The 144,179-nt window shown below is 37.9% G+C and overlaps 1 protein-coding gene across 1 annotated transcript; it reads right to left on the bottom strand.

Moving 5' to 3' along the window:
• Positions 1-46,116: 46,116 nt before the first annotated feature.
• On the bottom strand, positions 46,117-128,578 carry LOC121026784 (adseverin). The gene is made up of 16 exons (XM_040469562.1): positions 128,300-128,578; positions 120,931-121,085; positions 116,332-116,493; positions 99,557-99,706; positions 77,810-77,902; positions 74,906-75,038; positions 73,653-73,741; positions 72,599-72,814; positions 69,404-69,525; positions 63,614-63,704; positions 60,770-60,940; positions 54,253-54,430; positions 53,874-53,995; positions 49,608-49,685; positions 47,575-47,635; positions 46,117-46,940 (listed from the first exon to the last, which is right to left on the bottom strand). Exons 1-16 carry the CDS (start codon positions 128,496-128,498, stop codon positions 46,813-46,815), a joined length of 2,148 nt encoding a protein of 715 aa, XP_040325496.1. The 5' UTR covers positions 128,499-128,578; the 3' UTR covers positions 46,117-46,812.
• Positions 128,579-144,179: the final 15,601 nt, after the last annotated feature.

Genomic DNA, 144,179 nt, shown 5'->3' with positions numbered 1-144,179 from the left:
AAAAATAAAAACAATTTCACTTTGAAAATACAGATTGAAGTTTCCTCAAGAAATTTATGTTTCTCAACACCATCATTGCTAGTGATATTTATTACCTTTATTACTAGATTTTTTTAAAGTAACAGACATAAGGGGCAGCTGGGTGGCTCAGTCTGTTAAGCTTCCAACTTCAGTTCCAGTTGTGATCTCACAGTTCATGAGTTGTAGCCCCAGGTGGGGCTCTGTGCTGACAGTTCAGAGCCTGAAGCCTACTTTGAATTCTGTGTCTCCTCCTCTCCCTGCCCTGCCCTTCTTACACTCTGCTTCTCTCTCTCTCTCTCTCTCTCTCTCTCAAAAATAAACATTAAAAAATTATTTTAAAGAATAGACATAAAACCTTAGGTCTAAGTACAGTGTATATTTTCAAGACCACACTACTCATTTTGGAAATAAAGCTAGAAATCTCAAATAGCATATTACATCAAGTTGCTGAATCTAGTGTAAGCTAAAGCTTGCCTTGTTAGTTATCATTAGCCATTTACAGCCATTAGTTAACATTAGCCATTTACAATAATCAGCAAGTAAGTGATAAAGGGCTTAGTGTAATAACTAGTCTTTTCTTAGAAATTTAACAGATATTCTTTATTAAACTGGAAAAACTTGAAAATTGTCATGAAATCAAGAATTAAGAACAAGAGTCCCTAACAGCCTTGTGTTTACAATAGCTTTACAATTAAGTAGGCCTTTCCCTGTTAGTTGCAAGGGTGCGTATCTGTACACTGTTCCCTGGAGAAACAGAAGGAGATGGGAAAATACTAAGAGTTTCTACCCTGGCAGAATCACCTTCATGGAATTACACTTAATGCTAATAACATAGGCTTATAACTAGAACAGGGTTGGCAAACTACAGCCTGTGTGAATTTGCCTATATCAGGAGATAAGAATGGTTTTTACATGTTTAAAGGGCTGCAACAGAAAAGATAAGAATATACAATAGAGGCCACTTGTGGCCCACAAAACCTAAAATATTTTCTCTCCAGCTCGTTAGAGAAAAAGGATACTCCTCCTCTGTAAGTAATAACAACCATACGAAAACTGCATTAAATGATATAAAAAGCAATGGAATTAATGGAATACACCATTTACTTTGTTGCACAACCTTCCTGTAGAAGGCAAGTTCAGATACTTTATTTAGATGCTATTCCAGGAAAGTGTTCCTTTTAAGCTATAGTTCATAGGCTGCGTGTTGAGGTGCTCTGGGGTGCCTCAGGAATTCATGAGGATTCTATGGGAGATTTTAACTTTTTGAGGGAAACACAGTGCCATCTGTTGGACTCTGTTAACAACTGTAACTATTAAGCTGACTGGATCTATCTACTTAAATGGAAATTTGGGATATTTCTTTGGGCCTGAGGCACCATGAAAAAGTTATTTAGACAAGAGGTTCTGTGAACCCCTGCCTTTAGTTATGGTTTTCCAAACTTTACTAATAAGGAGAAGCATCTGGTAGTGGTTATAAAAATATACATTATTGGTCTCCATCACAGACCTGCCAAATGAGAATCATTAGGGAAGGAGCTAGTGATCTGTATCCAACAAGAATCTCAGGTTAAATGGTGAGACATTTTGAAGAAATACTGATCTTAAGAAATCCGTAAGCTTTCTCCTTTGAAATACAATTGAGTAATTTACCTTTTTTCTCCTTTTTGAATACCAGGACCCAGATCAAATCTGATGCCTGTAGCATTTTTCCTCTTCCATAATCTGATTTTCTATGATGTGCTTAAATTAAGCAAACACACACCGTAGCTAATGTCCTTCATGACCTTTGCACACTGTTTTCTAGGATACCTCACTTAGGCTTATAACTAGAACAGGGTTGGGTTTTCTAGGATACCTCACATAGGCTTATAACTAGTACATATTTACTGGAATCTCCCAAGTTTGAAGGTTTGGGTAAACAGAAGGCATGGGCTATGGTGGAAGGAATTGGTTCAGTGGAGGCAATAGACACACAGCACATAATTGCTATGATATACAATAGGACTTCTGAGTGGTAAAATAGAACTTATTATCAAGTCATATACTTGTACAAAGTTTATCTGACAGAGTCAAGGTCAGGAAAAAATGTAATTTTAAAGCTGAGTATTAAAGGAACTCAACACCAGACAAAGTGTAGGGGAAAAGAATTGCAGCGAGAAGCAACAGTACACAGAGCACGGAAGCATAACTTCTATGATATACTCAAACACATCCAAAAAGAGGAGATTATAATTTCCCATAGGAAAAAAAAAAAGAAAGATGTGCTAGGGGGACTTTAATCCTCCACTCTCAACAATAGATAAATCATCCAGGCAGAAAATCAATGAGGAAACAGCAGTTGAACAACACCATAGACCAAATAGACCTAACAGACATATACAGAACAGTTCATCCAACAGCAGTAGAATACACATTCTTCTCAAACCCATATGGAACATGAGGCAAGACAGATCATATGTTAGATCACAAAACAAGTCTCAATAAATTCAGGAAGATTCAAAATACATCAAGTATCTTTTCTGACCACAATGGGATAAAATCAGAAATCACTAACAGGAGAAATATTGGAAAATTCACAAATACATGGAAATTAAATAGCATACTCTGGAACAAATAACAGATCAAAGAAGAATAAAAAAATCCAAAAAATTATGAGACAAATGAAAATGGAAACAACAGAACAAAACTTCTTAGATGCAGCAAAAGCAATTTTAAGAGGAAAGTTTATAGCTATAAATACCTACTTTAAGATAAAATAAAAATGTCAAGTAACATTTTAACACCTCAAGTTTGGTTCAAAATATGCAAATCAATAAATGCGATACACCACATTAATAGAATTAAGAATGCAAAAAAAAAAAAAAAAGGGTGGGGCACCTGGGTGGCTCAGTCAGTTAAGTGTCTGACTTGGGCTCAGGTCATGATCTCAAGGCTTGTGGGTTTGAGTCCCGCATCAGGCTTTGTGCTGACAGTTCAGAGCCTGGAGCCTGCTTTGGATTCTCTGTCTCCCTCTCTCTCTGTCCCTACCCTGCTCGTGCTCTCTTTCTCTCAAAAATAAAATAAACATTAAAAAAAAAAAAAAAGAATGCAAGTCATATGATCACCTCAAAGATTCAGAAAAAGCATTTGAAAAATTTAACATCCTTTTTGATAAAAACTCTCAATAAACTGAGTATGAAGAAATGTATGTCAGCATAATAAAGGTCATATAAGACAAGCCCACAGATATATCATACCCAATGGTGAAAGGTTCAAAGCTTTTCCTCTTAAACCAGCAACAAGACAAAAGTGCCCACTCCCATTCACCATTCCTATTCAACATAGTACTGGAAGTTCTAGACATAGCAATTAAGCAAGAAAAAGAAATAAAAGTCATCTAAATCAGAAAAGAAGAAATAAAATTGTCATGGTTTGCAGATATAATCTTATATATAGAAAACACTAAAGACTCCAGAAAAAAACCTTGCATCTAATAAGCAAATTCAGTAAAGTTGTAGGATACAAAATCAACATAAAAAATCAGCTGTGTTTTTATACACTAACAAACTATATAAACAAAATAAATAATCCCACTTACAATAACACCAGAAAAATAGAATATGTAGGAATAAATTCAACTAAGAAAGCAAAAGATCTGTACACTGGGCACCTGGATGGCTCAGTCAGTTGAGCATCCAACTCTTGATTTACACTCAGGTCATGATCCCAGGGTCTCAGGCATGAGCCCGGCGTTCTGCTAGTGGGCTAGTGTCGGGCTCCACACTGAACATGGAGCCTGCTTAGGATTTTATGTCTCTTCCCCTTTGCCTCTCTCCCCTGCTTGTGTGCTCTGTCTATAAAATAAAATAAAATAAAATAAAATAAAATAAAATAAAATAAATAGTAAAATAATAAAAAAGATCTATACACTGAAAAGTATAAAGCACTGATGAAAGAAATTAAAGAGGACACAAATAAATGAAAAGATATTCTGTGCTCGTGGATCTCAAGAATTTATATTGTTAAAATGTTCATATTAACCCAAGCAATCAATAGACTGACTTCAATCTCTCCCCAAATTCCAATGATCTTTTTCACAAAAATAGTAAAAATAATCCTAAAATCCATATGAAGCCACAAAAGACCCCAAATAACCAAGGCAACCTTGAGAAAGAACAAAGCTTGAGGCATCACACTTTCTGTCTTCGAAGTATATTATAAAACTATAGTAATAAAACGAGTATGGCAATGCTATGAATACAGACATACAGAACACCTCTATAGAATAGAACTGAGATCCCAGAAATTGTCATTCATATGTGCTCAACTAATCTATGACAAATGTGCCAAGAATACTCAATAGGAAAAGGACAGTCTCTTCAACAGAAGGGGATAGGAAAATTGGACATTCATTGGCTAAGAATGAAATTGGACTCTTATCCTTAAAGACTTAAATGTAAGACCTGAAACCATGAAACTTCTAGAAGAAAATAGAAGAGTCTCCTTGACATTGGTCTTGGCAATAATGTTTTAAATCTGACACCAAAAGCACAAGCAACAAAAGCAAATATCAATGAGTGGGACTACATCAAACTAAAAAGCCTCAGCACAGAAAAAATCAACAAAATGAGAAGAAAACCTATGGAATAAGAGAAAATATTTGAAAAGTATCTATCTGATAATAGATAGACATGTGGTTAATACCCAAAATATATAAAGAACTCATACAACTCAATAGCAAAAACAAAACAAAACAAAACAAACAAAACAAACAAAAAACCAAAAACAAACAAACAAAAAAAAACACCATAAAACAATATAAACATTCAATTAAAATTCAATTCAGTTAAAAGTGGGTAAAGGACCTGACTGGACATTTTTCCAGAGAAGACACACTAATAGCTAACTGATACACCACAAGGTGCTCAACATCACTAGTCACCAGGGAAATGTAAATCAAACTGCAATGAGATATCACCTCACACTTGTTAGGATGGCTATTATGAAGACAAGAGAAAACCTGTTGGTTTGGATGGATAGAAAAGGGAACACTTATGCACTGTTGTGGGAATGTGAATTGGTGCAGCCACTATGGAAAAGAGTATGGAGGTTCCTCAAAAAATTAAAAATAGAACTATTACATGATCCAGCAACACATTGAAATCACTGTCTTGAAGAGATATCCCCACCCCTATGTTTATTGCAGTATTATTCACAATATTAAGACATGGAAACAACCTAAGTATCGGATGATGAATGGATAAAGAAAATGTGGTATATGTATACAATTGAATATTATTCACCATAAAAAAAAAAGAAGCAAATTCTGCCATTTGCAACATGAACAAACTTGGTGGGCAATATGCTAAGTGAAATAAACCAGACAGAAAGAAGAATAGTGTATGATACCATTTATCTGTGAATCTTAAAAAGTTGAACCCTACAGGGACTCCTGGGTGGCTCAGTCAGTAGGGTGTCCGACTTCAGCTCAGTCATATCTCGCAGTTCATGAGTTTGGGCTGTGCTGACAGCTCAGAGCCTGAAACCTGCTTCAGATTCTGTATCTCACTCTCTCTCTGCCCCTCCCCCGCTTGTGCTGTCTCTCTCTCAAAAATAAAAACATTAAAAAAAATTTTTTTAATAAAAAATGTTGAACCATAGAAAAAGAGAGTACAATGGTGGTTGCTAAGCATTGGTAGGAAGAAAAAAAAGGGGAGATATTGGTCAAGGGTACAAACTTCTAGTTATAAGTTCTAAGGATCTAATGTACAGCATGGGGACTATAATTAACAATAATGTATTGTTGCTTGAAACATGCTAAGAAAGTAGATCAGAAATGTTATCACCACACACACACACACATGCACACACACACAGGAATGGGAACCTTGTGAGATGATGGATATTTTTACTAACTTTATTGTAGTAATCGTTTCACAATATATCAAAACCATCACATTGTACACATTAAACTTACATGATGTTACCTGTCAATTATATCTCAATAAAGCTGAGGGAAAACAGATGTGCCAGCAAAAGGATATTTTCCTGAACATCAACTGATAGAATAAAAATGGATACATTTTATGTTTCTAAAGTGTGTCAATATCATTCATATTCATGATAAACTATTCATGTTTCATAACCTTATATCAGAAAGTTTTTTTCAGCTAAACTCCATTTTGAATTGTCTCTTGAACTTCTCTACCAAAGACCCAGAATGTTCAAAACTTAATTATCACCTTATTATTACTGTTGCTGAAATATGACCCTTCTCTTTTCGTCCTTGTTTTGGCTTACAGGAGTTCATTTAAGAGCCGCAAGTAAAATCTCAGAGCCATTTAAAAAATTCTCCTTTGTCCCACGTACAATTAGCCACCTGTCTCTTTAATCCATTTCTTTCTTTACATTCCATTTCCAGTACTTACATCTGGTTCTTATAATGTCTCTCCTAAACTAGTTAATTTACCTCCTAACTGATTTTTCGGTTAACAGGCAGTGGCACTGGCATTTGTCCCCTATGTCTGGCACCAGTGTCTTTTCTTCTTCATTATGCTCTAGGGAGTCCTAATTTAGGCTAATTCACTTTGATCCACTACAGCACAAAGCCACGGTACAATTTTGACAAGACTTTAAAAAGAAAATGTCAGAAGTACAACCTCAGAGTTACATAGAATGACTCCTAGATAAGAATTCACCAGGCCCATGGGTCCAAAACTCTCCTCATGAACTTCTTTTATGGGCAGCTTCAAGGACTAGTTTCGCCGGGTTTTAAGTCATGAGACAGGTTGCCATGTCTTCTGAGAGGGCCATCACATGCCTCTGGACACCTAGTCAAGACCCAGCTGCCCAAAGGCACAGTGGTGGAAAGTTATCACGGCATAACACAAACAAGGTCTTCTCTCTGTGTCCCTCTGGCCTTGGACCTGTCCCTTTGGGTATGACTGACAGTGAGAATGTCCAGTGTAACAGCACCCCGGTAAGGCCATCACATTAGAACAGATGTGTCCTGATTCGGCTCTTTTTAACAAGCCCTGTGTGTTATATCTGATTTCAACAGTCCAGTCCTGTTCAGTCATTTTTACATTTCTACCCTCTGTCATGAGCATTGTGATCCTCTCCATCACATTCACATTCTCTTGTTGGAACGCTCCAAAGCTCAGTCTTTAGGTAATCTCATCTAGCACCAGGACTTTAAACACCCTTTATTCTGCCAGATTTGTTTCCAACCCGGACCTATTCCCTGATATCCACAACTGAGATGAATATAAACATCTCAAACAATTCCTAAACCTACTCCTCAGACTGAGCATATCCCATCCTATACATTAGCACCCAATTTACCTACTTCCTCAGAGCAAGGACTTAGGAGTCATCCTCATATACCATATCTAACCCATCCAGGGATATATACATCCAAACCAAAGTACCACTTACCACCCCACTGCTGCCTTACCACCCCACACTCCAATCCATGTCCGGTGTGTTTCTGGTCCTCTCGTGTGGTCTCTCTGCTTCTGGGGGAAGGTTCTCCCCTCAGGCTCAAATGTCACCTCCTGAGAAAGGGCCAGGCTCAAATGTCACCTCCTGAGAAAGGCCATCCCGAATATCTTAAGTATCTGCCCAGAACCCCCTTCCATCTCTGCCACCATTTTCTATTCTTTACTCTGCTTTATTTCTTCTTCCTAGAATTTGTATTTGTTTACTGTGTGCCCTCACTATCTGTCCCCTTTTCCATTATAACTTCCCACAGGCAAGGAGAACGTCAATGTCATGTGCCACTCCACCCCTAGTGTCTACTGCAGTGTCTGGCACTTAGTAGGAGGTCAGAATTTATTGAATGAATGTTTCACATCCTAAGAATAATTGCTCAAACAGGAGCCAGCTGATCTCCATAAAAACAAGTGATAATCTTAAAGGCACCACTCTACACAGAGAAAAAAACAAAACGAATAACTTGCACATACTGATTCTTAAACAGGCAACAGACCCTAGAGAAAGAGCTTCGAATGCACCATTATGACAAAACGGAATGCTTAGCTTCCTCATTTAAAATATCTCCATTAAGTATAGTAGTTACTTCAGTACTCCCGAAACTAGTCACCAGGTACTTGCTGTAACCAATGCAACTCATGGAGCCCTTCCAGTGGTTTTCTCAATCCCAAGAGCAGGGGGACCCAAAGTAGTATTCAGATCCTTACAACTTTTGAGGCAGTAACTAATTATGATTTTGAGAATAATAATTTCCTCTACCTTCAAACCATCCACATTTCAAATATCTTAGCTCAATTTTCAGCCAGATTTTACCTGTTTTCAGCTTTTCCATTTCTTTCTTTTCACCCAGTATTTGCTTCTTTGTTTTGCTAGTGGTAGTTATCCTGTGGTGGGGGTAGGGGGACAGTATCAGAGTGCAGGTGGTCACACTGTGCAGGAAATGTCACACTATTCCTCTTAGATAAGGAGTAAAAAAAAAACATTATTACCACGAGTCAAGAATGGGCAGATATTCCCCTTTTCAATTCTTCAGAATGTATCCTTACACTTTTAATTTCAAGGACTCATATGTGCCTGGTACAAAATATATGACACCTTTTTTTTAATTTTTTTTTTTTTACGTTTATTTTTGAGAGACAAAGACAGAGCATGGGCAGGTGGAGGGGCAGAGAGAGAAGGAGACACAGAAGCCGAAGCAGGCTCCAGGCTCTGAGCTGTCAGCACAGAGCCCAACGCAGGGCTCAAACCCACGAGCCAGGAGATCATGACCTGAGCCAAAGTCGGACGCTTAACTGACTGAGCCACCCAGGTGCCCCTGTGGCAATCACTCTTAAAATGACTCTTTATTTTATTTAAAATATTTTCTTTTTTAAAATTTATGTATTTTTGAGGGATGGGGAGGGGCAGAGAGACGGAGACAGAAGATCTAAATAAAGCAGGATCCGTGCTCTCAGCACAGAGCCCGACATGGGGCCAAACTCATGAGCTGTGAGTACATGATCTGATCCAAAGTCAGACACTTAGCTGACTGAGACACCCAGGCGCCCCTTGAAATGACTGTTTAGAACAACCATGTATAATTTTTTTTTAAATTTTTTTTTCAACGTTTATTTATTTTTGGGACAGAGAGAGACAGAGCATGAACAGGGGAGGGGCAGAGAGAGAGAGGGAGACACAGAATCAGAAACAGGCTCCAGGCTCCGAGCAATCAGCCCAGAGCCCGACGTGGGGCTCGAACTCACGGACCGTGAGATCGTGACCTGGCTGAAGTCGGACGCCCAACCGACTGCGCCACCCAGGCGCCCCCAACCATGTATAATTAAAGTGCTTCTCCTTTTGCCAAACACAGAATAAGGGATTTAGATAACTAATTTCAAATTCTCTAATCTAAACTGGACCTCTGTGTAGTTAGGAAAATTAGTTATTACCCAGAATAGAATTGATATCATAGCACTTTGGGGTATTTTAATTAAGACAAAACAACACTTTAATATCTAATGAAAGGATACATAGCAGAAATATTGCCTCATATCCTCCCCCATTATTGAAGAATTCCTAACAGTTTAAGGTATCTTTAAATGAGTTTTATGAATATACATAAAACAAACAATAGATTAGTTCTCTTTGCAAGAAACCATCTAGTAAGTAATTTTATTAGAACAATTTAGAAAAACTATGGCCTAATATCCTAGAGAAAATGAGAAGAGAAAGTTCTGTTACATTACTCTTGAGCCCATTTTTATTTGTTTATTAATTCCCTTACTAAAACACCAATTTCATAAACAGTTTTTAAATTTTTTTTTCAACGTTTATTTATTTTTGGGACAGAGAGAGACAGAGCATGAACGGGGGAGGGGCAGAGAGAGAGGGAGACACAGAATCGGAAACAGGCTCCAGGCTCTGAGCCATCAGCCCAGAGCCCGACGCAGGGCTCGAACTCACCGACCGCGAGATCGTGACCTGGCTGAAGTCGGACGCTTAACCGACTGCGCCACCCAGGCGTCCCTATAAACAGTTTTTAGAGCAGTAGTCTAGTACTAGAATAGATATTTAGAAAACCACAGTTGATCTTTGCCCTAATGTGTATGTGTGAGTGTGTGTGTGTGTGCGTGTGTGTGTGTGTGTGCATGTTAGTATATCCGTGTGAGTGTGTGTGAGTGGGTATATGTGAGTTTGTATAACAGCATTAGAGTAGTTGACCGGGTGAGGCAAGATATAATGTGGAAGGGAGGCAACGAAGAAGTCAAGTAATCAAATATGATTTATAATCCTGAGGAAGGAATGACTTATTTACGATGCAGCTTTTTCATTGTCTTACATTTAGCATTTAAGGGAAGATTGAAGTGTGGTTTATTTTAAAATTATAAGTCAAGTAGAATCTTTGCTTCCCTTCTTTGCATTCTCATGTACTAATGAAAAACAAAATGCTTTACTGGGAACTTTGTTGTTGACGGATGAAAAGAAAATATTCTTTAATCAGGAAAAAGATAATGAATGGGGCACCTGGGTGGCTCAGTCAGTTGAGCGGCTGACTTCAGCTCAGGTCATGATCTCATGGGTCATGAGCTGAAGCCATGAGTTGGGCTCTGTGCTGACAACTTGGAGCCTGGAACCTGCTTCAGATTCTGTGTCTCCCTCTGTCTGTGCACCTCTCCCACCTCTGTCTGTCTCTTGAGAATAAAAATAAACATTAAAAACAGTTAAATTTCTACTCCCTATTTTATTTTACATTCCAAGTTTACATTGAGGAAATCTTTGATCACATCTGAGATCTATATTGAATGCTTCCGTGCTACCCTATGTACATCAGTTATTTTACTTTGATGTTCACGTTGCTGAGCATAGAAAACTTTTTTATGGTTTAAAATATAAGTGATGTGGGGCGCCTGGGTGGCGCAGTCGGTTAAGCGTCCGACTTCAGCCAGGTCACGATCTCGCGGTCGGTGAGTTCGAGCCCCGCGTCAGGCTCTGGGCTGATGGCTCAGAGCCTGGACCCTGTTTCAGATTCTGTGTCTCCCTCTCTCTCTGCCCCTCCCCCGTTCATGCTCTGTCTCTCTCTGTCCCAAAAATAAATAAATAAACGTTGAAAAAAAAATTAAAAAAAAAATACAAGTGATGAAAGGGTGCCTGGGTGGCTCAGTCGGTGAAGCGTCTGACTTCGGCTCAGGTCATGATCTCACAGTTCATGGGTTCGAGCCCCGCGTTGGGCTCTGTGCCAATGGCTCAGAGCCTGGAGCCTGCTTCGTATGCTGTGTACCCCTCTCTCTCTGCCCCTCCACCACTCATGCTTTGTCTCTGGCTCTGTCTCTCTTTCAAAAATAAACAAACATTAACAAAAATGTAAACAATATAAGTGATGGCTGATAAAACGACATGTGTACAAAGTACCATGGTTAATCTTTTGAGATGGTATTTTAAGAATAAGTCAATGCAAAATGATAAAATGATACACAATGGATATAAAATGAAGATAATAATCCAATGTAGAAAAAGATAAGGGCTATAGCAGGATACACACAATGTTGTGAAAACGTCTGAAGATGCGGACTTACCTGCAGTCGGGAAGAGCTGTCACCCACCGCTGAAAAGGTGTTGTTGAAGTGGGGTCCCACAAGAAGGCTTTGAGCCTGCGTGTGCTGGGGGAGGGCAGGACAGAGAAACAGACCAGGAGAAGGAGCTGTGCTCCCGGAAGAAGGAACAGCACGAGCAAAGGCACCAGAGAGAACTAGGGTGTGTTCCAAGGAAACAGCAAGTAATTTATCAGCTAAAAACAACATAGGGCTCTGTGGCATGAGGCAAATTCAGAAAGTAAAAAAAAAAAAAAAAAAAGGACCCTGATGGTGGATAGTCTTTACATCTTGGTAAAGGAAGTTGGATTTCAGCCATTGAGGACTCCTTAATATTATCATGCCACACCCAGTCAGTTCCCAAATCTATATACAACACTTAGTAGAGTGAGTGCCTGGCCAGGGCAGTCACTCCTTAAAAGTAGACAATACTGTTCTATTTCTTCATAGTAGTTACATAGATGTGTTCACTTTCTTATAGGTTGCCAAGCTGCACATTTATGATTTTTGTTTTTTCTTGTATGCATTTTATGCTTTTTTAAAAAGTAAGAATGAAAAAGAAAAATGAATATAAGGTGTTACAAAAGAATGATATTGGATTGGGGCAGAACTAAATTGGGGCAGGTACAAAAGTGCCTTTGTACTTTTTATACAATGCCCACAATGTCCCATATCCATCCCCTGCCCAGCCGTGCACTACCCCTTGTCGCCTTGGAGATCTATTTATTGTTCAATACAAGGTTCCAGAGCCTGCACTTTGGTGCGGCTTTCCTCAGTTTCCCAACCAGAGTAACTTGCTGTTCTCTTTGCACCACTTCCATTTCACGTATCTACCCCTACTTAAGCGCCAATCCCTTTGAAATTCTGTTTTCGTGTCTAATTCTCCTGCTAGACTCTTTGATCTCCAATGTCTTGAGCAATGCCGGTACAGAATTTATCACAGCCAGGTGAGCTATTAGACTGATTATTTTTTAAATCCAGACACATCTGCCATATAAAAGTTGCCAGCTGCCTCTCTGACTGGGAGTGAGTGTAAGTCTCATTGAGGCATATCTTTGGTTGTAAAGAAGCAGCTTAAATGTCCTTTTTAGTTAAATAAATGCAAGGCAATTAGGTAAAGATTGCCTGGGGAAGAAGACAGAATGGGCCCTTTTTTTTGTAAACAGTACTGCCACCCCGAATGGAATTGCTAGCTAGGAAAAGGTACAAAACCTTGTCTAAAGCCAAGGAACATCTTGGTTGCAGAAGGAATAAAAGACATGTATCTGATTGAATCTTTTTTTTTTTTTTTTTTTCTTTAAGATTGACATGGTCTCAGCTAAGGTCTATAGCAGGAAGAGGCTTCCAGTGGGAACTTGTGTAAGAGAAGTTAGGGGAAGGTCCGCCCTGGAGACCTGGTCTCAACAACAGGGTTTGAACAGTCGTGGGAGAAAGGCCTGGTTCCGGTGTGTACCACGGATGAGTGCAACAGCCTGCCCTCATCCTGTCTTCCTAGCATGGTGGACTTCTGCCACAGGTAAGCTCACTCTTCCTTTATGTCAGAACTACTGCAGTCTTTGAAGAAATCTCAACCAATCATCGCATGATGATAGTAAGTCTTGTTCAGAACAACAACACTACAGGATAGACGGAGATAAAGTGGCTGAAAACCAGGCCACTAGGAGACTGGTCATATGGTCATATTATCCTCAACTCTATCGTCAAAAAGTATTTAAAAAGAAGGCTGCTTCTTTAAATTCAGTTCCTACGGTTATGAGATTCTTCACGGAAAGGTGAGAGGCCCCAAGAGGAAGACACTGGTCTTCCTGCTAACCTAATATTTGATTCTGAGGTGGTTTTATTTTGTGTATTTATTTTGAGAAAGAGAGAGAGAGAGACAAGGAGAGCGAAAGAATTCCAAGCAGGTTCCATGCTGCCAGCGCAGAGCCTGACGTGGACCTCTAATCCATGAACCATGAGATCATGACCTGACACGAAGTTGGACGCTTAAGTGACTGAGCCACCCAGGTGACTCTGAGGTGGTTTTATTTTGAAAAATAGTTTTTGTGAGCTCACTTGTATCCTCAGCTCTTGAGGTGGGTCCTGCCAATTACAGAATAAATGGTCAAAGTTGTTTTTTGTTTGTTTGTTTGTTTTCATTTGAAGATTGCCAATTTCAGATCTGTGGTTTAGAAAGATTACTCTGACAAAAACTGGTTAAGAACAGAGTGAGGAGGAGGGCTAGTCAGGCAGCTCGGTAAGACTCCTGCTTAGAGGCAATCGAAGTCCGAAGAAAGGTTAGTAACAGAGAGAATGGATTGATGGGAAAACGGAAGTTAAATAATTTGGAGAGAAGATTGACAGGTCCTAGAAACTGATCCCCGAGGTGGGAATAGTGTCATATGGCTCCTGTGTATTAAGCAGAGTAACCAGAAAAATGTTGGAACCATTGACAAAAAATAGGAAGCACAAAGGTGAAATCAGCATGGGAGAATTTAACCGGTCTGAAATAAGAAAGCATGTGTCACTTGGTGGTGATGTGGGTATACACTTACAGAGCAGTCTAGCCCAGCGGTTTTCAAAACTGTTACCAGAATCAGATGGTGAGGGGTGTTTGCTTCTTTACTGCAGAAAGTTCTGTCACAGTTGGAATTTTTAGATTGCAGTTCAATATGTCATGATTGATTAAGCAGGTAACACATTTTGGTTTCCTCACACTGCTACAAACTGCCATTGATTATAATATGACCATGAGCAGAAAGTAGCAGATAAATAATGATTGGAAAACAGAAGCAGACACTAAAATAAAAGATGTGCTCGTGGGCAACAGCCACTTCGTGTGGCTTTGTGCCTCCCATGTCAGTAACTTAAGTGGTAAGTTGTATCTAAGAATTCCTGTGCTAATAACAGCTCTGGAAGGGCAGTAATAGGAAACTCTATATAAAATCCTATCCAGATTTGCTTGATTTTGTATCTATTATATAGCCATATTTATTATCATTTAAAAAAACATAGAAGAAAATGTTTTTCTATGTGCCTAAAAATTTTTAGATTCTAATTCTCTTTTTTATTATTCATTGAGGTATTTGCTTTAATACCACACTTTGTGATAATGCATGGTCTCTTAGGAATGTAACTCTAACGTATGGTCAAAAGATTTTACAATTTTCCCACCCAAATCCACCAAATCAGACTACCTAAGGCTAAGTTCTTAAACAACTTCTAGAATAAGAAGCAGCTGGCAACTACTGACTGAAGTTGAGGACAGAAGTCAGTATGGAATAAATTTCTAGAGTTACTGGCATAGAGGCATGGTAGGTGTGATTACTAGAGACAAAGGGAGGACAGAAACTTGGAGGAAAGCCTGTGTTTTCACGTTCGTAGAAATTTCTAAAAGTTGCACTACTTTGTGCAATTGTTCAAACTGTCAGGAGGAGGTCAGACGAGACGGTGCCAGAGGGATGGGAGTCAGAACGGGTGTATTTGCTCTGGCAGGGGAGCTTTTCCATCAAGCGTAGGATCCAGGCCAGAAGGTATGAATATTGTGATGTTTTGTGTGCGAACTGAAAGGGGGCGTGGGCAGAGGCCCAGGGGGGAGTTGCTACTGATCGGCTACATTTAATCAACAGTGTTAAGTACTGATGTTGGGTCTTCCTTTCAGAAGGGAATGTAGGTCATCCCCCACCCACAGGCCGTGCTGCCAAAGTAGAATCAAGTAACCGCAGAGCCCTGAGACAGGAGTGAAAGGGCGCCCTCTGTAGGTGATACCAGATCAGGGGAAGACTCCAACAACCTTCGTTCTTACGGATTCTACTAGTCCCATACCTGCCAACTGATAGGCATTTAGAAAATATTCAGAGTGAATAAATAAACAAATTAAGTGTGCCTCAGGATCGATGTGCCTCGTTTCCTCCTCAGCTTGTTTTTGGGCACTGAATAAAGTTACTCTGCATAACGCCAACAATTGTTAGATAAAATAGTACTTTATGTGATTTCATAGCATAAAAATAGTATTTTATTTATGATTACTTTTATTTTTTTAGCTTTCGGAAGAGCACAGAACTTATTAACTAAACAGCATTTTAGTTACAAGTAATTAAGATTTAAAGATTACTCTAGGGGCGCCTGAGTGGCTCAGTCAGTTAAGCGACCGACTTCGGCTCAGGTCATGATGTCACAGTTTTTGAGTTGGAGCCCTGTATTGGGCTCTGTGCTGACAGATCAGAGCATGGAGCCTGCTTCAGATTCTGTGTCTCCCTCTCTTTTTACCCCACCCCACTCCCTCCCCTGCTCATATTCCCTCTCTCTCAAAAATAAATATTTAAAAAAATTAAAGATTACTCTAAACTACTGACATTTTTGGCACAAAACAGGCAAACTCAGCAAAGATGCAGCATCGTGTCTGATGTATTGAAAAGAAAAATAAAATTGTTGGCTATTTGCAAGTAATTTAATGAAGAAACTGGGTCCTAGATTTGATATCTGATAAATCATTAACATTTTACAAAAATCAATTTGTTAATGAATACATGAAGAGCAATTATAATTTACAGACTTATTTTGTTTTCTTAAAGTGTATTTATTTATTTTGAGAAAGAAAGAGGCAGTGCCAGTAGGGGAGGGGCAGAGAGAGGGGAGAAGACAGAATCCCAAGCAGACTACTCTCTGTCACCTGCACAGAGCCTGATGTGGGGCTCGAACTCATGAACCCGTGAGATCATGACCTCAGCCAAGATCAAGAGTCAGACACTTAACTGACTAAGCCACCCAGGTACCCTTACAAGCTTATTTTTAAAATAAGGAGGTTTTTTTTTTTTAATTTGAAAAGGAGTTTTCCACATTTATCAATTATCCTCCGAACTGCCTTACAAGCAAGAGCTATGTGATTTATCCCAATTTTATAAGTGAAGAAACTGAGGCTCTGTGAGGTTAAGTCATTTATTGGCCAAGGATCACTAAGCCAGTGTTTTAGAGTTGTAATTTGGCTTAGTCCAGGTAAGAGCTCTATGACCATGTGCTGACTTACTTTGGGACGTGGAGAGCAAGGGAGGGAAGAAAGTTATTTCACAAAGTTTCCAGTATAACAGACTAGAGCAGCAGAAAAACAAGGTAGGTCAATAGGTTCTTGTATTGAAAGTACACTTTCTGGTTTTAGCTCATTAATTCGTCAGTATGCTGCGTTTATCATGAAGACATAGTATTTGAGGATTAGTAACTATCCGTCTGGAATCTATTGAGAGTTGGTAGCAAATTTGTGATATTCTCAATCCAAAAGGACTGGCTGGTCTTAAGGCATATCCAGATGTAGTTTCAAAACAGGGGAATGAAATCAAGGTTGAAGCTTACCATTCAGAAACCACGAGCGCTGAGGGACTATCCTGCTTTTTTCTATTTAAAGATAACACTGCCTTTTAGTAGAAAATTGGGGTTTTTCTTGATGCCCCATGTGATCATCAGTTGGTCTTCATGTGTTCTTTAGAATAATAACTCTCTGTGATATAAATTGAAAGTATGCTGAATGACTTATTAAACAGAGCATCAATATGCTTCTTCAGAATCTAAAAATCATCCTAATTGACTGAGAAATCACTTCTGTTATAACTTACAGCTTAAGACATTGCATAGACATATGGTACCAAGCCAGGTTCTCATTATAATTTCTATGATGCTGAAATTAAACTTATCTCTGTGATATCTTCATACTAAGTAAGTATAATAAAGCAATGTTATGTTTCACAAAAATCTGAAATATTAGGAAGCTGTGTGTGTGTGAATAATTACAAAGATAAAGAGTATTCAGTTTGAAATTCTGCTTGTAATATAGAACAAAATAGAATCCAATCCTACCTTTTTTGTCTCATACCGGAAAAAACAAAAACAACAAAAAAAGATTCCCTTCTAAAATAGAGGTAAGGGGAAAGTATAAATGATTCACCAAAATCTGTTAATGTCGGACTATATTTGCTAAGCTATTAGCATCAAAAAATCAGTTTAAAATGTAATGTTTTATATCTAGGAGTAGAATTATACTTAGTTCTGTTTATTCATATATATATATATATATATATATAAATGGTAAATATATCTGGAAAATAACTTTGTATATTCTATTTTAAAAAGGAAGTTATGGGGGCCTGGGTGGCGCAGTCGGTTAAGCGTCCGACTTCAGCCAGGTCACGATCTCGCGGTCCGTGAGTTCGAGCCCCGTGTCGGGCTCTGGGCTGATGGCTCAGAGCCTGGAGCCTGTTTCCGATTCTGTGTCTCCCTCTCTCTCTGCCCCTCCCCCGTTCATGCTCTGTCTCTCTCTGTCCCAAAAATAAATAAAAACGTTGAGAAAAAAAAAATTAAAAAAAAAAAGGAAGTTATATGTGATGAGTGTGGTTAATATTTTCTACTTTTTGTCAGTAAATGGGATTTCCATTTATTTAGTCAGAGGTTAGTGTAGGGCATTCGATCAGCTTGTAATTCAGGAACGAAAAAGCAGAGTCTCATTTGATCTTCTAAGGTTCCTATACAACTTGTAAAGTTATAAAGTATAATTATATGTAAAACAGCCAAAAAAATTGTTACTTTCTTTGAAGAAATGTATATTAAAATGAGGCTTCTAAAATTCAATTGCCGTTTAATATTTTATATTCAAAACTCTAATTTCCAAAGAATTAAAAAATTCCATTTGTTTAGACTTTCCTCAAACATTACAGATTATTATATTATTAGGTGCAGAGATTCAAACGTAATGAATTCCAAGAATATGTAAATATTTGGATATTCAAAATCATATGCAACTGCTGATGGGAATACACAATGGGGCAGCTGCTGTGGAAAGTCTGGCATCTCCTCCAAAGGTTGAACAGACGCAAGCAGTTCCACTCCGGGGCATATTCTCAAGAGAAATGAAAACATGTTCAAGCAAAAATTTGTGTATGGATGTTCAGAGCAGTATTATTCATAATAGCCAAAAAGTGGAAACAACCCAAATGCCCATCAAATGATGAAATGGATAAACAAAATGTGGTGTATCCACACAAAGGAATACTATTTGGCAATAAGAATAAATGAAATATTGTCGCATGCGATGCATCAATGAACCCTGCAGACATGCCAGGGGAAAGAAGTGAGTCACAAAAACCACATATTATATGATTCCACTGACATGAAATATCCATTATGGGCAAATCTATAGAGACAGAAAGTGTATTTATGGTTGCCTCAGGCTGGAAAGAGAGAGGGATAGGGAAAAAATGGTAAGTGGGTTTCTTTTTCATAGTGGTAAAAATGTCCTAAAATTGATCTTGATGATGATTGTACCACTGTGAATATGCCAAAAACCATTTAATTGTTTTTTTTTTAAAGGAAGGCAATAGTAATCTCTCAAAAACGAACCAGTTTTTCCAAGTAAATCATGTTTCTTTTAAAAAGACTTCCATGGGGGTGCCTGGGTGGCTCAGTCTGTTAAGCGGCCGACTTCGGCTCAGGTCATGATTTCGCGGTCTGTGAGTTCGAGCGTCGCATCGGGCTCTGTGCTGACAGCTCAGAGCCTGGAGCCTGTTTCAGATTCTGTGTCTCCCTCTCTCTCTCTCTCTCTGACCCTCCCCCGTTCATGTTCTGTCTCCCTCTGTCTCAAAAATAAATAAACGTTTAAAAAAAATAAAAAAAAAAGACTTCCATGCTTGTTCAGATACAACGATATTTAAATCTAGCACAAAGCAGTAAAAAAAAAAATTAAAAAATGCAATGCTCCAATTTTTCGGGATGGATGTATAGGCTATCCTTCGTGGTGTGTTCAGAACAGACATATGATTGAATTCATTGCAGTTCTTTTACTTCAAAGGGCAAATAGTATCAGGCTTTCATAGATCTTGAGTCTTTGTATCAAAATGTCTGGTCATCTGAGGAGTGATTGGCTGACAAGGAAATAATTAACATGTACCAGTTTCAGTTACATATGCAAGCCTCCAAGAAACAACAGGATGCCTTGGAGGGGTTGAGTTTAGGATTGTGTCTGCTATGTGTTTTCATCTCACAGATAATTCATTCCAAATAAGTATAAAAACCGCACTGCTACAAGATCAAAGAGGACTAAACAAAGATTAAGCAAAGGTATTTGGCAATCCATTGTGCCAGGAGACGGAGACACAAATCTCAGTTTTGGCAGCTGTGTTTGTATACATTCTAATCCAGGCAGAACACTCGGACCCTTTACCAAGCTGAACACGCATGTGACTGGTAAAACTCTGGCATAAACACAGACAGTGTTATGTATATGAATTCCTTTTGCAGCCTGATATTTATGTCTTGGAAATTAAACATGCATGTGTGCAAAGGCAGAGTATAACCATACATATGTACAATATTTATAGTCTCTTCTTGCCAGCACGGTGCTAGGCTCTAGGGAAATAAGATGCATATTGATACCTATTTATGAAAAACATGCACAAAATACAAGATGTTCTTTAGCCACTGTTATAATAGGTCTCACCACATATTATCTTCCTTCATGATGTTAGTGCTAAACATATTACAAATTATTTGATCAAATACATAGAACACTAAAATTTAAATTTGCTTTGTTTCTCCCGTGCCTCTTCTATGTACATAACTTGTGACTAAGTGACTAAAAGGGACCAGGACAACAGATTTCCCTGTTTCCATCCTGAGGAGCTCTGACAACAAATCATTTCACCCATGTAAGAAAGAAACTTTTGGTTCTTTCTTAGATTTTAGAGATATCTGCAATTATCTACCAAAGCAACTCTGGGGATTCTCCTGAGATGATGGAGTTTTCTGCATTATCCGCTGATGTTCTGGAATCACAGCCCTCACTGAGGTAAGAATTAAAGGTGACTGCGTCAGAAAAAAAAAAAATTTTTTTTTTTCAGGAAACCCTTAACTCCAATACTTTGGTCTCTGTGTAGCAGTTGAGGTTCCAAGCTGCCAACAAATGAAATCAGTTCCAGTTAGTTAAGCAGAAAGGGAACATGTAAAAATGTCAGATAGTTCTTTGAATCTGTGGGAGAGCCAGAGACCCTGGCTTAGGGGCTACACAGCCAAAACCCATGCCAAACTTCTCTTAAGAATTTTTTGTACAAGCTCTTTCAAGGATGTCACCTCACGCTCCCTCCTCAGCCCTTGAGCTCCCATGGTAACTGTTCTCACAGAAGTCAGGAAAGGCGATTAGAGCTGCAGCTGACAGACAACGCTTGCATTGTATCCTCCTTGATCGCTCAGCCCCTTTGACACCGTAGACGCTTCTTTCCCCCAGATTTCTCGGCTATCACGGTCTTGTTTCCCTCTTCCTCTTTCTTTGGCCTCTTCTCTTGGTGTCCTTAGAAGTCTTCGTTTCCCTACTGTCTATTTTTAAATGGTATCATTTCCCAGCCTTTGACCTTGACCTCAACTTTTCCTTCTCCATGTGCCTCCTTGGGCTTCTGCATTTCCTCTCATGGTTCTGAATATCATCTAAATGATGACAACTCCCAAATCTATATCCTCTACCTAGAGATGTATCCCAAGTTCCTAATCTGTGTTTCCAACACTTTACCTCGCATGGTCTCATGGACATCACAGACTCTGAATGCTCCAATCCAAGCTCATCTTCCTCAAAGCTTGCCTGTTTCCACACTCGGTCTCTCTTTCATGAAATGATAACACCACCCTCCCAGCTGACTGAGTCAGAAAACTGCCATCACCTTTGCTCATCTATGCGTCTCACCCTTTATACCCAGCTGTAGCTGGAACTGCAAAGTTCTTCCTACTGATTTACTACTTCAGTATCTCTCAGAACTATTCACTTCTCTCCATCCCTGCAGCCACTACTCTAGTTCATACTATTACTATCTCAGGTCTGGATGGCTGCCCAGCTTCAGTGGTTTTCTGCCTCCTGTCTTGCCCCTTCCAGTACATTTGCCACACTGCAGCCAAGGGAACTTTCTATTGTGCAAGTTTTGTTACTGGCTTCTTTATCTAAAATCTTTTAGTGGTATCCCAAAGGCTCCAAGGATAAAGTCCAAACTCTTTAACATGTTTTAAGGTCTTTCATTGATCTTGTTCCTGCTCGCTTGTCAGCCTTAATCTTTTTCTTTTTTTCTTAAAGATTTTATTTTTCAGTAATCTCTACACCCAACGTGAGGCTTGAACTCACAACTCTGAGATCAAGAGTCGCATGCTCTTCTGATGAGCCAGCCAGGCACCCATTATCAGCCTTAATCTTCACACACAATGCAGCAGCTGTATGGACTACATGAGATCACATCCAGCTGTATGTAAATAGTGACCCAAGTCACCGAAATTGGGGGTGGGTTCATTATTACCATTTTTTAAATATCAAGAAGTTCAAGGGTGGACAGTTCAGGGCTAGGACACTGGCTCCATGATATCATCAACTGCCCAGTCTCCTTCTTACACCTTTCTACACCACAGCTCACAGCTCAGGCTTTTCTCCTTATGGTTCCTTCTTGGTTTCAAGATGGCTGTTCCACCTCCAGAGATACGTCCATACTCCAGACAGGATATGAGGGAGGAAAAATAAGGAGGAAGAGACAGCATGCAGATCAGGAGAGAAATACCTACTCACAAATCCACTAAACATCTGTTTATGTCTCATTGGCCGGAACTCTGCCAAATGGCCCTTAACTATGAGTCAGAAATATGTTGTTTTTTGGGTTTGTTTTTATATCTTTTTAACCTACACGTTTTTCTCCATTGAACAAAATCTGAGTTCTGTTCATAAGAAAGAAGTAAAAGTTACATATGGGCTAAATAATAGCATTTACCACAGGAGCTTACTCTGAATTCCTGAAATACGAAACATTCTCTGGAAGATCCTTTTGTCATTGTCCCCATCTCTTTCCCCTGGAATAGTTTTTCGGAAAACTTATTTGCCCGGCTAACGTCTATTCTTCAGGTCTAGCTTAAATGTCACTCCTGGTAGAGGGTCTTCTTTGAGGTCCTCCTATCCTACCTTCCCTCAAATTCCAGACTACCATGATTGGGGTTTTTATGTACTCTCAGCATGATTGGGATTTTAAAATGTGATATAATTTTCTCTTTAATGGTCCAACTTTTCCACTAGACTGTGCCTATTTTGATTCTTGCTGCATGCTTGTAGCACACAGTATATGTACTCAATATAAATTGTTGAGTAGATATGAAATATACGTGAATAGGATAATGATGGTAAGGATATATAGACAGTATACATTATAATATATATTTAACACAGTAGAAAGAGAGCCACAAAATTAGAACATATTTGAAAATAAATATGGGGTGAATCGTATGAGGTGGATTAATTTTTTTTATAATTAGGAATATGCCCCTCTGCCCCCCATTATGGTACTGGAATTATCCTTCTCTGGGCTACTTGCTTATTTTTGTCAGAGTTTTCAGACTCCAGTGTTAGTATATTTAAAACAGCTCACTGAGATTTAAAGGAGGTAGTTACTTTGAAGAAATAAACAACTAGTATAAAGATCAAAATTAAAAAATATAGCAGGTAATGGATCAAAGGAGAGATTCTAAAACTTTTCTCACCTGGGCAGTGAAAGCTTTCTAACTATACAACATAGTTTTATTTCCACTTTATGAATTCACTCTTTCTTTCTTTTCTTTCTTCCTTCCTTCCTTCCTTCCTTCCTTCCTTCCTTCCTTCCTTCCTCTGTCTTTCTATTTTTATTTGAGAGAGAGCACAAGTGGGGGCAAGGGGCAGAGGAGGAGAGAGAATCCCAAGCAGGCTCCATGCTCAGCACAGAGCCCAATGTGGGGCTTGATCCCATGACCCTGGGATCACGACCTCAACTGAAATCAAGAGTCATTCAACCGACTGAGCCACCCAGGCACCCCTCCACTTTATGAATTCTTATGCATGTTTTAAACTATTAACATCAACTTTCAAATGTCATTATGCATTTTTTCACACTTCACAAAATCTTAGCAGATACTAAATAAATATTTCTTGGGTGAAATATGTACCAGGAACATGGCATTTTCCTCTTGTTAGGAGAAAAATAATGAAGATTTGGTAAGACTTAGGTTAGAAATTCTTGTCTAGGGATTTTCATGTTGTATTGTGCAGAAGGCTGAGACTCCATGCAGGTTCCTTAGGCCTAATTTTTTCCTAGGGCATAATTCTGTCCTTCTTTGCTCATCATTCTCTTATGACCTGTACTGATGATTTAATACAGGAATCCTCACGTTTGGCTAAACATGGGCTCAAAATCTAGATAAATTACTTATGAAATACTGCTTTCTGAAAATTAAAGAAAAATTAAAATATAAACTGAAAATTAAGACTCAGGATGTGTTTATATTAGCTAATGTCATTCTAAATGGAACAGCCACCAGAGAATATGTTTTGGGAAAACAAGCCTTAGCTCTGAATCCAATATAAAATTTAACTGTAAAGTTTTCACTAATATGAATAAGTGATGACATCTGAGGCAAAGCATTTGTATTTTCAGGGAGTTATCATAAGGTTGTGAACACAGGATGAAAACAATTAAATAACAGGGAACTTGAAGGCATAAGTGAAGTCAAAAGTCAACTTGTAAATAAACCATTGCTTATGCATTCTATTTATCTTTATCTAAATTTCTCACAGGCTGTAATATGAGGGGACTTGTGTATTTTTCTGAGCAAATGTTTGCTCCAAAACCTAGAACCAGTGTTTCTCCATTTCTTCTTATTTTCCCCGTAAATTTATTGAGGTATAATTGGCACATAATATCATGTAAGTTTAAGAGGTACATGTTAACATATCGCAAAATGATTACCACCTTTTTTGTGGTGAGAAAATTTAAGATCTGCTCTCCTAGCAATGTTCAAGTATATACTACAGTATTATTAGTTATAATAATGCTAAATAGTAGGTCCTCCGAATTTTCCTTGCTGTTGAGTCCTTTCAGTAGGTTACTGCCAAATCAGCTCAGAGCCCTTACTGGCTCCACTGGCTATTAGGAAGCATACCTCCATACCTGTCATTGCTTCCCCATAGAACTTGCCAGACTCTGCCAGGGGAATTATTTTTTTGTGCTTTTATTGTTTTTTAATCAACTCTTTGCTGTGGATTCTGCTCTTTGCTCTTAGCTTGTTTTCTATAGCTTCAATTTTAATTTATCCTCTAACGATGCTTATGACACTTCCAACTCAGCTTCCATGTTAGGCTGTGCTTCTCAGTTGCTACCAGTTTTCCACTAAGGCATGAAGAACTTCAACTTTAGTTTCCTGTCCTTACCCTATTATATTGCCTGGTATCTTAAAAAGGGTGCAAAGGCTAGCAGAACCTTGCTCTCTATTTGTTAATAGGAGACCAAACTATTGGTACTTTTTCTCTCTCACTATCCAAAATGTTTTACTTCTTCCAGTCCAGATAACCCCCTTCCCTTATAACTGAATCTCCCTCCAAAAAAAAAAAAAAAAAAAAAAAAAAAATCGTCCCACTGATAACTGCCCTTCTTCCCCCTTTAGATGTCCTTGCATGATAAATACATCACTCAGGCTTGTCTCTGGAGGAGTTGGCATGGTTTATGGTAGCCCTGCTTCCCCCAAGCTGATTGCTGGCCTCTCAGACTCGCTGAGGCCACATTTGGGGAGACACAGACACCAAAGCACTATATGATGCGGAGCCATACTCACTCCTCACCTTGTCCAGTATCTTTCCTAAGAAGGTTTCAAGCAACTTTTTTCATGTTCAGCTGTTACAAGGTCATAGTCTTCTTCACTTATGAGAGATAAACATATAGATGGTCCATTGATGTCAGCAGGATTTCTCCATGTGTTTAAGCAAGTTCCCTCCTCTCCTGACAGACAGGGATAGGGTAGTGATTCAAACTTTGCCCTGGCAGATAAAAACTATCTTATTATAGAAAGACCCTCCCATCTTTCAGTTTCTGCTCTGAAATATATTATCTGTTTCAACTCTAGAGAAGCTGCTCCAGGGGCACCTGGGTGGCTCCGTCGCTTAAGGGTCCAACTCTTGATTTTGGCTCAGGTCACAATCTCACAATTTGTGTGATCGAGCCCCATGTTGGGCTTTATGATGACAGTGTGGAGCCTGCTTGGGATTCTCTCTTTCCCTCTCTCTCGGTCCCTCCCCTGATCGTAAGGCCTACTCTCTTGCTCCCTCTCAAAATAAATAAATAAACTTAAACAATTTTTCTTAAAAAAAAAAGAAGAAAGAAAGAAAAGCTACTCTACGTTCTAGGGTAGGTCTTGGTAGTGGGGAGTTTTCATTGCCAGGTAGATGCACTTAGACGTTGGCAAGTGTTGGCTAATGATGGGTCATAGAGGCCAAAAGTATATGCTCTGTGTTCAAATCACAGCTCGGCCAATTTTACCAGCTATCCTCTGGACAATATCAGGGAAGACAACAGGGAAAGACAGATGTCCTTCTAGGCTTTTACTCTGTGCATAGTTAAACAAGGAAATGAGAGTTGTGTTCATTTGTACCTGTGACTGTGACCTCATTTCGAAAATGGGTTCTTGCTATAATTAAGGCTCTTGAAATTAGATCATCCTGTATTAACTGACTGGACCCTAAATCCAATGACAAGTGTCCTTATAGAAGGAGAAGACACAGTGAAGGAGGCCATCTGAAGGAGTCAGAGCTTGGAGCTGTGTGCGATGAGCCAAGAAATGTCTGGAACTTCCTGAATCTAAAAAAGAAGATTCTTGATGATGAAGAGTCTTCATAGTGAACATGACCCAGAGGAAACCTTGATTTTGGATTTCTGGCTTCCAGAACTGTGAGAGAATAAATTTCTGTAGTTTTAAGCCACCAAGTTTGTGGTAATTTGTGATGGCTGCCTTAGGAAACAAACAGTTTGTGACAATAATAAAATAAATACCATTAAATAAGATTTTTAATCCTCCTGACTTCCCCTCCCTTCTAAGGAAATAAGCATTCTTGTGTCGGCTCAGCCCTCTAGTGTTTGTTTTTGTTGTTTTTGTGCTTGATCATGGTGAAGGGTGCAAAGGAGAATCACATTAAGAGCAGGAATCGGGCTGGAAGCTGAGGACAGGGAGGGTGGCAAGAGAATGAGAAAAGTGGGAAACACGAGCAGCTTCTATGAACAGATTCGGAGGGAGGCCTGCTCTATGTTCTAATATATTAATTCCCTTTTGTAGCCTTCTCAAGAGAACTTCGACAAACACTGGAACTATTTCAGAGGCTTCCTGGAGCTGGGTCTTTGTTTCTTTAGGATGCATTGCTATGCTGAGATTAGCGTAGTGGTGAGGGGCACTTAAATCAGGTTACACTTTTATAATCAGAAATTTCTCTTTGACAAAACAAAAGTGTGTGTGTGTGTGTGTGTGTGTGTGTGTGTGTACACACCAGGGTACTCTTGATACCTTGTATTCAGAGATGGCTACAGGTGTTCAGGAGAAGAAAAGATTCCTCTACTTCCGCCCGGACCAGGGGTGCCCTGACCCATCCAGATGGACACTCCCAGGACCTCTGCCTCCAATTGGACAACAGATGTTTTCTGCTAGTCTTAGGAGCTTCCATCCCTGCATGATTTTCCTGGGAAACTGACCCCCAAAGTCCTATTCTCTTATCTAAAAATGGAAATTACTTGTCAAATCTGCCTTCTAGGCGCTGTAGCACTAATCTGATAATAATCCGCTGTAGCCTGGAGCAGTTGCACAGCCCCCAGACTCTCCCTCCTTAGGCCCCATAGCCTGCATATACTAGCACTGCAAACGTGCCATAATCTCCATGCGGGGCATCCCCCCAAAACAACAAGAGCAGCACCAGTAGCAATATTATGGAACCCCTTGAACCCCAGCAGTCAATTTATAGACAAGGCCCAAACATGAGAATACTCCTGCTCTGAAAACTTTGCTTTTGTTAATTCCCATTTGATACTGAAAGAGTGAAGCCACTGTGTGTATCGAATACATACAGCAGGCTATGTATATAAAAATTCCAAGGCTAAGTGTGATGTGATCTGTATAAAGTGGGGGACTGTATATTTGGCACAGGGCAGCCTATGGGCAGGATTTGCCACTGTGCCCTCTTAGCTGAGCACTGTATTAAACATTTTAAATATGTTTAGAATAGGGACAGCGTTTTGTATTATGTCTACTTGTGACATCTGTCTCCAGGTTAAGTAGTAGTAAAATGGATTGTTTAAACCATTTTCTTCTCCTGGATGACCATAGAGACACTTATTCTGGATTTTATCTCCTTCATTAATACAAAGCTATCATGGTGGTATTACGTACCCACACCAAAATGGCACATGGTCTCTAGTACACCTCTTATCTCCACTCCAAACATCACCAGTTCATCTCCTGACTCCATAGACAAGTCTACCTACCGGATGTATGGCTTCTAATTTTTAAAGATGGTGTTGAGCTATAGTCAAATCAGTATTTACCTCTCCATCGTTTACCATCCATAAAGAAGTGGATTCAACCCACAGACAAACAGGTCAATAAATGTGCTTTCCAAAAAGCATATGCAGTGGTAGTGTTGTTGACATTCACCCCACTGAATTAAAAAATCTAACAGCTCCACCAGAATGGGTTATTCTCTGTAGCAATTACATTTTCTATTTCTCATATTCCACGAATTCCCCAACTTCATTGTTACCCTGGAGGTAATCTGTATCTAAAAGAAATGATAAGATTGATATAAATACCTCCAGAGTTCCTTCCCATACGCAAAGGGCAGGGAGAAGAGATTGTACCAGCTAGAGAGAGATCTTATGAATGAGCCTTGGTATTACCTTGCATCACAAACACCCTTTCCAAGCATCTGGTTCCTTATAAAATGAGGGAGACAGTCAGCCTCACTTCAATTGCCTGCCTGCCTTTTTTCATCTTATTCCATGAACTCTGTCTGACATGAGCTTCATTATGCATAGCAAACACCTAAAATGTTAGCGAGACTCTATTCCAAAAGACATTGTTACTGAAGACTCCATATTCAGCTGTTATTTCCAGTTCATTGGAAAAGGAAGAGGTCAGGAGGGTTTCCACCTGTATGGCATCTTTGGTGGGTCAATGTTCCAGTGAAAACTTGTCCCCATTCGTCGCTTTGTTTGATCATTCTAAGGAGTTAAGGTCATCCCCTGTTGCTCCCTTCCAGCCAGAGATAATCAGTCCCCTGAGAGGAAAGACTTTATATACCCCGATACAGATCTAGCACAAGCTAATGCCAATGTCAGATAATTAGGAAAATTGAAATTATCTCATTTTTGTTTATTTGTTTACTTAGGAGATGACATTAGCCAGAATCATTTGGATAACACCAACATTAATCTTAATTCATGAATTATTAAAACCTAGACTGTGTCATAGTAAATTTGCAGGAATAATATTTTAATTCAGTAGTGTTTGCAATCAGCATGGAAATGTATTTTATGATCAAGCATTTTTAATAAAGGTATCATTTTTCTCATAATAACATTAAATATAATCCCTGTAAAGAAAATGGACTTTGTCCTATTAGCTAACCCAAAAGGTTACAAAAAACATTATGACTACTGAATTCTAATTCTGGCATCAGGAGAAAAAATGTATTAGAGATCTCTCTGAAGAGATGGAGACCTGATGAAATAAATGCAAATGTTGTACTCAATTAAATACTGAAAATGACAGGACTGATGTTGTCAAATAATAGTCAGCTGCTTTTCACATCGGCATGAAAGAGAAAAAAACAAAACAAGTTGCAAGCACAAGGGAAATAATACCTCTGATTTGCCTTCCACTGATTGCATTATACAAGGAAATTGCTATTCAGTATCTTCATTCCTTTGCCAATGCAAGAAATAAATAAACAAATAAATTTATCACTTATAAATTGGGCTATATCCTTTGGTGCACTTTCGTATGCATCTCGGCTGGGTATGTACCACGGAGTGAAATTTCTGGGTCATAGGGTATATGGATGTTCATTTTAATAGAAAGTGAAAGTTTTTCAAAACCAACGTGTCCATTCAAATTTGAACCAGCAGTGGATGAGAGTTCCAGATGCACCATATCCTCACTAGTGTTTTTACCGGTATTGTCAAGTAAAATACTTGATTTTGGCTATTCCCTAATGAGTAATCAAGTTGAACCACTTTTTATAGGTGTAATGGCTTTCTTTATATCGTTTTTCTTTTTCTTTCTTTTTTTTTTTTTTTTTTTTTTTTGATGAAGTGCATTTATAAGCCTTTCTCCCCGCCTCTCAGGCTGTTTTTCTTCCCCAGGGACAACAGCCAACTGGAATGAATGGTCATTCTACATATGTTGGGCATATGCAGACCTTTAAATTCAAACCCTGTTCAAATGCATCAGGCTTAAAATAAACGTTAGGGCTTTTTTTCTATTAATTCAAGGTAAGTTTCTAGTTACTATTTTTAGAAGACGGGCCGGTTTCTCTGTTGCTTTGGGAAATTACTGGCATGAGAATTGTTGTGTGCCTGATTGATGAGCCTGGTGGATAGATGCTTAATGTTCAAATCTATAGTGGGTTTCTAACCATTAGTGGAAGCCAAATGTTGCTAAAAATACAATGTGGAGGCAATGCTCTTTAGCAAGATTGTTAGAAGTGGGTGGTGTGAAGAATAATTTGATAAACTACTGAGATAGGAGATGGGAATAGTAAGCATTATGCTTGAGTAAATACAGATGATCTCTAAATGGCTCTCCAACACAGAGGGTAATGCAGGACTTCTGATTGGCTGTATTTCTTGTAGGAAAAGTTTGTTCTTTTATGCCTTCTGAGAGCATATGTTTTTGCTGTGATGCATTCAGAAATTATATAACTGTGTTTTCTTCTCTTCTTCTTCTTTTGGGTAGGTTATAACTCGGCAACAGAACTGAATGATCATTTTAGGCTTTCCAACCATATCATCTTGCTGCCTATCTCACTCACGACTGTCATTCAATACGTAGTAACTCAGACCCAACTATAGGCCTAGAAATCAGAGATAAGAAAGAGCCACTAGAGAAACTACAGAACCATAGTCAAATACAATGTACACTGAATCACTAACCTTTCTCTTTATTAATTTTGCAGAAAAGTACTATTTAAATATTTCCTTCTCACCAGTCTTAAATAAGTATAATATTAAACTTGCCTCATAAGATGCTCATAAATATGTTTTCATTGCTTCTCATTCCATTATTATTCCTAGGAATAGTTAAGTGCCTTCCTATCTCATTCTTGTTGAAAGCTCAAGTGCTATCTTTATTAGTATATGGGTCAATGTCTATTAGGTAAATGTCAGTACTGACTCATGTGGCCACAATGAGCTCCAAGGGAGGCTGAGAAATTTCAGTTCTACCTGGTCAGCCAAATATTTGCTAAAATTTTGGATGGTTATATGATAAGAAGGAATTAAGGGATATTGAATACTAGGGGACCTAGTACTATGGCCTATTTGCAAGGTAGCTCAATTATCTCCTGTCTCTTTCATCCCACACTCTTCTTTTCTGAGGGTAAACAGTGTAGAGTTCAATCCAGTTTAGCTCAAAATCTAATCTCTACATGATGCAAAATTATTTCCATGAACTCTGATGAGGCTTCGTCTAGTCCCGTGATCTACACCAGTAGATATTTTGACTGCCACACTCACAAGTCCCCCAAGTCCGCACACACAAGTACAAATACCCTGACATACAGGGATGAAATACAACCAGGAAAACTGCAAGAAAAATTCCTACTTGGACATACAAAGAATGGGAAACTTACAGAATCACTTATCTAGAGCAGTGCTGAGATCTTGCTGGGTGGAAATGGTGAAGAGCACCCTCACCAGTGGTGGAGAAAATTCCTCAATTAAATTCTGCTCTGCTGTCTGGAAAACTCCTTTGCCCGTTGTCCTTTTGGTCTCCGGGCTTTGTCCTTTGGGAAACTCTCCTCTGTCCATAATCCCCAGCACAGCTACTGTGCATGTTGGAGACCATACCTTCTTGTCTACTTTAGGTGAGATGATAGACAAGGGGTTCTAGGTTTTGAGTAGAATGAGGCACAGGTTTCTGAACTCTTGGCTGAGGGGATCTCAGGAAGTGCTTTCTGATTAAATAATCACAAATATTTGTAGATTAGACTGTAAATTCTTCAGCGATACAATTTGCTCAAAACCAGAATTGACTCCCTGTCTACTTGGTTCCAGGAACTTGTATCTGAAAGAAACCACAATCTGAAGATTTATCTGGATATAACACTAACAACGATACCATCCCTCTCTCCCTTGAATTAAGAGCAGCTACACTGGGTAGCTTAATCTGATTTTGGATTGGCTCACATTCCTGGCTGAGAACACTTAGAGGAAGGCTCTTGAACAAACTCCTGAGTGACAACTTTATCTACTGTTATTTTGTTTATAGAAACAGTTGGCTTTTCCAAGTTACTAATCCCTTAGTCAATTTAGATTAAAGGCCACCTGCTGAGAATAGAGCAGATTTAGATCCCCTTTCATCCCTGCTTTAAACTGATTAATTCTTGCCTGACTTCATCTCTCTTACAGCACATTGCTAAAAGCTGCATGGAACAGCCAACACACATTAACATTCTGCATTTTCCCAACCTTAAGAGGCATCTGATCTGCCTTCTTAGTTACCACTGGTAACATTGTATTTAAGGTTTTACCATACGAAGGATTGACAGCATCTCCACCTACAATATGTATTTACTCACTCTTAGCAAGTCTATCATTAAGGCAGGACGCCATACATTAGAACATATTTTATGAAAAACTCCACTTCTGATATCAGTTTTTATATTAATTAGGGTACAGCCTGACCTGCTCTAAAGAGATTCCACAATACAGTGGCTCAAATATGATAGAATGTTCTTTTTATTTATCCATCTTAAAATAAGCAGATCCAAGTCAAAGTAGACATGATCTGTCATTTACTACTGTGGCATCAGTCTCTTGGCCCAGAGTAGGTATTCAAGCTCTCATCACTTTCCGGCTAGTGGTAAAGAGAATAGAAAAATGGAAGACAAAGAACTTCCTTTTTAAGGAATTGACTAGAAACCTGCCCTTAAAACTCAAGGAACTTCTGCTCATTGGCCAGAATTTAGTCAGATGACCACACCTTGCTACTGGGAATGAGAAGACTGTGAACTATGAAGGCAAGTAGGTGAATTTCTATTACTAAACGGAAAAAGGGAAGAATGGATAAGAGAAATCAAGTAGCAAATACAGATACCACATTAATATGTTTTGTTCCTCCCTTGTTTGTTTGTTTGTTTGTTTGTATGACATCACTTTGAGGGAAAAACACACACATATTGAGAAACAATATTTTTTAGCTCCCAAGTTACATACAAAATTATTTCAATGTAGATTTCATATCTTTTGAATATTCAGACTATTTATCAGCACCAAGTCACTATCAATAAAAATATTTTTTATTTTCAATGCATTCTGCTTTTTTTTTATTGTTCTTTGTCCTTCCGGATATTCTCATTTTTTTTCCAGAGCTAGAGAGAATGCCTCTCTAAACTTCTACCTTCTACCTTCTGAATGTTCAATATAATTGATGTGCTTGTCGGTAGAAGACTATACCTGGTAAACGCAAAAAGTGAGTGAATACGTCACATGTAGAACTTGAGAAACTTAACACATGATCATAAGGGAAGGGTAGGAAAATAAGATAAAAACAGAGAGGGAGGCAAACCATAAGAGACTCTTAAATTTTTTCTTTTAGTGTTTATGTATTTTTGAGACAGAGAGAGACAGAGCATGAGTGGGGGAGGGGCAGAGAGAGAGGGAGACACAAAATAGGAAACAGGCTCTGAGCTGTCAGCACAGAGCCCGACGTGGGGCTCGAACTCACACACCACGAGATCATGAGTTGAGCTTAAGTTGGACATTTAACTGACTGAGCCACCCAGGTGCCCCACAAGTGACTCTTCAATATGGAGAACAAACTGAGGGTTGCTGAAGTCAGTAGGGGAATGGGCTAAATGGGTGATGGGCATTAAGGAGGGCACCTGTTGAGATGAGCATTGGGTGGTATAAGTAGGTGATGAATCACTGGATTCTACTCCCAAAGCCAAGACTACACTGTATGTTAACTAATTTGAGAATAATAACAAAAAAAATTAAGTGAGTGAATACATAAAATGTTTAATAGCATCCCTATAAGAGGTGGATTTTTTCTTCCAAAAAAAGAAGGACTTTTCCCTGCCTTCTGCATAAGTTTTGTTTATTTTATTTTTTTACACCTCAACTCTGCATATATAACAAATCTTGTCAAGCACAAAGTACTAGTAAATTTTCTGGCATTGAGTTTTATTCACTGTCACCCCACCCGCACCACCATTATTATTTTATTTATTCTACTCAATCTTTGAGCTTCTTCCAACATCCCCTCCTTATCCCCAAGGTTTCCATGGATAGTGAACAATTAATCATGCTTATAAATCCCTTCCGTAGCATATCCACTTTTTGACACATTTGTTTATTTTGGTTTGTTCAGACAGGTTTTCTTATCTTTTCATATTCTGTACATCCAAAGACTGGCCATGCTCTTGTTCATGGTCTCCTTCTCTTGTCATTTGGCCTAGCCTGGTGTGGCAGCTCAATGACCTGATTTCTGGCAGTCATGTTGTATTTTTTCCAAAATCCATGCTCATCAGTGAAGACCATCTTATATATGTGGATTGTAAGGTGAGTAGGCAAGCAAATGCATGCTCAACTGTTGGGCAAACTGAGGTTAAAAAGCAGTTAACTGATTCTGGGGCAGCTGGGTGGCTCAGTCAGTTATGCATCCCACTTAAGCTCAGGTCACGATCTTGTGGTATGTGAGTTGGAGCCCTGTATTGCGTTCTGTGCTGACAGCTCAGAGCCTGGAGCCTGCTTCTGATTCTGTGTCTCCCTCTCTCTTCCCCTCCCCTGATCACACTCTGTGTCTCTCTTTCTCTCTCAAAAATAAATAAACATTAAAATTTTTTTTTAAAAAGCAATTAAGTGATTTAGCTAATACGTCAATCCCAACTAGTAATGATGGAGCCAGGATCCTTCCCAAGGTCGTTTAGCTAAAGGCCCTATCAAGACACCACGTAGTGTTCTTTAGTGTTGTGTTCATATCCTAACCAACTACACTGCTTTCTGACAAAGCAAAACAAGTCCAACACATCAGTAATCTCTCCATTATATTTATATTAGGTGTTATCACAGGGACGTCCAGGAGGGAATCTGGTTCTGCTAAGATTGAGTAGTTTCCTTTCTGTGGCGAAAACCATGCCTGGAATGAAACCTTTTGGGTTTCACTTAATGATTATCCTAAAAATCAGCAAGTACTAAATACACTTAAAAAATAAAAACTCATAGAGCTAGACATTTTAGGAGCATAGAATATTTTAGCTGACTATAGGATACCTGTAATCCTTATGAGAAACTAGAACATAATAACTCTGTTTATTCATGTCTTTTCATTAAAAGCTGTGGAATCATTATTCTGTGGCTATTTTGGCCTATACAACATTCTGTTGAGCTTGTGACAGTTTGGTACTGGAATGAAGTGATTTGCACCTATGTGTCATTTGTACAATTCCCTGAGAAATATATTGTGTTGGGCAACAGCCTCTTTTCCTAAGGAATATCCTAAAGAAGAGGGTTGTGTGGATTCTATAGGGACAGGTAGACATTATATATATACATTTTCCACTTTGGGTAACTGATGACCTCTTGGTGCCTAAAACATGACAAAGGCAAGAATCAAATGCAGCCGTAAATGAGCAGCCGATTCAAGGATTGTAAAACCAGATGTTCTCTGCAGTGCCTTCATAAAGGTTCATGTAAAATAATACTTGACCTGAAAAAAACATGACCTTTTTTGAAGTACTTTTATATTCAGAAGTCAAAGTTTCCAATAACGATTCTTCTCATTCAAGCCTGGGTTGAATATTATGCACCATTAGAAGCCTGTTGGCTAACCTCACTGACGACCTGCTGAGAATATTATCATTCTAGCAATGTCTCTATCTTCAAATACAGGAAGTTCACAGACGTCTGTGCCTGAGAATAGAAAAGTGCCACGCTCAAAAACCAAAGCTCAAAATTATCGTATTAAATTAGATCCTTGGCTGTTCAAAATATTTTGGTTCTGGCTAAACCCAAATAAAATATTGCCCCACTCCCTTGTCTCCGTAATTGTCCCATATTTACTTTTGTCTTTCAAGTAGTGTTACTATAATTGTGCACATAAGAGCAACTGCCTTATCTAAGACCAGTATGAGTGATTTCTTTCTGCCTCCATTTATAAGATTCTCAGGTTGGAGCAAGAATAGCAACTTTGCAAGAATCAGGAAAGAGATGAAATGCCGAGTAGGTTTCCCCCCAGCTACAATTATATTTATTTTCTATTTCAGAAATGAGGGTCTAAGCTGAAGGCAGAGGTAGAAGAGAGTAGGAAAAATCTATCAGTTTCTCAGCTTTCACTCAATATGCCAACTGACTATTATACTGGTTTCTTTGTATACCTTTCTACACAGTATGATAGATGGAATAACAAACCCTCAAAGATGACCACATCTTGTCTGGATGTGGCAAAGGGATACAGATGTGATTAAATTAAGGATTTTGAGATGGGGAGATTATCCAGTAGGATCCAATATAATGGCAAAGTCCTTATAACTGAAGGAAGGAGAAGAGGTAGAAAAGTCAGAGTCAGAGTAGAAGACACTACTCGCGGTCCGGGAGTTCGAGCCCCGCGTCAGGCTCTGGGCTGATGGCTCAGAGCCTGGAGCCTGTTTCCGATTCTGTGTCTCCCTCTCTCTCTGCCCCTCCCCCGTTCATGCTCTGTCTCTCTTTGTCCCAAAAATAGATAAACGTTGAAAAAAAAAAAAAAAAGAAGACACTACTAATGGTCACATAGCAAAGGCCAGCTAAGGAGAGAGAGAGATTTTTGAAGATGCTGCACCATGAGTTTTGAAGATGGAAGAATGCAGGAGGGTACTAGGAGTTGGAAAAGACAAGGAGAGGGATTCTTCCCCCACAGCCTCCAGAAGAAATGTAACAGTGATGACCGATTTTATGATTCCAAGCTCCAGAACTAGAAGACAATGTATTTGTGTTGTTTTAAGCCACTAAATTTGGGATAACCTGTTACATCAGCAATAGGAAATGAATATACCATGATTCAACAACATCTATTTTAAATATGGAGTATCAAAATTGTAGTGTTGAAAATTTTAAAAACTATACACGTACTTGTATATATTTTAATATCTGCTAAACAATTAAGTCTTAGGGTCTCTAGTACATGCTGAGAAGGATGTGGCAAATTTAGTTAATTAATTTGAGGATCTTTGTCCTTTATGTGAAACATCATGTTTTTGTTTGTTTGTTTTTTAAAGCAGCTGTCCTATTGTGTTATAATATCTCATTTTAGCTTATTTCCTTAAAATTTCCCTGTGGTAACACACTATTTTTTTTTTTTTTCCAATTGAAATGTAGTTGCTCTAGGTTAGGGATTCTCGCCCTTTTGGTCTAGATAATCCTTTGTTGCGAGGGGCTCTCCTGTGCTGTAGGATGGATAGTGACACCCCTGGGTTCAACCCACTAGATGTCAGTAGCACTTGATGTTCCCCAGCTGTGACAACAAAAATGTCAGCAGACATTGCCATGTGTGCCCTGGGGAGCAAATGAGCTCTGTTTGAAAGTCACTGCTTTAGATAATGTACAATTTGGCGATAAGTACCCATTAAGCATCCACTACAACATTCACAAGAATATGGTGATATTATTGGAATATTATCAGAAAGGCACAGGTTGTTGTATGACTAAAGGAGGCTGACATCCTCACTAAAACACTGGCATCATGGACTGCCTTGGATTTCTTCTTGCTTCACTGAGATCTTTCTCTCATCCTCTTTGCTGCTCCTCCCCACCTCTCCCGTCTCTCCGTGATGGAACATCCCGAGACTCAGTTATCATCTCAGATGCCTTCTTTATCTACACTCACACCCTTTGTCATCATGCCCACTCTCAGGTCTTTAAATCTATCTATGCACTGACCCATAGCAAATACACGTCCCTGGCCATGAATTCTCTATTGAACTTGAAGAGCCTACCTGACAACTTTCACTGTCCAGTAGGCTAAGCATCTCAAAAATGAACATGTTCAACTCCCGTTTCCCAAACTTCTCCCCCACAGAGTTTCCCAGCTCAGTAAATGGCAACTCCTGTGAGAGTCAATTTCTCTCATTTTTCTCACACTCACTATCAAATCCATTATCTTCCTATTGGCTTCATATTCTGAACATGTCTGAATCTAGTCCCTCCTCACCACCACCATAGATCATAACCAGATGCTCTTCACGGGTCTCTTAAGATCTGAGACAAATCGTGTCATCCCACCAAATCGCATCCAGAGGGAAAAGGAAAATACCACAAGTTCTGTATGATTTTGCTTCTACTCCCTTTCTGCCTCATCTCTCAGACTTCTCCACCCCCCTCAATCCTCTCTGGCCACACTAGCTTCCTCACAATGCCTTGAACAAGCCAGTTTCTTTTCCCTCTGCATGAAAAACTCTGCCGGATCCACCCAGAGATATGCCCAAGGTGTAAGTCATCAGTCATGGTTCTCCAGGGAAACAAAACCAACAGGAGATGTGTGTGTGTGTGTTTATGTGTGTGTGAGTCTGTCTGTGTGTGAAATGGGAATTACTTTTTTTTTAATACTTTTTTTTTAACGTTTATTCATTTTTGAGAGACAGAGACAGAGTGCAAGTCGGGGAGGGGCAGAGAGAGAGGGAGACACAGAATTTGAAGCAGGCTCCACGCTCTGAGCTGTCAGCACAGAGCCCGACGCAGGGCTCAAACCCACAGCTGAACCCGAGCTGAAGTCGGCCGCTCAACCGACTGAGCCACCCAGGCGCCTCAAATGAGAATTACTTTTAAGAAATTTGCTTACATGATTATGAAGACTGAGAAGTTCCACAATATGCTGTCTACAACCTGGGGACACAGGAAAGCAGGTGGTATAAATTCTAATCTGAATACAAAGTCCTGAGAATTGAGAGAGTTGATGGTATAAATCACAGTCCTGGGATGAAAAACTGCTATCTGAGTTCAAAAAGTTAAAAAGAGCCGATTCAACCTTCCACCACCAACTTGTTCTATTCAGGCCCTCCACAGATTGAATGATGCCCACCCATATTGGAGAAGGCCACTTGCTTTACTCAGTCTCCCAGTTCAAATGCTAATCTCTTTGAGAAACTCCACTACAGACACACCTAGAAACAATCTTTAACCAGATATCTGGGCAACCCATGGCCAGGTCAAGGTGACACATAAAATTAACCATCAGAGGATTATATCTTCACTTCCTTCTGTTCTCTGATGAAATGTCACCTTAGAGAGGGCTTTCCTATCCACTCTATCTAAAATAGAATTCCTCATCTCACAGATGCTTTCCCTCTTTCTAGTCTTCTTCTTCTTTATAACACTTGTTGCTATACAACAGAATACATATTGAGTTTTGCTTCTTTTCTCTTTCTGCCTACTAAAATGTAGCTCCATTGAGGGCAGGGCATCCTTAAATATCTGCTCTCTGCTGTATCACCAGTTTATATACACACACACACACACACATACACACACACACACACACACACACACACACACACACACCAGGATATACACACCAGTATAGGCTGGCATATAGCAAATATATCATAAAATCAATATATGATTGCACTCTGTTGAAGCTCAAATTTAGAAGATAGTATAAAATATTTTTAGACCAAGAACAGAGCCACATTTGACCTGCCTAGAAGCACTATTCTTTTTCAATCTAAAATAAAAGTAAATACGAATGTTTCTCAGTGTTTTCACAAACTAGCCAAGACTATTAACATGGAGAAAGAGTGCCCTCTACTGTGCTGTTTAGATGTACACAGTTCTGAAGGTTTTTTTAAAGATGACTTAATTTTGGTTTTAATCAGACAGAACATTGTTTTAATGAATTTGAAGAGATTTCCAAATAGAAAATTTCCATTCTTATAGCTTTAAAGTGAAAATCTCTTTCTGGAATAAACGTAGTAAGTAAATCTTACACGTTGGAATGTAGATTTATTATAATGGAATTTTCACTGCCTCAAATTCGATTTGAGGCTAGAGTAGGACATGGACAGAATTTTTAAGTCAAAAGGATGTTTGCCAGTAAAAAATACTGTGACTGAAAGATAAATAATTATAGTTTTTGAGAGCTGCATTCCATTCGCAGAAGGCGCTAGTAGGTCTCTAATTGTGCTGCATATTATAGTTACCTGGGAGCATTTAAAAATTATTAATGTCCAGATCACTTTCACCAGGAGCACTTCTTCTTTTTCAACCTTTGAGCCTTCTAGTTCTTTCTCATATCTTACTGAAGTGGTTCTCCGAGGAGGAACAATTTTGCTTCTCGGTGTCCCCAGGGACATTTGGAACTATCTGGAGGCATTTTCAGTAGAGGTAGAGGAGAGCACTACTGGTATCTGGTAAGCAGAGATGCTACTAAACATCCTGTAAAGCACAGGACAGCGCCCCTCCCACCCCCCTGCCTCCCCGTCCCCAAGCAAAGAATTATCAAAATGTCAATAGTGCCAAGGTTTAGAAACCCTGCCTTATGAGGCTGCTTATAACCTCCAGTAAAATAAGGGATAGAAATGATGAGAACAAACAACTGTATCTTGTTCTAGATCTTAGTGGGAAATATTTGGTTTTCCTTTCTTAAATAGGATCTAAATTTTTTTGCAGATACCCTTTTCAAAATTGAGGAACTTCCATTCTATTCCTAGTTTGTATTATGAATGGTTATTGAATTTTATTAAATGCTTTTCTGCATCTATTGAGATTTTCTTATGGTTTTTCCTTTCAATTCTGATACTACGGAGAATTCTTAACTAATTTTTAAGCATTAAAATGGATTCCATGGATAAACTCCTTTGAGTTTTACATATTGTTGGATTCAATTTGATCTATCTTAAAGGTTTTTATATCTGTGTTTTGAGAAATACTGGTATGTAGTTTTTCTTTCTTTATGATCTGTTTCTTTTTGATATCGGGGTAATACTGGCCTTATAAATGAATCAGGAAATGTCTTATTATTTTAATCATCATCTTCTATTATCTGGAAGAGTTCACATAGAACTGATTTTATTACTTTCTTAAATGATAGAAATCACCAGTGAAGTTCAGTTAGGCCTACGCTTTTCTCTGCTAGAAGGTGCAACTAAGAATTCAATTGCTCTAGTATACGTACACATTGCTATTTATGTGGCTCCACTCCTTGAGTTAGCTTTACTAGTTTCTGTCTCCTAAGGAATGTGCCTGGTCATCAATGTCAAATTTACAAGCATAAAATTATGTTTCTTATTTTCTTTTTAGTGTCCAAAGGTCCTGTGGCAATACCCCTCGTTTTCCCCTGATATTAGTGATTTATATATTTTTCCCTTTTTCTGTGTTAGTCTGTATTCATCATTCCCTTCTTCCTGCTTTCTTTGGATTTAGTCTGCTCTTCTTCTGGTTTCTTAAGGCAGAAGCTTACATCACTGACTCAAGGCCTTTCTATTTCTCTAATGTTAACATTTAATGCTATGTTTCTTTTTAAATACTGAGTCAGCCATATCCTACACCTTTTGATAGGTAGCATTTCAATTTTCACTGAGATAAAAATATTTCCTCATTTCTCTTGTGATTTCCTTTATCCAAGTATTTGGAGACTAGGCAGATATTTCCCTGTCGTTAATATCTAGTTTAATTCCACTGTGGTTAGAGAACATAGTTTATATGATTTTTCAATACCTTAAATTTGTGGAAATTTGTCTTCTGGCCCAGAAGGTATTATTTTCTCTCTTGGTGAATATTTTAAATGCCCTTAAAAAGCATAGAGTTATGTTGCTATTACTGGTGGAGTATTCAGTATATATCAGTGAGATTAAATTAGTTGAGAATGTTGTTTGAGACCCCTGTATCCTTACTGATTTTCTTCTCTTCTACCAGCTACTGAGAGATGATTTCCCTATTACGATGGAACTCTGTGTTTGCTTCACTATTTTCATAGTTTCATTTACACTTTAACTTCTGAACCACACGAAGTTGATCTAGGCACATACAGTAAAATGTGAATACAACCTTCCCTTTTTCTTCTCCCAGCACCAAAGTAGTTCATCATTAATATTTTTGGTAGTAGGGTAAGGATGGTATTTAAGAGAGAAAATTATTTTAGAGAATTTGTAAAATATATAGCATACTTTAAAAAATCTAATGTAGGGGCGCCTGGGTGGCGCAGTTGGTTAAGCGTCCGACTTCAGCCAGGTCACGATCTCGCGGTCCGTGAGTTCGAGCCCCGCGTCAGGCTCTGGGCTGATGGCTCAGAGCCTGGATCCTGTTTCCGATTCTGTGTCTCCCTCTCTCTCTGCCCCTCCCCCGTTCATGCTCTGTCTCTCTCTGTCCCAAAAATAAATAAACGTTGAAAAAAAAAATTAAAAAAAAAAATCTAATGTAAGCCTTTAAAACTAAAGAGAAGAAATCATAGTGGAAAAAAAAGTAAGATAGAGCAAGAAAAAGTTTCAAACATACACTTTTTGAAGTACGACATATGTATCCTCTCTCTCCCTCTCTCTCTCTCTCTCTATATATATACATATATAATAAATACTATTATTCTTTCCTTTATTTTGAACTAGAATTCCATCTCTGTGAATAACCTGTACAATACAGAAGTTATTTTGCTGAGGGTTGATGGGGGAGGGGAGAGGGGAAAGTGGGTGATGGGCATGGAGGAGGGCACTTGTTGGGATGAGCACTAGATGTTGTATGGAAACCAATTTGACAATAAATTATATTTAAAAAAAAGAAATGGACAAAAAAAAGTTTTTTTAAGCCGATTCTCTAATGGTCTTGCAAAATAAAACAAATACTAACAAAAAACAATAGTTGATTTTCTATAGGTTCCTTGTTTCCTTTGTCTTTTGCTCAGTTAATACCACAATCTGAATTCTTATTTAGAACTGCTGAGAGGGGCACTTGGGTGGCTCACTCGGTTGAGTGTCCAACTCTTGATTTTAGCTCAGGTCATGATCTCGTGGTTGGTGAGTTTGAGCCCTGCATTAGGTTCTACACTGACAGTGTGGAGCCTCCTTGAAATTCTTTCTGTCTCTCTCTCTCCCTGTCTCTGTCTCTCTCTCTCCCTGTCTCTCTGCCCCTCCCCCAGCTCACATGCACGTGTGTGTGCTCTCTCAAAATAAATAAACTTTAAACAAAAATAAAAAGTAAATAAATAAAATTCCCAAGATATGCTACTTCTGGCTAGAATACTTATTTCTGGTTAGCACTTTGTTTTACTGCATTCACTAAATTTTGTTTTCTAGTCACATATTTCATACAAAAATGTGTGTGCTATAATATTTGATGCAAAGAAAGGTCTATAAAAGCACTAGTGTTCTGAGGGGTGCCTGGGTGGCTCAGTTAGTTAAGCATCTGACCTCAGCTCAGGTCATGATCTCAGGGTTTGTCAGTTCAAGCCCCACTTCAGGCTCTGTGCTGACAGCTTGGAGCCTGCAGCCTGTTTCTGATTCTGTGTTTCCCTCTCTCTCTGCCCCTCCCCCACTTGTGTTCTGTCCCTCTGTCTCTCAAAAATGAATAAATGTAAAAAAAAGTTTTTTTTTTAAAGCACTAGTAGCTGAGGAGTAACTTATATTTGTTTTGGTTTTTCATCCCAAAAATCTTTGAGGAAATTCAAAGAGAAGAAAGAAATCTAAGATTCATATTAAAAATTAATAATAAGTGGGGTGCCTGGGTGGCTCAATCAGTTAAGCGTCTGACTTCGGCTCAGGTCATGATCTCACAGTTCGTGGGTTGGAGCCCTGCATGGGGCTCTGTGCTGACAGCTCAGAGCCTGGAACCTGCTTCGGATTCTGTGTCTCCCTCTCTCTGTCCTTCCCCTGCTTGTACTGTGTCTCTCAAAAAATGAATGTTAAAAAAATTTTTTTAAACAAAAAAATAAAAATAAAAAAATTAATAATAAGTTCAGGAGATGCAGAAAATTATGAAACTTTTATAGCTATCAATTTAGGCTATATACAACTGTATTTTAAAGCCAGAAGACTAATTTCTATAGGGCTTTACACATAATTGGAGTTTTAAGACTACACAGCACCATAGATTGAGGACCCTTTTACAATCCACCAATCATCTTTTTTACAGGTGGACAGGTTCCCCTCCCCTCATAATGACTTTACATGATTTGCAGGTGTTTGTTCAAGCCATATCAGCTTTGGGTATGAAGCTTAAAAAAAAACAACTCCCTAGCTCAGTCTTTCCAGGTAATTTTTACAAATCCTCTTTTTCCTATCTCGCCACCAGGTGCCCTTCCCTTTACTAAATGTAGAGCTTATAAATCCTGATGTAGCAGCTGTAGTTGCTGGTAATTTCTGTGGCCGCCTCCAGTGTTTTAGCTGGGCACGCTGCTCAATGGATCTAACCTCCCCATAGGGCTTGTGCTGATGACGTGTGGCTGTCTCCTTAGGCGTCACCCTCTCTGCCTCGGGTACGTGGGTTTAGGATTTAGGAAAGCAATGTTTTCACAGCTCAGGCTTAAAACAGCAGTTCTGCTTAAGATATATTTGTTCGAGTCCAGTGTTGAAAGGAGAGAACCCTGAGGGCTCTCCCTGCTTCTTTAGAACCCAGGCATGAGACAATGCTCCCAGCTCTGCACCTGTGCACTTGGAATTCCTTGTCCCTGGGTGTGACCACAAGATTCATCCCTCCCCCTGTCTATTCCATGTTTGAATATCATCTACTTCACAGGGACTTCCGGAACCACCCTATTAAAATTGCACTCTTCCCCCCTCTCACCTAAGATCTCCTGTCCTCCTTCCCTATACATCTTCCCTCCACAGAATTTATATTCTAATATATTTTATAATATACAGTGGCCTCAATCTAGCCACAGGGAATATTCCAAGATCCCCGGTGGATGCCTGAAACTATGGTTAGTACAGAACCCTATATATACTGTTTTTTTCCTATATGTACATAGCTCTGATAAATTTTAATTTATAAATTAGTTCTTGCAAGAGCATACCAACAATAACAGTATAATAGAATAATTATAACAAGATACTGTAATAAAAGTTATGTGATTATGGGCTTTCTTTCCCTCTCTCAAAATACTTTAATGCACTGTACTCACCCTTCATCCTGTGGTGATGTGAGATGATGAAATGCCTACGTGATGCAGTGAAGTGAAGTAAAAGGTGTAGCCGCTGCGTAGTAGTGTTAGGCTACTATTGACCTCCCGCGTATGCACCAGAAGGAGAATCAGCTGCTTCCTGACCACAGCTGACCTCAGTTAACTGAAACCATGGAAAGCAAGACTGAGCCTAAGTGGGGACTCTGTATCTACTTGTTTTTGTTAGCTTCTTCCCTGGAATATAAACTCTGTGACAGTTTGGACTTTGTTTCATTCATGTGGATCCAAAGTGCCTAGAATAGTGCCTGACACCAAATAGATGCCTAATAAAATTACATGCTGAATGAAGGAACAGTGCCTGGAAGCGTGGCTTCCCACTGCTTCCTTAGCACTCGCACAAGCTGCAGGTCCCCACAAGACTATTTACTTTTCAGCCATAATGGTACTGGGCTCACTTCTCCACGCCAACCCACACCAGGACTCAGTCTGAAATGCGCACGCCATTCATTCCGCACAGAGAGAGTGTGAGAATTTCTTAGATAACTCCTTGCCTCTGATTCCCCTTTCCATGGAAATGTAGCTTCTGCTCCTCAATGAGCCACCTTCTGGCCTACTTCCAAAGTTGGCTTCTACTTTATTGGATCTCCACCTTCTACCCCAACTCCTTTTTTGGGGGTCTGTTAAATGATTTAAACAAGGAGGCCATTAGACTGATGTGGCTCTAATGCTGTGGAGACCTATGTAAGCAAACCCAAATTCAAGCCTGTAAATGCCTCAAGGTTACAAAATCAAAACCTGAGGACAACCAATCACAAACAGCCAACTGGACTTTAAGCCTAACCAGTCAGTAATATCCTTACTTTGCTTTACTCTTTCTCTATAAAAGTCTCTCCCTGAGTTCCTTCTGGTAGAGTGCTCCTAACTGCTTCTAGTCTGGCACTGCCCAATCTGGATGGATTTTTTGCTCAAATAAACTCTTGAAATGTTTAATATGCCTCAATTTATCTTTTAACAGGGCCCAGGTTTCAGATGCACAATATATTTAAAATCTTTTTTAATTATGTAACTTTAGAAAGGTGGTTTAATTTTGACCACTTAATGAGGATGAATAAGAAATATTAAATTTGAGGAGTGCCTGGGTGGCTGAGTCAGTTAAGTGTCTGACTTCGGTTTAGGTCATGATCTCATGATTTGTGAATTTGAGCCCCGTGTTGGGCTCTGTGCAGACAGCTCAGAGCGTGGAGCCTGCTTTGGATTCTGTGTCCCGCTCTCTCTCTGCCCCTCCCTGCTTTGTCTCTCTCTCTCTCTCTCAAAAATAAATAAACATTAAAAAAAATTTTTAAGAGAAAGATTAATTTGTATTTATTTGTGAATAAAAGTATTTAACCTTAAAACTAATTGTGTAATTAATTTACATGTCATATTTGCATAAAATGTCACAACAAAAAACCCTTTCAAAAAGAGGTTATTTTAATGATGAAAGACAGCATGAATGAATTTTTTTGTACATAGCCTTTGTGGTATTAAACAAGCACTGTCAAATACGTATATCTAGGTAGACTATTTAGTCATGCAAAAGCTGTGATTTCAAAGGTTTTTAAAAAGGCAAACATGGTAAAGTTACTCTTAGGAAATGACACTTGGGAGTTAATGGTGTCAGAGTCATATTGGCTGAAGAAGCAAAATAACAACAAACTTTTAATCCCCCCCTTAGCATCAACCTCACCACAAATATACTATCCTTTTGAACACAACACATAGGAGAACAGCCTCAAAGGCATTACGGCTTACTTCTCTGGCATATTAAAGAAAAAGTTTGGCTAATGGCTCCTGATTTATAAAATTCCCTGATAAACTCCCCTAGATTATGCACAGATTTCATATAAAAAGATATAAATCCCAGTTTCCAGCAGAGCTACTCTTGGTCCATAACAAAAATTTACTTTAGGTTATTTTAAAAGACTAACATAAGAAAATTCTAGTTAACAAGAATTTCAAACCAATATGAGGCACAAAAACAATAGCCATACGGCTGAAGTTAACTTTCTAAAGTCCAACAAACAACAAAAACCTTCCTTCCCCCAAAACAGCAATGGGACAGTTGCGCCATAATATTTGTTTGGTTTCTCCTACAAAAACCAGTTTACCACCGGTGGGAATCCCAGCCCAGGAACCAGCCCGTGAATGTGGGTGGTTCATGGCCCTGTTTTACGATGACAATTGGTGTCCTCTTGTCTCTTCCAGAAGGGTCTGTCTCAAGGTACATTTTGGCTATAAAGAAATGCAGAGACATACACGTTCGGTTAGTTTTGATTAACCTAAAATAACGACGGAATGAAAAGTCTTCCAATTAAAGTAATGGATCAAATGTTCATTGCCCCAAAGTAGCCAGATACTGTTCCACATGAACAATTCCTTATTGATTTCTCTCAATTGCTATGGATTGCACATGAGCGTCTCATGACTGTCTAAAAATAAACCAAACTTTAAAGAGTAATCCTTACGGCATAATTATTCTTATACTTTTCAATAATAAACAGCAGCTGTGCCTGAAAGAACAGCATTACTCAAAAGGAATTTTAAAAGATCTAGGTTATCACAGTTATAGAGGTTTCAATAGTAGTTCGGTGAATTTAAATAATAATAATAAAATATTATTTCAGTGAATTTAAATTTTTCAGCACAAATTGATGTAACCATATTCTACATTAGGTAACAAAACCTATTTTTCTCATTCTGAAATTCTTCAGTTTAAAAAATTTCCATTACTCTTTAGTTGTGAAAGTGAAAGCTTATTAGAGTCTCCTCCGTTTGAATGTGTAGTTTTGAAAACTGTGCTGAGAAGAGCAGTCAGGGACTTAGTCATAATCATTCGGGGTAACAGCCTCCATGGGATCTCACTTACCAGACTTCAGAGATTCTGTTCTCTCGACTTCATTGGCATCTTTGCCAACCCAAATAAAAATCTGAAAGACGGAACAATAATCATATGTAGTGTTTGGGGAGTACTCATTCGGCGCAAGCCCTCAGGAAAGTGCTTCTCACACACCATTCATTTATACTCTTCACCACAAGCCCTGGAGTTAAGGATGTGGACAAGGAGGTGAAGAGAAGTTACACCACTTTCCCAGTGTTTTCCGTATTAGGAGACACCTAAATGGAGAGCCAGCCAGTTTGACTCCAGATTTCACATCCTGATATTCCGTGTTTACATAGTATTTTCTAGTTTATAGACCTTCTCAAAACAACATATTGGCCATCTCTGTACCCACTCCTGGAGAATGTAAGGCAGCCATTATCTCCATTTTAGTATTATCCGGGGAGGACCAGGCTTAGTTTGTTTGTGGGGACCTCAGACTCCCTTTAGGAATAGTTGACTTAAGCCTATAGTTTTCACCTATAAAACCGTATCCTGTAACACTTTGGTAAAAGTGCTATAATGTTTAGTATTTAAATACTGAGGGTTTTTTTTTTTTAACTGATGTAATTATATATTCCGTACATATTCTTCTTGTCAAATGTGTAGGTTGGGAACTTCAGTGCTAAAGCATTCTCTTGAATTACCTTATACTTAAATCACTTTAGAATAACTTGTTGGCAGAGAAATGTTGGTCAAATTAGTTTTGGTTGTATTCTAATTCATACTGAAAGTACTGAAACATTTGCTTGCAGGGCACAGAACAAACCATGACATCATGGTAATATAAATAAAAAAGGTGATTAAAAAAATAAAATGTAGTAAGGGAAATATTCTAAAGTATCCATGACTATAGAATTGACTACAAATGGAGAGAATTAAATTCTTCTGAATAAGGAAATGTCATTCTCATTTTAATTCTTAATACACAAAGGTGTTTTGACATGCGGTTTTAAATGTCATATCTAGAGCAACCCGGGTGGTTCAGTCGGTTAAACGTCCAAATTTGGCTCAGGTCACAATCTCGCAGTTTGTGAGTGCAAGCCCCGTGTCGGGCTCTGTGCTGACAGCTCAAAGCCTGGAGCCTACTTCAGATTCTGTGTCTCCCTCTCCCTCTCTGTCCCTCCCCCTCTCATGCTCTGTCTCTGTCTCTCAAAACTAAATACACATTAACAAAAAAATTAAAAAAAATAAATTTCATATCTATAAATAAGTGATCCATTCACCTGGGGAGAATCTGTAGTTAGGTGCCAAATTCAAATATGATTATTTCTAGACCAAGAAGCTAAGGTGTAAAATAAACAAATGGCTTTGGCAATTAAGAACAGATCTGAACGTAACAATTAGCAGGGGTTCATTCTAAGACTAGGCCTAATTCAGATGCGGGTTTCATAATTGCTGTATACACTTTAATTCCTAATATATTTATTTTTCCCTTTCACTATTTAAACAGTTTACATAAAGGTTTAAAAAAAATCCCACAAAACCCAACTCTCAGATATGGCATGCCAAATCCCCATTCGTTGTCTCCCAAATAAAGATATATATAACAATAATGTATTTTACTGTGTAGATTCACAACTATCCTGCATCTGTTTCCTCCCCAGAGGAAAGGTCCCCTATGACTTCATGTCAGATTTCAAGAAAACTTCTGAATCTCTCAGTCTTCCTCTTGGCATTGCACCTCCAAGGCATTGTACCCACTAATGCATTTATTAGTTAAATGAAGAGATGAATGCATGAATAAGTTAGGAGTGAAATGAAAAATAGTAGTGGGTTTTTTTTTTTTCTTTTCCTAAAACTATACAGCCACAGATGGTAGCCATCGAATTATTTCCACATTAGGAAATAAATTTGCTACAAGTACCAGTTTTACCTTTTGCCAGACTGTGTTGGGTCTTTTTCAAACACAGCCTAAATCCATAGGTCCATTTATTATTAGACTTGCCATTTTTCAAAGCTGGTTTTGTGAGTTCCCAGCTATAAGCACACTCTCTTCTTACCATCAAATATAGTTTTACCTGTTCCCAAGCATCCAGTAACATGACATCATCTTCTGCCAAATCATCCTGGGTAAACTCTCCTGGAACTTCTTCAATCTGAAATGTATGAAGAAGCTTTATGATCCAGCAGTAGAGCAGTAATTTTTCTAATATATAGGATATGAATGTATTGTATTCTTTTAGAGCACCACAAAAATAAAGTTTGCTAGTTATTTTTTGTTTGTTTTTTGGGGTAATAAAGATTATTTTTTTAATTTTTATTTTTTAATATGAAATTTATTGTCAAATTGGTTTCTATACAACACCCAGTGCTCATCCCAACAGGTGCCCTCCTCAATGCCCATCACCCACCTTCCCCTCCCTCCACCCCCCATCAACCTCAGTTTATTTTCAGTTTTTAAGAGTCTCTTACGGTTTGCCTCCCTCCCTCTTTAACTTTTTTCCCCCTTCTCCTCCCCCATGGTCTTCGGTTAAGTTTCTCAGGATCCACATAAGAGTGAAAACATATGGTATCTGTTTTTTCTGCATGACTTATTTCACTTACCATAACACTCTCCAGTTCCATCCACACTGCCACAAAAGGCCATATTTCATTCTTTCTCATGGCCACATACTATTCCATTGTGTATATAAACCAAAATTCTTTATCCATTCATCAGTTGATGGGCATTTAGGCTCTTTCCATAATTTGGCTATTGTTGAGAGTGCTGCTATAAACATTGGGGTGCAAGTGCCCCTATGCATCAGCACTCCTGTATCCCTTGGGTAAATTCCTAGCAGTGCTATTGGTGGGTCATAGGGTAGATCTATTTTTAATTTTTTGAGGAACCTCCACACTGTTTTCCAGAGTGGCTGCACCAGTTTGCATTCCCACCAACAGTGCAAGAGGGTTCCCCGTTTCTCCACATCCTCTCCAGCATCTATAGTCTCCTGATTTGTTCATTTTAGCCACTCTGACTGGCATGATGTGATGTGGGTAATAAAGATTTAAAAAATTGTTTATCTGTTTACTCATATATCACAAACTGATGGAATCTTGTCTGGGAAGCACAGTACTTAATATCAACACTGCACCTGAATGTCCTAGGTAGGCTACAAACAGTCTGACCACAGCTCTATGACAAGCTCTATGACAGTCCTTGTGACAAGCTGCTTCACGGATTTCTGTCACCTTTGTAGTCCCTAAAGGTATTTGAGTTTATGGTCTAAGTATTAAGCTGTCTTTTATATTGTAGGCCAAGATTATTTTAATAAGATCAGTAGGTCTGGTCATTTTTCAAGTTGACAATTTTTGACAAGATGATACAACATAATATTCTGTAAGCAAAGTTTTATTATTATTATTTTAAATGTGTTAAATTCTGTTCTCTATAGTTAACATCAAAGGATACTCGGGAGGGTTAGTTTAACGCACCCACTACCAGTGGGCAGGTATTAATCTGAAGTTGACAAAGTTTAAAGGATTCTGGATAAAGAACTCTCCTGATATTTAGGAAGGTGTGGTAGATTGGACTCTAGTCCCTCTGCTGTGTGACTTTGTGGTACAGTCCAGTAAGTGGAGGTAACCTTGTCTTTGGCCAAGTCAATTAGTAAATTTGACTCATCAAGGGCCCTCTTGTACTCCTGGGCTGAGTCATGGGAAAAACAGGCATCAATGGAACCACAGCCCAAAGGAGAATCTCCCAGCTGGGTCCAGCCTAAGTAAAGCTGGCCCCAGGCAACCTGGAGCCCTCTGAGCAGAATACACATTTGTCGTAATCTGATGAGATTCTGAGACTGTCATATAAAAAACAAACAAACAAAAGCTATTTACCAAAAGCAAAAAGTTAGTTTATATTGTTCTTACAGAATTTTTACCAATCACATAATGATTTATAAAAGCAAAAACCTAAAATATCATTTACTCCATGTCAGGCACTATTCTCATCCTTTATATGCAAGAACTGATTTAATATTCACAACAACACTATGTAGTAGATACTAGGATTATCCCCATTTTATAGATGAGAAAACTACAGCACAGAGAAGGTAAATAACCAGCCTAAGGTCACACAGCCAGTAAGTAAGTGATACTGTACCTGCAGACTGGTTCTAAAACTTGTGCTTTTAAGCAACATGCTCTGCTATTTTATGCAAATCTAGTCTAAAGCCAGCTTTCAGCTTGTGATGATAAGATCAAAAACTTGCTAGTGACACTACTTTTCCTTAAATTGTGAAGAGAACAGCCAGAGTTCCAAAAATCAAACAAGAAAATGAGTAGGTGTAGAGAAAAAGTATATTTCCTTTAAATATGTTCATGACAAAAAAAAAAACCCACAAAAACTAACAGATTTTTTCAAGTCTGACTGAGAACAAAGCCTCCATATTATTTTTGTAAAATATATCTTCATTTAATTTTAGCAATGTGAGCAAACCATACTAAGAAATTATAGAAGCATTAGTTGAATAAGAAGTTAGTTGAATGCCACATAAAATTAACAGTCAAAAGAGTAAAATAGATTTTTTTCTAACAAGTTTCTAAAATACAGGGATTTCCTAGAAAGTAGGTGAGCAACTATGGTGCCCAACAGCCAAATATTTATCAAAACTCTAATTTTTAATTTAAACCTTTATTTTTTTTTTTAATTTTTTTTTCAACGTTTATTTATTTTTGGGACAGAGAGAGACAGAGCATGAACGGGGGAGGGGCAGAGAGAGAGGGAGACACAGAATCGGAAACAGGCTCCAGGCTCTGAGCCATCAGCGCAGAGCCCGGCGCGGGGCTCGAACTCACGGACCGCGAGATCGTGACCTGGCTGAAGTCGGACGCTTAACCGACTGCGCCACCCAGGTGCCCTAAACCTTTAATATTTAGGTCAAATCACTTCACTGTTTCAAGTGAACATGAGCAGTTTCTTCTTCAAAGCACTGTTTCAATAATTTTTTTAATGTCTATTTATTTTTGAGAAAGAGACAGACAGAGAGAGAGAGAGAGAGAGAGAGAGAGAGAGAGAACAAGAGGGGGAGGGGCAGAGAGTGGGAAACAGAATCCGAAGCAGGCTCTAGGTTCTGACTTGTCAGCACAGAGCCTGATGTGGGGCTCGAATTCATGAACTGTGAGATATGACTGGAGGATAAGTCAGACACTTAACCAATTGAGCCACCCAGGCGCCCCAAAACATTTTATTTCTAGCAAGCAATGTACCTGGGAAAAGACTTAGGCAATTTTCATGTGTGTGTGTGTGTGTGTGTGTGTGTGTGTGTGTGTGTGTGTGTATTGAAAAACAAAGCTTGTATTCACCAGGACATGGTGACCAAACCTTGAGATCAAATTTTATATAGGAAAGAAGTTTGTCCTTTAAATAAAAAATTTACACGAAGCCCTCACATGTCAAACAGAGAAAACCAAATTTTTATGGTTAAAATGAGATGAGGGGCTGCACTCTAAGATATTTTGGAGCCCAGTATAAAATCAGTCTTGTACACAAATACTTTTACTTTGAAACATCTGGAACTTAAAGCCTGTGAATGAAATAAAACGTTTTTGCTGATTTCAGTTAATTTGCAGGTGCATGTATAGCTTTCTCTGATTCTGCTCAATGATCATAATATTTCCATAATATTTTTATTCAGTCAATGTGGTGAAACTTTTAATCCCTGGGAAATTGAAGTGCAAAACTGACATAGTCTGATCACAAACCACTATGGTTTCCCACAGAAAGTGTCAAATTATTAAATTAGTAAATCCAACCATATGCATATTCGTATCACAACAACCTCATGTTGACACAGGTGCAAAGCAGCTGATATTTTTATGAGCAGTTTGATTTATATAGTACTTTACAGTATTCCTATGCTTTCACATCCATTACATCATTGACTCTTTTTTTTAAGAATGTTTATTTAATAATTTTGAGAGAGAGTGTGTGTGCATGCATGCACATGGGGTAGGGACAGAGAGAGAGACAGACAGAGACAGAGAGGGAGAGTGAGAATTCCATGCAGGGTCTGCACTATCAGCGCAGAGCCCGACATGGGGCTCTTTCTCACAAACCATGAGATCGTGACCTGAGCCGAAATCAAGAGTCCGAGGCTTAGCCAACTAAGCCACCCCAATGCCCCACATCACTGACTCATTGACTCTTAAAGCGACCCCACATAGAGCTAAGATTATCACCTGTTTGCAGACAAGCAAGCTAAAACTGAGAATCAGAGCACTAACATGGCTAAAAAGTGTCAGAGCCACACCAGAATGCCTCTCCCAAGGTCGTTCAGTTCTACTCCCATGTTCTGCAAGACACTCACAATGAATCTTCCAGTTTTGTTAGAGCAGCCATAAAGCCGAGGCGGATGGTCTTCTGCCTGGGTTTCTAGCAGTGGAGAAGTCTGGTAGCCTTTTTTCCCTCCAAGGGAATTCCAAAACTCCTCTGTGAAAAATACAACGAGTTATTGAATGCTTTTCCAGGAGCATGGAGTTGGTATTGCTTTACATTAACCTTGACTTTAATGTTAAGAAATTACTTAAATATGACAGGTACCATCACCCACTTTTGCAACTAATGAAAGGATTTTTAATGCCCTGTAACTATTACAAAGGCCCTATTTATCAAAATAAATAAATACATAATTAGCAATGATACCAAATAGAAATGTTGGCTGCTGTCCTTCTCCCCACAGTACACACCTGGTTCCCTGCCTTCCCGAATCCTTGTGGTTCTGCATTTGAGGACACTCACTACATACTCTGCTCCTTTCTCCTCCTCCTGGCTAGCACCTCTTCCTATCCAGATGTAGCCATTGTTTTGCCGCAGTTTCAAGACAAAAACATCATTGGAATTCAAGGAATGTGCATCAACATCCACCTAGAGTATAAAGAAAAATAACACAGTGATTCAAATTCATTGCTGTTCCCTCAATAAACATGCCTGAGAAGCTGTGACAGGGACAAACCATCCTTTGCCTTTTGTCATGATCCCAGGGTGGCACTAGGACACCACTACGGTATTAGAAACATTGGGGGCAGCTGGGTGGCTTAGTCGCTTAAGTGTCCCATTTTTGGTTTCCACTCAGGTCATGATCTCACGGTTTGTGAGATCAAGCCCCATGTTGGGCTCTGTGCTGACAGTGAAGAGCCTGCCTGGGATTCTCTCTCTCTCTCTCTCTCTCTCTCTCTCTCTCTCTGTCTCTCTGTCTCTCTCCCTTTCTCTTTCCCCCTCTCCCGCTAGAGCTCTCTGTCTGCTTCAAAATAAATAAACACTTTCTTAAAAAAAGAAACATTAGTAGCACTTTTCTCTGTGTCACTTTAGAATGCTTATCTGCCCCCAGACAAGCACAGGGCTCTACAAATAAAATTACCCAAATGTAAGTGATAAGTAACAAAAATGATATTCAAAGAAATCATAAGAACAAGTATAGGCTATAAATGATGGTTGGAAAGTGGGTGTAATGTACACAAATGACACACATAAAGCAAAAGATGTTCAGTTTTTCTTTCCCCAACTTAAAGGGGTTTTTCAAATAATCAAAAGGAAACCTTTCCAAAGCAGTCTACAGACTTAATGCAATCCCTATGAAAATACCAACAGCATTTTTCACAGAACTAAAACAGACAATCCTAAAGTTTGTATGGAACCACAAAAGACCCTGAAGAGCCAAAGCAATCTTGGAAAAGAAAAACAAAACTAGAGATATCACAATTCCAGACTTCAAGTTATATTACAAAGCTGTAGCAATCAAAACAGTATGGTACTGGCACATAAATAGACACCTAGATCAACTAACATGGAAAACCCAGAAATGAGCCCACAATTATATGGTCACTTAATCTTTGAGAAAGGAGGCAAGAATATGCAACGGGAAAAAAGACAGTCTCTTCAACAAATCGTGTTGGGGAAACTGGACAGCAACATGCAAATGATACAAAATAGAAGATGCAGAAATGCATCTAGAATGCAAAAGAATGCAAAATAATGAAACTGGACCACCTTCTTACACCATACACAAAAATTAACTCAAAATGGTTTAAGGATCCAAATGTAAGACCTGAAACTATACAAATCCCAGAAGAGAGCATAGGCAGTCATTTCTCTGACATTGGCAATAGCAACATCTTTCTACATATGTCTCTGAGGCAAGGGAAACAAAAGCAAAACTTTTGGCACTACATCAAAATAACAACTTCCGCACAGCAGAGGACACGACCAACAAAATTAAGACAGCCGAGTGAATGGGAGAAGATATTTGCAAGTGACATATCCAATAAAGAGTTAGTATCAAAAATACATAAAGAACTTATATAACCCAACACCAAAAAATACAAATAATCCAATTAAAAATGAGCAGAAGACATGAACAGACATTTTTCCAAAGAAGACATTTAGGTGGCCAACAGACACATGAAGGAATGCTCCACATCACTCATTATCAGGGAAATGCAAATCAAAACCACGATGAGGTATCACCTCACACCTATCAGAATGGCTAATATCAACAGCACAAGAAAGAACAAATAGTGGCAAGGATGTGGAGAAAGGGGAACCCTCCTGCACTGTTGGTGGGAATGCAAACTGGTGCAGCCACTGTGTAGACAGTATGGAGGTTCTTCAAAAACCTAAAAATAGAACTACACTATGATCCAGTAATTGTACTATTGGGTATTCACCCAAAGAGCATGAGAAACACAAATTCAAAAGGATATATACATGCCTATATTTACTGAGGCAGCATTTACAATGGCCAAATTATGGAAGCAGCCCAAGTGTCCATCAATAGATGAATGGATAATAAAGAAGTGACTGTGTGTGTGTGTGTGTGTGTGTGTGTGTGTGTGTGTGTATAAAACTTCCAGCTATATATATTACTGAGTCTAAAAAGCAACGAAATCTTGTCATTTGCAACAACATAGATGGAGCTACAGAGTATAATACTAAGTGAAATAAGCCAGTGAGAGAAAGACAAACACCATATAATTCCATTCATAAGTGGATTAAAACAAATGAACAAAGGGAAAAAAGAGACAAACCAAAAAAAAACAGACCTTTAACTACAGAGGACAAACTGATTATCACCAGAGGGAAGAGGGGAAGGATGGATAAAATATATAAAGGATATGAAGAGTACACTTATCTTGATGAGCCCTGAGTAATGTATGGAACTGGTGAATCACTATATTGTATACCTGGAATTAATATAACACTGTATGTTAATCATACTGAAATTAAAAAAAAAAAAAACACCAAAAAATTACAAAGGACACCTAGGAATCATAAAATCGGAACTGGAGTCCAATGTTGGCAAAGAGATAACAATGCAAATTCACTAAAAGGTTCTCCAGGCTCAGATAAATCATAAGTCAAATTATAAAAGACTATAGCAGATTAAAAACACAGCACTGACATGCCCCTTCCTTTCAACCACAAAGCCATGGCCACTCTCAGGGACTGGCCAGGTGAGCACAGTTGTGCTCCCTATGGCCACAGAGGAGTGAGAAGGACCCAGACAGGCCCAGACTCTCACCTGAGGGTGAGGCTGGACGTGGAACCTCGGGGCAGGGCAAGCATGTGCAGTGTCGGGCCTGCTAGTGAGCCCAAGGTCCCAGGATGGGTGTTTTCCTGCCTATGACCTTGTGATTCTGTGACTCTGTGTCAGACTCTGTGAGAACCTGTCTGACCATGTGACTGTGTCACTGACAGTATGACTTTCTGCACAACTGTGGGGTTCAATGTGATGAAGAAGAACCAGTGAGAAAGACTGAGATGGAACAACCATGAGAGAGGAAGAAAACCCAAGTGTGGTGTTCTCAAGGCCAAGTGCAGACAGCGTTTCAAGAAGGAGGTGATGCTCAGCTGCCAAATGCTGGCACTTGGCCAACTGGGTTGAAGTGCCATCAACTAACATGGAGAGCTGGATTTCACCAGGTTTGCCAGGGCCCTATCCCCAGAGAGCGCCCCAGAGGAGGAAGGAATCATTGGAAGTTCTGTTTTTTATTTGTTTTTTAATTAAAATATAGTTGACACACAATCTGTTGGAAATGTTAAAGATGTGTTCCAGGGGTTGGTAACATTCAGGGAAGTGGTTATCATCCTTTTTCAGTAGGAACAAGGTCTCTTGGACCAACAGTCAAAGGAATCTATCAGATGTGATGATGGAGATTGATAGGAACCAGGACTTCCAATTTCTCATCCAAATGTCTCTTTATTGGTACAGAAGAAAGAGGTTGGATGATAGACAGGGGGCAAGAGGCCCACACAGGGGCTAGTGTGACATCAGGAAGGTAGTTCCAAAATAGAACATTATAAAGCATTAGCGTCCCAGGAGATGAAAACAGAAAGCCTCACAAACATGGTTTTGACTAGCACATTTCAGAGAGGCTAGGAATGTGAAGGCCAGTTTCAGAGGCTGAAAGGACACAAAGGAACCACATCACAGGGAGCTTGCATGTCTCATAAAGATGTGCAAGGAAGAGACCAGGAATGCAAGGATTCTTGTCAACTCTTCTGACATCAGCTGAGTGTACCTATAGATGAGAGCTTAATGGTTAATTTGATAGATTAAAAAAAATAATAATTAGTCATCATTGAACACATCAGAACCCGTGTACAGAATGTTCTGGATGAGATCAGTGTACATGATAGCATTTAAATGATATGACTGAATGCGATCATCATGGAGAGGGCCAAGACTGAGCCTTAGGGGGCTCGGAGGACACACAGCAGAGGAGAAGCAGAAACTGGTTTAGTATGAGAAGTGGAACAAAAACACTCTTTAGAAGTTTGGAAGAAATCTTGTAAGTGGCTTCAGAGGCCTGGTGAAAAAAATAAAATAAAAATAATAGTGTTTCAAGAAGCCAGGGAAGGGCAACTGTCGCAAAGGCTAATGGAAGGTTAAGTAAAGGGGTCCGAAAAGATGGTGAATGGGGGGCACTGGCAACTAGATAACAGCATAGGCGTGGTGGGAATGGATGCCTGAGGAGAACGGCTTTACAGAGAAGAGGCTTACACGTGTACGGATAGGGAGTGAGCGAGGGCAATGCTTTTGAGGATCTGTGCTCTTAAGGAGGACAGAGAAAGGATACGGTAGCTGGCAGGATCAGGGTCAAAAGATAGTTTTTAAAGGAAGATGGGAGTGTTTTGAAGGTATGCTTGTATTGTGAAGTAAATAATCCAGAAGAGAAGAATACACTGAGGACAGAGAAAGGAGATTACTGCCAGCCATAATGATGAATAGGAAGTGAGATAAGAACATGGGACAGTGGAATCCAAGAAAGCCCGTAGGAAGGCAAGAGGGTGGGAGGTTCTGGACAGGAGTTGGTGGTGACAGGTGGTAAGAATTCAGCCTTAGGACAGAAGTCACATTTTGTTTGTTTATGTAATAAACATGTATTAATTTATTTACCAAGATATTACTTTTTTTTTTTTAATTTTTTTTTTTCAATGTTTATTTATTTTTGGGACAGAGAGAGAGACAGAGCATGAACGGGGCAGGGGCAGAGAGAGAGGGAGACACAGAATCGGAAACAGCCTCCAGGCTCTGAGCTGTCAGCCCAGAACCTGACGCGGGGCTCGAACTCACGGACCGCGAGATCGTGACCAGGCTGAAGTCGGACGCTCAACCGACTGCACCACCCAGGCGCCCCTCAAGATATTACTTTTTACAAACATTAATTTGCATTGTTAATTTGTGGATATGGGTATATCAATATCAATTTATAAAATAATTTGGTATTTATATATAAGTAACTGTTATAAAATACCTATGAATTGTTAAATATAAATAAATGTATTCCACAAAACAGACAAGAAGGAGAATATATAAGAACAGATGCAGACACAATGGTGAACTTGGGGAGTAGATAAGTGACTCTTGTGTGATTACGTTTATGTTCTCTGAAACTCTGACTCAGTTCTCAAAGGAGAGATCTGGAGAGTGGAGGATATGAAGGGTGTGATGGATGGAGGGGGTGCATGGATTCAGGTTTGAGATTGCTGGGATATGCATCCTAGAGTAAAGGGGCCAAATGACAGCAGATGGTTGTCAGAGATTAGATGTCTGAAACAGATTTCTGAGGTGCTAAAGTGATTGTCAATGGCACGGTTTAGTACAGGACCACGTGAGTGTGAGATAAAAGGGGTCAACAATAAGACTGTTGGATGAGAGAAGCCAGAGTGATGGACAGAGTCCAACAATGGCTGAAACCACCAAAGAATAAGAGGGGAAGGACTGGCAGCTCCATGGACAACAGCACAAGGAAGCTGAGGGAGGGAGAGTCTGATAAGAAGGACAAAAGTCAAACAGCCAAGGGTGAGCAGAGGATACTCCAGCCGCCCCCATGTCTGGTAAGAGGGCACTGGGGAAAAACACCTGCCACTTGAGAGAGCTGTATGGGCAATGTCCTCAGAGGACAGCCATAGTGCAAAAAGGGGGAGGGTGATATAGGGAACAGATTGTAGTAGGGGGGGTGCTATGACCCACCTAGCTTCAACGGCTCAGCTGAATGGTTTGTGTGAAGGGGAAGGGTTCGCAGGTGGGTCCAGGTGTGGGGAGTACAGAATGTGCAGGGCAGTTTAGGGCTGACTGGGGAGACTTGGATTTCAATGGTGACTGAAGGGTCTGGATGATGAAAAGTGATGAAAACACCAGCCTAGAGGTGAAAACACCAGCCATGTAAACACCCATGCCTGCCAGCCTTGTCCATACCTGGAGGTCTTCTTGTCTTATGACCTGTGATACGGGGTTTGATTTCTTTCACAGTTGCTGTCAGAGATAGCTTATGTGGCTCGTTGAGTTATGGCTCTGGCCCCCTGTGCGATGAAGCTTACCTTCCACAGCTGTTACACCTATACAAACACGGGCTTTCCCTCTTGGATTTCCCCACTATGACCACCTGGCCATTACATGCCATCCATCTTCCTCCAGGCCTTTCAAGACAAAGTTTCAGCTTCCTCGGGCCTTTGACCGTTTGATTTGTTACATTACTCTTAAAATGTATTTGTTTTGGTACAATGCAGACGAAAAGTGTGACAGGCCTGATATCTGGAGCTAACTTGGTTCTCCTGCTTTTAGCAATTTGTTATTGTGAACAATGGATTAACTATCGAAATAAAAGGAATTTGCCAATTTTTTGAAGACTACTATTTGTTGATAGCTCAGGTCCACCGGGAAGTCTGTAAACAGGGCATGTTTCATTGAATGCGTGACATTACCTCCATGATTCTGGTGATAGATGCCAGGTTTCTCCGGACTTGAAAGAGGCGTATAGGGGGAGCAGGTGCCTGACCTCCTTTCTTTGATGTTCCGTTCTTGTAAATAATGAGCGGTTTGTCTTTGAACAAACTCAGCAGGTGAGCAGGCTCTTTGCCTTGAGAGACTCGGATCTGGGGGGCAGGGGGGATAAAAGAAACGTAATAAAGGGTGCAGTGAAAGAAGGCTGTATTTCCACATGTGTTATTTTCCTTTTTGAAAACAAAACAAAAAACAAATTAAAAATGAAGCGCAGAAGGCATGATGATTAACAGAAAATATAGGTTAATGCAAATCAAGCACAGTTTTCCTGCTGACTTAAGAATCTTTTACTCCAGACACAGCACCCTGAGCAGTTTCTTCTCAGGGGAAACATCACCATACTGTACCACTCTCTGCTTCCAGAAAGTATAAACAGATAAGGCTGTTCATCTACATCTCCAAAAGAGAAAAACACAACACAGTCCTTGTGTATGCCATCATTTATAAAAATTACTTTTTTCAAGAGCACCAACACTACAGATGTTTAGTGATATACTTGTTTCTGAAACGTTTTGGATCTTGTTCAGAAGGTGAAGAGATGTACATTTAAATGCTTCCCAAAATAAGGCAACGCCAAAGCATATTTATTATTTCTACATCTCTACAACTATGAGATGAAAACATTGTGATAATCTGGAGATGAATAGATTTCAATCCAAACATCAAAAGCTGGCAAAAACAAAAATTGAATATATTTTCTACTTCTTATCTATAGAAATGGTAATAGATTTGCTAAATATAACCACTTACAATACGTAATATAAGGACTCTTCAGGATAAGGAAATTGAAGAAAGTAAATAGTAAATCATTTAACTTCACCTAGTAGCTGAACACCAGATATTGGATTAGAAACAAATCTCCTGTTTCTTATATAAATTACTGATGCAATTCCTTACACAAACAGCTCAAATTTTGTGTCAGTTCTCTATTTTCTTCAATTATTTTGCTCTATGCTAAAACTGAACTGTCTCAGTCACCCTGGTGTGTCTTTTGTTAGAAGCCAAGTAAATGGGAATGCTGATGTACAAACCATAGCCCGGAGGCCTAGGGAGCACTAAAATAACTAACTTCACAGATATTTTTCTTTTTTCTTTTCTTTTTTATTTACTTATTTATTTTTTAAAGTTAGTTCTACACCCACCATGGAGCTTGAACTCACAACCCTGAGATCAAGAGTTGCATGCTCTACTGACCAAGCCGGCCAGGCACACCCCACAGATATCTTTCAATTAGCAAACATGCAGATAAGCAAGTAGCAACTTATGCAAATGTCTTTTAAGTCACAACTCCAAACTTGGGGTGACATTGAGAAAACCTCAACTGCCAACACACAAAAAAGTGGGCCACTGAATAAGACTCATTTTCTACTGCTAAATTAAGATAAAAGAGATAAAAGGTAAATTGAAAAATCTTCACTACAGTTAATACACTCTGCAAAGGAATGTTTCAAACAGCAGTGCAGGACTGGAGTTGTTTATATATTATTATAAACTACTGCCATCTAGTGGTTAAACTACACATTACCATTTCATAGTGAATTTAGGATTCACATTGGCTAACAATGAATGCAAATTCGTTCATTGGGTATATCAAGTATTTTATTATGAAATATAGAATTTATAAAGCACAATGCATATCTTCAAAGTTTTTGCATAACTTGGTAAGGAACACTTTAAAGATCAATTAAATGACTGCTGTCAGTTCTTAGCTGGAAATATTTCTTTCTTTTTTAAAAATGTTTATTTATTTTTGAGAGAGAGAGAGAGAGACAGGGCAGGGGAGGGGCAGAGAGAGAGAGAATCTCAAGCAGGCTCCTTGCTGTCAGTGCAGAGCCCGACTTGGTGCTTCACCTCATGAACCATGATCTCATGACCTGAGCTGAAATCAAGAGTCGGATGCTTAACCGACTGGGCCATCCAGGTGCCCCTAGAAGTATTTCATTCAAGAAGTGAATACAATAGTTCATGGGAAAGTAGAGTTAAGTGAATTTAAAGAATTCAGTCATCTTGCTAATTTGTAAAAAATTTAAAAATTGGGTCACCTGGGTGGATCAGTCAGTTAAGTGTCTAACTCTTGATTTCAGCTCAGGTCATGATCTCACAGTTTGTGGGATGGAGCCCCGCATCGGGCTCTGTGCCGACAGCGGCGTCTTCTTGGGATTCTCTTTCTCCGTCTCTCTCTCACTCTTGCTCACTATCAAAAATGAATAAATAAACTTAAAAAACTAAAAATAAAAACAAGTAAAAAGTTAACATGCACCTTTACATTTAGATTTAACTTGCTTTAAATTTAGGTCTAACTTCCAGGCAAAGATGGAAAAAAAAAACCAGCTGGAAAAACAAATTTGGCCTACACAGCTTAGATTGTCTGTACTAAAGTATCTGACTTACCTCTCTATTTAATTATTATTTTTTAAGAAGTAATGACACATTTACAAAGACTTGAAAGCTGGAAAGTGAGCTGCTATAAGTAATAACTTGGGTAGAACAGTTTCATGTCAAGTACCTGTCAGTTCATTTGGTTCCTTAGGTCTGTTAATACGTTTTTTTGGTTGTTTTTTTTCATTTTGTTTGCTCCTTATTTTCCAGAATCTGAGAGAACTACCATGGCATGAGAATAGGAACATTTAAATTCCAAAATGAAAAAAATGTAGTATTTAGAAAATGTTCAAATTCCCATCCCAACTTGAGACGAAAGCTTTAACTAGTTACTGAGCTAGCCAAACTTCAACTTGTATGAGTTCCGGGAGTAAAAATAGCCCAACCTGCACAGCCTGTCCTCCGAGCGACCTATCCAACTGAACAGTCAGGAATGCAGATGTAGTCAGCTCGTCTCTTGTGGCATTTGCTCCTTGCCTGGAGGAACCAAAGTAAAGTCATTTAGTTTGTATTTGAGTTCTAAGACTTTCTAATGTAGGCATTTCAGAGACTTAAGTCATCATGAAAGATCAAGATGAGACCAACTGTTTTGACACGATATGGCCATAGAAGCTATCGTTTTTTGAAAGTACGAACATTAGGCAATGTATTGCCCTGTGTATTGCCTAGAACTATACATGATAATTATTTTTTATCCCCATTTTATAGGAAAATAAATCAAGGCCTGGCTCCTTACATATAACTTAGCTAAGTAAAATATAACTTAGCGAAGTAATCAGGTCTGTCTGACTTCAGGTTGAAGCTACCTATTTTGGGAATCCATCTCTGCAGTAAAAATAACCCATTTGAGTAGAACATCAGCCTAACCTATTAGGCTGTCTATTAAAAGTATCCTATCTTTACATGAACACTTGGTGACCATAGTAACAAATGTCTGGACCCAGGAAAATTAAGGAAATAATCATAAGAAGTAGGCAATGGAGAGGCCCCATCTTGTCTAGGACGACAAGGAATTACTAATAAAACCATAAGCGAGGCTGAACTACCAGCGGCCCAGAAAGGGGTCAATAAATCAGTTAATCCAGTTCATTTGCAGTTTCTCTTCCTAAGGAGCTTGTGCCTAGAACTCCAATCACTAGCTTAACCTGTAAGGCAACCTTTGGGAGATCTGCTTATTTGAGGAGTTTGTGAGGGGGAAAAACCAAAGCACTGAGCAATGGTTGTTTCTAGCCAATTCTCCCATCTCTGTCTGACTAGGGGTTAACAGGAGGTATACTAATTAGAAATACTAATTCTGGAACTGGATTTCAGAAGTTAACCATACACTTCTGAAACTTTAAGAGTAACCTACCTGTCTCATACCCAGAACAGATTACCAATAACTTCCTATACCGGGCAACACACACATATGTACACATATACACACAGATATCCCAAAACACTGGGTACAGGAAACAAGTTTTGTTTATTTTAGAATGTTTCATGGCACCAGCAGAATCAAATGATATAAAAATATTCTACAAAGGGCAGCAAGAAAGAAAAACAAGGACATGCTCATGTGAGGCACACATTTAAAAGAAAATAAAAAGGTATCCTTAATAAAGACATCATAAAAATGTAGTCCATAGTCTTTTAATGCTAATAGCCTAAATTTTCCAGGAGCCAATAATGTTAACAAAAGCTTCTGTGAGCTACTGACAGCAGAGCAGGGAGTAGCACAGAGCTGAGGATAATAGCTGGCTCTCCTAACATCCGTCATTTCTCTGTCACATCTGCAGTTTCCTAATTATTTCTCCATTTCCTTTTTTTTCCCCCTGCAGGAAAAAACTTCAACTGACTATAGACAATATCACCAAACTTTTGTCTCGATTTCCTTTTTTTTCCCTGCAGTATTTCAACCAGCAAACCTGGAAAGCCTCGCCAAACTTTCACCTTCTGACACTCCTAATAAGTTTTTCACTACTTATCTCCAGCCCTTCTTCCACTTGCTGTCAAAGTGACCCATGCTCCCATCCACAGAGATTAACACTAATTTGTTTTATGGATCTATGACCTAAGGGGTCAAATACTCCACTTGTACAACGAAGACATAATAAAGTTGCTCTTTTCCCTAGTTTTGAAATCCTTTTCTTGGGGGGTGGAAGGGGAGAGCAATCTCCCTGACATGATTTCTTCTTTATAAACCTTTGGCACTTGTTAGTTGTTGAAAATGAATGCTGCATGGAAATAGAATTTATTGCATCGAGAGATTCATCACTGCCATTGTTCAGTGTTTGTTCAATTTCAATTACCTGACATTCCAGAGAAAAGACCATTGGCAAAGTTATTTTTCTCCTATCATGTTAGAATATAAGTAGTTTTAGAAATTAAAAAGAAACAACAACTTTGTGTATTCAGTAGGTGACAATTCTAGTCCTTCACCTTTTACTGTGCCTCCTGGACTTAAACTACTTATACTCCTGTTTCAAAATGATCCCATAAACTGGGAAGTTGTTAGTTTGAAACCTAATCTTCAGGAGATCTGCTTGTTTTCTAAATGTCTCTTCACTACCACTATAGAAGCGCTTGAAGTCGTGCAAACCATACATTAACACACTTATATGTAACATCTGTGGTATTAAATGGCAAAGACTCTCAAAATAAGGACTCTCAATACCTAATTTATAGTCTTGATATCTCAAAAATCATAATTATCATCACAGATACCTTGAACACATCAAATTGGAAAGAAGAAACTTAAATGACCACCCCTTCCATCCCAGTCCCATCCCAAAGAGAGGAACTATGAAGAGTGTGGCATCTTCTCACATTTTTCCCTTAGAATTTTTGAGAGAGAGCCAAACCTGTCTTCTTCTCAAGTTTCTTATCTCAGTGAATGAAACACTATGCCTTTGTGCATGGACCAGAAATCTGGGTGAGGGGCACCTTTATTTGCTCATCTTCCCTACTTCCCAAAACTAGTCTTTCAGATGTCAACTCCTTAACACTGTACAAACTTACCTTATGCATTCCCTGTTGCCCGTACGCTGAGTTCTGGCCACATTATCATTCAACTGGGATTATTGCAACACATTCCCAGTGGCCTCCCTGCCACCAATCTCCTCCCATCAGTCCATTCTTTTAGATGTCAACCCAGAATATTTTCTTTAATATGAAAGCCAATCATGCTACTCCCCTAAGAAAACTCCTTGACTGACATCTCCAAGGACCTGACACTAAAGTGTATCCTCCCCAGGACGGTTACAAGGCCATTCACAATTTGACTCCTTATAATTTCTCTGATTTTATCTTTTGCTTCCTAACTTTGCTGCAGCCATATGTCATTACTAGTAGGTTAGAGCACCCTTACCTGCATTGCTTAGAGCAACTTCTCTATTTGCTTGTCTGCCTAGCTGCTACTTCTGCTCCCACTAAGATGTCACTTCTTCTAGGAGCTCTTCCCCAATAGCCTAGAAGGGGGTTTGGGTGTCGGTCTAGAACTCTCCAAAGATCACTTAGCTCGCTTTTCTCTTAAAATCCTCCATACTTCATTGAAATGCTTGTTAATAATCTGCTTCTTTTTTTTTAAAGTTTATTTATTTTGAAAAAGAGAGAGGGCGCGTGCATGTGCGCATTTTCAGGGGAAGGGCAGAATGCCAGGGGTAGAGAATTCTGGCAGCGCAGAGCCCAATGTGGGGCTCGATCCCACGAATCACGGGCTCAAACCTGAGCCGAAACCAAGAGCCAGATGCTTCACCAACTGAGGCACCCAGGTGCCCCTGATCTGCTTCTTTTTATTTTTTTATTTTTTTAATTTTTTTTTTTAATTTTTTTTTTCAACGTTTATTTATTTTTGGGACAGAGAGAGACAGAGCATGAACGGGCGAGGGGCAGAGAGAGAGGGAGACACAGAATCGGAAACAGGCTCCAGCCTCTGAGCCATCAGCCCAGAGCCCGACGCGGGGCTCGAACTCACGGACCGCGAGATCGTGACCTGGCTGAAGTCGGACGCTTAACCGACTGCGCCACCCAGGCACCCCGATCTGCTTCTTTTTAAAATAAAAATTCTTGGGACACGTTATATAATTTTCTCACCACTGTGTCTTTAGTATCCACCTAGCACAGTGCTTGGCATATAGAAAGTGCTCCGTGAATACTTGGAAATGATTTGAGAAATAATAACCGCAATGAATGTTTATAATCTGATTTAGTCTGTTTTAGTTATATTCACATTGTTATTTATGTAGATTACAAATTTTTAACTTTTCAAAATATTCTCTTGAATTGTTTGTTTATTAGTCTTTCTTGATCTAAGCACCACAATCACATTTTTACATACAAAAGAGCATTAAGAGGCAGACCAAAAAACAATATAGAAGAAAAGCTGACTGGGAATGACTGGTTTATCCCTATAAATGCCATGCTTTACACAAACACCGTTCTGAATTGCAATTGTAGAAGAGGAAACTGCAAAAGAAGAACATAGCTTATGCCAGGGGGTAGCCACACTCAGCTGGAGAATTAAAGAGAGCGGTAGATCAAGGTGTGAAATGTTGCTTCACTAGTTACAACAGTTGTGAATTTGGGTTAAGTTACTTAATCTGTTTGATTCCCTCCTCCCTTTTTGTCTTTTGAAAATAACCTGGTTGTGAGGAAGAATCATAATATACAGAAACATCCAGCACTTTGCTGACACAAACATGCTGCTCAAAAAAAAACAAAAACAAAAAAAAAGTTGCTATGAAGATGACATCATAAACACTCAGTTAAACAGCTAATGTTAATCTTTAATGGGATATGATGTGACCCATTGCCGAAGGCAGTGACTGTTAATCGCAAAAGGGCATATGAATCATCTGGGGTTCTCATTAAAATGCAGGTTCTGCTTTAGTGGGCCAAAAGCAGGTGGTGGAATTCTCCATTTCCAACTAGCTCCCAGGTGATGCTGATGCTTCTGGTCCCTGGACCACCCTTTAGTACCAAAAGCCTATAGGATAAAGATAGTCATCCCAGTCTCCTGAACTTAGTTGGGCTCAATGCACTGGTCAGTGTACGTGATAAGTGGTCACACTGTAGGGATGGAGGTGACTCTCTCATCTGGTGGGACCCTCACCATAGAGAAATGTCACCATATCAGCAGAAACTTGTGTCCACGTATATTCAATACACCCACTGAAGTTTGCCATCACCATGTAGGAACATGCTTCACCCTTGCACCATCCAGTTTTAAGATCTTTTTTTTGAGAATTTTTTTCCCAGTCTTCTCAGAAATATTTTACCAGATTTCACTATATTAATAAAAAGTTTGAGAATCCCACATGATTATGATTTGTTATAGAATCCCCATCCCTTTGAAACAACTCAGCCATGGTATGTGCATCTAACTTATCTGATTGGACACTCTCCATTGAACAGGGCCTTGGCATGGACTCTAAGTAAACTTAATCTTCAAATAACTCAAATCATTATGCAAAACTGTATAAAGTATGGACACAATGGCATTTTTTTCTCCTTTACTGCCATGAATTTCATGGGGACCAAGAGTAAAACTGTATCAGTTTTTACTGGAGTATGAATCAGAATCATAAATTTTATATATATATTATATAAAATTATTATAAAATTTATAATATTATAAAATAATATTATTTATTTTATATAAATTATTTTAAATAAATATTTATTTTAATATTAAAATAATAATATAAAAATTATAATATTATAAAATTATATTATATATTATAATAATACAAATATATTACTATATTATATAATATTATATATATAATATATATAAACCCTTCCTTAGAGGGTTTGCCTCACTGCAACTCTGCAGTCTCAATCAGGATGGGCCTCTGTGAATTTTAACAATAAGAACACCTGGTAGCCAGTGCTGGCCAGCTAGAGTGTTAGCCTGCACAGAAGATGAGACATTCAACTACATATCTACTAAAAGAACACTACCTCTGGATACCAAAACCTTTTTTCCTAGACTCGAAAGGATGATTTTTATCTAACCCCTACAAAATACAGTTAAAACCATATTGAAAGAGAATATCACATGCATGCTATACAAATCTCACTGGGGTAACTATAGGATAATTCTACCCCTCTTCCAAGAAATTTAATGAAATGCAACTTTGGAGCAAAATCTGTCCTCCTTGGAACTTGAGATCTTATGAAAGAGGGACACCTACCACGTGTAGATAATTTGTCCTCTGGGATAAGTGTAGAGTATAATGTAGCAGTCTCCACCATAGAATTCACCATACGAGTTCCGGTCGATTTCAATCCTACCATTATTTTCTACACGCCAAATCTGAAAGGAATCGAATGTGCATACCAAAATTAACATTTTCTTGATATAATAGTAGTTATAAGTTAAAAAATTTTTTTTGGTTTAGATCTATTATTAAATAAGTTTATATATATATATATATACATATATATATATATATATATATAAATGTTTATTCATTTTTGAGAGAGAATGTGAACAGGGAAGGGCAGAGAGAGGGGGGGACAGAAGATCCAAACTGGGCACTGTGCTTACAGCAGTGAGCCAGATGTAGGGCTCAAACTCAGGAACTGTGAGATCATGACCTGAGCCAAAATTGGACTCTCAACTGACTTAGCCACCCAGATGCCCCAATAACTTTTTAAAAATTTATTTCTTATTTGAGAGAGACAGAAAGAGAGAGAAAACGTGTGCATTCAAGTAGGGAAAAATGGCAGAGGGAGACAAACAGAGAATCCTAAGCAGGCCTAAGGAGCCCTATGTAGGGTTTGATCTCATGACCACAATGTGAGCCAAAATCAAAAAGAGTCAGACTCTTAACTGAGCCACCCAGGCGCCCCTTTTTATTTTTTTTTTCTTTAGAGCCTAATAAAAAATTCATAAATTACTTCTCTAATTAGCTTACAAATTAAGCAATGAGACCAAATTTTATCTATTTGACAATTTGTTTACTGCATTTCTAAGCAATTATATAAATTTTTTGCATCCTCCATAGTACTTAGCTCAGTTCTGAGCCTATTGATTAATACATAACTATTGCTTGATTGACTAGTGAAAATAGCACTAGACTCCAGTGGAATAATGAACTAAAATATTCAGCTCAGAAATATATCTCTTAGTTTGCATCACATTTCTCATCCATTGGGAGATACCTTGTTTGTTTATTTAAAAATATTTTTTCCCTGAATTTTAATCCATGAAACTATTATCTTCTCAGGCAAGAGTGGCAGATGGAGACCACATAATCAAGACACCGATTGCATGATTGTTTTTAAAAGGTGCCATGTAGGCAGAAGACCGAATGCACAAAAGTAGGAGAACCATTTTTTTTTTTTTTCTAGTTTCTCATCCTCATCACAGATTAAAGACACTCCAAGTTGGAGAAAGCAGAGCTGTAGATGAACCAGGAAAGTAACAGGAGAGAGCACGCCAGGCACTGTGCGCATGCCCGCCCTCCTGGGCAGGGGCAGGGTACACCCCTCGCTTCAAAATTTAGAGAGATGAGTAGGTGGCAGAGCTCGCAGACAGAAGCCTTCCAGTGCCATCCTGGTGAGCAGAGGAGAAACCCCAGAGCTGCCAGGCTAAGCCCAAAAGCCTAGAGAGAGCCCCAGATTTCAGCAGTCCTGGGGTGACTCAGGAGGACATCTCTGAGACGCAGTGACCTGTGACAAACGGAGAATGCAGTGGGAACATAGTTGGTGCTGGGGAGCCAAGTCTGCCATGAGACCTGCTGGGCAGGAGAAAGACCCAGACCAGAAGCTGAGACCCCTCTGCCATTTCTCCCTTCACCGTTCCCACAACCCTGGACACCTTAGATTCTCACTTCATGCCTTTCAAAAAGAGGAAAAACTGTGTCTTAAATCTCTTTACCCTACTTTGCTCCAAATATTGGTGGTAAGCCTTGAGAATACGAAGATAAAATATTCAATTCCTGCCCTCAAGGAACTAACAAGAGGTCTAGGAGGAGAACTTTCTAAGTAACTGAACAATTCTGCTTTGTAAGTTTGTAAGTTAATGAACAGTACGATGGGTTCTGTGAAAAATACTGCTTGGTTTGAGCACAGAGAAAGGCTGTTCCAGTATGGGAGGAAAGGCTTCTCCAAGAGATGCAGCTTGTGACTTAACTGAATTACAAAGGAGGAGTGGGGATGTTAGCCCGAGGGAGGAGGGGAAATGCCCTCAGGCAGTGGAAGGGTGAGGCAGAGAGGACAGCCAGGATCTAGGCACTGAAGGCCTTGTAGGCCCAGCTTAAGATGAATATTCTCAGGAATACGATGCAGAGCCATTAAAGTATTTTTTTTTATTAAGAAAAATTTTTTTAATGTTTATTTTGGAGACAGAGACAGAGCATGAGTGGGGGAGGGGTAGAGAGAAACAGAGAGAGAGAGACAAAGAATCCGAATGAGCCTCCAGGCTCTGAGCTGTCAGCACAGAGCCCGATGCAGGGCTTGAACTCACAGACCGTGAGATGATGACCTGAGCTGAAGTCGGATGCTTAACCGACTGAGCCAGCAAGGTGCCCCCTTTTTTTTAATTATTTTTAAATTTTTTTAAACATTTATTTATTTTTGAGAGATAGAACACAAGTTGGGGGATGGGGGTGGGGCGAGAGAGAGAGAGAGAGAGAGAGAGAGAGAGAGAGAGAGAGAGAATCTGAAGCAGGTCCCAGGCTCCAAGCTGTCAGCACAGAGCCTGATGCGGGGCTCCATCTCACAAACCGTGAGATCATGATCTGAGCCAAAGTCGGACTCATAACAGACTGAGCCACCCAGGCGCCCCACCATTAAAATATTTTATAATAAGATGTGACATTACCCAGTTCTCATTAAGTGAAGTGACTCAAGAGTAGAGTGTGGTGAGAGTTGAGTTAGGGAGAATTATTAGAGGGTTATTAGCATTTTTGTCAAAAAAAAAAAGGAGTAACATCAAACAATTTGAATGCTCTAAAAATATCTGTGATTTTAGCACATGTCCAATTTGCTTTGGGAATGCCTGTAAGCTACAAGAAAGGACTAACTAATGATATTTGGTACAGTATCACCGGACAATCCCAGTTCCAAGAGCTGGAGCGATTCTGGACCAGGGAAAGAGACGGCTGGGTTCCACGTCTCTAAGATGATAATTAGGTGATCTTGCACAGATCACCTAACTTCTTGGAATCTCAACATACACATTGTAAAATAGGATTGAAAGTCAGAGATCATCTCTTCCAGCTTTAAATTCCCTGACTTAATATATAGTCATGGGTCACCTTTATTCATAAATAAAATTCACATTTTACAAAGTTTGTAGTTTCCTGAAGTTACATCTCCAAGTGCACTGGCATAAATGGGCTTGGTGAAAACAAAAAACACAAGCAGAAATAGCCAAATACCTCCACTTTGCCAGAACCATCATCCACCATATTGTGCTGGGCTGCCATCTGCGGAGAACTATGTAGTTTTGAGGCATCGAAAGGAATTTGTTTTATTCGAGCCACTTTCTCGGTGACGTACACTTTCCCGAAGCCATCACTCTGATCTTTATCTCTCCAGTCCTTAAAGAACTGTTTGAAGATTGGTGTTTCCCCTCCTTCTGGAAGAACTTGAATCTAAAGTTAAAAAAAAAAAAAAGTAATTATGCAGCGGAAAATAAGAGACTGAGGAAAAACATTCAACCAGGAATGGAGAAAAAAACTAAGGAAACGAAAAAGATTGTCTTGGCACCTGTGATGACAGATGTAAACTTAGAAGCTGGGATTCTTACCGGAATGTAAGATGGAAGGTGACCAAATATGAAGGTAAAACAATCCAATGCTTTTTGTCACAACTACAGTGACTGCCACTGAATTTGGATGTGTGAAATAAGAACAAAGTTCTTTCCTATGTTACCATTATAGTCAAACACACTGGACTGTTTTTCTGCATTAGGTTTATAAGAGGTCTGTGACCTGGAAGAAACAATCTCATTGTGTTACTTGTGCTAGGATGCAAAAATGAAGAGAAAGGATGAGTCTGAAAGATTCAGAAAAGGAGGAGTAACTAGCAGGTAGCTAAGCTCATTTCAGTGAGGCCAAATATTGTCTGGCTATCAGCCCACGTCTGTACAACTTGCTCTAAGGACTAACTGAAAAGTGCTCTCAGTTAACTCAACTGTGGCTGATTATCTTGACTGAAATGCTGTGGAGGAAGCAGATAGGGTCTTATTTTCATCATACAGCCCCACAGAAGGGATGATCTTCAGTTTCTGCAAAATTCCATCTTCTACAAAGTTATGGGCCTAGCTTTGTAGGCCCAACAGGATACCATGTTGCACACATGTAAGTGAAGAGTGACTCCCATGCATATATTACTTTGAACCAAATTCTCTCATGAGTTTTGTGGCAATATGAGGAGCTCCCATGTTCTTTTTTTTTTTTTTTTTTCTAGCCAGTTCATGTCCACACATACTTGGGTATTGGTGGAATAATTCATTTGCTTTAGAAATTCTTCAGCTGTCTTCATTGCAGCCTTTCTCTCCTGGGGATTAGCATCTTTACCTAAAATGGAAGATAAATTAAAAAGACAGAATCTCGGGGCACCAGGGTGGCTCAGTTGGTTAAGCATCCAACTTTTGATTTTGGCTCAGGTCATGATCTTGCAGTTCATGGGTTTGAGCCCTGAATTGGCTCTGCTCTGACAGTGCAGAGTCTGCTTGGGATTCTCTCTCTCTCCCTCTCTCTCTGCCCCTTCCCTACTCTCATTCCCTCACTCTCTCAAAATAAAAAAAAAAAAAATTAATTAAAAAAATAAAATATAGCATTAAAAAAGGAATCTCAGAGAGGGAAGATATTATATGATTAATAAATACTTGCATACCAAGCAGTGAACATAATTATAATTTAAATAGAACACTGAGAATGGTGGGGCGCCTGGGTGGCGCAGTCGGTTAAGCGTCTGACTTCAGCCAGGTCACAATCTCGCGGTCCGTGAGTTCGAGCCCCGTGTCAGGCTCTGGGCTGATGGCTCAGAGCCTGGAGCCTGTTCCCGATTCTGTGTCTCCCTCCCTCTCTGCCCCTCCCCCGTTCATGCTCTGTCTCTCTCTGTCCCAAAAATAAAAAATAAACGTTGAAAAAAAAAAATTAAAAAAAAAAAAAAGAACACTGAGAATGGTAAAAATTTCCTAGTATGTTAAACATATTTAGAAATATCATAATGATCACTATTTTATATATACATACGTATATATATAAAGATATATATATATATATATCTTTTCATGTTTCTCTAATGCTTTCTTTAACCCCATCATTTCTGGCAAATGATACCAGTAGGAAGAAAACATGGTGTCAATGTCTGCATTTTATATGAGCTGTTTACAGGTCAAGTCTCAAAAAGATAGACTTTTTTTAAAATCAGAAAAAGGGGCACCTGGGTGGCTCAGTCAGTTGAGTGTCTGACTTCAGCTCAGGTCATGATCTCGCACTTAGAGGGTTTGAGTTCCATGTCAGGCTCTGTGCTGACAGCTCAGAGCCTGGAACCTGCTTCAGATTTTGTGTCTCCCCCTTTCTCTGCTCCTTCCCTGCTTGTGCTCTGTCTCTCTCTCTCTCTCAAAAATAAATAAATGTTAAAAAAAATAAAATCAGAAAAGATGTTTTCTTTACGCTTCTACAGAAATAGCTGTATATCTGAAGCACAGCCACAATGTCAATGGCATTTTTTACCTTTCCATACGAAAATTTGTTTTGCAGCACCGTGGTCCAAAATAAAACATTCTTCAGAAAGTAGCATTGCCATGGAGAAGGGGTTTTCTTCTGCCACCACAGTCACTCTCATGGATCCACTGGCATCTGAAACCTAATATAAAAACCATGAGCTTGTTTGTAGATAATAAAAAATGTTCTAAAATTACATTATGGTGATGGTTGTACAACTCTATAAATGTAATTAAAAACCATTGAACTGAATACCTTAAATGGGCAGGGAATGTAAATTATATCTCAACAAAGCTGTTTAAAAAAACAAAAAAAAAAAAAATCCATGAGCTCAATTATACCCTAAAAGTTTTTTTAAAAGACTTTAACAAGACTAAAAGATAACCTACTGAATGGGAGAAGATATTTTTGAATGACATATCTGATAAAGGCTTAGTATTCAAAATATATAAAGAACTTCTATAACTCAACACCAAAAAACTCCAAATAATTCAATTAAAAATGGGCAGAAGACATGAACAGACATTTCTCCAATGAAGACATCCAGATGGCCAACAGACACAAGATGCTCAACATCCCTCATCATCAGGGAAATTAGTAACGGGTCACCTGGGTGGCTCAGTCGATTGGCCATCTGACTCTTGATTTCAGCTCAGTTCTTGATCTCACAATCATGTGAGATCATGAGATCAAGCCCTGCATTGGGCTCTGCACTGACAGTGTAGAGCCTGCCTGGGATTCTCTCTCTCCCTCATTCTCTGCCCCTCTCCCAATTGCTCTGTCTCTGTCTGTCGCTCTCTCAAAAATAAACTTAAAAAAATAAATGAATAATACTTTAAAATTTTTTTAAAAGTCTTTTGGGGTAAAAAAAAAAACACTAATAAAAAGCTAAGTTTTGACAGTGGACCTAAAGCATCAGAAAATGATAGTGATAATAATAATAGCTAAGGTTTGTTGAGATTTCTATATATTATAAGCACCAGGCCACGAAGTTTACATGATTAGTTCCTAAACTGCATAGCGATCATTTCAACTAGGTAATAATCTTACACATTGCACACATGCAAAAGCTAAAGCTTAAACATTCATTCATTTAACATTTACTGAGCACCTGCCATATGCCAAGCATTGTGCTATGGAGGTGCTGGTATATTACAGCTAAGCTCATAGATTTTTTTTCAAATTAGGTCCTGCAATTTAAGCATACTTTGTGTAAACTGTCAAAGTAAATTTCCTCTATCACAAATACTTATTTACTTAGACTCTTGAAGCTTGGGAATAACCACAAAACATTGTGGGGTTTTTTGTTTTTTTTTAAGGTGGAGGTGGTCTTGCAAAACTGAAAGTGATATTAATGCCCAGGTTGGAAGTCCCTGTTTTTCAAAGGCCAGCTAGTAGACTGTAAGGTAATCCTGGGCACTGGACAAATATGCACATTCCAGGGACTTCTCTAGATCAGTGGTGGGGTTTTGCAGCATTGTGGGGCTTGAATTCTGGGGGTTTTTTTTTTTGTTTTGTTTTTTTTTTTTTTTTTTTTTTTGGAAGCTATCCAGGTGATTCTGCTTCCCAGCTTTGTTCTGCAATTCCAAATTAAAGTATTTTCAAAGAGACTTTGCGTTTTATATAAATGCAATACATTACAAATCCACTAGAGGGAGAAATGACACATTTTCACATTTTAAAATATTTCTTTAGTTTATTATAATGCTGTCCAAGAGGGAGAACAGTTTTATTTGATGATGTAGCATAAAAAGTATTTGTTAAGTTGTTGAAAATGGGTTTTAGAAACAGTAATGAAAAAAAGCTGCCACGAAGTCCAGAATAACAATCTTTGTATGGCTTATATTAAAATCATCAGTATTTAGCAGAAGTGGTAACCACATTTTCCTTTGCCTTCTAGGAAGAAAAGACTCCACTTCCCCTTTACAAAATGCAAGTTATAATACACAAGTTAGTAACTTGATCTTCATTCAAAATGAGATTCTGAGCTAGAAGTTCCCTTAAAGAAGAGCAAATGTAACTCCTTCCTGTGATGCCAGATGACTACTTAGCTCTGCAGGAAGATTAACCATCTGCTCCCAATCATGTGCTTGGAAAGTTCTAAGGGGAGGGAACTCTTAAAGGATCCCATCTGAGCAATCTCCTCATCTGGTGCATTTGTGGCTTCTGTTGCCTTCACCAGCAATAAAATCATAAAATGATGGAGTTGGAAAGAACCTGAATAATCTTCTAATGTAATCTGTCTTTTTTTTTTCCAGCTAAGAAAACTGAGGCCCACAATGGTCATCTCTTGCCCAGGGCCACCCAGTGGGTTATCACCACAGAGGTGTCATGGAACTAGGTCTCAAATCCCCAGGACAGGGCTATGTTTACTCTGCTTTGATTTGATACCTTTTCCCTCCTGCAACAAAGAAAGTTTTTATTATGGCTAAACAGGATATTTAAAGTAACATGAAGATTTTATAATTTATCAAGACTTTATAAGAAAAAGCTTATGACACTTGGTTCTACTCCTGAAACCAATACTACACTGTATGTTAACTAACTTGAATTTAAATAAATAAATTTTAAAAAAAGAAAAAGCTTACCAAGTATTTTTATCCCATGAAGGAAACATTTTATTAAATGTCATATATCAAAACATATTGTTGCAAACTAGCACAGCAACAATATATAATTTTAAGTTGTAGCAATTATTTCACTTATTATTTTGCATTTTTTAATAAAAAAACAAAAAGCAATAAAAAGAAAAATTTTAATAAGCATACTAGAGCAAAGAATGGATTCTACCTACACATTTCTCTTTCAGGGCAATGATAATTATCAGCTATCCCAGAGAGTCCCTCCCAGAACAGGCCTCCTGGCTGCATCCAGTCCAGGAAAAATAATAGAACTCGCTAACAGTAAACTCACCATGTAGAGTTTAGCCATTTTCCTGTTGGTTATGTCTGCTATGGTGTCGTCATCATCGTCTCCATCCCTAAGCTCTGGCTTTGTCCCTAAAACCTGGAAAACAGTGAACAGATAAAAGATAAAGACCTCTCATTAAAAGATGCAGAGTTAAAAAAAGAAAAAAAAAAAGTAAAACTTCTTAGATTTCTAAAAACAGAGATTATAAAATATTTGCCATTAAAACGACCAGGCTCAAACATTTCTCACCAATCATATTGCATTGGCCTGTTCCCATGGATCAAATAAATCAATCGCATCAAGTAAACCAACACTGAGTTTGCTCATGATGGGAACTTCCAAGGAAATAAAATCCTACACTCGAAAGCAAAGATGTTCATATTATTGAAGACGAGCAGGAATCAATTAAAATATGAAGTCTAAATTCACTTCCATAACAATTTCTTCTTGTGACCTCTGCTTCTAGAATCAATCTATAGGATTAATTACAAAGACTTGGATCAAATTACTGTTTGAGGGTGGAGTACCATTATCATTACTGACATATTATAGGGTAGATAAAGGACCAGTTCTTGACCACATGATACTATATTTCCTACTGTGTATTTGGCACTTAGAACAGTGTCTGGGGCATAAGAGATGTTCGATAAGTAGTTGTCAAATGAATAAATGAACGTATTTATTCTTTGCATATATAAAATAATCTAAAAATTCAAGGGCATAAAACATTCAGCAAAAGGTACATTTGAATCTGCTTTGAGTTTCTACACACTTAAAATCACAAAAAATAGGTGTATAAAGCAACTTAATTAAACCAATCAACACAAATGTCATAGAATGTTAAGGACAGGATAAAAATATAAACTTACTCTAAGTAATGTGACTTTTATAAAAACATACACATAAATTCAAGTTTAGAACATGCAAAGGAGGTATTCACTTAGATTCAGTAATATTTCATATGCAACGAAATTCCTCGCATACTGTGTTTTATATTCATTAAAAATACATTGCGTGAAAATACCTACTGCCAAATACCAGGCAACAATAAAATGTACATAAATTCTAATCCTTGTTGGAGTATGGGCACTGCCTGGCGTTTGGAAATTCACTAGAGAACTTATTTTCTCTGGGAACGTGCTCATCTTTTTGTTTACACAACGATCAATAAAACACTTCAATCATTGTACATACTAAATGATTACAATACAGTTTTTAGTTTTTGTTAATAGTAGGATCAAAACAAAAATTACAACACTTGCAATCAAAGGCACTTTTTAAAAATGTGCTAGATGTTTGTACAGTTTATAAGAAAAAGAAAGGGCTCTTCAAATACCCTTTTGTGATTCTACTCCAACCAAGAAAGTGGTTTTGAACCAACAGTTTAAGTTGAGGACTTACTAATACTTGGAAGTTTCCCAGTGGGTCACGTGAGTCTGAGATTTAGAGCACACTCTAACTTTTAATTTTTAGACAACAATCCCCATATGAGCCAAGGATCTTAATTAGCTTCTCAAAGGACTGTAGCACATTTGGGAATTGAACTCACAGGATTTACCAGAAACAGGCTTAACTCCAGGGGTAGGCAGATGCTGTACATTGTCAGGTATCCTCAGGAATCATTTTAAAATTCAGTTCAATAACTAAGCATTTACCAAATACCTCACTGGGATATAGAAATGAGTTTCTAACCACCTTCCTAAATCTTAAGGGCTTTACATCTTGTCTAGAAAGAGGAAAATAATTAAACATGTTCATCTTCTCAACTATGGTTTGAAACTAAAGGTTTTCATCTTTAAAGTAAACTATAAATACAGCTTTACTTTTTCTCTATAGATAGGAGAATACATAAATTTGAAACACTCAAAGGGATTAGCATTTAACTCATGAAATCCTTTGTGTGTGGAATAACATATATTTTGACAATTTAAAGAGGAAGGGAAACAGAGAAGACTTATCTGAAGATGTTCCTTAAAAATTTCATCTATTGTTCTAGCCAAGACCTGTCACTCAAGCTTGGAGTCTCCCCATCCCTCCCCTTCCTTCAATCATTTTCCATAAATTTCCACTTAAGAGTATCTTCATCCTTTTACATGCCCCAAACTGAACTTAGCTTTCCACGAAACTGACCATTCTCAATTCTCAATTTGTGTCAATGAATCTCTATTCTATTTACCTGGACTTAAAATCATTTTGAATACTTGTGGTCCTCCATTTTGAATCTCCTACCAACTTAGTCATTAAAGTCTACTTCTTTATAATAATGTTTGGAGTCACTGATTCCTGTCTCTTCCTTAATTTCCACCTTAGTGCAATCCCTCATCACCTCAGGGATAGATTCCACCTACACCTGCCAGTTCCCTCCTGCCTTCAGGCTCACCTCATCTTTTCATTCAGACATTATCCTGTACGTACACTGGCTGGAAGGTCCCTTACTTTACTTTATTCCTAAGTTTCAAGAATGACTCCAGATAAAGGTTTATATCTTATATTTGCATCAGTGATTCTTAAAGTTCCAATATGCTAAAGCAACACTGGTAACTGGGTAACCTGATAAAATACACATTCTCAACTGCCAGCCATTAAGTCATTATGTCTGGGGTGAGGCCCAGGAATCTGCACTCCAGATGCTGCTTAATTGGCTGCTTACTGACGGCCAAAACTTCTGACTGGATTCCAAAGCCTCTTCAGACACTGGATGCTACCTACACTGCGTTATTTCTCAGTATTCTCTACCAACCCCCCTCCCCATGCTGATGTTTTCAGTGTCCCCTGTGGGAGCCACACAATTTCCTTCCCCAGGGCTTTACCAAATACTGCACATAACTTCTACCTAGGCTGACTGCATGTGGTAGAATCAAAAGTGAGCAATTATTCTTTGGTTGGTTCAGCTCATCATAATTAGCACAGTAATAGCTACTGCTTATTGAATATCTACTATGAGTCGCACGCTGTATTAGGATCTTTGGACACATATTGTTTCGTTTTATAAGAGATTCCAGGAACGAGACACACTTATCCTCCTTTTACAGAAAAGGTCACTGATGCTCAAAGTCGTGAAGTGATTGTTTCACAGAACTGTTCAGTGCTTGAGGCTTCAATTCTGTCAAAGTCCCTTTAATGCCCTAATTTCAATAATTTTTAGAATAATTAGTTGTCTACTTCCCTAAATCAAGGGAAAATAGGAAAGTCTTTGAAATGGACCAAAAGATTTTTTCCAAGGATGGTGTCGAGGGGCTCCTGCTGGTGCCCCTTTGAGTGACCCTTTTCTTTGAGTGACCTTCCAATCCAGTAAAGACTGATAGCAGCAAATGATTTTGTCCACAGAGATGCACAGGAATTTTGTCTGGTGGAGACGAAAGTAATGTCTGCCCTGTGTAAGAGGCCAGCTTTGCATTTGTCAGCAAATTCATCTCAACGGGGATCACCCATTCATTCACTTGTCTGTTCTTTGGATCCTTCTTTGAACTAATTATAATATCTTATTGTTCTCTTAAATGAATTAAAAAGCCCTTTGATATGGGTTATTTTATATTTGTATGAGATTCATGATTTTAGTTGTCTGAAAACTATCCCTTAACACCCAGTACCCCTCTTGTCTAAACCACATGTACTGAAACCTGTTTTCTATGTATTGCCTTTTATTGCATATTACATGTATTCAGCTAACACTTCTCAAGTGCTGCTATGGGCCATGCCAGGTTCTCTATAAATTTTGTTTACAAGACACTTACATATCACTACTTACCAGACACCAGTCTAAGACTTGTAGGTCTATCAAGTCATTTCTCCTTTATGTCAACCTGTCACTGCTATTTTCCCATTTTATGCCTCAAGAAACAGATTAAGTAACTTGTCCACCGTCATGCAGCTTATGGTAAATGCCAAAGTCAGGGTTTGAATTCTGGCCCCAGAGTATGTGCTCGTAACTAGTGTGCTGTGCTGCCTCTACAGGCATTTCAAAAAGGTTGACACTTAATTGTTTAGATCTTTTCTCTGAAGATAAGTAAGAAGCTATTTCATGGCAGAAACTGCACGGGGACCACTCTCCGTTCTCTTGTTCCAGTTGGAGCCATAATAGCACATGTACCATGCAAAGTACACACTAGTTATGAGGGGGATGGTTTCTGTCCTCCTCTCCCCATAGCTGTTCTCATTTCTCTCCAAAACCTCTGTCCACTACCCTTTCTTTCGATTCTGCCTATGAAGTGGGCCTTAAAGGGAAGTTCTTCCTTCACATCAGAGTGTGATGTGAGCAAACAGCCCTTAAAACAAGATAGGACAGTGTTCAACAAACAAGAAAGAGCTACCAAAGAATGTAAAATAAAACAATAGTACTCAGTTACCCATAAAATTGTCAAAGGTTAGGAAGCAGCTGACAACATCAGATGCTGGGAAAGATTCTGTATTCTACCAAGCACTCTCTGGTGAGCAGGAAAATTCTTAGGAATTTTCTAGGAAGTGCATAGAAGTAGGTAACAAAAACCCAAGAAACAGACCAATCATTTAACCGAATAATTCTATTCTAGTGGTTTATTATAAAGAAATAATTGAAATACATACAAACAATTCAACCTAATATATATTCATAGCAGCATTTCACATATTAAAAAAACACAAACCTCCTAGATGCCCAACACGAAAGTGATTAAACAAATTAGGCTGTATCTGTGGAATGGAAAGCTATACAGACATTAACATATTATACAAACTGATGGTCAGGGGAATGTTCATAATGTTTCAAGTAAAAAATTTATATTGCAAAGCATTGTCTGAAGTCTCAAGAAAGAGTTTCTTGAGAAACTCTTGTTTCTTGTTTCTTGTCTCAAGAAAGAGTTCTTGAGAAAGCACAGGGATACACAGATGAAAAGAAAGATTACAAAGAATTTGGTTATTTTTTCCTCAAAGATGGGACTTGGGGATATATTTCTTCTCTATTATGACTATCTACATTTGCTAAAATTTCAGTAATAAACAGGTATTTTTCTTTAATAAAACTGTAAAAGTTTTTATTAAGCAAAAAATAATGACTTCTTTGTTCTGTATTTATTTTCTCTCCCTGTGGAATAAATAGTTGGCACTTCATTACTTCAAATGGAGTAATTATAACTTCCTTTTAACTTACAATCTACCTTAAGCTTCTACTTCAGTCTTTCTCAATCAATTCATCAAAGGATAGTAACTATTCTTGATGAATTCCTAAATGCTCTAGGTGTTTTGATCATAGAAACTTTTGTTAATGTAAAGACCTAGAAGGGGCCACCAGTGGCACAGGGGCCTTAATTTTTCAACTAGGAATTAAGTGGTTCCAAAGGTCACAGGTACCATTTTTGTTATAGATGTGATACGAATAGAAAAATGGGAATACCTCTATCTTCTCCTCTCTGTTTGTCGGTATCATAATGGAAATGTTTAACAATTTAAGACATGACTTTAAGCAGAGAGGTTGGAAATTTGTGGAAATACAATTTTGTTCTATGCCTAAGCAGACCTTCTGTTCTGCTGTTCACTCCTTACCTTCAACAGGAGTTGAATCCAAAATAAATCAGAAGATATTTACATTAAATCATGGCAGCAAATACACCATCTCGCTTTAAATTCACAATCTCCTAGCTTCAGATTTCCTGGGTTCTCATGACATGGGCCAAGACCTCCTCAGTGTCTTGTGTTTTTTCTCTATGACCCATTGTGACTTGTTCTTTTAAACATAAACAGGCCTATGGGTAAATTTGTTTTAGAAAAGAAGGACCAGGAAGTTAAGAAAAATGTTTCTATATCTTCATAATCTTTACTTAATTTTCACATTTACATCTGCCTTTGTTTATTTTGAATCTTTTAGCCAGCCCCACCTATTTGGGATATGAAATTCCAACATTTATGATCTTGCTCCCTTAGGATGTGCTTTCTCTGTCTTCTACAGAAAAGTCAGGATGTTTGGACAATGTGCAATAAGTATTTGGAGTGAATAGTAGGAAAAGAAGGGATAATGTGTGGTCTGGAGGAAGGACAATACCTAACTCAAGACTCTAAATCACTTTGGATGAAAATGTTCCAAGTTAGTGTCAAGACCTAAAAGCATTTAACATAGAGGGTCTTCTATGTTTCTTAACTCTGATTTCAGTTTGGCAGATTAGGGAAATGAGGATGAGAGAAGTTAGGAGTTTTGCCTTTGGTCCAAGTCTTATAAATAGTAAAGCAAAGGATCCAAACCAGACTTCGGGACTCCTTCCATAGTGCTCACCACAGCAAAGGAGGCATCATGGTCTTCATAATCACTTTAGTACAAATGGCTGTTTCTACTCTCACCAGAAATGAAGGAGGCTCTCAGGTCCTAAGGGCTAACCTTTTAATTACCCAGAAATTCTCCTGTCTTATTTTCTTTCCCCAACTGGAAAAAAAAAAATCAATCGATTCCTAACCTATGGTAAATACAAACAAATTATAAAGATGAAATATAGCCTAGTTGTTATGGTATATTTACTTGCTTTGTGGCATTTTATGGCTTAAGTCAGATAAACATTTGATAACAGGGAAGACAGAGATATAAAATTACAGGCAATTCTGAGAAATGATGTGACCCCATTTAGCTGGCTCCACCTAATCTGATATGAGGTTCCAACATTTGCTGTTCCCAGTGATGTGTTTCTCTGCCCCTGAAATACCTTTATCCCTTTATGGAGAAATCAAATAAAAAGGGTAATATAATATATCAAATAGTGGTTAAAGTTATTTTAAACTGAGATAAAGCATGTGAAGTACATGTTTGGATAAAAGGATAAAGTAAATTGCAAGTCTGCAAGAGATGTCTGGTTATTTAATAACCTGGGCCAGGACCGCCCAGTGGAATTTTCTGTAATTGAAATATTCCATATCTGTGCTGTCCAATACGGTAGTCATTAGCTACATGCAGCTACCGAGCACCTGAAATGTGGTTAGTATGACCACGTAACTGGGTTTTTAATTTCATTTAATCTTAATTAATTTAAATCAGAACTGTAATAGCCATATGTGTCAATGCTGTATTTGACAGTGTAGTTCTAGAGAAGTCAGGGAATCCTGTGGCCTTGGGGAACTCACCCTGATACAGGTCTGATTCTCAGTGTTACAGTAACATCACCAGATTAGATATTAGATTTAGAAGGTCCAACTCACAAGAAAGTTAACTCGTAAGTTATAATGTAGAGAGCAAATTCACAAGTTACCATACTATGGAAACCTACTTACAAGACGCTATCATGGAAAGCTAACTCACAAATTATTAAAATACATAAGCCAGAATGCCAACTGATTAAATTAGAGCAGTTGTTTTAACTGGCTACATTCTAGAACCATCTGGGTAGTTATGATAAACAGTACGAAAGTATGAATCTGAGCCCAAGATTCTGATTGAAGCCTGGTACTGTTGCGGGTTTTCAAAGCCCTCTGGGCCTGTTTCTATGGTATACTCAAGGGTTTAGTGACATCAGCTCTGTTAACTTGGTTCATCCATCTCAACCATCAGGACAGGTCTGCCAAGCATTCCTGATATTAAAATAGCTTCCCAGGGAACTCTTCCCCTGGACAAATTACCATGGCCTGGCAATCAGGAAGCTGTCCTGGAGCAAATCTCAGGTAAAGATGTTTAGTCCTTCTGCCCTTTCTGGGAATCATTAAACTTTTTTTTTGTGGGGGGGGGGGTAAGACCTCAAACTCATTTGGGCATTTCTACCTGATCAGTGCTTGAATAGAAACTTCCATTGTTTGCCTCTGGCATTCCTGATGTGTATGTTTCACAATGAGCATTTCCCCTTGTCTTCTTGACAATCCCTTCACCTGGCAGGCTCTGGCACTCTGAGCTGGGAGGACCCACTACTGAGTGACTCTGCGATTCTGTTCCCACACTTCAAATGGTCTCATAATTAATACCACTCATAATCATCACGATGAAATAATGTATGTGAAGTGACTGTCGCCATACTTGGCACATAGTGAGAATGCCACAAAAGTCAGATCTTGCCTCCTTTATCCACCCTTATATACACTGAATCAAATTTGCCTTGGTCAAAGGGTCATTCTCTCTCTTTGATTATGACCTTGCATACCACCACTGATTCTTTGCGCGATGATTTTCACCACTGAACTTCTTGCTACACATCTCCCTGCGACTTACATTTATTCACTTATTACTTGTTCATGTCTTAATCTAATGATGTCACTAAGTAGTCTAGGTCTTGATAGCATACCTTTGGCAAAGTCTTACATTTTAGATTTAAAATTATAACCAGTAGATCTAAATATCCCTCTTCAAGCAAAACCTAAAGAACAGTCTCCTGTGCATCAGCAAATGAATAGTTAATAATGCTGAGAAAGAAATAAGACCTAGTAATCCTTGGTTATAAAACTGATTCTCTGATCTTCCCATGTGGTTCAATCGTACCTCCCCATTTCATTTAGTCCTGTACACATGACCTTATTTTGGTGAGTCAGAATACATCAGTTACAGTTTATTTGTCAGTAAGGCTTATTTGTGGAGTGTCTATGATATATCAGCCCCAAAGGAAAGGGCTGTGGCTATAACGGCTAACACGTTAGCTGTGGTCCCTTGTCAGTGAGCTGACTTTCAGCGCCAGGGATGCTACATAGGTTTCACCTGGATAACCCTCACTACAGACAGCGGCTGCAGGAGCAGTCTGCAGAGAAAGATTCTGAGGTTGCTTCCAAATTTAGTGAGAAGATTTAACATGATCCACCAGTCATTTCCCTCCTGGAAAGGCAGGAGAAGTGGCAGCACACATTCCACTTGTTTTTAACCCTAAATATATGAAAATAGCCTGTAAGGATTCTCAAATTCAGAAATGTTTAGGAAGTAACTCTAGTCCAGACAGGATCACTTTCCTCCTCTCAAGGTTGGCTCTCTACCATAATGCCCCTGAGCTTCTCCCTTTGTAACTTATTGCTTATTTTCACCAAATTTGGAGATTATCAGAGGAAAAACTTTCGGTTGGATGAAGGGTGGAATGGAGAAAAAGAAAGTGCATTTCTTCTCCACTTTGCTCTTTTGGGGCAGACAAGGAGACAAAGAGCTACACAGGGCATCCCAGTATGATAGCATGAGCCCAGTAAACCTCTAGGAGCACTGTTTTCACTGTTCCTTTTCACCACATACACATATGCACATATTGACATAAATTTATTTTGTTTTACCTCCTTCTATCCCCTTAGGAAGAGGTCAATAAATATGATTTACATATTATATTTGATCAGACTAAGTCATGTTTTATGGCAAGAGTGTTGTGAATGCTTCCTCTCTAGCTCCGTAATTCAGAAAATTTCCAAGCACTGAAATTTAACTGAGCAAACTCAAAATGGCTTTCATATACTCTGAGGTACCTGAAAAAATGTTTCCATGCTTTTTATATTACATTAAAAAAATGTATTTTCTTTCCAAGAAAATGTCTACCCCAATTATCCTGTATGACCCTCCATAGTAAAGATGAAAGGTTTTATGCTGACAGTAAGAGATACGAAACAAATGTACTGAGTACAAACATTATGTTACCAAAGGTATTACTTATGATATGGAATACATAAAATAGGTATGACTGTCAAAAGTGTGTGGCAGGGGCCCCTGGGTGTCTCACTGGGTTGAGAGACCGCCTCTTGATTTCAGCTCAGGTCATGATCTCACGATTTGTGTGTTTGAGCCCCGTGTTGAGTTCTGTGATGAAAGTTTGGAGCCTGCTTGGGATTTTCTGTCTCCTTCTTTCTCTGATCCTCTCCCTCTCTCTCTCTCTCTCCAACATAATAAACATTTTTTTAAAATGTGTGTGGCATAATTTTTGGAAGTTATGAAAGAACTTGGCAGCAGATGGGATTCCCATCTGTCCGTATGTTTAAGACCATTGCTCTGGGAGTGCCTGGGTGGCTCAGTCTGTTAAGCAACCAACTTTGGCTCAGATCATGATCTCGCGGTTTGTGAGTTAGAGCCCCGCATAGGGCTCTGTGCTGACATCTCAGGGCCTGGAGCCTGCTTCGGGTTCTGTGTCTCCCCGTCTCCAACTTGTGCCCTCTCTCTCTCTCCCTCTCTCTCTAAAATAAACATTAATATTTTTTTTTAATAAAAAGGAAAAAAAACATTGTTCTGCAATGAAGACTGTCTGCATGTGAGTTGCAGCTCTCCCATTCCCATTCTCACTTGGACAAGTTAGGCAGCCTCTCTATGACTTACTTCCTTCACCTGTCAAGTAAGGGTATAGAGAGATGCCCTTGGTGCTCTGCCCATCTCACTTTGGTCTACTCTGGAGGTCATTTGTAGGTGATTTCTTAAAGGTCAAAGCTTTCTGCTCTTTGTCTCATGGGATTATCTGGCCATGGAGCTGTACTGTATCCATACGCAAGGCAGGATGGAGTTCTGGGGAGTTAACACCCAGAATGACCCTCAACTAATGAAGGATGGGAATTACTACCTAAATCTTACAGCCTCCTCAGCCTCCTGTGGGCTGATTCCAAAGTGTGTTCCATACAATTTCTCATAGGGTCCCTCTGGGACTAAGCCCTAGTTCCCCGTAGCAGTAAACCACATACTCACAAAGTATTGCCTCGCTTTACTCCTCCTTGGTGTTTCCAGGATCATCTTCAGATAACTACCTGCCCCCAAGTCCTTGTATAGAGTTATTTTTTTTGGAGGAACACAAACCAAGACAGTGGATAACAAATATATCCACTTTCTAGGGCCATTGTAAGAATTAAATGAGTTCATCCTTGTAACACCCATAGAAGGATTGTAGGCTCTGGATGTTTGCCATGATGGTGGCTGTTGTTACCTCCTCTGCAGCAAAAATAAATCCATCACAAATTTGTTTCTTAGATTATGGAATTTCTGTGTTAATATTAAGTAGTACTTGTATGATATAAAGAAAAGCGCAACTTGAAAGATTAAGGAACACATAACAAAATTGAGTTTGTCCATGAGCCACTTGCCCTTACCCCCACAGGACAACAAGATGAGAGAAATTATGCCATCACATAGCAATAAAGCTCCATGATGGTGAATATCACAAAAACGGATATTTAATTGTAGTACATTTGCTGCTTAGTTTGAAATAGTGTTTAATTAATGTATTTGTCTTGTCCACATGCACTTTGTCAGACTTCATTAAAATCTATTTTCAGTTTTGGTTTGTTTTTTAGTTGCTGGAATTCACTGAAATCGGGCATTGATATTTCATTTCTCCATTATGCATGGCATAGGACTTCATTTCCCAGTATATTTGCATAGCTCTTGTTTGTTTGCATTAAGGTACTCATATATTTCAATATTTTTTAACAGTGTGTTGGTAACTCTTGCCTGATTAGTAAAATGTTATGAAATACCCAGAACTGAGGATTGCCTCTTGGTTTCCACTAAAAATATACCATATTTACATGAACAAACCATGCTTTCCTGAAAAAGACACTTTAAAATCCTTTTTAATATACAAATATATATATAATATAAATAATATATAAAAATTAAAAATAAACAATAAGTATATTTTTAAAATATATATAATACATAATAAAATATATAAATAAATAAATATATAATATATAAATAAATATAAATTATATATATGTATATATATAATGATTGGATATATATGTATATGTATATATCCACAATAATATAACTGTAGAATTGTACCGGATACCCTTGCAAACACAATAGCATTTCTAATAGCAATTACTGGTTTTTCATTTGCCCAAGGACTGCCAATATAACACAGTTCCACCACAGTGTGATCCTTGGCTTTCAATAACAGGATTTAGAAACACAATTTAAGTGGGTCTCCATTTTAGGGAGTTCTTTCAAATATGTGAATACATTTCCTCACGATATTAAACAAATATTCACTACAAAATAAATACTGGGGAATTATGAATTGCTGAATCTTGGAGAGTCAACTTTTAATGTCTGGACTTAGCCCATTCTTAGCACAAGATATAAGAGGAAACTGATATAAAATTAATAATACTGTGGCACCTGGTTGGCTCAGTTGGTTAAGCAGCTGACTTGATTTCAGCTCAGGTCATGATCTCACAGTTCATGAGTTTGAGCCCCATATCGAGCTCTGTGCTGGCAGTACATAGCCTGCTTAAGACTCTCTCTCTCTCTCTCTCTCTGCCCCTCCCTGCTTGCTCTCTCTCTCTTTCTCTCTCTTTCTCAAAATAAATAAAATAAACATTGGGGCGCCTGGTGCTCACTCAGTTAAGCACAGGACTCTTGATTTCAACTCAAGTCATGATCTCATGGTTCGTGAGTTCGAGCCCCACGTGAGGCTTTGTGCTGGCACTGCAGAGGTTGCTTGAGATTCTCTCTCCCTCTCTTTTATGCCCCTCCCTACTTTTGCTCTCAAAATAAATAAATAAACTTCAAAAAAATTTTAAAAAGTAAAATAAACATTTAAAAAATTAGTATTACTGTTAATAAATATTAATAAATAATTGAAAAACAAATTTATAAAATGAATGCCAAGGAATTATGAATCGCTGAATCTTAGAGATCTGGTTCTTTGATATCTGAGTTTGGTTCATTCTTAGCACAAGGAATAAGATGAAATTGACCTAAAACTGCTGAAAGGAAAAGTCTTACTGTTAGTTTTATAAAATTATATACTATCACTAATATTATAACAAACACGAGGAATGATATAAATAAAGAAAATGAAACCTGCCATTATAGTTCAATATTTATATTGGCTTATTGATGCAGATATAGACTTTGTAGGGGAAAGGATCTATCCTTCTATATAGCCCATCTGTCCTAGAATCACACTATCTTATTTACAGGTCCTATCACACACTAGATCCCACTTCAGCTGCAAACTAAATGAAACGTTACCTCCTTCAAAAATGATTGCCAAATAGTATTAATTTGGCTTCATTATACAAAAGTGACACCTGATCAATAAGGTCATAAGCCTTCATTTGACCTTTAGTGTGACAAAGTGGAAGATTATTTGAACTATTATATTGCAGCATATGGTTAACTACATTATTGCTGTATTTCTTAATGACTCAGCTGCCCAGGTGTCCAGTGCGCTGTATTTCTTATCTTTGATCAGAATATTTCAACTTCCCACACTGGATAATTGAGTACCTAAATTAAATGAGTACCTGAATTCAATATTAGAAATCCAAATAAAAGACTCATTAAAATAAATAGCAACAATGAATGGTGCCTTGAACAGTGCCTGGCACATAGTGAACTATCAATAAATGGTAGATAAAAATAGCTATAGCAAAAAAAAAAAATCTATAGCAACCGCAGTGTTCCTGAAAGCATTACAACTCTGCAGCATGTGCTACTTGTCACTATAATTCATATACATATGATTATATATGAATATATATGAATACATATGATTATATATGAATATATATAAATATATATTCATATTCATGTGAATCCCCAGAAAATAGTTTCTCCCACTCTCTATAGCAAAATTTATTGTCAAGTTGGCTAACATACAATGTATACACTGTGTTCTTGGTTTTGGGGGTAGATTCCCATGATTCATTGCTTACATATAACACCCAATGGTCATCCCAACAAGTACCCTCCTCAACGCCCATCACCCATTTTGGGATTTGAGTATGTACTGAGTATCATGGCTATAATAAAAATGGAAAAATGATTTAATTATAATGCAACAGAGAGAACAAAAGGAAAGATTCTCATTTCAGGGTACCTCTGATACTTTCTCTCTACTCAGGAATAAACTAGAGAGGTTGGCAAATACTTTGGATCCTGGCAAGTTAAAAATCTTTAAATGGTTAAGACCATAAACGAGCCTCCTCTTTCCACACGGCTCTCTTAAAAATATTATTTCAGGCAATGAATACTGATGAACACCTATGTGCCAGACAACGTGCTACAAGAATGGGAAATTACAAAACATTTAAGACAATGTTCAATTTCCCAAGAATTTACAAGAAGACCCTGGAAAATAATGGAGGGATAAATAAGGAAGCTAAAGCTACTTGCACAGTACTCATGAAGTGTTCATCTGACGAAACTTTTGTCTCCTACTGTCTAAGTGTTTACTGTGTCCACTGACCAAATTATTATCTCAGGCAGCTCAAATTTCCACCCTTACAAAGTACACAGTTGTGACTAACAATGAAATCAGTAAGAAGGCAACAGAAAGTAGTTTACTGAGTGATGGGTGGGGGGTGCTATTACAAACCCAAAAAACAACCTTAAGTCTTACATTTAAGGAGCTCAAAATACCCATGTTTGTTCCCAGATGCTGAAAAGCAAAGTGATTTTTATTTTTATATTACTTTTCTATAAATCTTTAGAACCTTTAAAAAATACTATATACTCATTGTTCCAAAATGGTCATGAGGGGATTTTCAAAACAGCTCCCTATTTCTTTCTTTTTTTTAATGTTTATTTATTTATTTTGAGAAAGAGAGAGAAAGGGGTGGGGGGGGGGGGGGAGAGGGAGACAAAGAATTCCAAGCAGGCTCCACACTGTCAGCACAAAGCCTGACGTGGGGCTCGATCTCATGAACCAGGAGATCCTGACACGAGCCAAAATCAAGAGTCAGATGCTCAACCGACTGAGCCACCCAGGCACCCCTAGCTCCCTATTTCTATTTTTGGTATCATTTGATACTATTCTACAAAGATAAATGGGGACTGATCTATCTAACCAAAGGTCATCCCCAGAAAATAGTCTGTCCCACTCTCTATATAGCAACATTTTCAAAATGATCATACTTAATTTAAACATACAATATTTTAGTTAAAATATTGAATTGTGAGCCCATGGAAATTCAATAAGCCCAACATTATGTTATGAAACAAACATTTCCACAGAGAAACTTTGACAGAATTATAAATTTCCAAATTTCCAAATATTTCCAACTTTTTCTTTCTTAATCTTCTACTTTGCATGCTAAATAAAATATATGAATATTCCAATATCCAGGTTACTAGCTGTTCAAAATCACTCCAAGTTTTACTTCTCTGTAAATTTAGATTATATAAGAACTTAGGAAGCATTAATAATATGCAATGCCTTTTGATGTTAACTTTGGGGGAAAAATAACACAAATATATCGGGTGATTTTAAAAATAAAGCTCTACACTTGTATAGTTCCTTGGAGTTCATGGGGTATATTCATTTTTAATCTAGCGATAACAAGAGGCAGCACCAGCACTGTGGGCCACAGCCAAGCAAAGTAGTCAAGGTCAGTGGACAGCAGTGTTGTGTGCTAGAGAGAGAGAGAAGTGGGTTTTTGTGGTAGCTGGACACTAAGTGGGGAGGTAGGCTGACCTGGAAGGAAGCACTCTACAGATAAGAGTATCCAACTACAGCTCCTGGAAACATGGATTTTTATCATAGGATGAAAAGTTTTAGATACCAGCTACTTGTTTCTCTTTTTTTTTAATTTTTTTAATGTTTATTTATTTTTGAGAGAGAGAGGACAGAATGAGAGCGAGAGTGGGGAAGGGGCAGGCAGAGATGGAGAATCTGAAGCAGACTCCAGGCTCTGAGCTGAGAGCACAGGGCCCAAGGTGGGGATTGAACCCATGAGCCATGAGACCACGACCTGAGCTGAAGTCAGAGTTTAACCAACTGAGCCATCCAGGTGTCCCGATATACCAGTTACATTTAAAAAAATTTTTTTAATGTTTTATTTATTTTTGAGACAGAGAAAGACAGAGAATGAGCAGGGGAGGGGCAGAGAGAGAGAGGGAGACACAGAATCTGAAGCAGGCTCTAGGCTCTGAGCTGTCAGCACAGAAGCCAATGCGGGGCTCAAACTCACAAACCGCAAGATCATGACCTGAGCAGAAGTCAGATGCCAAACCGACTGAGCCACCCAGGCGCCCCTTCCAGTTACTTATTTTTAATGTGCTACATGCTTTCACCTGAAGTACATGCTGCCTAACACATGGGAAGGTATTGTAGTCAATATAATCAAGCCCAAGACTCAGCTATTACTTTCCAAAAGGTTAGTTGTTAACTATCCACCTGCAGATAGAAGACTAGTAGAATATATGAATTGTATTTATCTAAATTTCAACTGCTCTTTTGTAAATGCAGTTGATTTTAAAACAATCAACAGTACGTCTTTTTCATATCTTCACCAACACTATTATCTAAAACATAGAAGAGTTTTTTTAAGAGATACTACTATCCTTTAGAAAATAGAAAAACAAATGTAATGGGTGTCTGGTACCATGTAGTTCACAGTTAATTGTATTAATTATCCAAATACGAATGATCAAGGAGTTAGAGCTATGAAGGCAACACAGATCTAAAGGCAGTTTAGTGTCTTCCCTCAAGGAACTTAGCCTGGCAAATGATAACACATAAATTTTATTTGGCAAAATACTTGGGAAAAATAGAACTAAATTTTTATTCTTAGCTTAAACAGACATCTCTAAAGAGTAATTTAAGAAATACTTACACTATTTAACTCTAGATTTACTCACAAGATACCCAGATGAGCACATCATACATATCCAACCAACTTGCCAAGAGAATGACTGAAAACGCTATTTTATTTTCAAGTTGTCAACTATGACTTAGAATAAGATGAACACAAGTCCTATATTGGGAGATCCTTCGGAGGTTAATTTAGCCTATATGCTATTATCATATAGCCTAAAATACACGAATTTCATCATGAGAAGGCTTCCAATCATGGTGGTATGCTTTCTGGTATTTGTGGACCTTAACAATCTGCTCCCATTTTCTGACTCTGTCTTAGATCTAGTGTGTGGTTTTCTTCTCAGACAATAAAATAAGTAATTTCTGACCTTCATTGGGAATGAACACAGGGCTCAATAAATACTTATTAACTGACACATAACATGATATGCCAATTTTCTTTCTTGTCCAGAACCTGAAAAATGATTGCACTGACTTCCCAGGGAGCCTTAGTATTTTTATAAAAGCAAGAAATCTAACGGTTCAGCAATATAGCACTTGCTTACAATTTCCTTATAGCATGGTTACTGCCAGTATTCTTCAGCTAGCATTTACAATGATGATAGACTTAATAAGCTCATTAAATTATATTGAAAAGAAGTCTTTTGAGGTTAAGGCAAATTAGTTGATTTCTGTTGTTATTTCAAAAAAATTTTGCTCCTTCTACATTCTATTTTTGATATCTACCAGATGGTGCTTTTTAAAAAATGAGTCTATAAAACTGATAAATTATCAACCTTGCAATTTTTCCTCAGGGCACTCTTTTAGCTTCCCTCCTAATGTTTAGAGGATGAATAGGACCAATGAAGAAAGTTTTGAACCTTAGGGTTAGTGGCATATTTAGTTTTCCTTCACATTCATTGATTGTTTCTTATAAATAGGAAAAGAAGAAAGAGCAAGAAAAAAGCTTTCCATAATTTATGGGCAGTTTTTCCTGGTAAATACATTTACAGTGATGAAAAAATATGGGTGAGATGTGACTTTACCTACAGGCTTTACTTTAGTTCCATGGACAGAATAATTTTCATATTTAGGCAGATGAGTTTTTAAAAGTGCTAAAGATACAAGAAAGAAGCTGAACATATACCCTATTTCCCCAGACAGCCTTGTTAATACATGTTGTCTCTTAGTGCTGTCTAATATGGGCCCCCCTTAATTACTCCCCCAAGTATTTTGGTTTGAAGGGTAAATTTATGATCATCATAGAATTAAATCATATCAAAATTATATGAATGGTATGGTATGAACAGATAGCAGAAATCTCCAAAAATAAAGATGAATTCTTTAAAAAACTCTCAAAGTTTTTTTCACTATTTATTGTGTTTAGCACTTTGATATGTTAGACATATTCCAAATACTCAGCATCCAATATAGAGTAATGATAACAGAATCATTTAAATATCTTAGAAGTCTTTGATTTTAAGTCATTACTAATCATATACTTTCAAAGTTTCTGAAGACAAATAACTTTAAAAGAATATCATTAAAAACGAATCATTTAAAAGGACCATTTTAAAAGACATTTTGAAAGATTTTTAGATTTTTAGAATCCTTTTCTAGCAATATCAGTAGTTGCATTAGAGTCTCAGAAAAAGAAATGACATTCCATTGTCTTCAACAAGGAAACCTTTTGTGTGTGTGTGTGTGTGTGTGTGTGTGTGTGTGTGTTTGTGCGTGCGTGCGCACGCGTGTGCTATAAACCACTTTAGATAACTTCTGAATCCTATAACCCTCTTCTAAGAAAAAAACTTTTTAATCACATAAAATAGAATACAAAGTACTACAATGAAACCTATTATATTGGGATACAACTATCAAAATGTATTTTCTAAATGTGATAAAGTAATATATAAGAGTTTCCATTTACTCATTAAATAACAATATTGAACAGCAGGTCTAATAACTATCATAATTACCAAGAAGTGACCAACAGCAATGATATTTTAAAGTTATCTGCAATAACATGACCTGAAAAGTCACAGATGCTGCTTATGCTACTGTTTCATCAACTATATTCACACTTGGAGAAGGTTTTCATGAAAAGGTTAGTAGAAATAAGGTAATTTTCTCCTAACCTAATTAATGAGCTCTTTGAATTTTATCATTGTGGGTACAATATTAAGAAAGCCTAGAAAGTCAAACTAGTTTATTATAGGTGCATGATTTATTCATCAAACAACTATTTACCCTTGTAATCAGGCTACAAAACAACATTTGTGAAAACAAAAAGCCCAACAAATTCTTTAAAATGAAAATTCATTGTGTAACTGAGACCTACGAAATATAATGCAGTATATACTGAATGAACTGAATAGAAAGCAAAGTAGATGTTTTCTAGAATATTTTAAAAACCAAAAAATGAAAATCTCCTTTAAAAAAGACATCACATTTTATATTAAGCATTATGTCCTTTATCTCTATCATTAATATTTTAAAATCAAAGTTATATTTTTACAATTTTTTTCTTCAGGTTTGCACTTCCTTTACAAATTTAACAGTGTAATGTTTACGCTTTTTTTCTCTCAAAACTCTGAAAGAAATCCAATAAGCAAGTGTATCAAATGTATATATGCATAATTCAGGCCCTCAACCTCAGTGGTTTCACTTCCTGGAAGAGAGTAGAAATGATTTGGTAATTAAACACAGAAACTGCCTAAGAGACAAGGTGGAATGACAGACGCTGGACCTTAAAGGGACCAGAAGCCACCCTGTCCAACCCTTTACTTCACAAATGAGGAACCAGAGACAAGAGAAGCTAAGGGACTTGGCTTGGGACCCAAGATGACAGTAGAAAAGCTCATCAGATAGTTAACACAGCCCCTCCTCCACTACTCCACTGGGGCAAATCTTGGACCTGGGTCCACACCTACCAAAGCACAGTTACTGAAACAAAAGGTTACAATCAAGTAGAAGTACATCCTACTTATAAATTTTTGCTTCCAAATACGAAACTTGGAAGCCTTAAGTGGTGATTACATTTTACAACAGAGGCCTTTAAAGAATATTAAAATTTCAAGAAGTTGTTTTGAATAGCTTCCAAAGTCTAATTTATTAGCCATGTTATTATGACTATTGAAAAGCCAGTTAACCTCTAATTTTACTTTGTTTTGTTGGATATCCTTTTTTCCCTGATTATAAAATGAAAACACACATCTATTACACTATTACAATAAACTTTGAAAATACAAAGACAAAAACAGAAAAAAAGTAACAAGCAGCCAAGAGCCAAAGGCAAAATTAGTAATATTGCCAATATTTCAGCATATTTCTTTCCAGATATATATGTATATATGAATATATAGCTATATACCTACATATAAACTTACATATAATTATTATATGTAAAATTTTATATCCTGCCTTTTCTCTTAGCATTTAACCATGAACATTTTCCCAGTGAATAAAAGTCACTTCTCAAAAATCACTAACATGAATATCTGTGTTTGGTGGTTATTAAAATAGTAAAGTTTAAAGATATTACAATAAAAGGGGTGCTTGGGTGGCTCAGTCGGTTGAGCATCCAACTTCGGCTCAGGTCACAATCTAGTGGTTGGTGAGTTCGAACCCCACATCAGCCTTTGTGCCGACAGCTCGGAGCCTGGAGCCTGCTTCAGATTCTTTCACTCCCTCTCTCTCTGCCCCTTCCCTGCTCACATTCTGTCTGTCTGTCTGTCTGTCTCTCTCTCTCTCAAAGATAAACATTAAAAAAAAAAAGAACATTACAATAATAAAATTATCTCACAGTTAATTTTTGATCAGCGGATTATGGAGGCTATTGCTACATCAAGTGACTCTCATGTATAAAAACGCTGTAAATCAAAATTGTTAAAAATGTGTACAAGATAGTCATTAGAAAAATTTAAGTGAAAATAGCTAAAATCATTGAGGAAAATGTGTAATATCCCAGGAAATGAGAAAAATCAGAACTCAAAGAGATATCACCTTTATATGCAGGAGGATTCAAGACAATATTATTATAACAGTAAATTTTGATGGGGTTCTGTAAAGTCAAGAGGGAACAAACATTGGTACAAACATTTTAGTGCTTGACATACCACAGGGGTTCAATAAATATTGTTCATTGAACAAATGGGAATCAATGTAGCAATATATATCAAGGAACATGAATATGATTATACCCTTGACCCATAATTGTAAGGGAAAATATAAAATATATACACTTTGGCACTCACTGCAGTTTTCTTTAAGGAGTAACAATGTTCACAACTAAACGTGTAAGACTGCTAAAATCGTTAAGTAAATAACGTAGGTATAAAGAGCCATGGAGATAATTTTCAAATTAATTTAACCACTATACTATAATCATAAGTGTCTTGGCTATAATTCGTGGTTTAAAATGATTGAAGTATTGGGGCGCCTGGGTGGCTCAGTCGGCTAAGCGTCCGACTTCAGCTCAGGTCATGATCTCGCGGTCTGTGAGTTGGAGCCCCACGTCGGGCTCTGTGCTGACCGCTCAGAGCCTGGAGCCTGTTTCAGATTCTGTGTCTCCCTCTCTCTCTGACCCTCCCCCGTTCATGCTCTGTCTCTCTCTGTCTCAAAAATAAACGTTAAAAAAATTTAAAAAATAATAAAATTAAAAAAATAAAATAAAATGATTGAAGTATTTAAAATATTGGTATATTTAATCTTTTGGAATAAGATTTTATTTCATTCTTTTAGTATAATAATTAACTTTAAAATTGAAAAATATCCCTGCATTAAAAATATATATTTTTGGGGGCGCCTGGGTGGCGCAGTCGGTTAAGCGTCCGACTTCAGCCAGGTCATGATCTCGCGGTCCGTGAGTTCGAGCCCCGCGTCGGGCTCTGGGCTGATGGCTCGGAGCCTGGAGCCTGTTTCCGATTCTGTGTCTCCCTCTCTCTCTGCCCCTCCCCCGTTCATGCTCTGTCTCTCTCTGTCCCAAAAATAAATAAACGTTGAAAAAAATTAAAAAAAATATATATATATATATATTTTTTACTTCCAAAATATATTACTATAGCCAATCTCAGAACTGTTCCCTGTTTGTCCTGTGTGACAGACGATGAAGTCAGAGCCTCCTCTGGTGGTCATACCAAGGGTGAAAGAAAACAGTTCATGACTTTCTATTTTCTCTATACCATCACTTAGACAACCTTGATGTTTCCTCTTACCTAATCTTGGCCTAGACTTAGTTTTAGAGAATTAGCTTAAATTAACACACACACACACACACACACACACACACACACACACACACACAACTTAGAGTGGTAAACCTTTAAAAAACAAGTCACAACACCTTTGTGAGTACTGATGGTTCACTTCCGTCTTCCACCACAATTAGTTGTGATCTTCCTTTCCTTTCATTGTCCCGAATGCCAATGGCAACTTGGCTTGCCTTCAGACGCTCGTATTTGTTACATGAGGAACCACACCACTGGTAAATTTCCTAAAAGAAAGAGACAGATCCTTTGACCACAGAAATACGTGGAAGACATTCAGCCCTGTTGTAATACTCACTGTGATTAATTAGGAAAAAAATAAAAAGATATAAAAAATGAAATTAAAGTTATCTACTGTTGAGGTATATACATGATTTTATACTTCATTCTGTATCCTGTTCCTTTGAGTTAGCATCATACATAACCACTTTTTAAACATGGGAAACATAAATATTTACTCACCATTCTTTTTATATATCCACTAATTACAATTTATGAAAGAAGAGTTGTATATACTACTCAAATTTAAAATAAAAATTTACCATATTTCAGAAAGGTAGTCAAGAGTCTGTTGTAGTAATGTGTTCTTGATTTATAAAAATTGATCTAACACTTTTCTAAAGCAACCTAATGAATCTTACCAAGAGCCATAAAAATAATTAAAACCTTTGACCCAGTCATAACACTACCTGGAATTCATTTTAATAAATTATTCATAAAGATTAGGAAAAACCATGTGTACAAGGGTTTTCATTGCCATATAACTAGTAAGGCATTGGGAAGACATTAAATGCTCAGTAATAAGATAACAGTTATATATAATTATGATCCGTAGAAAAAAACAGATACTTAATATCAAAGTTATATTTTAACACAGAAATTTATAAAAATAAAAATAGAATGACAGTTTTGATGTATTATACAGTAAGTAGATTATATTAGCTGCCATTTAGATTAAAACATTGTATGATTTTGACTCAGGTACAGTGTTTAGGAGGTATAGATACAAATGTAAAATAGCCAAATAAAATTTTGTCCATTAAATGTGGTTTAATGAAAGAAAGAAAAATATAATGGTACCTAGGTTTGGTGGGGGTGTTGGAATGGGCATTATCACTCTCTATTTGAGTTGTATAAACTGACACAATCATTTTATGAGGGAAGTTTGACATTGTATCAAAAAATTATGCGTGTTTTTAGAATCAGGAAATTCCATTTCTAGTTATATTACAGAAATATTCGGACATGGTTTACAGCAAAACAAAACAAAAAAGCCACAAATGCCCATCAAGAGGGAGATGGCTGTATAAATGTTGTTCTATGGATATTGCAGACTATTCCTCAATGGCTTAAAACTGAGGAAAATGTTTAAATACTGACATAGACAATTATTCAAGTTATACCATCCAAAATAAAATAAAGACACAGAATAATATAATTATATTTAAGTGGAAACAAAATCATAAGCTCTGTTTCTGGGTTTGCAGAAAAATACTTCTATTTATTTTTATTTTTTTTTAATTTTTTAATGTTTATTTATTTTTGAGACAGAGAGAGACAGGGTGCGAGTAGGGAAGGGGCAGAGAGAGAGGGAGACACAGAATTGGAAGCAGGCTCCAGGATCTGAGCTGTCAGCACAGAGCCTGACGCGGGGCTCGAACTCACGAACCGCGAGATCATGACCTGAGCCAAAGTCGACACCCAAACGACTGAGCCACCCAGGCGCCCCAGAAAAATACTTTTAAAGATACACAGTTTTACCAGATGGATAGAGGCGTGTATACACAGAAAGAAAGCCTTCAACTTTCACTGTATCTAAATTAAAAGGTTTTTGTTTTGTTTTGTTTTCTTTTTTAAAGTCACTCACATTTATTAGGTGCCTATTGTGAGCTAGAGGCTGGGGATAGAGAGAAGAATGAGAAAGCTAGCAAGGAGGGATTGATATGTAAACAACGAATGCTAATATATTTGCACTACACTCGGTTTTCAAAAGGGTTCCACACAGGGTCCTTCTAGTTAGTCTTAGAGAGCTGGTTACCACAGTGGTTAGTGTGAAGGAGACAGATCCCGGTGGCAACTTACCATCTATATGACCTTGGGTTTACAATTTTCAAAAGAGCACATCAATTAACAACAACATCAAAGAATGCCCAAGCATTCAGAGAGATTGGCTCTTTTCTCTGATGATAAGACATTTCCAGCTCAGAGTCTTTTCTTTATTTAAAATTAGTTTACTGATTGGCTAAAATAGGCAAGCTGTCTTCTGGGCCCCAGGGGCCCAACTTTGAATCGCAAAGGCCTGGGACAGTCTCTCTGATCCCTCATCCAACCATGTTCCTGATGCACCTATTCCATATTCCTCTTCAAGAATAAAATACACGTTTTAGGAATTCAAGCCTTTATAAGAAGTAAAATAAAAAAGACTATGTCTTGCAACTCCTTTCACTCTAGAATCTGAACTAGTCTACGTGGTCAAGGGGCATTTCTTTTCTGTTTTTAAAAGAATGGTACACTGCTATTGTTTCCTGTCTATTTTCTTTTCTACATCTAGGTACCTGAATATAGAGAATCACATTTGAAGTCAATTTGAATACTATGCCCAGGTCAGCAGTTAACAGAGTATAAACAAATGGTCGTCAACAGGTAGTCAGTGCCTATCACTGAGCATTAAAATCAGGTGATGGGGTAGGAAAGGTGATTTTGAAAAATACAGATACTTGAGCGATACCTTAGGGACTCTCAGGTGTGTTCTGGGCAGCCCTGTTTTTTGAACGCACCTTAGATGGTTCTAGCATTCAACAAGTGCTGAGAACCCCTCAGCCCTGCTGGTGCCCTAGCACATTGCACCTGGCAGGCTTTTACAAAGAATCTGTAACATCTAATTACTCAATGCAGCCAAGCAGGCTTCTCTGCGAAGTACATCTAGCCTCTTGGCTCAGATTTCTTTCCTATGCTATTCCATGAGACTTTGTAAATGATTCTTTTCTCAGTATGTTTGAGAAAACAAACTTCTAATATTTACATTACAGGGAAATATAGGGCATAGATCAGAAGATCAGATCTCTAGATTTCTCAGACTTATTAGCAACTTTCACTACTGACTTGTATTTATATAATTGTCCAACAGGTGTTTATTTTCTCCCTACCTTACTTCAAAGAGATGATATAAATCATGCTAAATTTCATTAGCTTCTGTAAAGCATTATGGAAGCTTGGCAAAATGTGTTTAGAAAAGAATTGTAGATAATAATTTAATATAATTATTATTTAATGTAGAATTTTACCACGTTCCATGAAACCCGATATATTTTCTATGATATTACCTTGGGCTGAGAGTTTCTATGTGTAGTATCAGTTCACAGATAAATTTAGTTATAGAAAATATTCCTCACCATTACTGATAGGCCTCAGTTTCCACTTTGAAAATAGCAAAAAGAAAAAAGCTGGAGATATCACAATCCATGATTTCAAGATATACTACAGAGCTACAGTGATCAAAACAATATGGTACAAGTGCAAAAGCAGACACTTAGAATAGAGAACCCAGAAATACACCCATTCCTATCTAATCACTTAATCTATGACAAAGGATGCAAGCATTTGTAATGAGGAAAAAAGTCTTTTCAATATATGGTGTTGGGAAAACTGGACGGCTACATGAAAATGAGTGACACTAGAACACTTTCTTTCACCACACACAAAAATAAACCCAAAATAGATTAAATACCTAAATGTAAGACCTGAAACCATAAATTCCTAAAGGAAATTATAGGCAGTAATCTCCTGGACATTAGCCCTAGCAACATTTTTCTGGATGTGTCTCCTCAGGCAAGAGAAATAAAAATGAAAATGAACAATTGAGACTACGTCAAAGTAAAAAGCTTCTGTGCAGTGAAGGAAACTATCAACATAATGAAAAGGCAAACTACTGAATAGGAGAAAATATTTGCAAATGATATATCCAATAAGGAGTTAATATCCAAAATATATAAAGAACTCATACAACTCAACACCAAAAAAAAAAAAATCTGATTTAAAAAAATGGGCAGAGCACCCGAATAGACATGTTTTCAAAGAAGACATACAGACAGATGGCCAACAGACACAGGAAAACATGTTCAACATCACTCATCATCAGAGAAGTCCAGACCAAAACCACAATGAGATATCATCTTACCCCTGTCAGAATCGCTAGAATCAAAAGGACAAGAGATCACAAGTGTTGGTGAGGATGTGGCAAAAAGGGAACCCTTATGCACTGTGGATGGGGACATAAATTGGTGCAAACACCGTGGAAAACAGTATGGATGTTCTCAAAAATTAAAAATAGAACTACCCTATGATCCACTAATTCCGCTCCTGGAATAAAGAAAATGAAAACACTAACTTGAAAAAGTATACGCATTCCATGTTCACTGCAGCATTATTTATAATAGCCAAGCTGTGTAAGCAACCTATACAACCACCTGATAAATGAATGGATAAAGAAGACACAGACATACACACACCTGATATTACTCAGGCATAAGAAAGAATAGGATTATATCATTTATGACAACATGGATAGACCTAAAGGGTAATATGGTAAGTAAAATAAGTCATACAGAGAAAGACAAATATCAAGATTTCACTTAAATGTGGAATCTAAAAAATAAAACAGACAAAAACCAGAAACAGAATCATAAATACAGAGAACAAACTAGTGGTTGCCAGAGGGGAGAAGGGTGGATGAAATAGGTTACTGGGATTAAGAGATACAAACTTCTAGTTATAAGATAAATGAGTCACAGGGATGAAAAGTACAACATAAGAAATATAATCAACAACATTGTAATAACATTATATGGTGACAGATGGTGACCACACTTATCGTGGTGAATGCTGTGTAATGTATGGAACTGTCAAATCCCTATGTTTGTACACCTGAAACTAATACAACATTGTATGGCAACTATACTTCAATAAAAAAATTTTTAAATAGTGAAATCTTATGTAGGAAATGCTCATAAAAATAACAAAACTTTTTTTTTTTTCAAAGTTTATTTATTTTTGGGACAGAAAGAGACAGAGCATGAACGGGGAGGGGCAGAGAGAGAGGGAGACACAGAATCGGAAACAGGCTCCAGGCTCTGAGCCATCAGCCCAGAGCCTGACGCGGGGCTTGAACTCCTGGACCGCGAGATCGTGACCTGGCTGAAGTTGGACGCTTAACCGACTGTGCCACCCAGGCGCCCCACAAAACTTTTAAAAGTAGAATTTTCCTTTTAACTCAAGATGACCAAATCACTAAAGAAAGCGTGACAGAAAATTTCTAATTGGACATGAAAATGAATGCTTTGTGTTATGCTTACTCTTTTGTCATTCATTTTGTGCTGCTATTTCTATAAAAGCAACAGATTATTTTATTTACTAGACTTAATTTTCCATGGTTAATTCAGACATGAAATACAATGAAATATACACTGCACTTATAAACTGCCAAAAGCCAGAATTGTTTAAAGAGTTATATTAATTAAAAAACCCTTTTCTTTCAAAGTTGCTTAAGTTTTTCTGCAAAATATATTTCATTTGATCATGGCAGCAATGCATTAAAACATGCTTTACATTTTAAACAGAAAAATCTATTTAAATTTTAAACGGAATCTTAGCAATCCATTAAATTTGAGCAATTTAAATTCTATCACGGGTGGATGATGTGTTTAGGACATCACATTTTAACAAAGCTCTACTGTACTGAAATAAATGTGTGCAGTACTATTAATAAGTTGTACTGACAACACTTACTTTATTCAGAGGTAGCTGGTTAAGACCACTTCACCACTCTGTGCACAAGGAAACTCTGTACTCAATTGGCCTTGTGCTTGTAATTTAACTCACACTATTTTTTGGAAAGAGTGAGCTAAAAAAAAAAAAAAACCCAAAAATGCAACACAGAGCTAAAAAATCCCTGAACTGATGTAATAGGTTGATATGTATTACTACAACAAAAAGTTTTCATTGTAATTTAAATTGTTTTATTTATAATACTTTAATGGGATTTATTTAAAAAGCCTGTTGTAAATCTGATTTAAGTAGACTCAACGTTGAAAATTACAAAGCAAACATGGTTTCAGGGGTAACTATTTACCCTCTAGGATCCTAAGGAATTTGACAACTCAACATTAAATGTTCTACTTCTTTGGGGGAAGGGACATAAAACCCTTTGTCAATATGGAAGCATCCATTTGCTTCAGAATGAAATGCACTTAAATTCTGGCAAACATTTGCTGATGTACATATTGCTTCTGGACACCCTACAGTTGAAGTTTGTGAAATTACAATTAACTCTTAATATACAAACAATTAAAGGAAAACAAAATTACTCTGGATAACTGGAAAAGTACATAAGACAGTAAATATAAATCTGCTACAGGCAATTCATTTGGACCACCAATAATAAGAAATAAAAGCAACTGAGTGAAATTTATGGAAACAACCACACCAAGGACAAAGTAGACGTTTCCAAAATTTCCTTTAAACTACGTGGTCAGAGTTAACAAAACATAAAAGTGCAGTCAAACCTCATTTGAGGACAGGAAATAAGAGCAGAAATAAAACAATGCTCAGTGATGTCCTTGAAGGGAAACAAGATTTCAGAAGCTGAGTTTAAGGAGCACCCACAACTGCCCATGTGATGTTGACTCATAACATGCAAGGAATTCATCACAGACTCATTATTCTTTTGTCTTTTACTGAGTTTTTTATTCTAAATACATCTATAATTTTATAAAAGGAAAAGAGGGGCCAGACCTCTTCCTTTCCCTTGCCTCTACTGGCTTTATTTTTACTGTGTGCAGTTTTCCCTTAGATCTAGTTAACTAAATATAAAAGTTTATTCAGATATCCCTTTCTGCTGGAGGCTCTCTAAGCATAATTTAAACATGGTAATGACTTGTGAGATACCTCCTGTTTCTATTTCAAAACTTTAAACCATGACTTTATTTTTTTTTTTTTTAGCTTTTAGACGAACAAGTATTTATTTACATCCTGTTTTGTTGTTCAAACCCAAACAAGGCCAATATCATTCACTGACCCATATGTGTATTTTTAAAAACACCTCTGATTGAAGAATGGAAGATGAATGGATTGTGTGTGTATGGCCACTAAAGGCTTGGTGACAAGAAAGGAAGGGATTGCAATATGAACTAGGGCACAGCAATGGTGATGGAGAAGAGAAGAATCGAGCAATAGCTAAAAGGTTAAAGCCTACAGGATTGGTCTACAATGCCCTTTGGATGTATCCTGTAAGACCGGGAGACCGGGGACATGACTTGCGCCCTTCTAGACTAGCTGCTGGTAGTGATGTCACGAGGTGACAGCTTTGGGATCATTCCTTTCACAACGATAGTGGGAGGTGGTGAAATTATGTTCTTTATACTCTTCAGACTACTTGGAAAATCAAACAAGTTTTATCATTACTTTTCATCAAAATAATTTCTGCCAGCCATGTAAGTTGGTGACTTAACCATTTTTAATTCTGTTTACTGGTTTTTCAGACACATAACCCTGAATTTTCCAGCACCTTTAGATATTTGCCATACTGAAATGGTTTTCAATGTTAACTGTACAATAAAATGACCCAGGTTGAGGCCCAAAAACTACTTACACCGAAGCCCCATCCCAAACCATTAAAATCAGAATCTTTAGGGGTCAAATCATATAGGCATCAGTATTCTAAAAAACTTTTCCTAGTGATGGGGCAACTGGGTGGCTCAGTCAGTTAAGGGTCCGACTTTGGCTCAGGTCATGACGTCATGGCTAGTGAGTTCAAGTCTGGCCATCCAGCTCTGTGCTCACAGCTCAGAGCCTGGAGCCTGCTAAGGATTCTGTGTCTCCCCCTCTCTCTGCCCCTCACCTGCTCACAGTCGCTCTCTCTCTTTCAAAAATAAATAAACATTAAAAAAATTATTCAGATCTCTTCCTAGTGATTCTAATGTGAAACTGAGAATTAAAACATGAATCATATTACCTTGGGAGTTGTCTTTCCTAGGGCCCTTGTAATGTGTCTGTGTCTGCATTCTAGCACTTCTCACCTTCTACCTTGTCATACCCCAAGGCTTGTATGTGTCTGTGCCTCTCACCATTTGAGAGCACCTGGAGGCCAAAGGTTAGCTGGTTTCCATCGTTATACTCAGGTACCCAGTGCACACTAAGTGCACAATAACTATCATTCATCCCTACTTTTGTTGCAGGGTAAATTTTAGAAATTTAACAATAGGTTTATCTTTCCCATTATCTTCTCTTGCTGCCTCAAGGCTTTCCCCTCATCAGTCTAATGGAATGCATTATTTTTGGGTAATGACAAATTTATTCAGAACAAAGATTTTGTCCATTTTTTTGTTCTAAGGTAAACATTTTTAAGTGATAGCAGACACAAAGTCTGAAAGCCAACATAGGTTTCATTTAAAAGAGCTTTGATTTTGTTAAAGTTCTCTGAGGGAAGGAGTGAGGAAGCAACCAATAGAAATTTGGTTTTGCACAGCAAGAACCAGAGTCTTGGCCTTAGGGGCCAGAATGTACTGCAGGAACCAGGGAGCAGGCAGCGCTGTGAAATGGTGTAAGGCTGACTTGTCAGGTCCAGGGAGAGAAAAGTAGATTACAGGGGAACTATAATCAGATGCAATGAATCTTTGAGAAGAGCTCAGTACATTCCCTTCCAACATATTTGTCATATATTCATCCATGACCTTGAGTATTAGAGGAGAAACACCTGCGGGCAGTGTCCAGGCAATCAGACCAATGTCTACTGGTACAATGTGGGTACAGTGTCCCCACAACTGCATGTGGCAAAAATAAGGGAAAAATATGTATGGGAAAAATAAGGCAGAATTCCTGAGGGGCTACTGGAATGACTGACAAAACCAGAAAGGGTCTTGCGGTGGATATGTGGACATATCAGATCAAATAAGGCCATAGATATTTTTCCAGCAAAAATCTTGGGACAGAGACCAAAGCCCAAAGCTTAAAACCCAAAGCTCAAGAATGAATGAAAGGGCCAAGACTCAATGAATGATAGAGAGGAGTGAGGGCTAAAGCCTGCAAACCAGATTCACTTCTGATGTCAATCTCGTCCCCCATCCCAGTCCATAATATTACACAAACATCCCCTGTACCTGATGGATGGAAAAGAGAATTGGTGAGATAAGTATGATTTGCTTTAATGATAAACAAAATTCACCTTAATAGGGCAAGATTATTTTATTTTTAACCCTTCTGCAGCAATAGAAGCTTAACTATAAAGTAACGCTGAACTATAGATGAAAAAAGAGAATTACATCTCTATATACATGACTGCATGAGACCATACGCTTTATGTCGGACAGATGTACATTTGTTGAAACATTTCTTGAGTGACTGTACTTTCTGGGCCTTATATCATAGACAAAGTGAGTGAGTGAGGCTAGTAAGTGAGTGGAGAGGCAATATGGAAAACGCTCAAAGTAAGTGTGCATGGTAACAGGAAATATGAGATAAAGGATTGCCTAATTTTACAGGAGCGTGATGTGGGACAGGGGAAGAAGGGAGGAAGAGGTCAAGGAGTACATTATAAAGAAGCAATATCACAGTTGAATATTAAGGATGAGATGATAATGGGATGCTTACCAAAGAAAAGTGTTGCAGAGGAAAAGTGGATTCTAGGCAAAGGAAATAATGTGTGTAAAAGCAAAAACATGGTGACTTGAGGGGAAGTCTCATGCCCAGCACAATGAGATAGTACCATGGTGATGAAGAACACGGGAAGGATTCAGGAGACACTCAGGAAGTAGAAGAGAGTAGACCTAGTGACTGAATGTGCAGCCCCTGGGAGAAGTCATCTGGATGACTTCTGGATTTGGGGTTGGAGGTCTAAATTACTGGTAGCTTCATTCAACTCATAAGAACAAGAAGATACAAAATCATTTTGGAATCAGAGGGTAAGGTTGTAGGTTCCATTTTTAGACTTGTCCAGTGAGGTTCTTGTGATATACACAAGAAATATCTGGGAGGTAGTGTGAAATACTGACACAGAGCTCAGGCAGATTTACCAGTGGGTGAGTAGTTGAAGCTTTGGGTGAGGATATGTTTGCTCAGTAAGAATGAGTAAAGAGACAATGATAAAAGTGGAATCCTTTAAGGTCAGGAACAAGACAGGGATGTCCACTCACGCCACTGTTATTCAACATAGTATTGGAAGTCTTAGCCTCTACAATCAGACAACACAAAGAAATAAAAGGCATCCAAATCGGCCAGGAGGAGGTCAAACTTTCACTCTTCGCAGATGACATGATACTCTATATGGAAAACCCAAAAGATTCCACCAAAAAACTGCTACAATTGATTCGTGAATTCAGTAAAGTTGCAGGATATAAAATCAATGCACAGAAATTGGTTGCATTCCTATACACCAACAATGAAGTGACAGAGAAATCAAGGAATTGATCCCATATACAGTTGCACAAAAAACCATAAAATACCTAGGAATAAATCTAACCAAAGAAGTGAAAAATCTATACACAGAAAATTATAGAAAGCTTATGAAAGAAATTGAAGAAGATGAACAAAAAAAAAAAAAAAAAGAAAAAGATTCCATGCTCCTGGATAGGAAGAACAAATATTGTTAAAATGCCAATACTACCCAAAGCAATCTACATATTCAATGCAATCCCCATCAAAGTAACACCAGCATTCTTCACAGAGCTAGAATAAATAATCCTAAAATTTGTATGGAACCAGAAAAGACCCCAAATAGCCAAAGCAATCTTGAAAAAGAAATCCAAAGCGGGAGGCACCACAATCCCAGACTTTAAGCTATACTACAAAGCTGTAATCATCAAGACAGTATGGTACTGGCATAAGAACAGACACTCAGATCAATGGTACAGAATAGAGAACCCAGAAATGGACCCACAAATGTATGGCCAACTAATCTCTGACAAAGCAGGAAAGAATATCCAATAGAATAAACACAGTCTCTTCAGCAAGTGGTGCTGGGAAAACTGGACAGCGACATGCAGAAGAATGAACCTGGACCACTTTCTTACACCATACACAAAAATAAACTCAAAATGGATGAAAGACCTCAATGTAAGACAGGAAGCCATCAAAATCCTCGAAGAGAAAGCAGGCAAAAACCTCTCTGATCTTGCCCGCAGCAACTTCTTACTCAACACATCTCTGGAGGCAAGGGAAACAAAAGCAAAAATGAACTACTGGGACCTCATCAAAACAAAAAGCTTCTGCACAGTGAAGGAAACAATCAGCAAAACTAAAAGGCAACTGACAGAATGGGAGAAGATATTTGCAAACGACCTATCAGATAAAGGGTTAGTATCCAAAAATCTATACAGAACTTATCCAACCCAACACCCAAAAACAAATAATCCAGTGAAGAAATGGGCAAAAGACATGAATAGACACTTCTCCACAGAAGACTTCCAGATGGCCAACTGACACATGAAAAAATGCTCCTCATCACTCATCATCAGGGAAATACAAATCAAAACCACAATGAGATACCACCTTACACCTGTCAGAATGGCTAACATGAACAACTCAGGCAACAACAGATGTTGGCGAGCATGAGGAGAAAGAGGATCTCTTTTGCGTTGTTGGTGGCAATGCAAGCTGGTGCAGCCACTCTGGAAAACAGTATGGAGATTCCTCAAAAAACTAAAAATAGAACTACCCAACGACCCAGCAATTGCACTACTAGGCATTTATCCACAGGATACAGGTGTGCTGTTTCAAAGGGATACGTGCACCACCATGTTTATAGCAGCACTATCAACAATAGCCAAAGTATGGACAGAGCCCAAATGTCCATTGATGGATGAATGGATAATGAAGATGTGGTGTGTATATATACTTATATAAGTATACATATATACTTATGCTAAGTGCAATTACTCAGAGAAAGACAAAAATCATATGATTTCACTCATATGAGGACTTTAAGAGACAAAACAGATGAACATAAGGGAAGATAAACAAAAATAATATAAAAACAGGGTGGGGACAAAACAGAAGAGACTCATAAATATGGAGAACAAACTGAGGGTTGCTGGAGGGATTGCCGGAGGGGGGGATGGGCTAAATGGGTAAGGGGAATTAAGGAATCTACTCCTGAAATCATTATTTCACTATATGCTAACTAATTTGGATATAAATTTTAAAAAATTAAAAATTAAATTAAAAAAAAAACAAAGACTCGTGGGGGTGGGCAGACCAGGCAAAGAAGAATGAGAAAGAATGGCTTGAAAGGGAACAGCAGCAGGGAGCCAGGGGAGGGGTGATGCTGAAGAAAATGAGGTGATCAACAGTGTCAACTGCAGCCCAGGAACGGAATGGGTACTGTGCAAAATGTCCACTGGATTTAGCAGAAGGCATTGCTGATCATAAGATGAACAGATTCAAAGAAATGGTGGGAATGAAAGTCAGGAAGCGTGGGTTGCAGACTGACTGGTAAATGAGGAAGTGAAGACTGACATTTCAAAGTAGCAGGAGGGAACAATGAGAGAGGGGGTGATAGGTTATAAATAGCAAGGCGAGTGGGACAAAACTGACCAAACAAGTTAACAAGGAAACAGAACATGCCCAACAGCACAATTAGTAACTCACCACAGAAATTCCTCCTCCTATGAAATCCAACTCTCCCCTAGTGGCTGATGCTGACACATATTTCTGAAAGAATTAGATCCAGATCCCAAACTTTGGGAATAAGGACTTTTTTCATTATCACTCACCTTCTGTAGTTGCTGATGGCTTTGTTGCAATATATTTAGGTGCGATTTTGTTAGTCATCTACAAGTATCTCAACTACCTCATAGCTTTAAAAACAGTGGGGAAATGATGATTAATAAATTCACCAACATTAAAATACAGTTCAAAAGCCCTTCTCCAAAGATTCAGTACATTCCAGGTTCCTAAGATCTAGCCATGTTCCATATTATTTTCTGAAAATACATTAAATATAAGATAGTTATTCTAAATCATCTTCTAAAATGCTGATGATTTTCTTAACTTTCAAAGTGATTAAACTGATTGAGGTGGTTACACTGTCATATCTAGGAAATATTTACTGTAGTCTCATATCCTATAACAGCAAATATATGGCATATCATATTAATGATAGTGATTGTTTATCAAAAAGGTTGGTTTCCCTCAAACACAATCAAAATATAGGATTTAGATAATATCCATAACCTTAGTCTTGGCCAGCTGGCTCTAGTTAGATGAGAGCTTTAGATGTCTAACCTACTTTTTTCATACCTGTATAATAAAACAAACTTGAAGAAATTGCACTGGCTTCTTTTTGTACTCTCTAATGCAGAAAGTGGCTATGAAATTGTGAACTCAGTTACTCCTATTAAAATATTATAATAGAGAAAATTTTGTTCTGATGTCCTTCTTTGTTGACTGTGACACACCTCAAAACTAAAGTCCCCAAGGTAATTGCAAGATCTTATCACCGTTTAGAAATTATTGGCAACATACCAACTGGTTAAAGGTTAGTAACATAAAAAGAGATCACGTGAGTAAAAGAGAATGTATGTAGTACTCCAATGCTTGATTCTTACGAGGGTATCCCTTTGGGATATAGAATATTTCTACAAATAAGAGATAATCCAACCCAATGACCTCCACAACAAAATTACTCCAAACGTCTCTAACCAGGCATGAAAGCAGGAGACAACTTGGAAGTCATTACAGGTAATTAACTATACAAATGAAATGTAATTTACTAATAAACGAATAACACGAATGTCCTTGAATCTCATAATACAGGCTCTGCCCCTATTTTATGAGCCTATATTTACGGGTCATACTCTTCCATGGCAGATATTACCCATGGGAAGAGAAAATATGTCATTGGAACTACAATCTGCTCAATACTTGCTCAAGAAAATAATAGATGATTTCATTAACAAGACTACTTTCAGTAGATTTTAAGGTAGATTAGACATAATTCTGAATTCAGTAGATTCTGTTATAGAGCCACACCATCTTATATCCTACCAAGTTAGCTTAATATAGTGAAAAGAATATAAATTAAGACTAGAAAACCCCAGGTCACACCCAGGTCACCACCCAACCTGTATCAATGCAAGTGACTTGCTCACACCCTGTAGGACTTTTTTTCTCTAGTGAAACCACAAGGACAACTGTCATTTCCAGATGTGACTCTGTGTCAGAGGAGACTGAATCATAGTCAGCAAAGGTTAGACATACCATCAGAAACCAGAGTCGAGACGGAAACAATAAATGAAGAAGTTAGGGCTTGAAGAGGTTAACGACTTGCTCTAGATGAAAGAGTAGGTAGTTGGAAAGCTGAACTGGAAGCCATTCATGGTAATTAAACAGATTACTGCATGTATGGAGCAATTACATTACACATACAAAGTTATGTTAAGAAAAATATTTTCAAGTAATGGCAGTAATGAATTACATTATCAACGGGAAATGCTCTTCCGTTTAGGGGCCCCAAAGATTATCTAATCAAATACCCAGCTTTTATCGATGAATCTGAGGTTAAAGTCAATTTGGACGAAGACTGAAGTCTTTTTTTTCTATGAAAAATAGTATCTTTTTTTTAAACATTTATTTATTTTGAGAAAGAGAGAACACACGCAAGCAGGGGAGGGGCAGAGAGAAAGGGAGAGCGCGAATACCATGCAGGCTCCTTGCTGTCACTGTGGAGTCCGATGCGGGGCTCGATCCAATGAACGGTGAAATCATGACATGAGCCGAAATCAAGAGTCGGACGCTTAACTGACTGAATTACCCAGATGCCCCGAAAAATACTATCTTATATGTTAAAACACTTCATGAATTATCAGAAGATAAAGGGCTAGAAAATGTAAGTGGTGAGATGAATGTTGAGGTAGACAATTTATTATGTATAGGCTTGAGAGACTCTGAATGTTTTAACTGGCTTTGGAACTGTGTGGCTTGATGATACATGTGGGCATACATTTGTGTAAGTTATGGTGTTGGCCTCAGAGAAACAGAGGGATGCAACAGTGTCTGTTTTCTGTCTCGACCCAAGGGTCAGGACTTGAGGTGGTTAGAATGGGTTAGCATTTAAAGTTGAAAAGGACTTTTCCAAGAAATTCACGGTGTGATTCAGAGAAGCAGTACTGCCATTTTGGGTGCATATGTCTAAGTGTGACACTGAGAATTGTACTTTGGGCATTAATATTATGATCTCAACTGTGTACACAAGCTGGTGTGATCGAAGGCAGTTGAATTACACACTAGCAGTAAAACAAAACAAAACAAAAAAACAACTATAGGTGTCTCCTAACTTAGAGAAACCCATGAAGTTTATAGCTTGGGGCCATTTTCCAAACAATTTATAACCTTAGCACACTTAATCTCTGTGCTGTCACCAAATTAATACTGCTTAAACAGAACCTTGACTTTGTAGCTCTATTTTCAAAATCCTTAGTGTCCCTTCTCTGTGCATGTGGAATAAACACTTTGGGCTTTTGTCTGATGCTTTCAACACCCACCCCCCCAAAATACTGCCCAAGGAGAGGTAGTAAAATAAAACATGCAGGTGGGAATCTGACATCCTGAGGGTCCAATCTTGGCTTCACCATTCCCTGGCTGTACAATCTTGAGCAAATTCCACAGCCAGTGCAAGCCTCAGGCTAACCGAAGCAGTACAGGTCAGAGCCAGTGTCTGTACAATGCTCAGCCCAGAAATGTTAGGAACAGTGAGTAGGATGCTGATGTCCATGGTGTAGTGAGAATTATGATCATGAGGAGGACACGAAGGGCATCATAAACGTGCTCGTGTCTTCCCGCCTTCTCAACTTTGCCCATGGGTTTTCAATGGTAGGGAATGCCTTTTATTTCTACTTTATTGTATTTCCACCTTACAAAGTTTAAAAGCCCCAACTTCAATCCCACCTTCTAGAGGCCACACAAGACCCTGCAATACTACTTCTTTTCAAGGTAACAATGATTAATAAGTATACCTGAACTTAGAGGGGCCTCTCTTCCTGGAAGAAAAAATAAGTCAGATGTTGCCCATCCCATTAAGATGATACTTGATATTTTACTTGTGCCTTTTAATTTAAAATAATAAAAAAGTATGAAATAATATAGTGTAGGGTACGAGTGATATATATACTAAAATACCTCCTAAAACCCCTCAGGCAGGCTTTTTAGACTCATCCTGTATCCATTTGAAATTCTAGGGGCGCCTGGATGGCGCAGTCGGTTAAGCGTCCGACTTCAGCCAGGTCACGATCTCGCGGTCCGTGAGTTCGAGCCCCGCGTCAGGCTCTGGGCTGATGGCTCGGAGCCTGGAGCCTGTTTCCGATTCTGTGTCTCCCTCTCTCTCTGCCCCTCCCCCGTTCATGCTCTGTCTCTCTCTGTCCCAAAAATAAATAAAAAACGTTGAAAAAAAATTTTTTTTAATTTAAAAAAAAAAAAAGAAATTCTAGAACCTTTGCTTTTTGGGGAGATCAATTTTCCCCTCACATAATGTTTTCCCACACCCAGTTAAGGACAAAAATAATTAGCGGAAGCTCTGTTCAGACAGAAGGGTAAATATTTTAAAAATTATTCAATGTGTGTTCTATGGTAGGAAGAACTAAATCACTACTCCATTCTAAACCTATCAGAGAAAATAAAAACTTTGAAGTCCCATTTTGTGTTATTTAAATACTTGCCAATTTGTCATATGATATGATTGCCTCTCACATAAACATGACCTCTTTCTAGTGTGTAGAAAAGGGGATTATCCTCCATGGCAGGTACATTGGATTTGATCTGATGACAATTCACTTTCCTTTAGATGTCTGCATGTATATATAAGACTTACCGTGCCAAGGTCAATGATGAAGCAGTCACCCTTGTTGAAACTGTCCCAGCTAAGAGGAACTTCTGTGGCCCTGACCACTCTTCGACCCTTCACATGCAGGAGCCTCTTAGCAGTCAAGTCATTCGTGAGAACATGATTTAGCCCAGATGCCACACCTCCAGCCTGATCAGTGGGAGGAAGAGGGAAAACAAAACAAAAACAGATGAGGCTTCTAACTAAATACAAAAACATATAAAACCAAGGTGTACAAGCCAAAACTGCCTTTCAGACCACAATAAAATTGCACCTAAGAACATGTGAAAAATTAAGTATGCAGAGGAGAATGACTTGGCAAATCAACACTTTTTTTTTTTTTACTTTTTTTTTGTTTAAGGCCTTTTGTCTTTCCTGTTTTAACCATTCAATTTAACATTGCAAGTTTTTACTTCAGTGCATAAAACCTGGTATATAAATGAGAGGAAGCAGTAGCTCTTATCCTTTGGGAACTAATGATTCTCAAGTCACTGAGTGAGAAGGCAAATAAATTTCAGGGAAGAAGGAGACAGGCAGATGGGGAAGACTCACAGGTAACAAGAGAGGAGAGAACTAGACACCCCCAAATTCCCATGACACACACAGTGATAGGACAGAGTAGGGGGGATGAATACTGGCTAGGTATATAAGTGGATCCTATTTATGGTCTCTGTTATAACATTATTAAAAAATCTTTCTTCCTTTTGTTTCTTAATATGCAGGCCTGAGTATTTATACCCTAAATTTGGTTGCACATCCCAAAACAAAACAAAATGAAACTATGTTCAATCAAAAAAAATGTTAAAAGACAGGGTCACCTGGGTGGCTCAGTCAGTTAAGCATCCAACCTCAGCTCAGGTCATGATCTCACAGTTTGTGAGTTCGAGCCCCACATCAGGCTGTGTGCTGACAGCTCAGAGCCTGGAGCCAGCTTCAGATTCTGTGTCTCCCTCTCTCTCTGCCCCTCCCCTCCTTGCATTCGGTCTTGCTCTCTCAAAAATAAATAAACATTAAAAAAATTTGTTTAAATAAAAATTGTTAAAGAAAATAATCAGATCAAGTACATCTTCTTACCCTATTTGAAATCAGGCTTTACCTTTTCATTGTTTTCTACAATTAAATGTTAGAAACAATAATATTTATTTATTTCCATAATTAATTATGAGGCAATATGCAAAATAAATATGTAGTGTAAGCAAATCACTTTTATTGCTCAAGCCTCCTACAATAATATGGTAAGAAAATCAGCAGTATAGGAAACCTGTAAAATAATCTAATTTTCAACTTTATTACATAAACATACACAGTAAATCCAAAGAAAGAAGTTGCCTATGTAACCGTCAGCACATTCTTGAAATTTCCACTGACTTTAAATTTCCACCATTCTCCAAGAAAAGACCCTCATAAATAGAAAGGTTTTATTAGTATAGGCTAAATGTTGACTTTGAGACAATTGTAACCACAAATCTTAAGAAATACCTAATAATTCCTCAGCCCATAATTTTACAAAGAATGCCATAAATGAACAAACTAGGTATTATACAATAAAAATAAATATGTTTTCATCTATATACTACTGTTCTTGGCCATTTCACTTTTTAAAAAATAAGTGCATTATCACCTGATAAACAGTGTAAGAACACTGTTATTTGAAAAAAGTTATAAAATACAAAACAGACTTAGACCAAGGATACTTACATAACATTTAACCTAATGTCATATAGTGAACCATCAGAGTGATAACCAGTCTGAACATAAAGTATTTTAAAAATTAATTTTGTCTTTAATATTTGATGTGAGAAAGGTACAAAAGAAAAACTGTAAGCTTCTATATGTTTGTATTTGATAGTAAGTAGTTCTGTAATAATGTTTGAATTAACCCTAGAAACTCCCAGTCTCTTTCTGCTTTCACAAGGCAGAATGAAAGCAAGGTACATGATCCTCTAAGTCAGTGGCACCATAAAGTTTTGCTGACTGATGGATGTTTCAAGGTCGCTATTACAATCACGGCTGAGAGCTGGGTCTTGAGCTTGGGAAAGGTGTGATTAACCAGAGATTTAATATAAGGGAGTAGTGGCAAATAATAGTCATCTATAACCCCCTAATCCCCTTAAAAACCTCATTAAAAAAAGAAAACCCTCACATCATTTAAATGACATGAGGAGATGGTCTTAATGTTGCCTAGCTGAATCTTTACATTATACATGGTAACTAAACATGACTGTTGTTGGCTTGGTAATGGTAGGCTTTGCCAAATTGTGTCCGTTCCAAACAGACACAATCCCGTTTCATAGGGTAATCTTAAGTAAGAAATTCATGCCGATATTTGAACCATTTATTTATGTTTAGAGCATCATAGTATAATGATTACCAGCTTAGGCACTGAAGTCAGATGGGGCCCTAGTCACTTAACAGCTATTAGATCTTGGCAAGTTACATAGTTCCTTAACGAGTTTGCTTAGTTACCTTAATAGGGTGGCAATTCTGGAAACTGCAGCATGGGGCACTACTTGGATTACATGAGATAACACCCACGAAGGGCTTAGCACATTCTTCGAAGCATAAAATTAAGTATAACATAATAGTCTTTGCTATTCTGGGTAGCAAGTTATCTTTGCTTCCACGTTTCCTATCAAGTACTTTGCAACTGTACGCGTTGTCATCTGCTCAATGTCACTGATGATAAGACAGTGAATTGATTTTTTTCCTGATAAATTTGACCTCCATTGGCAAATATCTTATTTCTAAAATATGCTGATTTGTGGCGGTTTTGACATTGATAATTAGAAGATAATTATCTTATAACTGTAAAACTGCTTTTTCATGTCCACTTTTAAATATGTATCCAGAAGTTTGATTTCAGTAGTCCCGCTAATAGCCAGAAGGATTAATAATACCACAAGTTCTTACTGATTGCATATGCACTATATATGTATTTTATTATTTAATTTAATTTTTAATCCTTACAACACCTATTTGAGGAAGCTTGTTTTATACCCATTATACATTTGGGGAAACTGAGCACAGTTGCCCTGAGGCAAACAAGTTATATGCAGCAGAAATGGGTTTATCACCAAGATGATGTCACAGTAAATGCTTTTAGTAACTACAAGACCCAGCTTATTCAAAATGTTGAGCTCACTGACAAAGGAAATTTCAGGATCATTTGACAAAAACTGTCGGAACTCATGTGAATTAAATAAAATTGGAGGCAATGGTTTCATATTTAGGGTTGTTCACATCCTAGAGTGAAAAGAATGATTTTAAGAGAGAAGAGAACTTATTAAGTATTTATTCTCATCTCCATGGCATAACAAAATATTCATTAAGGCTCTGACCATGTAAAAGTAGATACAAACCCCGTCACTGTAATAGACAAATTTAATATATATTCAGAATTCTGGTTTAGCTCTGAGGTTTTAGGTCTTCAATAGGCTAATCTGCTCAAAGGGTGAGGGTCAGCAGAACACCTGTTAGAGCAGGTTTGATTTTGAATAAGATTGCTTCCAAACTGTTTGTTTAGGGAGGTATTTCTCACACTTTCACTGAACACTCTTGGGGGAAGGGGGGATTGTGAAGGGTGGCCGGTCTGCAAGAGTCATGGAGAGAATTCCAGAAAAAAGGCGGTCCTTCGTTAAAGGTTGCCTTAAAAGGAGAAAACCATTTAACTTGTTTTTGTTTTTGTTTTCCCCCAAAACAAAGCCAGTTGATGCTTAGTGTTTCAGGCCAAAACACATAAATGGGGCACATATGTGTGTGTGGTAGTATATGTATACTTGACTTTGTGAGGCTGAACCACACATATACTCAACTCAGTGTTGTTTCATTTGTATCATTTCCGAGATCAAACCACACTATTTGGGAAATGTGTGTATAGCTCTTGCTATTAACTGAAATAATAACTGTTATAAATATTATATTAACCTGTTCCAGAAAAACTGAGATTCCCAGGGGCGCCTGGGTGGCGCAGTCGGTTAAGCGTCCGACTTCAGCCAGGTCACGATCTTGCGGTCCGTGAGTTCGAGCCCCGCGTCAGGCTCTGGGCTGATGGCTCAGAGCCTGGAGCCTGTTTCCTATTCTGTGTCTCCCACTCTCTCTGCCCCTCCCCCGTTCATGCTCTGTCTCTCTCTGTCCCAAAAATAAATAAACGTTGAAAAAAAAAAATTAAAAAAAAAAACTGAGATTCCCAAGTCCTGGGTTATTTGCAGTAGAATAGCATTTAAAAAAAAAAAAAAAAAGCTAATACCTAAGTTGCCAACACTTAATTTTTGAAGTAACTCCACAAAATTTTTAAGGGCTTTCCTGTGACAACATGCCTGAGAGCTCTAAACTTCATTAAAAATTGACCTGTTAAATGAAATTAAGTCAGAATTTTTCCCATATTATGCCCACATTCCACAAGCGTTTAATGAGCACCTACTGTGTGTCCAGCAGGCACTGGTATAAATCAGTAAACAAAACAGACTGAAGCAAAAGCAAAGCAAAAACCCTGTCCTTCATGAACATTCATCCTGTGAAGACATGAGGTGTGAATGCATGGGAAGAGAAAGGGGGTCATAATGGAAACAATTCGAGAGAACTGCTTACCTTGTATTTCAGACCTCCTTTGAAGTAGCCAACAAAGTCAGTAGATTCATGGCCTTGAAGTTCTCTACTCTGTACCGGCTTGCCACCCAAATAGTCATCCATCTGAACAGTGAAGATGGCAGCAGCTGTGCCTTCATCCTGAGTACACTCCTTTCCTGAAATTGCACAGGACAGCACGTCACTACTCGAGCAAGGAAAAGGACTAAGGCAGAACTTCTGATAAGAAAAAGCTCAGATATTTTCTTTGAGTTACACAGCAATATAATAAATGGTCTTGGGCGGAACAGTCTTTTAGCAGAAATGGTGTAATATAAAAATACTACTTTGCTAATATCTAAAAGAATTGTTTTGCTCTTGCTTTCCAATTCTCTTTAAAAATTTTTCTAAAAGAAATACTGACGTCTGTATACGCTTAAGAAGATATAACACTATATTCTAGTAGGATTCAGATTCATTTGGTAACCAGATCAGACTATGAGAATGTTTTCCAATTGTTTCAGCCTTTATTACCGTCGATCTTCAGGCTTCCAATAAGTCACTATGTTAATATTTGTAAGGAATATGAACATCATAGGCCATAGATAAATAGCTTTAAAAAAGCAAGTGGTTTGTAGAATGGGAAAATGAGTGTAACTTGACCTTACCCCTCTTTTCAAGTACCACAGTCCGCACTTCATTATCTTATTGGTGTAAGATCCTATTCTCTGAGGGGAAAGGGAGAGTAAAGGAAATAGACACTGACATCTGTTGAATGTGAATGTATGTACTATTATCCCAGGAATTTAACACACAACACACACTTAATTTTCACAATTCTAGTACAGATCCCATCTAGCCAACCTCACTGAGGTCAAAACACTAATTCACATCCTTCAGTGTACACAAGGACCAGAGCTGGGACAGTCCTGAGAGGAACTCAAATTTTATAAAAGACATTCCAGAACCCTTGCTATATTTGAGCTGTGTGCAAGTCATAAATGATTTTAGAAATAACAATAGCTAACATGTATATATTTGTAGTATCCTTGCACTGGGCCAGATACTGTGCTAGTGCTTGACATGGATGATCTCATTTAATCTTCAAGCAACTGCATGCATCAGAAATATTTCCCACCATGTCACAACAAAAGAAATGGAGGCTTAGAAAGGCCAAGTAGCTTCCCTGAGGTCATAAAGTTGACCTTTGGTAGAACACAACCCAGAAGCGGGTTTCTGTGATTCTGAAGCACAGGCTTTTAGAAACCACAACACCAATAGAGAGTTTTTATACTCAGATTCTCATAGCAGAAACATTCTGTGATATCTGGGGTAGTTATTTTCCTCCAGGTGTAACTGATGTAGAAAAGTGTAGAAGTTATAACAATACTATAGTTCACCTGAAACCCCCATATGGTGAGTATTCACTAAAACTGAAGACAGGAAAACAGTCAGCTATATTAATTTAAGAAGTGTATTTATTTACATTCCTCCCTTACTCTCAAAGGGGACCTGTATAGCTAGTTATCTTCTCAGGAAAAAAAAAAAATCCACTAGCTAGAAGAATATTTGCCATGATATCAATTTTGTGAACTTCTTGTGGTCAAAGGAAAAAAACACATCAAAGTTTACAGTCCAAAAGAATACTAGTATCATTCTTCTGCCCACTTTCACATCCATAAATGAGAATACTCATAAAGGCAAAGATGTAGATTTGCACTGAGATGTTTTAAGAGGGAAGCTTAAATCAAGGTTAATATCAGAAGTGTTAAGGATAATGTGTTTGACATAAAACATTAATGAGTACAAGTTGAAACACAAATTTCTTTGGACAGATGTAAATAGACAGGCATGCAATTAATGAATGAACTGGAAGTAAGTTAATTAAATTATGCTATCATTTGTCGATGCTTGTGTACTGTGCTAGGTCAAGGGATATCAGTATTAATAAACTAGAGGGTTTGCTATAAAGAAGTTGAAAGGTCCTAAAGAAACCAATACCAGCCTTTGAATGTGAAAACTAGAATCCAATTCAATGATACCATGATGCAACTCTAGCAAGTGTTCAGAAATGTATGTACTTGCGCTATGAATTTTGCTTATAAATTCATTTATTTTCCCTTTTCTGATTTAACCAGTGTCTTTCAAGTTATGTTACGTTCTTTTGTGTTATGTCCTTTTATATTATGTTACATTGTACTTGTACATAGGCTGCAAACTTGCTAAAACTCTTTTGGGGATGTGATGATTTTATATGTAAAACAGATTAAAAGGAAGGTTTAATAACTAGGTTAATCAAATAGCCATTCGTGATAAAAGCTCTTGCAAAGTTAGGAATACAAGGGAATATCCTCAGCTTAATAAACAGAATCTACAAAAAACACACAGCTAATACAATTCTTAATAGTGAAAGACTGAATGTTTTCTCCCTAAGTTAGAACATGGGAGGTCCACTCTTACTACTCTTACTTAACATAACATGGGAAGTTCTAACCACTGCAATCAGGTAAGAAAAGGAAATAAAAACATACATTGGAAAAGAGGAAATAAAATGTCCCTATTTAGAGATGACAGGATTGTCCATATAGAAAGTATGAAGGAATCCACAAAAACAACCCCCAAAACTCCCAGAATAAATGCATTCAGCAAGATAGGAGGATAAAGATTAATCAACAACGAAAACCAGTCACATTTTTTTTGTACAGAAACAATGAACATGCAGAAATTGAAATTAAAAACACTACCATTTACAATCACTCCAAAGAAACAGGTATATATTTAATAAAACAGGTACATGATCTATATGCTAAAAATGATAAAATGTTGATAAAAATATCAAAGACTGGGGTGCCTGGGTGGCTCAGTTGGTTAAGCATCTGACTTTGGGTCAGGCCGTGATCTCAAAGCTCATGAGTTCGAGCCCCTCATTGGGCTCTGTGCTGACAGCTCAGAGCCTGGAGCCTGTTTCAGATCCTGTATTTCCCTCTCTCTCTGCCCCTCCCGTGCTCACTCTCTGTCTCTCAAAAGTGAATAAACATTAAATTTAAAAAAAATCAAAGACCTTAACAAATATAGAGGCATAATAAGATTATATGACCCAATATAATTAAGATTTTAATTTTCCCCAAGTTGATCTACAAGTTTAATGCTATTCCTATCAAAAGTACAGAAAGGTTTATCATAGATTACACAATTTTATTGTGAAATTTATATGAAAAGGCCCAGGCCATGGAAGAGCTAAACACTTTTGACAACGAAAAAGAAGATTGGAAGAATAACTCCATCTGATATTAGGATTTACTATACAGCTACAGTAATTAAGACAGTGTGGTACTGGTGGAAGGAGAGACCCATAGATCAACAGACGAAATTTGCCCCAGTGGTAACATTTTTCAAACTATAGTATAGGTTGGTATAGTACAGTATATTAAAGCACAAATACAGGGGTGCCTGGGTGGCTCCGCTGGTTAAGCGTCCAACTTCAGCTCAGGTCATGATCTCACAGCCTGTGAGTTCGAGCCCCGCGTCAGGCTCTGTGCTGGCAGCTCAGAGCCTGGGGCCTGCTTCGGATTCTGTGTGTGTCTCTCTCTCTCTCTGCCCCTCCCCCACTCATGCTGGCTCTTTCTGTCTTTCAATAATAAATGTTAAAAATTAAAAAAAAAAAAGCACAAATACATAAGTACAGCACAGCACAGAATGCAGACACCAGGATACAGACATTGATACAACCCACTTATCTTTGTCATATTTCCCCAAATTCACTTGTGCTGATGTGTGCCTTTGTACATTTAGTTCTCTAAAATTTGATCACATGTGCAAATTCATGTATTCGTCATCCCAGTAAAACAAACTGTGCAGTTAGATCACCAAAAACTCCCTTAAATGTTGCCCTTTCATAACTACCACCACCTCCCACCTGCACCACCCCCTTCCCACCCCATTCCTAACCCCTGATAACAACGAATGTAAAATTCTATAATTTCAAGAATGTTTTATGTACACGGAATCATACACCAGGGAACATTTTGGCATTGCTTTTTCTTTCACTCAGCAAAATTTCCCAAGGATTCATCTGAGTTGTTGTGCGTATTGATAGTTCTGTTCCTTTTTATTGCTCCGTAGTGTTCTCTGGTATAGACATACCACAGTTTGTTTAACCAGTCACCTGTGGAAGGATATCTGGGCTAATTCAAGTTTTTGTCTATCCAAATAAAGCTGCTATGGACATCTGTGTGTAGGTTTTTACATGAATCTAAATTTTCATTCCTCTGGAAGAAATACCCATGAATGCAATTGCTGGGTCATATGGCAGCTGCAAGTTTAGTTTTATAAGAAAGTGTCAAACTCTGCTTCATAATGGTTGTACCATTTTATACTCCCCCCTAAGCAATGTATAAAAATCCAGTTTCTCAGCATCCTCACCAGCCCTTGTATAGTCTAAGTTCCTTGTATTGTACACTGCATACTGCAATCCAATTCTTTGGATTTTCAGTGCCTCGCAGACAGCCAAGCACAGACTAGATATACCACACATGTTTGCTACTCTCAAATACATTTATGTGAAGTTTAAAACTGGAAAGAGAAAGGATCGAGGTGAGCGGATGTTTGTAGTGTAGGCCCAGGATGTGACAGAGTAGCTTTATTACCCAGTCATGCCCATAGTCATGATGCTCTAAGGAACTAGAAGCAGAAGGTGGATGCATTTAAACTGCTAGGTGCAAAGCTAAAAATATTTTTTAGGAAGGACCAATGCAACAACTTTTAAGTTATAGGCAACAAATTATTATTTTGTAAAGTAAATAAAGAAACAATAATAAAAGGGAATAATCTAAGATATGCAAGGGCATCGCAGAAAGCCAATGAGGGAGAGAGCAGGGAAGAGGGCTCTTCCTCTATTCTTCCATTCTGGGTCCTGCTTCTCCTTGTTTCCCCTTTCCTCCTCTCACTTGGCCTGTTTCTTTTCTCCCTCCAATGCACCTTTTCCATCCCAACCTGGTTCTAATTTCAATGTCTTTCATCCTCCTTCCAAATGATTTATAGTCAAACCTCCTTTCCCCCCGAACTTTCAGCTCTCCCTCTTGGAACTTTTTCTCAGTCTGTCTCTCTGATTAACCCTCATGAACTCATACAGATTCAGGTCCTGGGTAGAATATTTTGGATGAAATACAGCTAGCTTCAGGGAACTAAAGTAGGAAGAACTGCTAAACAATTCCATCTAAAGGCCCTGGTTACTATTTCACTCGAAACTTTTTCATGCTCCTCATGATTTTCTCTTGGAGTCGATCCCTCCCAATTATCCTCATTTGCCTTTTTTCCGTCAAAGCTGCTCTACTTCCCTGTGTCCCAGAAATACAGACACTCTCTTTTTCATGGTGTTTAGCACATTTTATCTGTGTTGTATCACTGTTCATCTTATTGTATCTTTGAGATTATAAACTTTAAGGGAAGGCTCATAAATTATTCACATGCAAAAATGCCTTCCACAATGTTGGGCATACTGAGTAATTACTGAATTCACTTATTACTTAACATACTAATAACTTCAGCTTTAGCAAGTCTTTAAAATCATGAAGTGTTTCTGCCCAAGGCATTTTCTATTACAATTTTTGAAATTGGTGACACCTAAATGAATAATGTGAATAATGAGTTAATGTGAATCTGTAAACCCTAAAAAACAATTTGCTTAATAAGCTTCTTTGGATAAGAAAGAATCTATAAAATAAGAAAAACAAAAACCAAAAAAGATTTAAAAAAAACGAAACACCTGTATTCACAGCCCTCTTACAGTCTCACAACAAAGTCAAACTTAACTGTTGTCTACAGCGGGATACAAAGTCCTTTCACACCTTAATTGACCAAAATTTCAAATGTGGCATTTCAGACACTCTTATTCATTCCAGATCCAAGTTCTGAATACATAAACCAAGATGAGAACATTACTATTCTCTCTGGCATCATTCATTCGTGAACATGGTTTTATATTAAGGTTTCAGTGATTTCTGGTGTAAAATTTAAATCAATCAATGTCTAATATGATAGGAATAGTGACACTACACTAGGAAACCACAATGTGCTTGGAACTCAGCCTGCACTCCACCAAGTAAGCACAAAATTGTAATATTGAATGCTGTAATAAAAACAACCCTTTTCCCTCATTAGAGTTCTCATTTGGAGCGTCTGCTGAGGTGTTCACTACCACTGAGAGCATCCTTTCTCAATGTTTTCTGCTATTCTATTTCTTAAAAGCTTCAAACGTTAGAAATAAAAATGATGGTTTTTCAAGGACCTCAAAGTGTGTGTGTGTGTGGTTTCGTGTTCTCCCACAGGCTCAGGAATAAAGCTAAAAATATAGAAACAGAAGTCCTAGGGGAGGCAATCTAGTCTAAAAAGAAGGCAGTAAGTCTCAGATAATCGGCACGTTGTTAGAAGGGGTGTGCCCACTGGCACAGGATCTTACGGGGAGAGGTTGGACATTCAGGATGTTTACGAGTAAAAGTAGAAGGTGGAAAAAGTAGAACACACAAGGCCCAGTATTCTGACATCCTGGCACGAGTGCAGCCCAAAATAATTACTACTGCTAAAGGAGCTGTTTTGTTTCGCACGGTGCCCTTGTTCAAGTAGATAAATAATAATATTTTTTAAAATAATTATCAAAATAGAGGAACTCATCTATATGCCATATAAAGCTATTTATTTATATTGACGATATCTGTATTTTTTTTTTCCTCTCTTCCATCCAGGGTCGCCAATACCTGATCAACAAGAATTTCTGTTAGCAGAACGCGTGAGCAAGTTGGTCTTGATTTAAAGCCACCCAGAGCATTAACCGCCGAAATTTGTGGACAAACAGAAGCTGGGGCCTAAAGGCAAAAACTAAAAATAAATTAGAGAAAAGGGAGGGGGGAGCGGTTAGTTCTCGCCAGCTGCGGCGGATGCCTGCAAACTTGTTTGACTGCATCTCCTCCCGGACAGGGAAACCAGGACTGAACTTGTCTCAAGGAGAGCGGGACTTGGCCACAGCCGGGGTGCGCTAAGCAGCGGCCCCGGGCGGGCGCGGGTTTGCAGAATGTAAGGTGAAAGGGGGAGAATCTGGGGGAACCAGTCTCCAAGCCCGGGTGATTGCTCCCGACCTCGCCGCGCCCCGCGTTTCCTGCCGCGTTCGCACGAGCGGGCTCTGGCGGGGAGAAGGCGGCCAGTCCAAAGGGGGCGGTCGGGAGGGGGCGCGACAGGCGCGACGGGTCTCCGGGCCCGCCCGGTTTGCGACTCCCCTCTCCCCCAACTTCACCTGCACCTCACCCGCCCCCCCCAACCTCCAGCCTGCAAATCTCAGCTTAGCCGCCTCGCCCCACCCCGACCTGGGCGCGTCGTGGTCTCGCAGCCTGCACCCCCTTACCTAGCCAGAAGTGCAGGCGGTAGGAGAAGCCCCGGCTCGCCCTGGCCGTGTGCAGCACCAGGTACGCATCCCCGACGTAGAAGTCGCCGTAAGCGCTCTCGGGCACCGGCACGAGTTCCAGCTTCTCGACCCTCCAGACCTGCAGCCCCGCCTGCTGGCCCGCTCGGGCGAACTCCTCGTGGTACAGCCCGTGGGCCATTGCTCCTGCAGGCAGCGCTCTGGGCAAGGGGCGGGGCACCTCGTCGGTCTTGCAGTCGGACTAATCCGAGATGGGCAGAAGAGACTGTGCTCCGCGACTTTATAGAGCTCGCCCTGCGGGGAGGCGGGGCTCGGAAGCCGGAGGGGCTAAATACCCTAGGCGGGGTTGCTCGGGTAGCAGGGGATCCTGTCTCAATCGGAGCGATGCGCCTAGCACCCACCGCCTCCGCCCTACTCTGAGTTAGCAGCAGATTCACAGTCTCAGAAATCGTGAGATCCGAGAGGAATTTACAGACACTCCTGGAAATGCCTCCTAGTCTAAGGAAGGACATTTTTTTCGATATCAGATGGAGGAGATTAACAATTGAAACTCTGACGGGCGCAACGTTCTTTTAAAAAGAAAAATGACTATCCAAGTAACAATCATAATCACCAACTCCATCATTTTACTTGCCAGTCGCTCCATCTCTGATAGCCGAAATTTCCGTCTTGATCTTTCCAGTTCGAAAGTGCCGTGAAAAACAAAAATGTCAGGTTTCTTGGAAAGGACGAAAACCTAGTAGGCTGGTGGTCCTACGCAGAAGACAGAGCTCTCTGTAAATCCCCTGGGGTTCAGAAGCAGTGGTTAAGCTCTTTGCTTTTTTTGTCCAGGAAAGTTGTTGAAAATAGAGCAGCCCTCCTCCTGGGGTGTTCTCAAGACTGGGTTGTTTGTGGTGTTATGCGCAGCTTGCCTTGTGAGTTACCTGTTATCTGGCTTCAAGAGATTGATTTCTCATTGTTTACCCTATAGTTTTTGCTTTTGCAGCACTGTAACACGAAGTTTACGTTTTATTGTGCATTCTTTTAACAGAAGCGGGTATGGCAAAGGCTTTTGTTCTGAAAAAGCCAGTCACTAGGGATCTAAAGATTTAGAAAACAGATGTTTATGCGGGTGCATTTCACTGTTTCCCAAATTACAAGAGTCCCCAGAAGATCACTAATAATATGCAATTCGATTTTTCCTTAATTAATTTATGTTTTTAAACAGGTATTACATGACTATGGGAAAAATTCAAAAGTACAAATGAGATGACACAAGTAAATCATTTGTGTCTGTTACATAGAAAATATTCACTAATTAGCTATTATTTTGTGACAGACTTGATTTTGCTCCTCTAATTACCTTCTCCATCCTTCTGCATCCTGTGGTCTTCCCTTAGGGCTGACTTGCATGGACTAAAGCAACTGGTCTTTGATGATCTCTAGCTTAGGGTTGGTTGGAAATCAGAGAGAGAGAGGAGAGAGAGGTCAGAATATTTATTTACTTGGTCCCTTCTACCAAAAGTCACTGTACCTTTAAAGGCAAATAACTCTATGTTGCTTTTTCTGTTTGGGGGGGGGGCATGCATATGTGTGTTTGGTTTTTTTCTTTTTTCTTTTTTCAGTTTCTAGCAACTACCCCCTTGGATGCATTTTCCTTCTTGGCTTTTCTGTCCTTCACCTTCTGTATATAGCCTATTAAAAAAAAAAAAAAACTCTAGGAATTTTCCTATTTTGTGAATGTCATGTATTCATAGGTTGAGATACTGATTGATAAATATTATTATCTATATTCTCTTTCTTTCCTCCTCCTAACCAAAACAATAAAAAGTGGATATAATGAGGTTCATTTTACAGATGAGAAAACTGAGGCTTTGCAACTGTGCATGGCCAAGGAGAAATTCAAGCCCACTGAGTCTCATTCAGAAACACATGATGTTTACCAAAACTCGTTCTTTCAGTCCAATTATTTGGCTAATACTTGCTCACATAAATATACTTTATATTTTTATTTCTTCTAACTTATCCCCAGAGAAGCTTCCACTCTAGCATGTCCCATGCAACACCAGGAAGTTTAGTTTTAACATTGTCACCGAGGCATTATATGTCTTAGTTTCCTTAATCTGTAAAGTAGAAATCATTTGTTCTCTTCCATCTTCTAGTGAAAAATTATAAGAACCAGTGATCTGGACACAAGATCACTTAAAAATCAGAGTGATCACTTAAGCTTAGTTTCAGTTTTAGCAATAATTTCTTTCCTGTTAGTGAAGAAATATTAGTGAAGAAATAAAAATAAAAGGAAATAATTTCCTTCTAGTTGAAGAAGTAAGAAAGAACTTTGATATGGACAAGTGGAATTTCCTCTTGCTTAGGCCAGGATATTTATCTGCTTTCTTTTGTCTATAATAATGAAATAATGCATTTAAAAATACATTTGTTTAGGGGCACTGGAGTGGTTTAGTCAGTTGAACATCCGACTTCAGCTCAGGTCATGATCTCAGGGTTCATGGGTTTGAGCCCTACATTGGGCTCTGTGCTGACAGCTCAGAGCCTAGAGCCTGCTTCAGATTCTGTGTCTCCCTCTCTCTCTGCCCTTCTTCTGTTCACACTCTGACTCTCTCTCTCAAAAATAAATAAACATTAAAAACAATTTTTTAAATACATTTGTTTTACTGGTAGTCCTGCTAAATAGTAATAACTCTTGTTTGATTTCGCCAATGATTTGAGGGTGTACACATAGAGCCTGGATTCAGGAGACCTGAGTGTCATGAGGATCAAAAGAGATAATTGTTCCAGAGCTGTGAGAACCAATCAATAAACACAGTTAATAATTAGCAAGGGCCCTTAGCCCTAGTGCCTAAAAAAGCTGTGTGATTAGTGAAAGTGAAAATGCACTTTCTAGGGAAGTGTATTTAAATTCTTCTTGACCATACTAGACAAACTAGAACTTAAAAAAAAAAAATTCACCCCTTTTTTTTTTTTAATTTCAGTCAGGATCTATGACTTTCCCTTTCATTAATTTAAAATTACACATAATACTATAAAGACATGGTCATGGCCCAATACTATGGTGAAGGTTTTATTGGTCTTGAATGTGTGCTATTTTGATAAATAATTCATTTCTTGTAAACCTACTTGAAACAGTGGGTTGATTCAGCAACTTTCTTCGTAATATTTTCATTATGTATAAAACTCATTTATTATTCTTATTACATAGTAAAAAGCAAACCCCTGCAAGATTATTGAGAGAAAACACCATCATTATTTTAGGCCTTTACATATTAAAGAATGCTTATGACAGAAGGAAAGGTTGAGGATCCAAAGTCTCATGGAGATTTCTGATTTGAAATGATAAATTTTGCTTTAAGCTTGTGCTGATGCAAATAGAGATCTGAAGATGATTCTGGTTTTAAAATATGATAAAATTGAGGCTAAAGCCCTGAGACTGTAGGAACTTTTTCTCTTTGCCTGGTTTTTCTAAATGTATCTATTTACTAATTATCCCAGTTAACATTCCATTCAGTTTTGTGTGTTTGTAGCCCTGACTTTACCAGTCTGTGAGAAATAACTTCAGATTTTTCAAGGACTATGTCAACAACTACTTACAATATTTGAATGTCAGAACTGTATGACCATAGAGAATGATGGAAATCAGACATGATCAGATCATCATTTTGTGTGCAGGTACTTAACAAAAATAAGGTTAATTAATTCACCTAAACCCAATGGGAACTTGTTTAAAACAGCCTAAGGACTTGAAGATACGCTTCTCACTGATCAAAAATCACTTCCTTTAGCAAATTCTCTTCTTGACTCAACATCTTTTTTTTATGAGTCTAAATTAAGCAATTTGGTATTCCTTTTACTCTTAGCTTCCTCTTGTCTTGTTATTTTGAGGTTTCCCTAAAATCACAGGCTTCTATAGACTATTTAAATTGACTGGAAGGATTTTTGAAATATTTTTTTTTTTAAACGTATTTCAGAGGACACTGTTGTGAATCTGGCATGATCACTCCCATGTCTACTCAGTCCCTCTCCTGAAATGACAAGGATTAAAAATAAGCTGTTCAATGACTATCATCTGGACCCTTGGTATTCGTGCTTCCAGCTGAGGCCCACTGAAGAAAAATGGAAGGCAGTTTATTTCACCAAAGAAAGTGTGGAGCCCTGGTGTGCTTGGGAGACTTTTCAAAAGCAAGAACCCTTTTGACTTTTTCCCACGATTTTTTATGTTAATATTTATCATGAATATTTCTGATTACAATAGTTACAATCACTAACGACAATTTTGGAAGTCTTTATGAATAAGACTATGGATAAGATTCAATTTATGACACAACCTATAGATAAGTTCTGATAACATTTTATTTTATTTTATTTTTTTAATTTTTTTAACGTTCATTTATTTTTGAGACAGAGAGAGACAGAGCATGAACGGGGGAGGGTCCGAGAGAGGGAGACACAGAATCCGAAACAGACTCCAGGCTCCGAGCTGTCAGCACAGAGCCCGATGCGGGGCTCGAACTCACGGACTGCGAGATCGTGACCTGAGCCGAAGTCGGCCGCTCAACTGACTGAGCCACCCAGGCGCCCCAACATTTTAAACAAAACTAAGATCATGATATGAAACTCTATCTTCTGATTTGTAATTTGTTTTGTCACCTATAGTACACAGGTCTTTTCACTAAGTAGGTAGGGCTGTAAACAATGTAGAATTTACAAAAGTTCCACCCTACCCACCAAATCCTGAAATCCTGATTTGCTGGGCGTGAACAAATCCCAAGTCCCATACTTTGAAAATATGTCATAATTTTAACTTCTATTTTTATTTGAAAAATTATAAAGGAATCATACCCACACATAACCACATCTTTCTTGCTCTTCATTTTGACAAAAATGTTATTATTCAAGAAGTGAATACCTGTCTTTGGTCCATTGAAGTCTATCTTTTAGAGGGTGCAACATTTTACCAAAGGTGCCTATCCTTTCCAAATGTTTGAGTTGATACAGACATATTCGTGCATCTTCTTTCTGTCTTTCCCTCTGTCTATCTCTGTGTATCCATCCATCCACCTCTATCCACAGTGGTGGTAAAGAACACAGGCATTGGAGCCAACTGTCCTGGGATCACTTTCCTGCTCTGCCAGTTCTAGCTGTGCAGCCTGCGGTGGGTTACTCAGAAGCTCAGTTTTCTTGTCTCTGAAGTGGAGACATTTGGGGTGCCTGGATGGCTAAGTCGTTAAACATCCGACTTCCACTCAGGTCATGATCTCACGGTTCGTGAGTTCAAGCCTGGATTGGGTGAACACAAGCCCCTCTTCTCTCTCTCTCTCTCTCTCTCTCTCTCTGTCCCCGCTGGGATTCTCTCTGTCTCTCTCTCTGCCCCTTGTTCACTTGTGCCCTCTCTCTCTCTAAAAAAAAAACAAGAAAGTGGAGACATTTGATATGATTGTTGTTGATTAAATGAGTTAACACAGATAAAGTGCTTGAAAGAATCTTGCCAAAGATTAAGATTCTCAATAAATGAACATTATTATTCACACACAAATACATACATAAGCACACACATTTCAACCTAAATGGAGTGCACATTCATAGGTGGCTTGCTTTTAAAAAATTAATAGGTTATGAATACTTTTCATGTAAGTATATGTAGATTTACCTCATTAAAAATAATAACCTCATTGTATTAATATACAATTTTTCTAAGTAATTAATTTTGGTAGTTTTAAATTGCACCAATTCAAATAATGTATCAATAAACAAACTTCCATGCATATTGTACTTTTTATGTATATGTCACTATTTCTGTAGGAAGAATTTCTAAAATTAGAATTTCTGGGTCCAATGATTTCTACATTTTAAAAAATGTTAAGATGTTAAGTTATTATCAAATTATATTCTCTAAAATAGTGTATAAAAATATCCATTTTCCCATACCTTTGCATTAAATGTTAATCTTTCATTAAAAAACAAATTGCTTCCAATCTGATGCGTGAAAATTTTATCTCATTTTTTGAAAATTTGTATTCCTGTGATATTAATGCGGTTAAGCCCATTTGCAGTATTTATAACATACTTGTATATCTTATGAGAATTGCATATTTATATTATTTGCATATGTATCTTCTGAATTACACATTTTCAATAGTTTGTAAATAAAGAACATTTTTCCTCTCACATGCGTTACAAATATATCATTTATTTCCCTCCTTTATTTTCTCCTTAAGAAGTCCTTTCTAACCTGATGTTAAATACCGCATAATATGCTATACTGTAATGATTTGGAAGCTTTGTATTTCCTCTTTACCTCTTCTTAGTTCATGTGAAATATACTTTGTGTTATCATATAATGTAGAAATGTAAATTTTTTCTTCATAAGTGATATCCACATTTCTGAAAATGATTTGTTTTATATTGATTCAAAATATATTTATCATACATAAAATTATTATTTCTTAGGTTTCTACTTAATCTACTTATTTATTCATTTATCTGTAGCATACTTCTTTTATCATGATAATTAGTTTTTCCTTTTAATTTCTGCTATGGCAGATCTTCACTAAATATTTTTTTTTCAAAATTTTCTTACCAATTCTTACATGCTTTTCCATGTGAAATTAAAAATAAGTTGAACATTAGAAAATTATTTTAATGTTTATTTTTGAGACAGAGAGAGACAGAGCGCAAGCAGGGGAGGGACAGAAAGAGAGGAAGACAGAATCCAAAGGAGGTTTCCAGGCTCCAGCTGTCAACACAGAGCCCCATGTGGGGCTCAAACTCATGAGCCATGAGATCATGACCTGAGCCGAAGTAGGACGCTCAACCGACTGAGCCACCCAGGAGCCCCAAAACATTAGTTGAGCATTAAATTTTAACATAAGGTTAGTCTACTATTCTGGGACTTGATATAATCTTGGCATTTGGTCATGTCTTGGTTTATGTAAGTCAATAATATTTCAGAATTAAAAAAATTATTATTCATTGACTTTTTATAATTGACTATATGATACATTTGTGTCTCCCCATGTGTGCTTGTGTGTATATAACTATAACTGTATATATATAAATGTATTCTTGTATATTGCTATTCCAATAATAAGCTCTTCAAAATTAAAGGAGTAAAAACTACACAATTACATCAATGGATGGTACAAAAAGGTTTGATAATGTTTGGAAGTTACTAAACGTTATATTTTAGAAAAATATGGAGTTATTGGAAAATTTTTCATAATAACATTGAATGAAAGAAAAAATGGAAGATAGAAACTCGTATATTCATGTTTGGTTAAATTATAAATAAACATAGATTACTTTTGAATATCTTGTGTGTGCTATATACTGTGTTTTCATACGTATTACCAGTTTAATCACACAAAAATCATACAATGTGGACAGTGCTATTATCATCTCCATTTTCAAGAAAGGAAAACTGAAGTACAGATCAGATAAGAAACTTCACAAAGTTATGCTTGTACTCAGTGCTGAGCTGGTATCTGAATCCAGGTAATCTGAGTCGTGAGCTCACCATCTAAACCGTAGGGAACATCCAAACATCTACATGCCTCAGTAGGAACGTAGCTAGGCCCTAAGCAGGTGAGGTAGCCTAATTTATGAGGAATAGTAAATTGATTTGATATGAATTTAGATTTATCTCAGCTAGACTGTTGTTCTTTAAATTTGAAATCAAAGACAGAAGTTGAGAGATAATGGGACCCTAGGGAATATATAGTTCTTGATTCCAGCAATTACGTAAACATTTTAAAAATCAAAAATAATATTCTAAATAAATAAATGCCAGTAAATTTGATCTTGAAAGCAAAATGGATATATTTCTGGAAAATGCAAAATGCCAAAATTAACATAAGAAGTAATAGAAAATATTAATTGAACAATGTATTTTAAATAAACAACATTGCTCTAAAACATTTTCCTTCTAGGAAGTTTTACATGTGAGTTTTGCCATGTACGTTTCTTATTTTATAGTAGTTTGTCTAGACAACAGAAAAAACAGCTGTTAAAATTATTTTAATGATGCTATGATAGCATTCTAATTCCAATATAGGTAGTTCAAGAAAATACAAATATGGTTCAGTTTCATTTATGAACATCAATACTAATATTATAAATAAAATTTTATCCAATCAAAAACTGTTTTGTTTAAAATAATAATAATAATAATAATCTCAATATATTAGTAAGAAATGAAATCTCCTCCTGTTTACCATTCTTAGAAAACTAGGCAAAAGGGGACTTTCTTACTTTAATGACAAAATAATAAACTATAGCAATAACATATCAAATGAAAAAAATTTAGAAGGATTTCATTTAACATTGGAAAAAAATAGAAAACCAGCTATTTCACTACTATTCAACAGGACACAGAGTCTTAGTACAAGAAGACTGGGAAAGGAAATAAAATGTATTAGGAGCTGCTAGGAAGAATCGAAACTAATTACTTGCAGTTAATAATATGAAAATCCCTAAAAATCTAAAAGAATCTACTGGGGCGCCTGGGTGGCTCAGTTGGTTGAGCATCCGACACTTGATTTCGGCTCAGGTCATGATCTTAGGGTCGAGGGATTGAGCCCCCGTCAGGCTCCATGCTGGAGCCTGGTATCCAGCATGGAGCCTGCTTGGAATTCTCTCTCTCTGCCCCCACCCCAGTTCGTGTGCACAGGCATGTACATTCTATCTCTCTCTCAAAATAAATAAATTTTTTTTATAAAAAGAATCTAATGACAGACTAGAAGTAGTAAGAAAATTCAACAAGATTATAAAATGATTAGAAGAATGTGAATGATATAAATGATATAAAATGACATAATGACATAAAACTAAATACAAATTCAAAAGAATTAAAATAATATAATTATTATAAATAATTTTAATACATATTTATATAAATTTTATAAGTGTAAAATTGGATGTGTCTATGATTTCAGAATAGAAAGAGACTTTTTAAACAATACTAAAAATAACATGAAATATAAAGGGAAAAATTGATAGCTTTACTACATTGAACTAAAGATGTGCCCTCAAAATAGGACAGCAAATAGAAGATTAAATCATCAACAGTAGATTGTGTGAAAATCCTTTCAATTTCTATAAAAAATTAAGGATGTTGAGAGTATATGCCAAGAAAAGGGACACAGAAAGAATAATGTCAAACAACCTTATAGAAAAGTAATATAAAGCTGTGGAGTAATTTGAATGGCTACTAAATATATGAAGAATGCTCATTGACTTGAGCCTTATGTTCATTGGAGGAACCACATAAACTGACAATATTTGAGTGCTTACTATGGTCAGGCACTATTCTAAGGGCTTTTAAAATATAAGTGTCCTGATTCACACACCTAATCTCTACAACCACTATGATTCTACTACTGCTGTCATACAATGTTAGAGTCGTCAGGTTGCTAAAAATTTGAGAGAGAATGGCAAAGTCTGGTGAAGATGTGGGGAAATGTGAAATCTCACATAATAGTGAGAGACACAGCTCTAACACAATGTAGCCATTTAGAAAACACTCTGGCAATATTTAGTGAAAATTGTAGGCGCATACTTTGTGCCCCCAAATCTCACTCTTGGTCCTACACTCCAGAGATGCTCTTTGCAGATGCACCAGAAGACACGTACAATGATGTACCCTTTAGCATATGGTGGTAGAAAGCAGTTGAAGGCAACCTAGGAATTCAAAAATAGGCATCTGCAGACACACATAAAATGTGGCATATGGATAAGCATGTGAGGAATACTGTACAGTGTCAGAGCTAATGAGTCACATGGAGAAAACAGCTGTGTGACTACATTGTAAAACTAAACAACTGAATAAAACAGTAAGAAATAGGATGTGACACCTTTTATGCCATGAAAGGCATACCTATGTTAGAAATAAATTTCATGGGCGTGTGTATTTGCAAATGACCATGAACTATGAGGAATGTCAATTGAAAGGGTGCAAGCCTGTGAGTGGGTGCTAGGTGGGTGTGGGAAGGGGCTAGATGATGGCAGAATGAATGGGAAGGATCATGAAATAAAACACTGGTTGGCAATAAAAATGTGCCATGACCCAAGGAGCACAATCAATTCAATTCTGAAATCCCAACGCAAATAAAATAAATAGATAAATTCAAACACCAATAAAAATTAAAAAATCTATCTGATTTATATATTTTTATATATTTTTAATGTTGGCATGTCAATATATAAAAGTTATATAGAACTTAGACCTATTATAATAAAAATTATGTAGTGATCTAAAGAAATTAGGGGGACCTGTAGAATTATTGGAGATGAATATAGTGGTTCTAATTCTCATTTTCCCTATATATTCTTTTAACTGTGTGACAAAAAGAAAAACCTTTAAGTCAGGAAGTGTTTCACATGAATTGTAAAACCTGGGTTACTAACTTACTATTTTATTACTGTCTGGCTTAACAGTGTGTAGAAAAATACTTGTTTCTATGACCTGAAATCTTGCAGCCTTATGAACTATCACTACAAAAACATTCAATGATTGTTAAGGAAAATATGCTTTATGTTACATATATTAGCTTTTCTTTTGGTCTAGTTTCAAAACTTATCATTATAAGTTTTGAAAAACCCCCAAAATGTATCTACTAATTGAATCAAGAGAACAGCAAAGAGGAAAAAGCTCAGTGAGTACTTAAGGTAAGAGAAGGCAAAAAAAAAAAAGAGGAAAGTATTTCTTCCCTTTCAGCTATATTCTGATGGTCCTAATCACTATCCTCTTGCATAAATAGCCTTTATTATGTGACTGCAGTATTTAATTATTTAGGCAATGGCAAAAATGCAATATATACATTATATATTATACATATATTATATATACCTTATATATTATATATAATAAATAATATAAATACTCATATACTCTCATATATTCATATAATAAGTAATATAAATACTTTACATATGTAAATATATAATAAATAATAACATAATATAATATAATAATATATTACACATATTATATTATATAATAATATCATAAATAAGTAATGATAATAAATAATATATAATATGTAATAATTTAATATACATTAATATATGTTATAATAATATATTATATTATTATATGGTAAATATAATGTATGATTACAATTATATAGGAATATATATTATATATTATATATTCCTTATATATTATATATCATGTATATTATATTATATGTATATATTCCTTAAAGATAAAGGTATAAACATCTTATTTTCCTTTGGATATATAGTAAAATATTTATGAATAAAATGACACAATGTCTGGAATTTACTTTGAAATACTCCAGGAAGGAAGCTGGGGAGTGAGAGATAAAATGAAATTGGTAAAGTGATACTAGTTGTTGATGTCGAGTGACTGCATATAGGGGTTCACTATTAGGTAAACTTTTGTGTAAGATTACAATTCTCCATTTTAAAATGTTTTTCTTAAAAAATAATAATCTTGGGCTTTGTGTGGTTTTAGAAATGATTTTGATGGGGCGCCTGGGTGGCGCAGTCGGTTAAGCGTCCGGCTTCAGCCAGGTCACAATCTCGCGGTCCGTGAGTTCGAGCCCGGAGTCAGGCTCTGGGCTGATGGCTCGGAGCCTGAGCCTGTTATCGATTCTGTGTCTTCCTCTCTCTCTGCCCCTCCCCCGTTCATGCTCTGTCTCTCTCTGTCCCAAAAATAAATAAAAAACGTTGAAAAAAAATTAAAAAAAAAAAAAAGAAATGATTTTGCTATAAATGCCTTCTGAAATACTTATGAGATGAATGAAGCTCCTAGAGCTGTGTGGCTGGATGCATTTGGAAGAGTTTATGATGCCATCCAAAAGGCCAGCCACATTCAGGAAGAGGTATGGCCTGACACTTGCCTCTCATTTCCGAAACAACTGGCAGGTGTGGGCTGCTTTTCCTTATGTGTGGTAATAACCATTGGCGAGTTTTCTTCCTCTCTGAGTTTGTGTCTACAGATCTTGCTTTCCATCTCACTGAGCAACTCCCAAATTAAACTGGGAAGTAATGAATATTTATTATAATCAAGTAACCTTGTAAAGTAAGAGAAAGGTTTCTTGGGCTTGGTTTGGAATTTTTTTTTTTTTTTTTGCAATTTCCAAAACACACTACAGAAAACAATTACCCAAAAGGAGATTAGTGAATGAAATTGTTAATGTTATTCACACAGTTTAAACCAAGTCATTGTATTTATTTATTTTTTAAGTTTATTCTTTTTTTATTTTTGAGAGAGTGACAGAAAGAGCGAGTGGGGAAGGGGCAGGGAGAGAGGGAGACACTGACACTGTCAGTGCAGAGCCTGGTGCGGGGCTCAAACCCACGAACCACAGATCATGACCTGAGCCGAAACCAAGAATCAGACACCTAACCGACTGAGCCGCCCCGGCCCCCCCCCCCCCCCGCCACGTCATTTGCTTTAAGGAGGATTTTCTATATTAAAATACAAGTTGAAAATCAGTAACACGTATTTTGAAGTTTATGACAATTCAAACATTTTAAATTATGAGTACTAAAATCTGAAGGAAAATGTCGAAAGCCTGACAACAGCTCTGGAGGTCTGTGCCACACAGGCTTCCCAATATGACCAGGTACATAGCTGGCTTCTTTCACTTGTCATATCAGGTAAACCAAGATCATTCTTTAGAAAAGGATCACATCTTTCAGTAGGTCATCAGGAAGTTAAGTTTTTTGTGTCATTTGGATGACCAAGTTGCATGGCCTTCACTTTTCCCTCTTGGGATTATGAGACTATAAAAGTGAATGTTTTCTGCAGAAAGTGCTCTGTCCATCTGTTAAGAAAAATTTTAAAGTTTTTTGATGAAATGGTAATTTTAAAGTTTAAAGTTCTAGCTCCATAAAAGGAAACTACTCTGACATTTGAGTATTTTTACTTTGTATTGCCACTAGTGAAAAGATTGAATGTTCCTCTACAGTCATTAAAAAAATGACAGTTATCTTTGCTTTAAGTTTTATGTCCTATCCTAGAAAACACAGAAAAGAGATTCTTCAACTTAAAGAGAAGAATAAAAAGCCATTTTTGTGCATGTGTGTCAAATTTTATAGACAATCAAATATGTGAAATACTTTATAGTAGTCTAGGAGGTAGTTTAGTAAAGTTGATATTCCAGATAAAATTAGAGATGAAAAGACACTTGAAGGCCATTTCCTCCCCTGGTTATAACTCTTAGAGGCACTGAGTATAGTGGTTTGGAATATGGACTTTGCATTAAAAAAGGAAAAAAAAAAAAAAACACTTGGGTTTGATTTCCAGAGGCTCCATTTACAAACAGCGTGGCCAAACTCAGTGACCTCCTCAACATCTCCATCTGTAAAATGGTGATAATGAATATATGCTGAACACATGTATATGAAGTCCATATGCACACTGTTATGAAGGTTAAATGAGATTGTGCTTGCAAGGTACGTGACAAGTAACTAGAACATATATAGAATGTGCCTGGTAAACATTAATTCTTATTGGCTCTGGGATAGCATTCACATTTCATGTAAAATACACAGCAATGGATATGTACGACTGGCAAAATAATTGCTTTGAGAAGAAGTTTAAAAAAACACATTTATTGTACAGAATGAGGCAAAACTGCAGTATATATCTGCACAGTTGAATGATTCTGCATTGCCCTGAAATTCCCTGAAAGAGACAGTTTGCTCAATGGAAAATACTTAAACTTTCAAATTGCATCTGGTTTGAATTAGCCTTGGAAATCACTGCTCCTTTTTTCTAAAATAAGTGCTTGATAATCTCCACATAACCCTGACAATGACATCATTTAATGCTTTGTTTTGTTTGGATAGTCACTCGATTGCTCAAAACCTTCACGAAGAGAAATATAAGCAGCAGGTTATACTTGAGCCTTTATCGATTGTTAATGCAATTGTCTGACTTTAAGAATGTGAACAGGCTCATCCCTTGCTCACCGCTGTTGTGCAAATGTACTCAAATATAGAACATTTTTCCTCAGTGCTTTCAATTCTTAATTATTAATATTCCCACCTACCTCAGAATTAAATCAATAGTACTCTGTCTCCAATAAAATGCTTCTCATCAGACAAGTGCCAGTATTTTCCCCCAAAGCTATTCTTTATCTAATAGGAACTTAATGTATTATACTCATTGACTTTCCATTTTATTCCCTAGAAGTATAAATTGAGACTTCCAAGGTAGAACCCAACTACCTATTGTTGGAGAAGAAAAGGAGCCCAGGTCTTTACAAAAATCACAAGAGTTCTCCACACGCTCCTGGATGGCTCAGAGGAAAATCTAGGATCCCTGGAATTCTGAGAGCTTGACAACACTAACCAGGCTGGATGGTTTCCTGTTCTTTTTCAGGCTGGACCTGTTTAGAGAATTTCAATGAAAAGTTTAAGAGATGCAGATTCTGGAGACAAACTGTTGAAATCACTTTTAGTTCTGTCACCTACTATGTGTCTTAGGTAAGTTGTTTGTGGTTTTTCAAAATGGGGAGATACTAATCCCTAGCTGGTAGGGTAGTTCTGAGGATTAGTTGAGTCAATCCATGTAACGTGTTTAGGACAGGACTTAGCGCAAAGTAAGTGCCTACTACATGTTAGCTATATCATCATCAATATCATCATCATCATTGTTATAAGCATACATATAAATACATATATACACACATGCACACACATACATATAAATATGCATATGTGAACCAAACGCCTTTTGGTTTTACCCTGCAATTTTTGCTTAACATACACTAAATTTTTTAAGGAAGTAAAAAAGATTTATCTCATTTAAAAATTGCTGTCTTGGGGCGCCTGGGTGGCTCAGTCCGTAGGCATCCAACTTCGGTTCAGGTCATGATCTCACAGTTCATGGGTTCGAGCCCCACTCCAGTCTCTGCACTCTCTCTGCCTCTCTCTCCCTCTCTCTTTGCTCCTGAAGGGATTGTCTCTCCCTCTCTTTGCCCCTTGTTTACTCACGTGCTGGCTCTCTCTCTATCTCTCAAAAATACTTAATTAATTAATTACTTAAATTAAAAAATAAAAATTGCTGTCTTATAGCACATTATATTGATGTACTAAACTTACATTGGTGTACCTTTAGTTTTTCTTTCTAGGCTTTTTGCTTTACAAATAATACTTAAAGCTACAGGTTTTTATATGCAACTTCACATATGAATACCACTATTTCTGAAGAATACATTCATAGAAGTGACATTGATGGATCAAATTATATTTCTATTTTAAAAATCTGATAGATGGGGCGCCTGGGTGGCGCAGTCGGTTAAGCGTCCGGCTTCAGCCAGGTCACGATCTCGCAGTCCGTGAGTTCGAGCCCCGCGTCAGGCTCTGGGCTGATGGCTCAGAGCCTGGAGCCTGTTTCCAATTCTGTGTCTCCCTCTCTCTCTGCCCCTCCCCCGTTCATGCTCTGTCTCTCTCTGTCCCAAAAATAAATAAAAACGTTGAAAAAAAAATTTAAAAATAAATAAATAAATAAATAAAAATAAAAATCTGATAGATACTTTACAGTATTCTCCAAGTATATCATGCCTATTTTATTTTTCTAAAAGCCATTCATGAAAATGAAATGAAAATGAAAATTCATGAAAATGAAAGACTATTCATTTTCACAGGCCCTACTCAGCATTTAATGCTATTAATTTAAGTATTGCAAATCCAATGGGTATGAAATTGTATTGCATTTGGTTTTAATTTGCATTTCCTGGTTAGCAGTGAAGTTGAGCACATTTTTAAAAATAATTTTTGACTGCCTATAGGTATTCCATAACTTTTATTTTTATCTTATTTGTATATTTTATTTTGTGTGGGTTCTTTTTCTCATCTTTCTTTAATCATTGTGTATGTTCATAGTATTAACTCA

The sequence above is a fragment of the Herpailurus yagouaroundi genome, unplaced genomic scaffold (genome assembly GCF_014898765.1).
Source record: "Herpailurus yagouaroundi ecotype Mexico unplaced genomic scaffold, PumYag 162475, whole genome shotgun sequence".
Lineage (NCBI taxonomy): Eukaryota > Metazoa > Chordata > Mammalia > Carnivora > Felidae > Herpailurus > Herpailurus yagouaroundi.
This window is presented reverse-complemented; position numbering and strand designations above follow the sequence as displayed.

Excerpts from the sequence above, each read along its gene's own strand:
- LOC121026784 (XM_040469562.1), bottom strand. The coding sequence starts at position 128,498 with ATGGCCCACGGGCTGTACCACGAGGAGTTCGCCCGAGCGGGCCAGCAG. Across the intron at positions 63,705-69,403 it reads GGACAAATTATCTACACGTG|GCAAGGAGCAAATGCCACAA; the intron begins GTAGGTGTCCCT and ends TGGTTCCTCCAG. Across the intron at positions 49,686-53,873 it reads ACAAAACTGGAAGATTCATT|ATTGAAGAAGTTCCAGGAGA; the intron begins GTGAGTGTCTTG and ends CATACATTTCAG.